This window comes from Eurytemora carolleeae, unplaced genomic scaffold (genome assembly GCF_000591075.1).
Source record: "Eurytemora carolleeae unplaced genomic scaffold, Eaff_2.0 scaffold492, whole genome shotgun sequence".
Classification (NCBI taxonomy): Eukaryota; Metazoa; Arthropoda; class Copepoda; order Calanoida; family Temoridae; genus Eurytemora; species Eurytemora carolleeae.
The window spans coordinates 1-121,958 of record NW_019396593.1 but is presented as its reverse complement, the minus strand read 5'-3'; the positions used below and the strand labels follow the sequence as shown (position 1 = coordinate 121,958).

The 121,958-nt window shown below is 32.8% G+C and overlaps 9 protein-coding genes and 1 long non-coding RNA gene across 16 annotated transcripts in view; 7 read left to right on the top strand and 3 right to left on the bottom strand.

Annotated features, from left to right (window-relative positions):
- The window catches only part of LOC111706025 (proline dehydrogenase 1, mitochondrial), a 28,009-nt gene extending 24,457 nt beyond the window's left edge, over positions 1-3,552 (bottom strand). Inside the window, exon 1 of one of the 2 annotated variants that reach the window (XM_023478776.1) lies at positions 3,078-3,552. In XM_023478776.1, the coding sequence (XP_023334544.1) occupies positions 3,078-3,293 (216 nt within the window). In that variant the 5' untranslated portion in view covers positions 3,294-3,552. The remainder of the gene's footprint in view (positions 1-3,077) is intronic. The other variant, XM_023478777.1, reaches the window with a different exon arrangement.
- An 899-nt stretch (positions 3,553-4,451) lies between these two features.
- Positions 4,452-25,742, top strand: LOC111706021 (RUN and FYVE domain-containing protein 2). 5 transcript variants are annotated; one of them, XR_002766123.1, is made up of 25 exons: positions 4,452-4,560; positions 5,103-5,164; positions 5,452-5,511; positions 5,636-5,687; positions 5,846-5,924; positions 6,337-6,386; positions 6,918-7,055; positions 7,648-7,782; positions 8,266-8,318; positions 8,845-8,878; positions 16,940-17,047; positions 18,568-18,642; positions 18,945-19,009; positions 19,305-19,407; positions 19,946-20,055; positions 21,131-21,179; positions 21,263-21,325; positions 21,634-21,744; positions 22,028-22,099; positions 22,915-23,006; positions 23,324-23,429; positions 24,202-24,305; positions 25,018-25,092; positions 25,315-25,445; positions 25,491-25,742. XR_002766123.1 is itself a non-coding variant. In XM_023478770.1 (24 exons), the coding sequence occupies exons 1-23, from the start codon at positions 4,489-4,491 to the stop codon at positions 25,089-25,091; spliced, it is 1,863 nt and encodes a 620-aa protein (XP_023334538.1). In that variant the 5' UTR covers positions 4,452-4,488; the 3' UTR covers position 25,092; positions 25,315-25,468. The 5 variants fall into 5 exon arrangements, 3 of the variants coding, with proteins under 3 accessions (XP_023334538.1, XP_023334537.1, XP_023334539.1); XR_002766122.1 differs by having other exon boundaries at positions 25,315-25,456; XM_023478770.1 differs by lacking the exon at positions 25,491-25,742 and having other exon boundaries at positions 24,206-24,305; positions 25,315-25,468.
- On the top strand, positions 15,531-16,855 carry LOC111706024 (probable tRNA (guanine(26)-N(2))-dimethyltransferase). Its single transcript, XM_023478775.1, has 3 exons — positions 15,531-15,642; positions 16,020-16,135; positions 16,358-16,855. Exons 1-3 carry the CDS (start codon positions 15,571-15,573, stop codon positions 16,755-16,757), a joined length of 588 nt encoding a protein of 195 aa, XP_023334543.1. The 5' UTR covers positions 15,531-15,570; the 3' UTR covers positions 16,758-16,855.
- Position 25,743: 1 nt separating the features above from the next.
- LOC111706023 (RNA-binding protein squid) lies at positions 25,744-29,764 on the top strand. Its single transcript, XM_023478773.1, has 6 exons — positions 25,744-25,849; positions 26,028-26,098; positions 26,781-26,853; positions 28,119-28,208; positions 28,617-28,796; positions 29,181-29,764. Exons 1-6 carry the CDS (start codon positions 25,766-25,768, stop codon positions 29,544-29,546), a joined length of 864 nt encoding a protein of 287 aa, XP_023334541.1. The 5' UTR covers positions 25,744-25,765; the 3' UTR covers positions 29,547-29,764.
- An 8,883-nt stretch (positions 29,765-38,647) lies between these two features.
- LOC111706020 (uncharacterized) lies at positions 38,648-59,146 on the bottom strand. Of its 2 annotated transcripts, XM_023478767.1 has the most exons (43): positions 59,086-59,146; positions 58,202-58,243; positions 57,765-57,829; positions 56,581-56,621; positions 56,179-56,273; positions 55,614-55,720; positions 55,283-55,366; positions 55,145-55,202; positions 54,437-54,492; positions 53,587-53,655; positions 53,450-53,521; positions 53,134-53,266; positions 52,781-52,904; positions 52,664-52,724; positions 52,495-52,566; positions 52,322-52,434; positions 51,963-52,080; positions 51,779-51,846; positions 51,002-51,097; positions 50,530-50,608; positions 50,390-50,443; positions 49,168-49,309; positions 48,682-48,710; positions 48,529-48,594; positions 48,064-48,120; positions 47,931-48,005; positions 47,822-47,867; positions 47,258-47,374; positions 45,716-47,200; positions 45,091-45,158; positions 44,988-45,030; positions 44,203-44,264; positions 41,851-41,960; positions 41,567-41,615; positions 41,397-41,429; positions 41,253-41,328; positions 40,649-40,758; positions 40,459-40,513; positions 40,250-40,313; positions 40,052-40,179; positions 39,841-39,903; positions 39,687-39,750; positions 38,648-39,331 (listed from the first exon to the last, which is right to left on the bottom strand). In XM_023478767.1, exons 1-43 carry the CDS (start codon positions 59,096-59,098, stop codon positions 38,893-38,895), a joined length of 5,001 nt encoding a protein of 1,666 aa, XP_023334535.1. In that variant the 5' UTR covers positions 59,099-59,146; the 3' UTR covers positions 38,648-38,892. The 2 variants fall into 2 exon arrangements, with proteins under 2 accessions (XP_023334535.1, XP_023334536.1); XM_023478768.1 differs by lacking the exons at positions 56,179-56,273; positions 56,581-56,621; positions 57,765-57,829; positions 58,202-58,243; positions 59,086-59,146 and adding an exon at positions 55,964-56,051.
- A 261-nt stretch (positions 59,147-59,407) lies between these two features.
- LOC111706022 (uncharacterized) lies at positions 59,408-69,416 on the top strand. The gene is made up of 12 exons (XM_023478772.1): positions 59,408-59,435; positions 60,012-60,053; positions 61,653-61,813; positions 62,707-62,747; positions 63,728-63,810; positions 64,633-64,745; positions 65,183-65,266; positions 65,593-65,650; positions 66,539-66,588; positions 67,395-67,463; positions 68,437-68,508; positions 69,242-69,416. The coding sequence occupies exons 1-12, from the start codon at positions 59,423-59,425 to the stop codon at positions 69,377-69,379; spliced, it is 924 nt and encodes a 307-aa protein (XP_023334540.1). The 5' UTR covers positions 59,408-59,422; the 3' UTR covers positions 69,380-69,416.
- Positions 69,417-71,496: 2,080 nt separating this feature from the next.
- On the top strand, positions 71,497-95,632 carry LOC111706028 (uncharacterized). Its single transcript, XM_023478779.1, has 26 exons — positions 71,497-71,503; positions 71,771-71,831; positions 72,382-72,453; positions 73,628-73,740; positions 75,662-75,785; positions 76,415-76,479; positions 77,768-77,866; positions 78,317-78,407; positions 79,538-79,591; positions 80,295-80,361; positions 81,638-81,682; positions 82,557-82,582; positions 83,120-83,188; positions 84,110-84,166; positions 85,173-85,247; positions 85,306-85,351; positions 85,710-85,820; positions 86,555-88,009; positions 88,072-88,139; positions 88,911-88,968; positions 89,441-89,499; positions 90,157-90,257; positions 91,505-91,553; positions 93,014-93,046; positions 93,835-93,913; positions 95,511-95,632. Exons 4-26 carry the CDS (start codon positions 73,628-73,630, stop codon positions 95,630-95,632), a joined length of 3,066 nt encoding a protein of 1,021 aa, XP_023334547.1. The 5' UTR covers positions 71,497-71,503; positions 71,771-71,831; positions 72,382-72,453.
- Positions 95,633-96,710: 1,078 nt separating this feature from the next.
- On the top strand, positions 96,711-100,102 carry LOC111706026 (uncharacterized). The gene is made up of 6 exons (XR_002766124.1): positions 96,711-96,817; positions 97,276-97,345; positions 97,975-98,072; positions 98,451-98,513; positions 98,853-98,919; positions 99,895-100,102. It is a non-coding gene; the product is annotated as an uncharacterized LOC111706026 (long non-coding RNA).
- Positions 100,103-105,894: 5,792 nt separating this feature from the next.
- Positions 105,895-112,050, bottom strand: LOC111706030 (uncharacterized). The gene is made up of 5 exons (XM_023478782.1): positions 111,986-112,050; positions 110,391-110,449; positions 109,827-109,867; positions 108,010-108,098; positions 105,895-106,606 (listed from the first exon to the last, which is right to left on the bottom strand). The coding sequence occupies exons 1-5, from the start codon at positions 112,033-112,035 to the stop codon at positions 106,525-106,527; spliced, it is 321 nt and encodes a 106-aa protein (XP_023334550.1). The 5' UTR covers positions 112,036-112,050; the 3' UTR covers positions 105,895-106,524.
- A 1,732-nt stretch (positions 112,051-113,782) lies between these two features.
- Positions 113,783-117,829, top strand: LOC111706029 (uncharacterized). Its single transcript, XM_023478780.1, has 3 exons — positions 113,783-113,857; positions 115,199-115,709; positions 116,226-117,829. The coding sequence occupies exons 1-3, from the start codon at positions 113,798-113,800 to the stop codon at positions 117,590-117,592; spliced, it is 1,938 nt and encodes a 645-aa protein (XP_023334548.1). The 5' UTR covers positions 113,783-113,797; the 3' UTR covers positions 117,593-117,829.
- The last annotated feature ends 4,129 nt before the right edge of the window (positions 117,830-121,958 follow it).

Sequence of the window (121,958 nt, the reverse complement as noted above, 5' to 3'; positions counted from 1 at the left end):
CTGAATCCCTCCAGTGGAATTATAAACCCCCAGGAAGGACATCTGAATCCCTCCAGTGGAATGTAAATCACCCTGCGTAAAGTTTTAAATTGTAAAAAGCATTTTTTGAAACCCCTCCAGTGAAAATAAAATCCCTCCGGTGGTCTCCAGTAGAATCGAAATCTTACTACGAACTTCTTTGAGTCGATTTGATGATTAATTTATTGTAAGAGTTAATATATTTTCAGAAGTACCAGTCCATTTAACATCTTACGTCTGACTTTGTAATGGATCTTGGAAAGGAATTGAGTCTTCGCCTTAAACTCAAATTTGTCAAATCCCCATATTGTTGCAATATAATAGTGTAAACCTTTGAAATTTCAAATTGAGATAATTTGATATAACAGAATTCATACTTCTCTGGTCTGCGAAACATTGGGTTGCGAAGATAAAGGGATTAGAAAATCAGATTTTATGGTAAAGACTTCCTTTTGAACAAATCCTTTTATTCCAGTGTTCCTGGGGTGGGTGGGGATCACTAACTCCCCCCCCCCCCCACCACCAGTGTTTTCATGCTTAACATATGTTAATAAAAATTTGTAATTATAGTTCAGTGGAATTTTCTAGAATCATTTCGCAAAGGGGGGGGGGGATTTTCTAGAATTATCAAGACAGTTTTGGGGATGGCGGTGGGGTGGGGGGGATTTTCTAGAATTATCTAGACAGTTTGGGGGATGGTGGTAGGGGGGGGGGTGGATTTCCTAGAATTTTTAAGACATTTTGGGGGATGGCTGTGGGGGGGGGAGATTTTCTAGAATAATCAAGACAATTTGGGCAATGGTGCAGGAGGGGTGGGGTTGCACTTAGGGAGACGAACCTACGGAAAATTTTCACACATATTTACTATTTCCGGTTACCCCCCCCCCCCCTCTTGAAAGGGGCCCCTTGGCTTTTCCCAGAGCCTCTACGTCGTAGTCCAACAGTGCATGGAAAATTTACGAAGTAGATGAATAAACTTATAAATGATAAGAGATCAAATAATTAAGTTTAGAAATAGGGTGTGTCGATAAACATGGGCATTAAGTTAGTGACGACTTAACGTTCATCTTTATAGATAGTAAACATTGGAGGCTAATTTTTTTTTTTTTTTGATCGGTCGAATCAGTTTAGCCGTTTTGACGTTTATTGGATACAAACAGACAAACAGACTGACACCCAGACAAGCAAAGTATATAGATAGATGTATATCTAGATTTACAGAGTTACCTACGAAGGATTAGACTTCAGAGACGACTGTACATAATTTAGACTGTCTATTTCCTTATATTTAGGATTCTCTGCAACTATAAACTGGATTCTTTTGTTGCCATGTCAATAAATAGACAATTAAAGGACAATATTCAAGACAAAAGACTTAATTTAATCATGTAATCGTCATATATCATGAGTTTCAGGTCGTCTTTACAGTCTCATCCTTTGAGGGTAACCGTGTATTTATTAATTATTTGATAATAATTGATTTATTCTTAATTAGTATGTATGATAATACTATAAAATAACATATAAAATAAATAATCGTTTAATTGCTTTTATACTTTTTGTGTATGATGTCATGGATATAAAAAACAAATCTTAAATATTAATAATGTTTGATATATTCTGTTGAGAGGAATAAATTATTGATTTATTTAGTATAGGTATATTATTTGTTGTTAGAAACAGAAAATGGCAATTTTAGTTCTTTACTTTTGCCAATGATAACTTTTTATGCAAAAGGATTTTCAAAGGGTTGATATAAAAGGCCGGAAAATTGGAAACCATAAAAGTTAAATACAGAATTACTATATAAAACTTATCTTACAGGGTGTCCCACGAAGCATGACAGTTGGTAAATAGTTTAGAATGTCTTCTTCCATAATTTGTTTAATTGTTTAATGTAAGTAAGTAAAGTAAAAAAATATTTATTTATGAAATATAACAAAAGCATACAAAATAAAGTGTTTCAGGAGAAAATATTTAAAAACCTCTATTATTTCCTCCCAATTCTAAATACCAAAGACAACATTAAAAATATCATATAGAAGTCATGTTATCGAAAAATTAATTTCAAAGTAAAATATATTAGAGCAAAAGATTTTTTAAACGAAATAAACTGCATAAAGCCTTTACTATCTAATACAGTGTATGGCAGACGACATTAAAAACTATTCACCAACCGTCTTATGTTTCCGGGGACACCCTGTATCTCATCTTAATTCTGAATTTCAATAATTGATAGTTTATATAAAATTCTAAAAAAGCAAAAAACTCTCTTATTTAAGGGTTCATTTAATTATTTTCTTAACTCTTTGAAATCCTAGGAAAGAGGGAATAATAAGATTAAATTAACCTCTACTGGATAAAAAATTATCTTCTAATTTTTGGATTGAAATAACAAATGTCAAATAAGTAAATAATTTGTAAAAACGGGATGATACAATGTAGAATATAAAAAGTTTATCAAATGGAAAGCATTATTGAAAAGAAAGATGAAACAATGATAAACATATGGAATTTACACAAATAATAGAATTAACAATAAAAAAGGGTAATGAAACAATATAACACTATATTTGTTTTGAATCAGAAATAAAATTAGTAGATTTTGAAAATCAAAAATCAAAATAAGTAATTGTAATGAAGATTAAAATTTTATGATAAAGAATTATTTCATTTTAAAGAAAACCCCTTGAAATCCATTGATTTCACTACATTGAAAAATTTAAACAAAATGCCCAAAGTTGGTAGATTAAAGTCGAAACATGCACTGGGTTTAGTGCAGTGAACAATAAAATGGAGAAAGTCAAGGCCAAAAATAATTTTAAAATAAATGATTGATGGAAATTTTGTATACCCCCAAAATGTAAACTTGTAATGGCTGGTTTTCAGAGCTATAATATTGTGCATAAATTATTAATAAGATTTAGAATTTGACGTTTAAAAATATTAAGCGTAAAATTGCATGATTGCAACTTTTATAAGTCTGCAAATACTCAAATAATTGCTCTTATGAAATGATAATTAATATAACTTATTTAAAAAAAGATATAAATAAATACCTCAAATGTAAGATCCAACAAGTCTTTCCTCCTGTTGATAACTTCCGGCGGCAGCTGACGATTTATGTCATAAAGATCGTCGGCAACGGCTGCTTTATATGATCGCTTGGACCGGTCGGTCACGATGACCGAGGCCGGACGACCGTTCCAAATACGCCGTGTTTGTAATTGTTCAGGAGCGAAAATCCGCGAAATCAAAATTGCTTTTTTTGCCATTAAACCTCGGGGTAACGAAGGTTAAGAATCCGTACGGGTTGCTTTCTCCGGGTACTCTGTTATACTGAACTGAACTTCAGTTCTGAACTGTACTCCAAGTCTACTCTTCAAAAATACACTCCTCCCGCCTCCGGCTCCGTTCTTGATTATAACTGCACCCCTCCCCCTCAGCAAAATCCGGTACGTGACGTTACAGATCTCCGTTACTTGAAGGTTACAGGCGGTCGGAGCCAGGAGGGGGGGAGGAGCAAAGGGGGAGCTATGTGGGGAGGCGGAGTGAGTAAGGCTTTGAGGCTTCAGATGTTCAGGAATGATCAGGGCTTTCTCTACTAAATACAGGGATAATACAAATTAAATCATTTTAATTCTAAAAGTTCTGATTTTCTTGAACATCGTGTTTTTAGAATTCTAATTATTTTGACCAAGAGGGGGGATTTCATATTTATCTCTGATTTCAATCTGGATTTTTCCAGAATTTTCGACACAGACATAATTTTTACTTTTTAGCTGAGTTTTGTAAACGTTGCATTTCTATAACATATATTTTTGATGACAGCTGTGCAATTTCTTGCATTCATAGCTTTTGATTTATTTTAAACCTTGAATTTTTGTTATAAATTGCACATGCATGACCTTGCAAATTCTGTGTTTGAGAAGCCCAGATAAAAAACACCACTTTGAAGAAATCAAATATGCTTGAATTTATAATCTCAAATATTTCCAATATCTTGAGTGAAAGAATAAGTTTTAGAACAGCTAAATCCACGATAAACCATTTTTTAGTTGCTTATCTAACTAAAATTATTTAATCTTGGGCACACATTTGAATGTCGTCTTTTATTAGTTCTCCCGCCGTAAATTTGAAAGTGTTTAATATTCCGCGGCAAACAGGTAGTCAGCATCACGCATGCTCTCCCACCATTTCTCCCCAGCATGTCGGCAACAGGGAATTCTAAACGTAATGGCGGCCATTCCCGGCTTTTTTCAACGGTCAAACACGAAAATTCGTTAAACTTATTATTTTAAATGTGATCTCAATCTGATTAAGATATCAAATTAATTATAAAACTGGTGGAAGAATAAGTTTTTAGTTACCAATTCGATTATACTTCGGTAATATTACTTTTTAAAGTGAAATATTTAGGCCACGTTTTAACACTTATTTCACACTTTTTTAGATGTATTGAACGACAAAATGTCCGGTTTTCCCGAAGCTGGATCCCCAAAGTCCCGCTCAACGTGGCTGCTAAAGCAATTTTCATCCGCGGTATGAATTCCAATTCTGTTAAAAAATAATTTCTCTTCTTGGACATTATCACAATGTTTTACATCTTTATTATCAAGCTTATAACAGTTTTATTATGGTTAATTGTCTAGAGAACGATCTTTGGATCCCCCNGTCTAATTCTTAGATATTATAAAATGATAATAATAATTTTGCTGTAAAATAAGTGGTCATGTGCAAAATTGAAAGGGGGGGGGGTTCAAAAATCGTTCTCTATGACACCCATTATTATGTAGAGCATGGTTTAGATTTGTTCTGGATTAGGGAAAATTAAAAGTACCAGCATTTATGTTCGATCGTATTTAGGTTCTCGGGTTATCTGGATATTAACATATCATGAGGGGTGGAAGGTGAAATTCCGGTCAATTGGTAACCATTCCGGACAACGGAAACGGTTACATCTTTGAACGGTGTGGGGTGTGGCATGTACGGTTGAAGGGGTTCGGGATGAGAACGGCCATTAGGATAGGGGGGGAGGATTTTTACCAGAATTATGGTGAAAAATTTATTTTATTAATCTTAAGGATAGTTATGAGGAAACCTGGCCTGATCTTCTTGTTGATCGGAGACCGCTACCAGAGCGAAGGTGTGTAATGATAATAACTGAATGAAAATTATTTAAAGCCTTCATTTTCTCTGTGGCATATAATATAAAGCATTTATTTTGTCGGGGTGTAATTTTGCGAAATTGGAAATGATAAGGGATTAAATTTATTGGAAAGCGATAAATAAACCTAAATAACTTTCATATATGTCAGTGTAACTTCAAGTTCAAGGGAAGTGGTTCAACTAAAATAGAGTTTATCTACTATTCATTAAATTTGGCAGTCCCAGAATTTGAAGTTTTTTGAGTTTACATTATTATGTTTTTAGGGGTTGGAACAAGACTGATCCTGTGGCGGCGGTAGAGAGAAGCAATCTTGTAACTATTAGGTAACTTCATAGTTCCCTTATATCGTCCAAAATCATTGTTGTAAACCATCGTTCTGTACTTCTGACGTTAATGTCTGTCATCCAAAATCCCTTTTGTGCCCTGAAAAAAAATTTGTTCTTATAGTCAGCTTGTGATCAAGAACCTTGTGGATTCAAGCCTCAAGAGAGGAAGACAGGTATAAATATTATCAATTAAATATTATATAAGGAGAGAAGGATAGGGGTTCAATAGAGTAGATTTTTCTTTGGAGAGAGAGATGTGGGAGGGGTCCTTAGAGAATACTCTCTCTATACTTATTACATATAAGTTGACAAATGAAATCTCGTATTACAGGTTGAAACGGGAGATATTCTACCACTACACCAGTTTTTCATCATATTAGAACTCGTGTTCAAGCATGGGTTCAAATCTGGTAATTTTATATTAATTTTTTCCCCAGCTATGTCGCAAAAGATTAAGATTATATTTTGAAGAAGCTCTAAGAAAATCAAACATAAATATGTCCCAAATTTGATTATTTGGCAGAAAACAAATTGTTCCCCTCAGTCGGTGTGCATGTTTGAACGTAGCTAAATATATTTGGGTTTTATTGGCTCAACTTGAGAAAATGATTTTGACTTTTGAGGGAAAATCTTGCAAATGGGTAAAAAGAATAATATAGGATGACAAAATTGCCCGTTGATATCCAGTTTTTCATTGATATCCCCCCTCTCCGGTAAACTTATTTAACAAAAATTCATTTTTTTCCCAATCTTGGATATCTTCAATAAATTCCTCTTTCTTTCAGCAATTTACTTAATCTCAGTAAGTTATATAATTGTAAGGTAGACGGTTGATGCTGGGAGGGAAGGATCTTTGGGATTTGTTACAACAGGTATTTAATCGAATCTTAGAAAGTCCCGGGAAATAAAAACTTTGGAATAGAAGTCCGAATTTTCTCAAGTCCTTGGAAAAAATGTCGCTGGAAATAAAGTCCTGTGTTTTTAATTCCCTAGTCTTCTTTTCCTTAAATAGTATGGTGGCTGCCAAGAAAGTCACAGGAAATAAAATCACAAGAAATTAAGTCCTCATGAAAATATATCAGAAGAAAGTAAAACAAAAAAAAATCCTAAATCTTGTGAAAATGAGGTAAAGTCTAAGACGTTTTCATATAAAAAACTTGTACTTGGAATATAGCCATCTGGTTTTTTAAAAAAAAATATCAATTGCCACCTTTTTTGCATGGTAGTAAACATCTTTTGTTCCCAATCATTTTATACTAAAATAAGACTTTTTTCCGGGGACATTTTTGTATAAATTCGTGCTGGAGCCAGTCTCGAATTGGTAAGAATTTATTTCCGGAGATCCTTAAGACTGTTTTTCGCTACCGCTAATAAAGTTATGAATGCATAGTTTTATTTTTTAGGTTCCTCGATTTGACCCTTCAGCTGAGGATATTGTTGCAAGTGCGCGTGAATTGCCTCACATCAAAACAAATGCTGGCCGTTCACGTGTCTGGTTCAGACTAGCGCTTATGCAGAAAAAATTGGCGGATTATTTCAAGGTATGGAAACTTTTTCTTTTTAGGATCTTTTCGAATACCCCTCCCCCTCCTGGGATGCAAATTTTGGCCCCCTGTAGTATATCAGTTTTCCTCCTGACGTTATGTATTTTTTAGTGTTTTATTCGCTTAATTGGGAGAAAAAAATGGTTTTTAGAAGGGAAATGTATGAATATTTTCGTTAAACGTGTCCTATAGTATATAAAAACTTGCCTTTTGTTGTCAATTTTTTTAATTTTCCTCCCCAAAATTATTAGAAATCTTCCCCTCCCCCCTCTTCAAACACTTTCATATTTATTCATTAATTTTTCTCTCCTCAAAATCCAGTTAAATTCAGCATTTCAAATATGAGGATATAATACTTGAATGAATGTTCGACCAATTCCAAGTTTGTATCCCATTCACTTCTGATTTTTTAGTAATAACTAACTGGAGTACCCGGGGCTGCCTGTGGAATTTAAAAAATCTTGAAAAAATTAAAAATTTTAAAGCCTATTTTAACTCCGGGGTACCCATGGGTTCCCTAAAATTATTTCAACCCATTCGGTCAGCTTTATCATATAGATTAAGCTAATACTTTTCTCGAATAATTTAGGTATTATTGGATCACAAAGATGATCTTCTTGTTGAATATTACTACCCGGAGTCCATGCTGTTCTCTGAGGAGGCAACTCTCCTTCAAGGTTTGCTGGTTAGCCTCAACATTGTCGACTTCAATATCATCGTTAAAGTAAGCTTTTTACCATAAATGTAGATACAGAGTGAGTTTTTAAAATGAATTTAACAAAAAGGGCCCCCCCTCCTCCCGAAAATCACAGCTTTTTCCCTTCAGGAAGGGGAGGCTTTCTCTTGTCCCCCCCCCCCCTCTGTTTATGCCTTTGTAGCACTGAAAAATGTTAAACAGAGACAAGAGATAATTTTTTGATCCAAATAGGGTTGAGCTCAACAATTAATCTTAATTCAACTAAAATCGAATTTTTAACTTGGTTAGAATTATATTTTCTGGGGGAAATGAGCTATGGGATTAAAAACTACTACTGAAAAGGACAGAGGGCAAATGAAATAAGTGCTAGGACTAGGCATTCGTGCCAAAGAACAAAAATATCTATAGTTCCGTTCCGTGATAAGATTAGGACCAAGAACATTGACAAGTGATTTGGACTAGCTTTAAGTCCAGAAAGCACAATTCGAGTAATTCTAATAATATTTCAAGGACGAGGAATTGGATTCTCAGGAAACTGTTATAGATCTCTCAATGTATCTGAGGTAGGAAGCTTGATGATTTCAAAGGGACTGTAAGCATAATTTATAGTGACCCTCCATGCAAAGTGAAAGATAGCCATAGCCGATTTACAACGATACCCTTGTTATCTTAATGATACCTTTGTTTTTCTGACTTATAGGTTTGTATTTGCGAGTTTTTCCTGATGACAATTAACGAGAAATGCCAAAGTCAGTTTCGCAGGGAAACTGCGAATGAAAACTCATGCTTGATCAAATAAAAGCTTTCATCAAGGTACCGTTGTAAATTGGGTATTGCCAATGTTCTCTGCATGGAGGGTCACTTAAAATCACACTTACAGTCCTTTATTAAAAGGGTTAGCATAAAAAAATATAGAAATTTTTATTTATTTATTTTTAAATGGTACAATAACGTTTAGTTCGTAGCATAGAACACCCCCTATGTATTGAGAAATTGTCAACATCAATGTAAGAGGGAGGGGGATATAAAGCTTAACGTCAACATTTGACAAAACTTTTTCTTCAACTCTGAACGTTCTGTATTTTTTAGACGGAAAGAAGATATTGGACGCTTAAACTCTCAGGCATCACGGATTTATTGTGTTACCTTTGTGTTGTTATTGTGTTGTTATTTAAAACCGGTTTCAGATGAGTCCGCTCAATGCGACCTAGTCAATTATTATTGATCTCAACTAGTCGAGCCTTAGTCCGAAAAATGGCGGGTGACGCTGTACAATGCCATAAAAGCAGATTTTCCGTAAACGAGAATGGATGGTCAGTGGTCACTGAGGGGAAGGCCGAGGTATGCGATCAAAATTGAAAGAATTAATATATACTAGGCTTTTAGGGCGCTTCGCGCCTATCCTATTTAAATTGTGAACATGTTCTTTTTGTTTACATTTTAAAACAAAGAAAATAATTTGCGGATTTAAAAAAAAAATCGCGGATTTTCAAGAATTTTATTTTTTTTACAAAATTAAAATACCTTTAAAACACATTTTTTAAATTTTATCATTCATAAACCTTCCCTGGGGTCACGTGATGTCCCACAAAAAATTTGGGCCCGATCGGTTCAGCCGTTTTGACGTTTATTGGATACAAACAGACGCCCAAACAGAAAGACAAGCCAAATTTATATATAGATAACGAACCGCTGAAAAGTCGACATTTTGATTTTTAGTTTATACAATTCCAATGAGGAAGTTTGATAACAGAATAAAAAAGCAGGTTTTCTTGATTTCTAAAAATTAGATATATTTAGCCCTTTCAAAACCCCTCTCTAATATGTCTTCTTTGTCATCAAACTGAGATTTTATTAGACCTGGCGAAAAGTAAGACTAGTTTAATTAGAAAAAAGAAAGATTTTGATCGTTGTTGGTTAGATCCTGTTCCCGAGTGAGAAAGATGTATTCTATAACCCTGTCCAGGAGTTCAACAGAGATCTAACAATAGCTGTTATCAACCAGGTTAGTTATATACACTTATTATTGCCCCAGGGAAAACAATATTTACCCGGTTCATACCGTCCTTGATACCGACGAAATAATAAAATATATTTTTAATTCTGTTATTTAATAATTTTTAGGCCGCTAAACCTGTTCTTGAGAAACGAGAAGTTACCCCGGTTCTTGGAGAGGTTCATGAGAATGGCCTGACAGTTTTAGAGGTAAAATATATTTGCAACTTAACCAGCTAACGGTTTCCTACTCCAAGATAACTTTTTAAACTCTGAATGTCAATTTTACTGATCATACGATTCAGACATTATCTCAAGTTAACTAAGAATCCTAGTACGTTTCCTTAACGCGATTCCGTTAAAATTTTATGCATAAAGCTTTAAATTAAATTTTAAGAATATTACCAAAAAAGACGATAAGTTCATGCAATTTTGTTGCAGGCACTTGCGGCGAGTGGATTACGATCGGTGAGATTTGCGCGCGAAATCCCTGGATTGAAAAACGTGATTGCAAACGATTGGTCTAAACAAGCAGTTGAGAGTATTCAACGCAATGTTGAACATAATCATGTGCAGCACATCGTTACTCCAAGGTAAGATTTTTCTTGTTACCCATGGTAAGTTAACATCTTGTTACCCATGGTAAGTTAACATCTTGTTACCCATGGTAAGTTAACATCTTGTTACCCATGGTAAGTTAACATATCGTTACCTCATGGTAAGTTAACATTGTTACTGTCATAACTTAAACAAAGAACCCATAACATAAAGTACATAAACATATAACACAACATACATAACATAAAACACATAACATACAAAACATAACATACAAAACATAAAACACATAACATACAACATAACACAACACACAACATACTGAACATAAATCACATAACAGTATAACATATAACACATACCAAAATCTAAAACACAAAATATATATATAACATATACATAACAAATTATTGCAACTCTCGACGTAAAAATAACACATCAATACCCGCGGTAAGATGTAACGGTTAAATTATATATTGGCAAGAAACAAGTGTGCTCAAGAATTAAAGGGACAGACCGGCTATGTAAGGTAGTTAAACCGAGTATGCAGTGTCTTGAATAAACTCTTAAGGATTCATTTGAGACATGTAAAATGTTTTCACGATCTATGATTACTGAGTGCAAAGTCGACGTTCAAAATCATAAATTTTGGTGGGTACGTTTTCAGAATCGGTTTTTTAAATTATTAAATAAATACAACGAAAAATATAGTAAAAATTCGAAAGTAAACTAATTTGATGTATTGGAACATATTTCTCAAAAGAAATAAGTTTCAAATGTATCCTAAATTAAACATGACCACAACACTGCTTACTCAGTTAAACTACCATCTGAAGAAAGGAGATAAAAAACACTGATCTGCATTATTTTTTTAGTTTCTTTTTGATTTTTGTTTGCATTTATGTTTTCTCTCTTGTATTTAATAGTAAGGTACGAAAAGTACTTTCAAAGTCAAATTTTTCTGTCAAGATTGCTGCTCAATACTAAATTGTATGTCTTTCATAACGAAGCTGTCGATATTAAAGATCTCAAATTTTATGTATTCCTGAGCAAGTAGAGAGTATATAGCGAAAATTCATTTTATGAAAATATTTACGTTGTTTTTTCTTAATAAAGTTTGAAGATGAAAAGTTTAACTTCCATACATAGCCGGTCTATCCCTTTAAGTTTAATCAGTTAATGGATAACTTAGTGATTTTATGATCAAAAATCTCACGCAATAAATGCGAAATGAAGCATTGCATCATAATCTCATCCATGTTTGAACTTTGCTGACAGTGACATCTTAGATTTGTTATGTTGTATATCTTATCTATATATCCTCCTGTCTTCCTATCGATCCGTTTGTTTTCAATCAAATTCAAAACGGCTGAATCGATCAGGGTCAAATTTTGTGATGGGCCTCACAGAACCCCACGGAAGGTTTATAAATGATCATAATTACGAAAGGTTGTCTTCAAAATATTTTGATTTTTGTATAATTTTGTAAATCCCAGGGGGCGGAAACGTCATTTGTGTGTGTCTGCACCAAAAGAGTGTGTGTGTAAGGAATACCGAACCGAAGGCGTGTTCAAGAGAATCTCTGTACTTGTTCAGTCGAGGAGAGTACATTTGTTTATTGTTAATTGTTTTACTTAAAAATAAGTTTAATATAAATGTAATATATTATTTACATATATAAGTCAACACTATAAAGCCAAATTTTCATGCAAAGAATATAATTTGAAAGTTTAACAATTGACTAGTCGTTTTTCAAGTTTGATTATAATTGACGACATTGTTCTGCAATTTCCTTGACTGTAGTCATGTTGTGCGTCTGTACCAAAAGAGTGTGTGTAAAGAATAACGAACTCGTCTGCAACGCAGTGCGACTGGCTTTCTCATGCCAGACCATTTCCTTTCCCTTTATTCCTATTCCCTGGTAAATCCACGATAACAATATTGTAAATCCGCAAAGTTAATTATTATGGTTTATTGAAGGAGAAATTCTGAAAGGTTCAGCAACATTAAAAGTTGAAATAGAAGATTGGCAAGAAGCGCCTGGATTTTTTATTGTTTTATTGCATAAATATTTTAGAAATGGAGATGCTGCGATGGCTATGTACGAACATAAGAAAATTTCAAATAGGTAGGACGAACATTAAATTTTCGACATATTCCCTAGAAGAAAAAAAATAAAAAATTGATGTTCTGAAACAAAAATCTGAGCTGAATACTTTAGAATGAGATATCCTTAATCCCGATTACTTATTCTGAGTTTCCGATGGACACACTTGATTTTCTATTTAAACCGTTCTTTCTTGGATACAGTAGAGAAAAATCAAAAACCCTCCCGTTTCTGTATATAATCTTAAATGCGCGCAAAATTTCAAATTTAACGGCTTCGTTTACGCGACTCTAATTGGTTGAATTTTATACACTTTTCAGGATACAAGTCCAAGATTAGGTTAGTCTTGATATTAAGAAAAAGAGAGGCTCAAGTATTAATCTCGATATCCACCATTCTAAAGTTTTCAGCTCTGAACAGTTGACAAAATTACTTTCCATGTCAAGTCCACAGTTGTACGTTTTAGGCTCAAATTGACAAGAACTGCATTTTTCCCGTCTACTTACTCTAATACAAAAGAATTATAACAATGGAAAGGAAGGGGGGGGGGAGTTAAAACATACAACACCGAAAATTGTTGTATTTAAAAATGTCAACTAAGAAAGTGTGTATAGGATTGATGTAATTGATCTTGACCCTTATGGCAGTCCAACTCCTTTTCTAGACTCGGCTCTACAGAGCGTTGCAGATGGAGGTTAGTCGAGTTTATGCCAATGCTGATTCTTTTTCGATATTTCACTGACATTAATTTTATCTCAATCGTTTTTCTCACAGTAACGTTTATAGAGATATCATAATTTAAAGTAATTTGTTTTGGAAAAGAAAACTTGAATAGCCATTCTCGTTTTTCTTGGATCAGGCAAATATTTTATGCAACTTAGTTAATGGAAGGTCATCTTTATTTACTTCTGTACTATTTATTTACGTCTGTAATCTTGAATTATGACTGATCTTTATTTACGCCTGTAATCTTTATTTCCATGAACGTCTGCAATCTTTATTTATGACTAATCTTTATTTACGTCTGCAATCTTTATTTATGACTTATCTTATTTACGTCTGCAATCTTTATTCATGGCTAATCTTTATTTACGCCTGTAATCTTTATTTACGTCTGTAATCTTTATTTACGCTTTGTGTTTATTTACGTCTGCAATCTTTATTTATGACTAATCTTTATTTACATCTGTACTCTTTCAAGTTTCAATTTCTTATTAAAGTTCTAGCATAGATAATTTAATCACATTGACTCTTGATCAGTCAACCATTTTATGGTTGCCGGCTTTAGAATTTCCACTTCGTAAATGGAAGGCCACATGAAATAAAACACTCACTTTAAAGGGACTGTAAACGTAATTTCAAGTGACGCTTACATGCAAAGATGACCATTCCCAATTTGCAACGATATACTTGAAACCCTAACATGATCGAAAATGTGGAAGATAATCACGTTTTTTTACTCAACTAGTTTGATTCTGTTTATTTCTCCAGTCTTTCTGATAAGAAAGAGATGTGCAAGACACTTTTGCAGAGAAACCACAAATGAAAATAACTAGTTTAAAGAACTAACATATGGAGTTCTAATTCATACCTGATCAGACAAAGCTTTAAAGGGTACCGTTGTACGTCGGGCGTTGCGATCTTTTCATTGAGGGGTCACTTGAAATTACGCTTTCAGTCCCTTTAAGTTAAAATTTTTCATTTTAAGTTTTGTTTTCTAGGCTTATTATGCGTTACCGCAACTGACATGGCAGTCCTCTGTGGCAACACTCCTGAAACTTGTTACACTAAATACGGAGCTATTTCTTTAAAAACAAAATCATGCCACGAGTTTGCTGTTAGGAACGCANCCCTAAATATTAGCGTATTATGCTGGTTATTTTTTCAACCCTTAATCGTACTGTTGAAAATTTACCTTTTGTTATTTTCTCCAACTCTGCAAATAAAACCCCTAAAGCATACGCAACTTCTGGGAAATAAAGGATTTTCCGAGGGTGTAGTAATATTGCCATAACCTGTGATTACAATTTTCTTATCAAAATCCCCCGATAAGATCATAAAGTTCTTGAACGGTGTCCTTAAAAGTTTTGTCGTTAACTACAGGATCTTGCTACAGTGCCTGGAGGCGCATGCTACTCGATATGGACGGTATATTCAACCTCTTCTCTCCCTTAGTATCGACTTCTACGCCAGGGTCTTCGTCAGGGTTAGTTCAGTTTTTTTTTTACCTGAGCAGAACGGTCACGTTATTTTTTTTAATGGCCCTCCATTGAAAGATTGGCAGTTCAAATGTGACCATAATTTTGTTTTTGAAAACTTCATATTAAATGGTTTTCTCTACTAAAGTGACATGCACATTTTTTGCTTTAAACCAAAGAGAAATAATCAGAATTAAACAGAAGAACGACGTTATATTTACTGAACATTTAAGTTTTAAGGGTATCATTGTGAATCGGACATTTTTAATAATGAAGGCTTGCATGAAAATACTACGACATTTATTTTCTTAATTATTCTTTCACNTCTTCAAATATTATTTTTTCCCCCGATACTAAAAATGAGATTCAAGCAAAAATGACTTTTATAGGGGCTAATAATAAGGGCATGTGATAATTTGAGGTGGGGTCACTATTAAATTTAAAACACAACCCTCAGCTGGATCCATTTAATTTTATTGCGTCGGTTTGAAGAACGACTTAATGCACATTTCTGAAAAATTTTGCTAATTTGTTCACTTACGATACGCTTGGTTAAAATTAATGGAATATTGTACTTAAACTGGCAAAGTTTTAACCCACTTTTCCTCTAAAATTTATTATTTTCACATTAATTGCTTCACTTTGAAATCGGTATTGCTACTGCTATATCCTTAAAAATTGAAACTAAACCTGCAGAAACTTCTCGATCGGTATTGATGACTTAAAATTTACTGGGATGTATATATTTACCTTAAAAATCAACCCCCCCCCCCTTCTGAAAACACTTATTTCTCCCCTTTAAGTTACCTCTTTTCTTTAAATCAAAAATTTTTGTTTTCCCCCAAAACTCACTTATTCTTTATGCAGGCGGGAATATGTCTCAACACTGGAATTATTGATGGTTTTTTTTACTTTGACAACAACTGAGAATATATTCTTTTTATGATATTTTAACCAATGAAGGATGATGTGTATGCTACTGAGAAGCGTATGAAAGGAATGTTGTCTGTGGCGCTGGAAGAATTACAGGTAAGATTTTACAATTTTCAAAGTATCCTTTTATATAGCTGCCTCCGAATTTTTAAAAATATTTTTTTGTTAGGATTATTTTCTCAAAAAATCATCACCCCCCTCTCCCCTCCCCAGAAGTATGTTTATTATTTTTTTTTCGCTGAATTTGGGAAAATGAATGAATATTTGGGTAAAAAGTATCAAAAAAGAAAAAGAAAAAAGGTTTCCCCTCCCTCCCCCCTGTAAATATCTAAAATCATTCCGGCTGCCAAAAAACATCCCTCTTTTCTTTTATTCGATTGGTCGGACGTAAAATATGTTGGACTAAATCAGTGTGGTTTGAAGAACTAAGCAAAATTTTACGCCTTTTAAAGTTTATTTTTATTTATATTTAGGATGTTCCCCTGTACTACGAGATCCCACGGTTAACTAACATTGTGAAGCAGAGTCAAGAGAAACTAACCATGTACACTTCAGCTCTCCTTAACTCAGGGTTTCAGTTCAGTCTTAGGTAAATACTCAATTTACAATTATTAGCAATTATCGATTCACTACTAGAAAGCATTACCTCCTTTTACGCAAGTTTTCCATCATGTTACAAAGTAAGAAAACTTTCTTACATTTTTTATAGAGTAAGATTAAGTTTTGGGAAAAATTAAATAAAATGTAGACAAATTAAAGTTCTCTGATATTATTAAGTGAATAAAATTTTTAAAGAAACTTTTTTGTTCAGTCATGCGAACAGGCACGGTTTAAAAACTAATGCTCCTCTATCGTTCTTGTGGGATATGTTGCGAAGTATATCTCTGAAAAACAACCTGGACCCTTTGAAGAACTTGCATCCTGACAGTCCTGGATACAAGATCATGTCCAAACCTCCGTCTGTCAAGGATATTTCGTTCGAACCCCATCCTCAGGCTAATCCGCCGTCGAGAGAAATCCACTTGACTCGGTTCCAAATCAACCCTGAGTCGAACTGGGGTCCTAAAGCAAGGTCAAGGACGAGTTTGATCCCGGAGAAGTCGGTTAAGCAGACCAGGAATCAGGGGAAACACAAGAACTCTGGCTCCAAGGATGCGGACGCGAAGAAACCTAAATGTGATAATGAATTGGTTACAGACGGGGATACGTGATATCAAATTCTTGCGACCCGAGCAAGACTTGAAAATCTTTCGAGCTAATCCCGCCATTTTTTTCTTTTTAAGATTTTTACCGTTGGAAATGTTTCAGAGTTTAATTATGTTGTACACGTGCTCAATGTTGTTTGTTTTTGTCCTTGTATCTTGTTTACAAACACAAAATCCGGGTCGGACAGGAGGAGGAAGAGGATGTGGGGTCCTCAGACCTTCAGACTATTATTGATCAGAAGAGTTATATTGAAGAGCTGAACAGAAACCTGACGGTCAACATTACAAACCTACAGGTAGTTCACCTTCTGAAAACACTTATTTCTCCCCTTTAAGTTACCTCTGATTTAGAGTGCAATTTTTTAGGGTATAATTGCTTAAACGGAGAAAATAACTAAATTTATCATACCCTCAGATCTTTAATTCTTAAAAATATGCATCCCTGCTTTTAAAAGTTGATGAGTTGTCAAAATATTGGATGAAAGAAAATATAAATATTAAGGTTTACAGTGGACAAGCTAAAACGAAGGAGAGTACCAGTAAGCTGGGATATGTTTACCAATGTACTGGTTGTGAAATGATGGAGTTCCAGCGTCTAGGCCGGGTAACTCCACACGAGAATGGGAAAAATTTAAAATATACATTGCCTGGGGGTCCCCCGGTGGGACAGAAGTGTGAACACTGCGAGTCTGGGTTTCATATGGGAGGACCTATCTGGTTGGATCCAATTCATGATCAGCTATTTGTAGCTCAGCTTCTTCAGTCAATACAGGTTAGCAGGACGGGGGCATATGAATGTAGAGTCGGAAACTTAATACATGAGTATCGTAATGAAACCCAGTATCGGAATCCCGGTTCCGTGAATGAGGTCAGCATTTTTGTAGATACCAATATTTTTTTGAAGAAATATTATTTCATATGGTTTCTTAACACTTGTTTTTTTTCTGATTTTCAAATTAAAATTTAAAATCTACGCAAATGCTTAGATCTTAAAAAGGGAACTCGGGAGTTTCGTTCAACGATACTCTCTTAAATTTGTGATACGATACATCCCCACCGGGTGGGGGGGGGGGGNTTGATTCGAGTCTTGATTTTAATTGATGTACGTTAATTTTGAAAAATAAGAATTTGCTACTAGAAATAATTAAAATCCAAATTTTATTTGTTGCGAAAGCTACATTTACTGTAGTTTCAACTAAAATTATGATTTTTTACTAGGGTGTGTGACAGCTGTTATCTGCTACTTTTAGAAAGACAGTCAAAGATGTAAAGAACGGGACAATCATTTTATCCTATCTACCATCTATAAAAATTCAAGGATATTCTATTAAATGTTTAAAACTCGATATGTTTAATAAACGTGAGATGAACATCGCCCCCCCCCCCCTCTCTCTAAACTAGTATCGCGCTATTTCAGCCCCTATTCCCCTTAATCCTATCTCCCCGAGGCCCCTTTTATCCTTCTTTCCCCCTTCAGAGTATTATTGATCAGAAGAGTTATATTGAAGAGCTGTACAGAAACCTGACGGTCAACATTACAAACCTACAGGTAGTTCAACTACAACAAGAGGCATGAAAATGATCTAAAAATGGGGGGGGGGGGTAAAAAAAAGTGTTCAAGTTTAAATAAAAACGGTGAACATGGAGAGTTTTTGACGTCCTAATGCAAATTTTTTATAAACTATTGATTTTTGAATGCACAATATATAACTACAATTAATTACTTAACATTATTGTTTTGGCTTATTAACCGGAATTTTTTAAGTAATAAATCTCAGAATTAGATTTGATTAATCTCTTTATTTGAATTTCCTAGGCTAAAGTCGAGAGGATGACTACCAAGAATATGCTGATGAATGAAGACCTCAGCATTAGCAAAAGAAAACTCAAGGTATGAGATGCGGCTTTAAACATTTTTTTGTCTTGAAATTCTCCCCCTCCTCCTGTTAATCTAAATATCGTTGCTTCACAATTTTAATAACGAAGGCTGGTGCGTAGTCAGGAATTTGTCAAAGGGAGGCAAAAAAAAATTTTGTTTGGGGGGGGGGCAGCAGTTGGCACCAATTGAGGCCCAAAAAAAACTCTGTAAATCATAAAATTTACTAATCCAGGAGAGGGGGTGGGGCTGAGCCTCTGAATGAAAGGATAATCCTCCAATATGGTTGATTATTTGAATAATTTTAACGCGTTTAGGAAGCAGAGAAAGAGAACTTGAATTTACTAGAGCAACTGAAGCAAGCAGCTTCTGATACGGAAAGGTAAGCATCAAGATTTCATGAATTATTTCATTTCGATGAAATCAACAGATGGGTCAATCTGCTAAACATTCCAGAGATGATTTCAAGGATTTGCGAAGATTAGAAGATAAAAGTTTTAAATACTTTCCAAGAAGAAATTTTGCGCCAATATATTTTTTACAATATAACATTTTAAATTATAAAAGATTTATTTGTATTTATGAATATCAATGAATTATGATGTTTCTATGGAAATATTATGTTTTTAATTATTTTAATTTTTTCAATTTTATTTCTTAAATTCTTGTTTCTCCAGGCATCAGCATAGGGAAATGGAGCTGGCCGTCAACGCGTTGGAACCCACTGCCGAGTCCGAGTTGGAGTCAAAGCTTCGAGTTGAAGGACAAAAGATCAAGCAGGTATGCGCTATGCATTAATCTCATATTTCACTACTGGGCTTGGGATCCCAGCTGCGCCTGGAGATTTTTTAAAATTTTGATGATTCCCCAATGATCCAATCAAAATTTTTGGCATGGGGGTTCATCAATTATGGTCGGACAAGTAAAGGAAAAAAGACTTCAAAAAGAGAGATTACAACTTAAACTACTAACTAACAAACTGAGATTACTATTTTATAAGAGACTAGGTTGGGCAAAGTTTTCTTTACAAGAGCCAACCTATTCAATTTAGATTTTAAAAACTAAGCTAAGAACATTCCCGTGGTCCTACAGAATTCCCCCAAACTAGATTTGAGGCACATCGGTCCCGGGATTCATGAGTTATGATCGAACATACTAGCAAACAAACTGTGATTACTACTTAATAGAGACTAAAATGAATGCGTGTTATCGCTATTTAAAACTTCCAACCAGTGCAAGGTTGAATTATAAGGCATGAAGATAATCAGAAGGCATGAAGCTAATAGAAGGCTTTAACGATTATAAATACCTTTCTTAGATAGAGAAGGAGCTGTTGCTAGAACGGCAGATGAAGGCTGAGTGTGAGATTGCGATGAAATTGATGGAGAAGGATGTTCATGAGAAGCAGGACACTATTATTTCTCTCAGGTTAGAACAAACCAGTGCTCATTCCATTTTGATTCGGCTCTGGATCTGCAGTGAAAAATGTACCCTAATCCGGGTCATGGATATTTCTTTAAGATTTACCGATTTTTTGACTTCATAAGTTCAAATATATTCCGTTTTTTGGCTTGTTTTTGTGCTGAAACTTAATGAACCATTCACTGAATAGGAATTTTTTATTATCCTTTGCTATCAGTTCAAATTTGATTTTTAGAGTAAAAAGTTTTCGTTTTTTAGCTTTTTTGGTTTATATTTTTCCCCGGATCGGCAAAAGTATGCGGATCTCCGGATCCTGGAAATCAAAATGTTGCGGATCCAAATCACTGGATCAAACTGAAAGATTCCTTGTGAACGTCTGTAAAGCAGTGTCCGAATCCAGGTTTTTTCTAATTTGCTGAATTTTTTTACGACACAGAATTTTCAAAAAAAAATCTAAAAATATTCTTACGGTTTTCGCTTATTTTTATGCTAAACTTGAAGGACCAATTAGAAATCAGGAAATTTTTTGTAATCTCTCTTTTTCAATAGTTAAAATTTGGGTTTCGAGAATAATTTTTTTTGTTGCAGTTTTTAGTTGATATTTTACACCTTGGATCGGGATCCGTGGATCCGCATACTTTTGCGGATCCGGATTCAGGAAACTAAAATCTTTCGGATCCAACGGATCCGGATCCAAGACACTGCAATAAAGTATCTTATTTGTGATACAACGGAACTGAATACTTACTGAACAATAACTCAATTCCTACCAATATTATCTTTTCAACTAAATGATGAAAACCTTTGATAATTAACCCCTTTTCACTGTATGATCTAGCAGAGGCCGAACTTATTTGAGCCGCGGCTCAAATATGGTAGGTTCCACTTAAAATCGTATTCAATGTTTTAAGATTAAGTCGGCGGTCAGTTGAAAGCGGTTTTTTGGGGATTTGAGACGCGGCTCAAATTTATTAAATTCGGACCCAGATATCATAGTTCGTAAAACCACATTTCCGCCTTGAGTCGAGTCCTAAAATAGAACAATATTTTTAATTTGATATTCACGTTTAAATTTCTTCAGGTCGCAACTGGAAGATATCAAAGCTATCAACTTAGAAATGTACACAAAGGTAAGGAAACACCATATTTTTTCTTAGACATTTTTTAAAGGCAAAAAGTGAGTCTTTAGAAATCTTGTTTTACATATTTGTAGTTGTCCGAATGCAAAAAGACGATCGAACTGAAAACTGGTCTCATTAATACACTGGAAGAAAAGGTAGTATAAGGATTGCGCATTATAGACTTTTTGCAAAGCTTTTTTAAGACGGTTAAGTCCTACAAATAAATTTAAGCAGGACAGTGCAACATGCATAAAAATCAACATTTTTTGTTTTTTTTTCCGACAAGTTTTGGAAAATAATAGTTTTTTAAGGAAATAACCGAATTTTTGTGAAAATTGTTACAAAGTTATTAACAAAGTAATTTTCAATCCCCCCCCCCCCCCCCCCCCTCCATTGGTCTCATAATCTACTGAACTTATGGAAAGCTTCGGGACTTTTTTTAAAATTCTGAATTATATTGTAGACTGTCGGACTCCTAGAGACAATGCAGGAGTTAGATGATAAATTTGTGGAGTCGGAGCAGAACCTAGGGGCAGCTAGACTAAGGATCAAACAACTAGACACTACACTTCAGGTAGGGGGAGGGGAGGGGAGGGGAGACTTATTCAAGATAAAATGTTGCTCGGGAAAAATTAACTCTCCTACAAATTAGACACTTTCTGCTTCTTTCATATACATATAATGGTGTAAAACTTGAATTTCTAACCCAGACTAGTTGATAAAACAGAATTATTAGTTAATTTAAAAGTTGTACAGCATCATGGTTTAAAAATCAATGGATTAGAAAAGTAGAATTTTTGGCTGCTTTTAAGGTTCCATTAACCGATTGATCGGTTTCATTCGTCTCCCTTGTTCAGGAGAGAAGTGATGGAAGAACAGAGCTTGAACAGGATATTAAGATTGAACGTGAATGGAGGGAACGGTTGCAGGTACTTTATTCATTTTATCAGAGCTTAGGATCCGGATCCGTTGAATCCGCAATATTTTGGCTTCCTGGATTTGTATCTGCAAAAATATGCGGATCGGTTAATCCGGATCCAAGGAGCTAAACATTAAAACTATAAAACAAAAACTTTTTGCTCTCAAACCCACAAAAGGGAGGTTATAGATAATATCCTTTTCTCTGAATAATTTATCAAGTTTTTTATGAAAATAAGCGGGAAAAAGAAGAAACATAATTTGAAAATTCTACTTTCGTTTTAAAAAACAGTAAACCTGTATCCTAAGCACTGCATTTTATCATAAATTCATTCTACCATCCTAGAGGCCCCCACCCGACCCAGTCCCTCTAATACTTAATAACCGCACAATAATCACACAACCTCGCAATTTAAATTTTTCAACATTGATTTAAACATGTAAATTGATTTTATGGTCGCAGCGCCCGGTCCAGAAGTTGTCTATAACTATCATGCAGTTTAAGCCAATACTAGAAGTTATTGTTCTATGTATGGAATTTCATTATTGTTAGTATAAAAGGAGGGCGACCTCTTTCACAGAAATCTTGAACTAAAACTTGTTTTTTTTAACTAGAGCTTCTGCCTAGAAAAAAAGCCCGGTTCGTTTAAGATCAGAAAGAAAGACCAGTTTGTTAAATACTATGAAGGAAATCCCGGTTAATTTAAGATCGTGAAGTAAAGTCCGGTTCGTTGAATACTGCGAAGGAAATACTGGTTTGTTTCTAAACGTTGTGTAGGAAACCCTGGGTATTGTTAGAAAAGTTCGTTCATTGAATATGTTTTAGGAAAGCAGCATGAACGATAGAGAAACAATTGAAAATCTGAAGAAAGAGATGGAATTCTTGAAACAAGTGTCAAATGATTATGAAAATATCAGGTATTGAATTCAATTAATTTATTTTTTAAATCGATTTTCATTGTTAACTTGATACTCCCTGAAATTGATATTCAAACAAATATTCCCAAATTTCTGGCTTCTTGATCCGGACTCGTATTAATATTAAGATAAAAAAAAAAAACTTTATCTTAATAGATTTTTAACTAATAACATAACTACAAGTATATTTTGTTTCAAACAATGGGACTGTTTGGGAGCTACTTCCATTGAAATAACAACAAATATTGTCCACAAAGTGGACTGAGTAGGAAGGCCTGGCTTGTTGCTAACCAACTTGTAAAATGTTAATTATTTAGGCAGGAGAATCTACGTGTGAAGGAACTGAACCGTGAGCAGGATAAAACACTGGAAGAATTGGGACAACAGCTTAGTTGGACTAAACTTCAGATGGATTCTCTCAAGGTAGGATAAAACACTGGAAGAATTGGGACAACAGCTTAGTTGGACTAAACTTTCGATGGAATCGCTCAAGGTAGGATAAAACACTGGAAGAATTAGGACAATAGCTTAGTTGGACTAAACTTCAAATGGAATCTCTCAAGTTAGGATAAAACACTGGAAGAATTGGGACAACAGCTTAGTTTGACTGAACAAAATAGAGGAAATTTTCTTGCAAACGGCAAGACAAGTTCTGAGATATTAGTTAGTGTAAACACTTTTAGGCAGTTAAATGGACCGACAGCGTATTTTCAAGTGACAATGCAAAGATGACAATGTCCAATTTACAACGGTACCCTTAAAAACTTTTTTCTGATCAAGTATGAATTAGATAATAGATATGCATGTTTTTGTTTAATTAAAAGGTTTATTTTCTTCGGTGGGTTCTGTTCAAACGTGACTTGTGCATTCTTGCTTGTACGGAACAAGTACAAGAAATCCATACAACTTTTTCATCACAATTTCTAGTAATCCTCTATTTTCCAATAGTCGCATGTCATATTTACAACAGTACCCACTACCCTGTGTTTATCAAGAACAAGATTACATCGCTCGTCTGGCGTTAAAAGATAATAATAATGCTTTCAAATCATCTAAATTATATCATAGATTTTCAAGTCACTTTTGTAGAAAAAGAAAAGACAAGACTTAGAAGTACCTTTATGAATCTGGTATGCCAATCTATGAATAGAGGATCACTACAGTTTATATGTTATGATCATCAGTAATTGTTAAGGAAGAGACCCAGGTGCCTGGTGCATGGGAGAAGGACTCGGAAGCTAGCGCCTGCAAAGGCTGCGACAAGGAGTTCAATATTGCAAGGAGGAAACATCACTGCAGGTATGAAGACAAAAAAGAGGAATGTCATAAAAGATTGTGATCTAGTTTTTTAATCATAAGCCAAGCAATGACGGTGAACCATTCGGAAAATAGTGAGGTCAATGTGGGGGTCCATTGTCCAGTAACCTTGAGTCGATTAAGTTATTATGTTTCAGAAATTAAGGGAGGTATATACTGTTAAAGATAAATACATACTCTAGAACTTGATTATTTTGAACAAACCAAAAGCACCCGCAGTTGCCCAAACCCGGTCCTAACCCAACAGAACATGTTATGAAAAATCAACTTTTAACGAATGCATCGAATTGCATTCAACAATTGTAGGTTGTTTTAAAGTTGTTTTAAATGCGAGTGGAAAAATGCAACAACGTGAATATGTATGGACGATACGCTCTTGGGTGTTTTTAAACATTTTCGCCTCATAAACCGCAACAGAGTAAAAGTAGTAGCGATAGATATTGAAATTACTCGTGGTCAACCTATACCCTTTTAATTTTTGCGAACTTTGTTTTCCTGTAAGCTTCATTACATTTTAAGCGGGCAAAGCGTGTTGCAACGGTAAAGCTGCAAATCCTTTTCCCTTGACACCAGATACTGATTGAAATCGAATAGGAGGTCTTCACCCAAATTGTTTTTATATGAATATAATTTTTAATCAAATTGTCCAAAATGAATAAAAATAAGTAGGAAACAAATTTTATGTAATGTTTAGGAACTGCGGTGGTATATTCTGTGATAAATGTTCGGATAACAAAATGGAACTTCCATCTAGTGCCAAAAAATTAAGGTGAATATGGTACTTCAGAATTACGTAATTCAAGGCAGAGGTGCAATTGTTTGAAATGATACGAATAAGGAAGCCTATTTTGATTCGAGTCTTGATTTTAATTGATGTACGTTAATTTTGAAAAATAAGAATTTGCTACTAGAAATAATTAAAATCCAAATTTTATTTGTTGCGAAAGCTACATTTACTGTAGTTTCAACTAAAATTATGATTTTTTACTAGGGTGTGTGACAGCTGTTATCTGCTACTTTTAGAAAGACAGTCAAAGATGTAAAGAACGGGACAATCATTTTATCCTATCTACCATCTATAAAAATTCAAGGATATTCTATTAAATGTTTAAAACTCGATATGTTTAATAAACGTGAGATGAACATCTCTCTGCCGGTAATGTTTAGGTTTAATTGTGAACAACTTCTTGAATTCGGTTACCAGTAGTCCCACGAACGTAGTTGGGATAACTATTATCTAATTTATTTTATTAAACTTGATACTGCATGATCTGAAAAAACTGTGATAGTCCAAATTTTCCTCTGTTTTTCTGATTCATCACAAAATTCAGATTTATTTTATACATGTTAGACGTGATGACATTTCTGATTTTAAGTTTTATCAATTTTTTTTTTATCTAATAACAACCTGTATTTTCAGACCTACTCATATCAATACTAAAATGTCGATGATGGGAGTAGACGAAGAAGACCGCAAACTTTTCTGCGGCGGCCTTCCTCAAGAGTGCACACAGGATGACCTCAAGGTAAAAAAGATTTATTTTAAAATCAAACCGATGGATTTTTTGCCCCCTGATCGTAGATGTTGTCATCTGAATATTTTAATTTAACAGATTTACTTGTAAACTCTGCACATTTCTCCTACAAATTGGTAGAATTTCTTCTTCACATAGCTGCTTATAGTTTAAATATTGTTTGTATTAGGAATACTTCGGCAAGTATGGAGAACTTGAACGTGTTCAGCTGAAGATGGATCCTCAGACCGGTAGAAGCAGGTTAGTTAATAGTTATATCTTGCACTGGGCTTAGTTGGATTAAACCTTTTTTTGCTTGATAAAATGTATAGTAACATTATTTTCCATGCAAAGATGACCATGTCCTCACAACGGTAATATATTGTATATTCAAGCATGAGTTAGATATCAATATTTATAATTTCGGAAACTAATAATATTAAATTGAGAAATCTCTACAAAAGTGACTTGCGCATTTCTACTGCAGGAAAAATAAAGGAATTATCAGAACTAAACTGTTGAATCAAAATAAAACATGTTGCGGTACTGTTACCATATTTGCATGGAGTTTCACTTGAAATCACAGTCACTTAAAATGTAACTAATTAAATTAATAATTTTCATCATATTGCGCATGTCAACATGTTTCTTCTAACCATTCTTTTAATGTTTAACATTTACCTGTATTATTTTAACTATTTTTGACAATCTGACAACTTTTTGATGTGCCGATCCTAGACGAACTATAAAAAAATTACTCGGAAATCCATTAAACTGTAATTTTATTTATCTGTCCAGAAGTAGCTAAAACGATTAACGACTATCAAATTGTTGATTTTCTTTGTTATAAAACTCCACAGCTTAAAAGTCGCAAAACATAATAAAAGTTCCAGCTTTGAACTAAGAAATAAAATTGCAATTCAAATTGATTTTGTTTGTTCAGGGGCTTTGCTTTTGTTTTGTTCAAAGAGGTTGAGAGCCTTGAAGCCGCATCACAGGACGAACACAGTATCAAGGTAGTTTACCAGTAGTATTCGTGTATATCAATACATTAAAACTACTTTCAATTCTGGATTTCTACCAAGCTTTCAAACAGCATGGATACACTCAAACATGAAAACAACAGCTTCGCTTTACTTGCTTGTACACTAATTTTAAAGAAGCATGTTATGAACAAAAACTTTAATAAAAAAGTTGTCGCCATTGCATTGATTTAAACGCCAATCACTTCTTATATACAGTGGGAACTAGAAAGCAGTGAATTCATAGTCTCATACAATGGTTCCTTAAAGGGAAAGAAATACCTGCTAGATGGTAGCGGAGCTGAGAGTGCAGTTTTTTACATTTCATTGTCGTTATTGAATATCTTTTAAACTCCCTCTGGCATGGACAATCTAGGAGGATTTTAAAGATAAAATTTGCGCTCTTGTTAAACAATTATTATACACATCGTAAAATTGTCTCATGAATCCCGAAAAAATTATAGAAGTTAAATATTTTCCTTAACCTGTTTGTATAAATGTAACTAATTAGTAAAATAGTATTGTAGAAAACAAATGCTGTCTGAAACAACTGGTGAAATATTGCAAACGACTTTATTTCCAATTCTGCACTCTCAGCTCAACTAACATGTTGGCAAAAATCCCTAGCAATTAGTAGCATATATATCGTTTAAACTACACTTCAGAACCATATTCAACTATAAACAGCATTTTCATTTAACAGATGTAATTATGTGTATTGTGTGTTCGGAGTTAATATTGAAGAGGTTTCGGTTTACACAAGATTGATAGTATATATGTAATCTCTATTCCTTAATTTCTTGAAAGAGATACATTTTTATTGTATTTATTTGGTTAAGCTTTTTTTGAGGGAACCCATAAGTACCCCGGGGTCATGTGTGTATGTCTGTACCAAACTAGTATATTATATATCTTATTATCTAGGGAAAGAAAGCTACCGTGAACTAGTATATTATATATCTTATTATCTAGGGAAAGAAAGCTACCGTGAACTAGTATATTATAAATCTTATTATCTAGGGAAAGAAAGCTACCGTGAACTAGTATATTATATTTCTTATTATCTAGGGAAAGAAAGCTACGTGAACTAGTATATTATATTTCTTATTATCTAGGGAAAGAAAGCTACCGTGAACTAGAATATAATATATCTTATTATCTAGGGAAAGATATCTACCGTGAACTAGTATATTATAAATCTTATTATTTAGGGAAAGAAAGCTACCGTGAACTAGTATATTATATTTCTTATTATCTAGGGAAAGAAAGCTACCGTGAAGAAGGCCGATGTTAAACCCGGCAAGATCTACCTTGGTAAACTACCCGAGTCAGGACTCAGTGAGGATGAGGTAGTTATTGTTCATTACGCAATACGAATAATTTGCGTCAATACTTTTTAATAGTTAACTTTTGATATTTATAAAGTGAATGTCAATAAGAATAAATTAATGTTTTTTTCCCTCAATTTTTCAATGATTTTTGAAATTATGTTTCTCATAGTATTTAAGTTGCTTTTGCAGCGATATTATCCTTTTTCTTGTTCAGGGCAAGTTCTTCATAATGCCATTTTTTCAAAATCAAAGATCAAAGCCTTCTTATTTAAGTGAAATATGCAGAGATCTTAATCTTGTTCAGGGCAAAGTCTTTTTATTGAAGTTGTTAAATTAGCAGAGAGATAATTCTTCATCTTGTTTAGATCAAGCTCAAAGCCTTTTTTATTAAAGTTCTTCAGCAAAATCATTCTGATTTTTGTTTAGATCAAAACCTTCCTATCAGAGTATGGTACCGTGACTGAGTTTATCCGACCTATCGACAAAATGAACGGAAATGCTCCCAAGAACTTCTGCTTCGTCACCTTCGACAAGGAGAGAGTGAGCAAGAAGTTGATCCAGCAGGGGAACATTGTCATTCAGGGACACAAGCTCATGATAAAGGAGGTACAATTAAATTTTAACATTTTTAATATTATTTATTATTTGGCATATATATTAACTTGTCACAAGTTATGTACTTTTATTTGAAGTGTGCTGAGTCATTTTTCGGTTTATTTATCATGTAGAATCATATTTTCCCCACCCCTTGCACAGCTTAAGCGGAATTTGTAAGAGAAGACTATTTGATGGAAATTCAATTATTGCATGAAAGTTATGAAAATAAAAATATGGAAAGTTTTTAAAAAAAATTCCACCCACCCTTACCCTTTAGATAATTAACCCTTCTTTATTTTCCGTCAGTATACTGCAGATTACTGCAATACACACCAAACCTAGTCGAGGGTAACCGGGGCGGTTAATTATTTGTTCTTTATGATATTTTTTTAGGTCACTCCCAACCCACGTGACCCCAACTCCCGTGGAGGTATGAGAGGCGGAGCCCGGGGCGGATATGGAGGTGGGTATGGCGGCGGATGGGGAGACCAGAGCGCTGGATATGGTGGCGGATGGGGTGCTGATCAGGGATACGGTGCTTCCGCCTGGGGTGCTGACGCATCTGCCGGATATGGTGGTGGATACGGAGGTGGATATGGTGCGGCGGATGGTGGATATGGAGCAGCTGCCGGAGGTTATGCAGGCTACGGAGGCGGCGGTATGGGCGGAGGAAAGATGCGCGGCGCACCCCGTGGTGGTGGCGGTATGGGCGGAGGACGAGGTGCTCCCCGTGGACGTGGGCGTGGAACTCCCTACTAGGAGGCGTGTCCTATCGATCTGCTAGGAGTATAGTTGGCTACCTGTAAATTAAACTCTTGCGTTTATACCTTTTTGTGAAACTTCCATTTTTCTCATTATTTTAGTTGATGTGAGTTTGTCTTTATCTTGTACCGACCATTTTTTGAACCCGTATAAAATACAGTATTGATTTGATCAATGAATTATTTCTTCTCAAAATAAACATTTCCGGTCACATAGTCCAGACGTGCATTTTTCTTCTTAACTCTTGTATTTTATGAATTTACCTCTTTTATGTCAATATTGTTTGCAGACCTCTTGTGAGCCTGAGTTTTAATCTGAGAGTTTTGAATCTGCAAACATTGAGAGTTTTTCCTCTGTTTAAGGATTTTTAAGGTTTGTTAGCAGGTTGCCCTGCTGTTAAATGTATTTACGGGCAACCTTGAAATAATTTTCTTTCTGTTTTTAGGATATTTATTAATTTAATGTTTTTTCCCTTGCATGCCTTAGCAGTTCGGGGAGCGTTTACATTCAATCACCAAGAAAATCTTGCGTCTTTAGTCACGATTTTTCTTCTCCTACCGTCTCTTCAGAATATAAACTTACATTAAATAAAAAAGATTTGGGACATTTTGAAGTCCACCAATTGTCGAGACGATTATCTGAAACTAATGATATTTCTACAAATTATTAATTTCTTAAAATTAGTCCAAAAAAGTTGCGGCACTCATTCTGAGTGAAATTTTATTAATTTGAAAACTATAATTATTCAGAGGACTTGGTCCAGAATGCATGAGAATTATTTAATTTTTTAAACATTGCAATATTTTTATATTTTTTTAATGGTTCAGGGTCACTGTCTAATTCTAATATTTAAATATTCTTTATTCTAGGACCTAAAGGTGTGTCGTTTTATTATTAATCCTAATATTGTAGTCGTTTGCTAGTCGCTTTGTTGAGATACAAGAATTTCTAGTCTTCCGCTACAAATAAGCCATGGTATTAATTGTTTTTCGAATTAATTGAAGTTACCTACGATTTTGTTCTTTTTTGCTGCTAGTCTAGATTTTAAAGCCTGAAGCCTTAATTTCCAAGCCAACGGAGGTCAGATAATCTGAAGGAGGTCTTCTACTGTACTAACTACTAATACAGGTATTGTATCAAGTCAGAAAGTCGATATTTTGCACCAAAGATCTGACAAAGGAATTTATGACAGTAAATTGACTTCTTTAAAAGATTTGTAAGCATGATTCACAAGAACATGCCCTAATTCTTTTATCATAGTAAAAATAAGGCGCTTTGTTTTTTACTTTTTTGCTGCATACATCCGTAGGTCAATTTTTGAGGGATCTCATCCAAAAATTATTAATTTTCAAACATAAAAACAAGGACATAAATAATTGCCATAAGTGCACACCTGCAAATGTGATTTTTTGCGACATTCCATATACACTAGGGTTGGTCGATATTGAAACGAAGCTTAGGGTCCTAATGACTGTACCTGCGCCTAATTATTCTAAGAACCCAAAAAACAAAAATTATCTTAAAACTTAAAAAATGTTGAGCTGAGTGCCATAATAGATAAAAAATCGCTAGTATGATCGAAATTTGTTTTCCTAAAAATATCGAAATGGGTATCAAAAGATGCATATCAAGCCGCTGAATACTTGATTTTATTACTCCTGCCCAACGTTACATCCGTCCTACGATACTTTGGACCTACCAGCTCGTGGTTATTCAGCAGCTTCCGGCTTCAGTCCGATGAACGGTATGTCGGATAAACACTTAATTGAAAAAAGTTACGTGAATCTGACATACTGTAAGTCGGTTGAACACTTCTTTACGTTGAATGCAGACCTTTTGTAATAGGTCGGATGCGCAAAAAATGTTCATACGATATACACTAAAGTGTTCATCCAACCTACAAAAGTATGTGCATCCGACTAAAAATTTGTTTGCAACCGGAACAGCGATCTTTTTGGTAGCAATGTCAACTACACACTGACAATTGATCTGCAGTTCCTGCGTAGGTCGGATTAACATAATAGAATGTACGTCCGACCTACAGCTGTTGTAAGTCCGACGTACCATAGGACGGAAATGCCATAGGACCGAAGTAACATTACCACATTATAATTTTTGGTATACATGAAATTGTTCGATGTTGGTTTAATTATCAACTTATCTATTTGACATCAACTTTTCTGATTTTATTGTTTAAAGACGGGATCTATTGACACCCTCTTATTGATATATTTTTTGTGTCCTGGTGACATCTGTTTTTTTGCAAAATATAAATCTGAACCCCCCAATAGATAGTTCTGACCAACTTTACCTATTCCTGCTGGAGGGGGGTCAATTTGACCCCTCCCCCCTGTAGTTTTTTTTACATAACTCAAAAAGTATTGGTCTGAGGTTGTTGAAATTTTCTGACTTTTCTTACATACCCAAAGCCCTCCCTTTAGGCCTAAAACCGGGCTTTAATACTAACTGCCTGAGTCCTCAGGCACACTGCCTGAATGACTGCTTTTGCCTGTGACAAACTAAATCTTTGTTTTGACCCACTTTCACTTTTTAGATTTTGATAAATTTAGCTTTTTGGATAGCCTATGACATAAGAAAACGGTGTGCACAAGTTTTGCGAAAAAAATTGCAAATTATTTGCAGACAACCTGTCAAAGGAAATTTGCACATTTTTAGTTTTTCTTGATTAAAAATCAGGTTATTTAAAATTTTGCAAATTTTTTTGCATATTTGAAATGGCATGGTCAGGGCTTTTCAAAAATGTATAATTTTTCATTTTTTGGACAAATTTTTTTTTGCAAACATTTTTACTAAATAACTGGATTTTGCGATAAAAAAAATCAATTTTTGCAAAACTTGCAATTTTTTTTGCAGATTCTAAAAATATAGCACAAGAGCTTTCTAATGATGTATCATTTGTCATATTTAGACATAAAACCTGGGATTTAGAGGGGGTCAAAATTGCCCCCCCCCCCCCAGCATATCCTGGTTGTCAAGTACCCCAGCAGGGATAGGGTTAAGGAGCGGGGGAAGGCAGGCGGCCATGAGCCACCACCATTTCCTCTTCAGTGCCACTCATGAGCTTTTTTCTCTTCCGGCAGCCATGAGCCAACACTATTTCCTCTTCTTACCACCACATTTGACATTTCATCTAGCAGAATTTTTTATTTTTTTTTTTCAGAAATCTGAAAATTACCGTTAAAGCAGCGCTCCCCCTCCCCCCAGATCAGTTTTATCATTAAAGTCGTTAGGAGTTGATTGGGTTTTTTTTTCCAGAAAATATCTTATTACATTTTAGTGTACATATTCAAAGAAAGATAAATGCTGTATAGAGTTTTGTTGGAAACTAACACCTACACATTCAAATTTATAAATTAATTTCATAATTATACAACTATCTCGTGTTTTTGCGTATTTCTTGTGATCCCAAAATTACATCTTACCATTCCCTGAAATAGTTTATAACGTTTTATATCCTAAATATAAATAACAATGCTATAGGGCTATTTATTTATCAGTTTCAACCCCCTTATTTAGTCTACTGAACATAAAAGAAATAAGTTTGAAAATGAAAATTAAGAACACTTAAATAGCAATAATACTGGAGCACTTACAGAACGTTCTCCCTCAAAAAATTTCCCCACACAGTGTTTCTTTACACCAAATGATTTCTCCTCAACATGACTCCTGATATAAAACGTTTCCTCTACAAAATTACTCCTCTCGGCCACATAATGTTTCCTTCATAAAGTTACTCCTCTCTGCTACAAAATGTTTCCTTTATTAAATTACTCCTCTCTGGTACGAAATGTTTCATCAACGTAAGTTCTCCTCTCCTGCTACAAAACGGTTTCTCCACAAAATTGTCTCCTCTCATGCTACAAAACGGTTTCTCCACAAAATTGTCTCGTCTACTGCTACAAAACGGTTTCTCCACAAAATTGTCTCGTCTACTGCTATAAAACGGGTTCTCCTCAAATTGTCTCCTCTCCTGCTACAAAACGGTTTCTCCTCAAATTGTCTCCTCTCCTGCTACAAAACGGGTTCTCCACTAATTGTCTCCTCTCCTGCTACAAAACGGTTTCTCCACAAATTGTCTCCTCTCATGCTGCAAAACGGTTTCTCCCAAATTGTCTCCTCTCCTGCTACAAAACGGTTTCCCCTCAAATTGTCTCCTCTCCTGCTACAAAACGGTTTCTCCTCAAATTGTCTCCTCTCCTGCTACAAAACGGTTTCTCCTCAAATTGTCTTCTCTCCTGCTACAAAACGGTTTCTCCTCAAATTGTCTCCTCTCCTGCTACAAAACGGTTTCTCTACAAGATTACTCCTCTCTGCTACAAAACGGTTTCTCTACAAGATTACTCCTCTCTGCTACAAAACGGTTTCTCCGCAAATTGTCTCCTCTCCTGCTACAAAACGGTTTCTCTACAAGATTACTCCTCTCTGCTACAGAACGGTTTCTCCACAAATTGTCTCCTCTCCTGCTACAAAACGGTTTCTCTACAAATTGTCTCCTCTCCTGCTACAAAACGGTTTCTCTACAAGATTACTCCTCTCTGCTACAAAACGGTTTCTCCGCAAATTGTCTCCTGCTACAAAATATTAATTTCATAAATGTTTCCAGCTAAATGTTTATTTGATGAAAATTATGATATTAATATTAACCGGTTAACCGGTTAAAAACTCTTGAAGGGATGTAAAGAAAATTTCATTTAACACAAACTCGAAACGACAAATCCCCGACAGTGAGAAACGAGTGAATTGCTCAAGCTATGCAAATATGGGATATTTAAACCAGAAACCTACACCATCCTCCATACTCTACATACTGATTAAACCGAAGAAACGACCATATAGTGGAACATTTAGCTCATGTCTTGTAAATGGAAACATTTGTCTTATTTTATAGGAAACGTTTGATAAACGTAACTTCTTTTAAAGGTTTAAAGTTTTGTAGCAGGAAACGTTTAGTGGTGGAAATGTTGGCGAAACATTTCCCGCAGGATTCTTTTTGTGGGGGAAACGTTTAGTAAGTGCTCCATAATTCCACTTAAAATTGGTCAAAGACTTTCACTATTATTTACAATTTGTTTAAAAATCGAATTGTCAGTTGCGATGTACATACTGAGTACTGAGTGAATACGTATTTAAAACTGTGTTTTACATTTTAAAAGATTATAATTTTATCCCTATGACCAAAATCAAGTAGATATTAGTGCAAGGGTCCAAACTAAAACTTTGCAAGCTTGATAAGAACCAAAAAAAATAGTTAGACATTTTTTTTAACACCATGTATATTACATCGCACATTTGAAAATATTTTGGTACATTTTTTACGTTTCAGATAGGAGCTTAGAAAGAGAGACTCGATAAGTTGTTTTATGGTACTTTTTATGCATTTCCAACTCAATTTTAATATTTTGCCAATCTTCCCAAAAAATCATGTACTTATTCTTAAAAATGGCCTGGGGGGGGGGGAGGTTTTAGAACAAATTGAACTTGTAATCCATGTGTTATAAAAATATATATTTTTGTTTAGGTAACTAATAAGCTGTGATGGATAGATAAGAAAATATCTTCAAAATCTATGAAACTATTCCATTGAATCATGAATGATTAATTCACATATCGTAAATGGATAAATAATAAGATTTTTAATGAAAATGGGTCGAAAATTTTGCTGTTTCTGTTATCATGTATACTTCTCTTATGTTCATAGCATAATATTCATATGTTCATAGATCGCATAAGATTCATACCTCAACTGAACATGTCCCGATGAACTAAAGTATGATTTGACCGTCATGGTATTTTTAGCAGTACTTCTTAGGATTCGGATCTGTTGCAGGAGCGGGGGAAGGCAGGCGGCCATGAGCCACCACTATTTCCCCTTCCGTACCACATTTTAGCTTTTTTCTCTTCCGGCAGCCATGAGCCACCACTATTTCCCCTTCCGTACTACCACATTTGACTATTCCGGGCAAAACTACTTTTTTAAATGGTATATTTAGGGCCTTTAAAGTGTGATTTTAAAAAATCCAGCCGCATCACGCAAAAAAGCACAATTCAATCTATTTTTTCAATTCTACTAAAGATTAATATTTTGTGTGTTGAATTCTTAAACTGTTTTTCAATGAAATTTTAGACAAATTTGACTGAGTATTGCATCTTGAAATAGCACAAAGTCTAATGATTATTCAATCACTGACTCATTATACTAAATCCATCTTTAGATCACTCATTAACCAATAACCATTAGACTTTGTGATATTTCAAGATGCAATACTCAGTCAAATTTGTCAAAAATATCATTTTTAATAGTTTAAGAATTCACACATGGGTATAACGTTACAAGATCTGAGGCTGCAGCGCCGGCCCCCTAGCCGCAGCATTTGGCCCAAAATTATTGTAACCTAACCTTCTAGTAATAAAACTATACTGTGATTTTTTGTTTAAACATGCTTAAAACTGTTTGGGAGGCTTAGTCATAATCACCGTGTATTAATTCCATATTGCAGTCTACATCAGATTTTTGTAATTCATCTATAAGTCGACACTTGCCCATAATCCATATAAAGTCTTTCTGCAGTCCCTCTACCCTTGTTTTCTCCTCCTATAGCCTGGAAAAGTCCTTAAAGTCGGATAAAATCCTTTTTTTATTTTCAACATTTAAGTCAAAACGGCAATTAATAATACCCATTACAATGACAAAAAGAGATATAATATTTCTTTTAAGTGTTCTCTACTTATATGCAGTTTCTTAGGTCGTAGGTTGTTTTGAAACCTTAAATATATGAATTAAGTATTCCTTGCTTTTTAAGTTAAAAAAGATACAATAGCTACCCCAGTAGCAGTGGTGCGCGAAGCGCCAAAATAAAAGTTTGGTATTTTTTCTTTAATGGCAAAATCTGTCAAAAGATGGTCCACAATCATAATCGTGATACAGTCGAATGAATGAGGGGGGGGGGGGAATTTGGTTCGACGCTACCCCTAGTTGCGCCACTGTAGCTAACTGAATCATTAATTACAGCATATTTACTTCATTTTCTAGGATTTGTTTGCAATTCAATGATTTGTGTTAATAGGCAATTTCGTCAAACCTTGTGTTTAAGGCCCCCCAGATTTTATTATGTACTGACAACATAAAATGATTATATGGTTACATAAAATTGCGTGTTACTATTAAAAAAAAACTATTTTATGAAAATGATATGTCCAGTTTTATTTTTACAAAAAAAAATTGCTCATAAAAATAAAAAGGTTATCCAGTATTGCTAATGTGATTTCATACAATTCTGTGTTACCAATTTAAATAAAAGGATTTGAGGAAAATTATGTCCACTTTACACTGATAATTTAATTTCTCAATAATATAAAAAAAATTCTCCCTAGCGATTTCTATAATGTTTGACGCTTAATTTTCGATTAAAATAGATTTTTCAATACTTATTGATTTTGTATCATTAAAAACTGTTTTGCCATGTTGAGATTATTTGAAGAAAACGTCTTTGTGCGTGGAAGTGAAAGCCAGATATCTTTTATTAGAGACCAAAATGCAGGACGTTGGAGACAGAATGGCTTAGACTTGGAGGTGTGGTGACTGTTTTGCGAGAATTGGGCGTGGTTCTTCTGCAGGAGGCTCCGTACTCTGGAGGTTATTTCTCAGAGCTCATGGCGGCCCTGCACCTGTTGGGTCATTTATTACAAATTTTAAAGGAAATTCAGACTTGCCATTTTTGACAGATTTTGAATAAGAGATTAAAATATGACTGAGAATATTCCAAATAAGATATGATACGTAAGGAGGGGGGAATGCAATTCACACCCGTATAACTTTCATTCCACAATTTCACTCTTGTATGCCAAGTCCATTAGCATCTGATCAAATCAGGGTTCAACCATGTGTTTATTGTCTATTCTGAACCAATAGAAATTGCATGGCGGTAACATCTATCTCATCATCCAATTAGAGATAAATCCTTATATCGGCGCTATAACAGTAAATGGATATATTACTTCTACTGAATCTATAGTGATTTACTTACAAACAGACTTGCGGCAAAACATTAACCCATAGTGCTTCTTTAGCTATATATCTTCCGTCTAAATGTCTTGTGCTTTTCTAAAATACTTTTTACATGTGGGCTAATGTTATTCTTCTCTAAAAATGTTTTTGAAGGAAAGAGAGGAATCAATTTTTTACCAGAAATACCACAGTTTAATTGAAATTTGGTTTAAAATTATCTAAATCAGTCTGTCTATCTATCTATCTGACTTCATATAATTTAAAACCGAATTGCACGCAAAACTGCATTTTTTTTTGTAAAGATTGAATTTCTCCTTACCTTTAAAAACATTTTAAAAGAAGACCAATATCAACCCACAAGCACAAAATATTACTTTTTCTTTGCCCCCCCTAGTCGATTTTTGCCCCACCCCCTGTCCTTAAAAATGCTGTTATTTTGTGTATAGTCTACTACATGTCCCCTTGTAAAATGAAAGGCGGACTTTGGTCATTGATAGACTATTAGTCTGGTTGATTAATTTACCAATCGATTAATTGATTGGCAGACTCCCCCATTTCATTGTAGTAATTTTTTGCTTTTATTCAAATTATTTGATTTGGTTTTCAGTCAAATCTTAGACATCATTTAAACACTGGCTTTGGGTTTGAAGTATCCACCTATAGTGTTGTAATACTTAAAGAAACTTAATATCATCAACATCATAATCAAATGCAGTTTTGGTTGTTCAAGTTACCAGTTGTAAGCTTAATTGTTCTTATATCTTTTTTAAATTTATGTTTATGATTTAAAAAAAATTGTAGATCTCTAATAAAGTGACATAACCGAAAACCATTGAGAATTAAACAGAATCAAACACTTATAAAACTAAAAGACAATTTGTTACCTTCCACATTTATCAGCAAAATGATGACAAGGGTACTGTTGTGAATTGGGCATGTTCCTCTTTAAATGGAGGGTCACATAAAAATTAAACTTACAGTTCCTTCAAGGGAATTTAAGCTAAGGTTATCTTTTCCAAAAATTGTAATTTATTAAATGTTTTAAGCTTTTATAGTAAATTATCTAAAATAATTGAACATTTTATTTATTTTTAATTCAAAGACTAAATCAAAACATGGGTTAAATTGGTTACATGTCAATTATGAGAATGGGAATAATCACCTGAACAGAATTAAACACAAACAGAGTCTTTCAAAATTTGTAAATTAAGATGTGAAAACTGCTTTAATAATTCTTATTTAAAACTTGCTAAAAATGTAAAGATTAAGGGGTTTTCCATTTTCTCTGATACATCAGTTTCTAAAATTGTTTTACTCTCATCTCCATCTTCTGTAAGGAGGTTGTCCTCCTGGTGCTGGTGTAGGTTCTCCTCCAGGAGCAGGTGCGCCTCCTGGTGGTGGTGCAGGAGTGTCACCACCTGGTGCAGGTGTTTCCCCTCCTGGAGCAGGTGGGGGTGGACCTCCTGGTGCAGGTGTGGGTTCACCTCCTGGTGCAGGTGTTGGTTCACCTCCTGGTGCAGGTGTGGGTTCACCTCCTGGTGCAGGTGTGGGTTCACCTCCTGGTGCAGGTGTTCCGGCCGGAGCAGGTTCCCCTCCTGCTGGTTTGTCTCCACTTGGTGATGGAGGTTCTCCTCCTGACCCTGGTGGACAGCCTTCACATTCTTGGACTTTATTAATTTCTGGACATTTAGGCACCGGGACCTCCTGTTTTTCCTTTTCTATTCCAGTTTTTAATCCTGTCCTTGTTGGTGAACATCTAAAAAATCCCATTTTTTATTTGCATCATATGAATCAAGTTTTTAAAAATAAATAGTAGATAATAATAAAGCCTTTACTTATCGCTGCAATTAAACTTTCAGGGAAAAGAAATCTGTATTGTTATACAAGCATTAAAAAGATAAATTCCCCTCCCCCCATCCCTGAACTGTAAAATTCTAAGTCTATAGATTAATATAGCAACTAAAAATATGTTAAATCTGTTAAATGTTAAATCTCGAAACATATCTGCATATGTACCTCAACATAGCTTAGCTTGGTTGATTTTAATTTAAATGATTAATAGAATTGGTCTATAATTATAATTATTCAAGCATTATTAGAATAACACTCACTCTTTGACATCAGGACCTTCAATACATCTTCTTTCTCTGGTATATTCCTGGGAGCCTTTGCCTTCTGACAGAGTTAAAAATGGTTAGATGCAAATAAATAAATTTGAAAAAAATGATACATAATTGTATTTTAGTTATTTTGTGTTTTGCTTACCTGCATTGCATTTTGGCTCAGATGCATAAGCCCATGCAGACCATAATGACCAAGTTCCTTGACCTGTAACATAATTTATTAAATTTTGCTTGGTTCTATGGGCAATCATTTTCATTGAAAATCAACACCTATTCCCCAGTATTTGAAGGTTCAAGCCATATTGATTACAGGTTGGGGGTGATTCTAAGCAATGCCCTAAAAGGAAACTTACTCTCTGCTGGACAAGGAGTACAAGCACCTTCCCCGGTGTCGGTCCAGGTTCTGTTTCTTCCAGGATCAACAAGGGGCCTGCACTCTTCATTCTTCAATTCTTCGTTAGTGCAGGTATTTATGCATTTCCTAATAAAAAGAACAATCAAACTTAAACATAAGAGACATGCTTGATGTAACTTTGTATGTGTATGTTTACCTGTTTCTCTTTCTTATTCCATCATCACCGCACTTTATGTCACATTTTCCCCAGTCTCCCCACTCTTAATGTTTTTTTTTTATTTCTCACATCAATGTTTGAGAGATAAATTTTTCATTGTTATTTTAGGATTGCTATTATTTATTTGTAGATTTATAGTCATGTTAAAATATCAATCCCATCTCCTTTTGAGATGCAATTATAAATACCTGTCCATTGTGTATACTTGCATGGAGGGGTGCTTTGGCCTGGGGGTGCTACTATCTAAAATTAAAGTAAAGGTATAACTTGGAACAATTGATTTCATTCAGACTTCATTTTTATATTATGAGAATGTTTAAAAGAATAATAAAGCTATATTTAAAAAAATAAATTAACGTTTTATCAACTCAGACTTACTGGTTTGCAGGGATCAAGTTGACATTTGATAGCTCTTATGTTAACATAAGGCAACTTGCTATATTTCTTCTTGTCTTCTTTTTGAAGTTGCATGTTTGTTGTTACTTGTCCTGTAAGGAAATATGTATTTATAATCGGATTATAAAAAAGTGAATTTCAAAACAACAAGCATGTAAAAAATATGACTAGTATTATCAAAAGGAATTGAGTCTTTGGCACAAACTCTGATTTTCTAATTCCTATATCTCTGCAACCCATTGTCGTAGAACTTAGATATTTCAAACTATGAATTCTGTTGCATCAAATTATCTTAGTTTGAAATATCAAAAGTCTACAACATCAAGTTCTATAGATATAGGGATTAGAAAATTTGAGTCTGTGACTAAGACTCAATTCCTTTGTTATATGTTTAATTACTTTCAGTTTGTTTAGTCAGGCAAGAGTTTTCAAAACTCTGTTAGTATATGGTATTTTGTAGAAGAGTTTTGTTCAACTTTAAATGATTCAAAAATGTCTCAGGCAAGTAATCAGTTTCTTTATATAAATACATATTTTATCTTTAAATTTGTTTTTATATAATCTGTAAATAATGTCAGTAGCATACTTGATTTATCATCCATACAATGTTCACCACCCATTAATCCATCTAGGTATGGTTCTTTTAAAAACTTTCTTTCTTCCTAATTAACAAAAATGATAACAATTATCTACTTGAAAATAAATAAAATTATAACAAATTTATACTCACTGTAAAAAGAATTTCTTCATATCGAGTCATTTCCTATTAAATTAGATGATTTTAATTAACTTGAAGTAGTGATTTTTTATCTGAAAAATTTTGAGAATTTATTTTATTTTTGCCGATGATAAGTGTTAGACCAAATGATAGTCAATTTATTCAGCTTTGATATTACTTACAGCTTGCAGTAACATTTTTCCATCCTTCAAAATCTCATCAATATCAGAACTAAAAGTAAAATAAACCTTAAATTTTGTGTTAAAAATTGTAATCGGAAGGTTCAGAGATCAGTGATCAAAACAGCAGCTGGTCGTCAGTGTAAAATGTAAAATTTATACAATGCATTTGATAACTAAGTGAATAACTTTTTTGCAAACACATGGATATGATGTTAAGACCCCAATCTGAAGAGTAAAACCAATTTGCAGTAGATATATTGGATTAAATGAAACTGATGACTTACTCTTCTTTGAGAAGATTAGCCAGTTCTTGTGGAAGTCTTCCAAAATCATTAGAATCAGGAAAGGGTACTTTTCCTTCAGAAATTGGCCAAATATATGCATCCCATAAATTCTGAAAACATATTGAATTAAGTGAACTTCATTATGCAGAAATTTCTTGAATATTAATTAATATATTTAAACACAAATGCATTTCAAAGCATAACATTAAAAGAACAAGATATTAAAATGTTGGCAATGTATTTTCAATTTTTCGACCACAATAGTGCAATATTGTTAAAGAATAATTTTCTCAATGATACCACACTCATGTAGATGTTAATCCAAGTATTTGGATAGTTGTTTTAAATGTTAAAAAAAAGACTGATAAAATGGTTTTCTTCAAAAGGGTTAAAATTAAAATATGAACAATAAACCAAGCTTTTAAAGGGTTTTGCTCCTCTTGCGACAATTTTTAGAAGTTGTTTTTCAGGCTGCCATCTATAATTGTAATTTTTTTAAAATTTCAGGGCATGATTTATCAACTTCAACCAGCAACAAATTCACATTTTACGGAAACTCACAATAAGATTAATTATTAACTCATTAGCCATGTCTCATAGTGATCCTGTGCTTAAGTATAAGATTCTAGAGGTTAATGATCTGGTAGACTTTAACCAAGCTGCATTCATTTATTAATATACAAATAAACCTCTAGCTTCATCTTTTGAAAACATTTTTAAAAGCTTGAAAACCTTGAAATATCTCTTAACTATCAACTTGACATTCTCAAAATGTGCTCATTACAGTATTTACCATCAAGCTCTCTTCTTAAGATGTGGAATAACCTGCCTCTTGACTTAAAAAGAAGCTACTCTTTTAGTATATTTAAAAATAGACTACTAAACTCTCTTTTTGAAAATTAAATTACGATGTGTTAAAATCCGAATTGTTATTTATGTAAAACTAATTAAATATGTTTTAAAAATATTCTAATAATTGTTTTGCACATGTCAGTAAAATATTTTAAAATCTAGTTATTTTAACTAATGTATAAACTATTATGCATACGATACAATTAGGGCTTGGCACGTTCCGACTTTTTTGAAATCGTTCCGTTCCGTTCTAGAACGAGGGCCTTCAGATAAATCGTTCCGTTCTCGTTCCTTTTTTGTCGTCGTTTCGTTATGTTCCGTTCCGTCCCGTTCCGTTCCGTTCTGAGTAGAAGAAAGGTCTTCCCGTTCCGTTCTTGGCGTTCTTATTTAAAGAACGGTTCCATCCCTCTCGTTCCGTTCTTAGTCAAAGAACGTTTCCATCCCCCTGTTCCGTTCTTAGTATAGAACGATTACTTAAACCGGGTTACCTTAAAACAGGGGGTGTACAATTTGTAGATTTTTGAAAAATATTTAATTATAGAAAACAACTTCTTTCAATCCATGCAAGGAGAATTGAATACAAGGAGGGGGCAACAGGGTTTCCGTACACTTTGCTGTGACGTTTTTGGACTGCTAGAGAACTAGTTTTTGCGTAACAACAATAATAAAGATTGTAAACAATAACACAAATGATAAACAGACATTTGGTGTATCTCTGGCATTAGATGAAGATTCACCGTATACTAACTCATGTTTGTTTACATTAGATCGGCTGCCTTTATTATTGTTGTTACGCAAAAACTAGTTCTCCAGCAGTCCAAAAACGTCACAGCAAAGTGTACGGAAACCCTATTGCCCCTTCCTTGTATTCAATTCTCCTTGAACCCATGTATCCCCTTACTTACGCTTGTACTTTTATATAGCAACACATACTTACGTATAATTATATTCTTACCCTTTTATAACTGTATTTTTTTCCTTTTACCCCCTCCCCCCCTCCTTACTTTCTATAGTATTGTGTCTAATGTCATTTACAATAATTCTATCTTTCAATTTCGGTCACTACATACAGAGAAAATCTTAACTTGAAACACGTTCCTGATTTAAAATGCGTTCCCAACTTAGAACGCGTTCTTGAAAATAAGAACGCGTTAACGATTTTAACCGTTCTTTTCAAGCAATTCCGGTTCCGTTCCGTTCTATTACTAATCGTTCCAAAATTTTTAAGAACTCGTTCTGAGCGTTCGTTTTTTTTGGAACGATGGGATCGTTCTTGATCGTTCCGTTCGTTCTCGGGAAAGAACGATCGTTCCACCAGGAACGTGCTCAGCCCTAGATACAATTGCACCCTGATCTCTAATAGTTCTCTTCAAATCTATTAAATTAAATCAGTTAAAGGATTAAATGGTACCTCAGTAAATTAGGAATGCTCCTATTTAAATGAAAGGTCAATTGAAATTACTCAGTCCCTTATGTTGATCACTTCTAGCAAAAACTTACCATTACTTCAATTGCTTTGTTTTCTGTTGCTTTTCTTCTGAAGGTAAAGTCAAAGCACACTTCTGAAATTAAATTTTAATTTTACAATCTTGAAGGTTTGCTTTAATAGTTGAACAGCGTAAAATGATATATAAGTCATTCATTATATACATATACATATACATATTCTTCAGGAATATAAAGATCTTAGTTTATTAAAACAAACAATTGTGAAATCTTTGTCTAATAAAGATTTTGGGGGGGGGGGTGGTTTCCACCTCCGCCCTAAGATTTTTCCCTTTGAGTTGAGATAGAGTAGTGTGATACATGTCCTTAGTCCAAGGGAGGATTTTTTAAAAAGTTCAATAAGTATTTCTTAAAAATGTTTAAAAATAATTATTTTTAATTTGACAAATATTAACATTTGACCTATCCATTTTTCAAAGGCTTTTCAAACTTATAAATTTTAGTGATGTAGCTAAATAATAAAGAAGTTATAAAGCATTTCTGATTTTTTTTAACACCCACCCACCGATTGACTGTCCTCCACCCTACCCTTTGCATAAAAAAAGAATTTACTAAATTTGTTCACAACTATAATGTTGGAAAAATTAAAAAGTTTTAGCCTTCTATTAATCTGTTTTTAAGTTATTAATAAAAAGCCACACAGGGGTGGAACCCCCCCCCCCCCATTTGATAGGGTTAAAACATGTGAATTGATTCTTCTATAATGGAAAGAAGAAATCATATTCATGAAATAGTTTAAGTTTAGTTGTAACTGATATAGTTTTTGAATATTTCATTACCTTTACTTTCATTTTTTGGTATATTTGGGTTCTTTTCCTTTTCCTAAATTGATGAATGTTAATAAGAAGTTCTAGGTTTCACAAATGAAGAATTGTTTCTTACCTCAAGGTATTTTTTCTTAGCCTCTTCACAATCTTTGTAAGGTTTAAAATCAGTCCATTTACAGCTTTCTAAATGTTTGTATAATTGCTTGCAATTTTCATTTTGATTTAACCTCTTACTATCACATTTTATTGACCATATGACCAAGTGAAAGTCTAGGAATGTTCATAGCTTGGTTTAAGATGTCTAAATTGATAGATTTAAGCTTTTCCCATTTTTTTGGATAAAAATTGAGCTGTAGCACAGTCTGAAATATGAGCCAAATCTTTAGTAGTTTTAAAAGGTTTCTAACCATTCTCCGTTATACAAGTTTTCTTAATTCTAAAAACTCATTAGTAAAATTTAAAAAATTGTCGTAATTTTTAAAAGAATAACTTGTAAAAACTATAAATAAAAAAAGATACACAAAGTTTGAGTCAAAGAAGGGGCTGTAAATACCCCATAAAATTAAATGTTTAATATACCCAGGCAATTCATACTACACAGCAAAATAAAATGTAAATTCAGGGTGAACAGAATAGAAGAATATTGTGGAGGGGGGGATTTTGCATTAAATCCATAAATCAATTACTTAAATTGCTCAAAATAGTAATTGAAAAATTTGATAATAGTTCCTTATCTGTACCTGGGCAATATCCAATACAACTTGGGTCATTTCCTGGATAATCCAATTTAGGAAATGTTCTGACGTCTGGTTGAATTTTTATCTTTTCTCCTGGTTTCGGTACTGGACAATGTTCTTTGCACAGTGTACATTCTTGTCTATCATGAAGACAAGTACCATTGAAAGAACCAGGTTGATCAAAATTTGATTTCTTTTCTTCGCACACACCACCATTTTTCTCTGGCCTTACCATAATTTTCACTCTTGATCTAGTTGGCATTACTTCAGGTTGATTATATGAATACATTATATCAATCAACATCTTGGAATTGTCATATCCAGATACTTTTGCATTAAGTGGCAGGCAGGTTGTACTGCACAAACTCCAGTCTCCCCATTGAGTGTAAATGCAATGTTCAGGGCACCAAGGAGTGACTGGTCCTTTCTCTTTAGACCCAGGAGTTATACAAGTTGTTTTGTCCTTTTCAGCATAAAGTCGAGAATCAAATTCAAATTTCTCATCCCTTTTACATGGTTCACCTCCAAATGCAGGTTCAGGATTGGCACAGAATCTTTCTCGTTTTCTGTTTGCTCTGGTTTCAATAGGTTTGCCTTCTTCAGGTTCAAAAATGCATTGTTGACTGCACAATCCCCATGCTGACCATGCCGCCCACATACCATTGACTGGGCATTGTTGCAAAAGGCAATTTTGGGTTTGAAGCACGTATTCTGGACTAGCCTGCCCATTTGTGCATCTGTCATTGGGGACCACTTCAAATGTTTTATCATTAACACACTTTCTGTTTCTGGTCATCACTCCTTTACCACAAGTTGAACTGCAACTCGACCATGCACTCCATTGGGTGGGTATATACTGCTCACAATCCTTCTGGGTACATTTTTCAATATTAACATATAAGTCTCTATTTGTCATTTCATCAGGGCATGGCTTACCACCACCGATTGAGGGTAAACAATATCTAGTTCTTGTCTTTGTTCCCTGACCACATGATAGGGAGCAAGCAGTCCATCCAGTCCATGGCATAAACTTGCCATCTTCAGGGCAAGCCTCCAGATTGCATTGTACTGTCTGAGTTGAATATCTTTCAGCTGCACTAGCTGATTTACCATCCTGTCCATAGCACAGTGGGTTGTATTCTGGACTATCTTTCTTTGCTTCATCTTGAACACAATCCCTTTTCCTTTTTTTGCATCCACCACCACAGGTCTTGTCACAAGAAGACCATGCGCCCCATTCTCCCCAAGTTGCTCTTAAAGCTTTTTGACAGCAGTATCTTACTTTCATATCCTTGCAAAACTCTTTGGGACCATTCTTATCCTTGCAGGCATACCCAAAAAATGGAGTAAGCTTAAATGTTTGATAAATATTTTCATCCATTTTAAGCTCATACCAAGGAACCTGATCTTCTGTGGTGATGGCATCTATGTAGTGGGCACTCTCTGGAATTGTTCCACAAACAGTGTGTGCCAGCTTTGCTACTTTAGCTGAAAAAGATGTTTTTTTTTACAAAGTTGTATAAAATTATTTTTTATGTGACAAACCTGCTCTATCTCTAAGCTCATATTCTCCATCTTGACCCCAGAGGTTGGCTGGATAATCTTGGTTAACCCAGTCTTTCCATTCACACTCATGGAACAGATGAGCAAGTGGTGGAGATTCTGAAATGGTTAGATCCTGTAGAGCCTAGAAACTCTCCTATTTCGGAAATCTGAAGGAATCAAGTATCGCAAGGATAATTCTTCAGGGGTTTAAACCAAAAGAGGTTTGAAGCTAAGGGAAAAGTAAAAATATTTTATTGAAATATGGGAAATGATTTTTTGTGTGAGATCTTGAAAAGATTCTTTGAAAATATCTACATAATAAAAAGACATTAGTATATGAATATGTTGCAAATAGCTGGCCAAACGACTGGACCGATTGGGTTGAATGTTTTTGTGAACACTCATGGGTGGCAGGGGGATGTTATAGGCTATAAAATTTGATTTTTTCCAAAATTTTAAATTTTTTCAAATTTTTTTCTCCATGGCAACGATGGCCCTTCTGCTAGTTTTTTTTTAAATGTACACATGCCAACCCTTCTGAAATCTTAAACTTATGTCACTTACCCACAACAATGGAAATGGAGTATGTTTTCAAAACTTGACTGATGGACTGAAATCATTTTTATTAATAAGAGTTGTTAGTGATTGAAAGTAATGATAATGAGTGGCTTACCTGCCATAGATTTTTGTTATCTGATAACTTGACATTTAGAGCCCCTTCAGATTTCATAATTGTGAATTGATCAGCCTTGATAAATTTTATATTTACGTGATTATTAAAAGGATGATAAATGTATCAAACTTACACTACGGAACTCTGAAACAATAGTTTTTACTCCACTCAGTTTGTCTACCATCACAGTCTGAAAATTTTAAACAAACTTAGTCTTTAAAACATTCTAAATAGATTTTCAGTGCACTACATGCTTGGTGAATCTTATGAGGGGGGGGGGGGGGGGGGAATCTAGTTCTGAACTGGCTTAAGTGATATAATTTCAATTTTTCTCAGCTATCTAACTTAACAAACTATTTATTGGATTAACTATTTTCTCAAAAAACGTTTTTCTGAACAAGTTATTTTTTTAAACAAATGATTTTATTGAGAGCACAAATGAGATGATGTTTAACTAAAACAGTGAAATAAAATTGCCTGAGATTGACTAAAACATGGTGATCAAGCTAAAATAGATTAGAAGAAGAATAACAAATACACTAGATCGTTAATGAACAAATGAAAAAAATAAAGAAAAAATAAAACATGTTTATTTTACCTGATAGTAGAGTGCCCTAACATTAAGAGATTTCAAAAGTTCTGTAAGAGTTGTGTTTCTCATATCCTTAAATATCACAGTGGTTAGTTAGATTAGGCAATTACTGTGAAGAAATAAAAAATTCAAATCGATCATGACCAAATATAATCTTACCCATTTAATATCATCAAAAAGGTTGCTGCCTGAAACATAAATAAAATCTTTGGTCAATTAAAAAATTTATTAACAAGTAGTAACAAGTAGTAAATCTGAAATGATATCTTTTCATTTACAGCTACCAAGCAAAATATGGTTTTCTCAACTATCTGTTTTGTTTTTGTAGTTAGGAGTATAGGATCGAATGATTCATTGGGTCCTAATTTGGATCCTTGAATATGTGACTAAAAGAACCTTTTCCAAAGAAACTGTAATTTCTAGTACTTTAAAATTCATATGTTACAATCTTAGCCAATTTTTAAAAAAATCAGTTAAACAAATTGAAAAATATTTAAGATTTATGATTTTTACAGTCAAATCAAACCTTTTTTCAGAGTGGTAACAATAGAAACTTTTTGAAATAAATGAACACTGAAGGAAATTTGAAAAGTTAGATTTCTGGAACTAAACTTTGAGCTACAATTAGACATCCTTGCTGTTTACCTCCTGGTGCTGCTGGAGCTGTTGTGTTTCCGGCTGATCCATAACCTGCAGGTGGTTGACCATATCCTCGTGGGGTGGGTTCTATCTCAGCCTTTTCAACAGCTGGTAGAACCTGTGTGACTGAAACTACGCCACTTTCATCCTGTTGTCACAATTTACTTGTCCAAATTTAAGTAGGTTGGGTATTTTTTGCAAAGTATCATTTTTGAGATTTAAAATTTTTTTTTATTGGAAAGAAATGGACCACATGAATTTCAAAATTAAGGGGGATTAAACCCAATACAGTATGAAGTCTGGTTTACCCAAAATAGTCAAGGCCCCCCCCCTTCTATTGCCTTATTGTGATACAAATTGATAACATTTGAAACACTTTTGAAAAGCCCTTGGGCTCCAATTAAATAATCTACAAAACAAATTGCAAATTTGCAAAATTTCAAATATTTATTGCAATTCAAAAAATTTGCAACAACAAACAGTGTGCGAAATATGATAAATTATACATTTTATAAGCCTGCCATGACAAATTCATATTTGCAAAAATGTTTGTAAAATTTTCAAAAAAAATAATTTATTTAAGAAAAACTGAAAATGTGAAAATTCTCTTTAAAGGTATCTGTGCAAAAAAACTTTGCAAAATTTCTTCACAAAAATTGTGCAATCTGCTTCCTTTGTTCAAGGCTTTTCAAAGAGCTATAAAAAGTCTAAATCCAATGACTGGATGTAGGTCTAAATATAGATTTAGTAGGGTGAAGGTTAAATAAGGCATTTAGGCAGTATGCATGAGGATTCGGGTAGTAGGTATAAAAGCCCTGCACTGAGCCTAAAGTGAGGGGCATGTGTTTGTTAGAAAAGTCAAAAAAATTGAACAGACTCAGACCAAGTCTTTTTGAGTCATCTACCAGAAAACTTCAGGGCCCCCCTGAGGACCCCCTCATCAGGGGTGTCTCATGTACTTTAGAGAGAAGGCAACTTCTAGTCCCTATTATTCAATTTTTATCATAAATTAACTAAATTTTTGGCTGAGAAGTGGCACCACAGTTTTAATTCTAAAATAATTGATAAAAATTGAATGATAGGGACTAGAAGTTGCCTTCTCTCTACAGTTTTCCAGGAAAATATCCTCCCAATTGTACAGGTGGGGAGACCCCATTCCTCCCCCCCCTTAAGCCCCTTCTTTTGGTAACATCTATAGTAGCTTCCATGAATCAGGACATAAACTGTCCTTGATTGTTGTAGCAACTGCAGCAATAGCAGCTTCATCCCAATGCAGGTAAATCTGAATAAAACTATGCAATCATGAAGGTCATGTTTGAAAATCATTAAAAGAGTAATGATAAATTGTTTAAACAAATCTGAGCCTACCGAAACTGTGGAGAGGAGCTGCTTGGCTTCAGATGGATTGTACAGTGAAAATGTGTATGTGCTAGATTTATCTGGACGCCTGAGTAATCATAAACTTGATACAGTTTAAAGTCTGAAAGTGGTAATTACAAGACAGTCTTGACATTCACTGATATCAATTTATTGAAAAAGATCAAATTCTGAAACTTATCATGAATATGCATAGTTGGTGAAATAAATGCACCATGTTAAACAGTAAAGAAATGTTTAAATACTGATTTAAGAATAATATTTTAATCAGCGGACATGTAATAGCAAGCACTATGAAGGACACATAAAAGTGGAAGAACAAACAGAGTATCATACATGCATACACATAATATGTAGCGATAATGAAGCTTCAGAGAAATAGATTAAATTCTGAAATAATAATATAAAGAAATGGTTGGTACTACAAATACACTATTGTAAGGATTTAAAATGTTTTTCTTACTCAATCTTTTCAAAGTTTCCATTCAGAGCTGTAGTTGTTGATCCACAAATCATTTTCCCTGAAATGATTGTTCCCTTTGCTTCCCCAGACTTAACACTGAAATATAATATTAGGTTTGTTTACTGGCACTTATTTACAAGTCAACATTAGAGAACTGTTCCAGACAGTTTTGAACAGAACCATTATAATAAAAGGTAGTGCAGTTTGCAATAGTAAATATAGAAATCTTTAGTGTTTAAATAAGTTATTTTGATTCAACTAAATATAATATGTTTTTGAGTTTTTAATGGCAGAAAAGTGCTCTATAACTACTTTGTCTTAATCTTAAAAAAATGTTGCCATCTGGAAAAAATTAGGTTGTTACTTGTTGTAAAGTTGAGTTAGAACATCTTGACTTCTAACTTAAGCTATTTAGCCTGATAATTTATTTTGTACGATCCCCTAATCGCATGGAAAAACTAAAGGATTAATTCTAAAGGTTTCTGAAAAAGTTCAACATTTAAAATCTTTCACCAAAAATATTGACCTCATAGTACCTACTCAGGGCAGCCGTAGCACATTTTAATTTCCGAGCCGGGTCAACCTTTCCAGTCCCAGTTTGTACTGTGTTGCCCGGACATTGGGTAAATAAAGCAGACACTCAATAGGACTAGGCCGTGCAACAAGGTTGACGTGGTCAGATTTTAGGTTGAATTTAGTGTAGTAAATACTACCTAATTTTCTAACTTAATTATTTCAAATTATTAATGAAATGTAAAGGTATATGAGGTTACTTACTCAATTATTAGAGTGCTTGGCTTGCTTCCCTTAACTCCATCACTTACAACAATTGTAAAGCAAATGGTCTAAAATGCAAAAAGTATATGTATTATTTATCAATAAAATATAAAAAATTTTACTCTTGTAAAGTTTTGACCTTTTTTAAAAAAAATTAATAATGCTTTTAAGAGGATAAACTTACATCTCCAGTTCTCTTATATGTTGTCCATGCTACTCCGAAGGGAATAGAAGGAGGTATACGGCTTCCAAATACCTCAACTCCCATGGGTCTCCACATTTTGGATGTTCGGCAGCAGTACCTGAATAAGTCATGTTTCTAACATAATATTAATATTATCATTATCATTTAAGTATAAGCTTGCTAAGTTTTAATGAAATATGGGTTGAGGTTTTAAGCTATTGTGATGTTTTTTTATTTTTATTAATATATGTATATATATACTGAACTAGCAGTCGCACATAACATTAAAAAGAAGATTTGAAAAATTTAAAAATGTTTAATTTAACCAGGTCAATAACAAACATTAAGATAATACATACCTTGCTTTATAATCTAAACAAGTGTTGTTCTTGTCATCAGCATAGATGAAAGGAGGTGGAAGCTGTTTTATTTTTTGTTCTTGATTCTTACAGACTATGCTCTGTTTGCTAACCTAGAAAATGTTAAATATTTATTTAAAGGCTATTTGTTTTTTGGAAATTAAAAACTCAACCTGCAAAATTTGATCAAACTTTTCTCCGTTTGATCCAACAGCTTGTCCAGCAATAGCATCTTCAGCTTTAATCTTAAATAAATATTATTAGAATTTGAACCTTAAATGAATATTTTGAACTATGTCAGGGAAAATATTTTATAAACTGAATTTTTAAACTTAATTTGACCTGTGTTATTTCTGATCCTCCTTCGTGACAAACTGCAATGATATCTTCAGCTGCACACACCCTGACATATTAAGTTTTTTTTTGGGTTTATTTTTATTTTATATATAGTACACTCACCTGAGAGCACCAGTGTATGAGGACTGGAGGTATCGGAAGTGTTCCGAATGAAGTTCTTTATCCTCATCAGAGTTGCAAGGAGCGTCATGGTCAAAGTATTCTGTCCACATGCAGTTGTCCCCACCTGAGAGGTAAAGAATAACATTTTATTATCTTGCTTAATGTATTTACTGACATTTTCTTATTACGACAGTTTAGACAGGTCCCAAGAAATGTTTGGATGTGAAATGGTTTAATGAGTTTAAAATTGATTCATTTAAGTAATAATCAAATTTTTGGTTGAATATTGTCAATTAACTTTAAAAGTCTAAAATCTTTTTATCTTTTTTATATTTCTTTTAAAATGTACTTGCCATTCAAAGGGAACATTGTATTCACATTTCCAAATCCAAGTCCAACAACTTGGGTTTTAGCGTTAACATTCTCTACAGTTTGGAAAAACTTCATGGCTTCACAAATGTTACAAAATTCAAAAGGAAATCCAGCCTAAATGTTTAATTTGTTTATATTATTATAAAGTTTAATTTTGGTTATTTTTCAGTAATTTTGAAAGTTTTCCTTTTATTTGTAAACAAGAAAAAGCTGTAAAAGTTTTATTAGTAAAAATGAGTAAAAAACAAGAATTGGGTGTTTTAAACAATTTATTTAGATTCTAGGAAAAGAACTTACCATTTTTTTACCACCAAACTTAGCGTCATTAAAATTGTCTCCACCAGGAGCACTTGACATCCCTTTCATGTACTAATAATATTGATATAAGAAATAACAATTTTTTGATAATTGTGTTTCACATTTAGTTTACTTACACTGTTGATGTCTATGATGAAAACTACAGGTCCATTGCAGTTCTCTGCAGCTGCACATTTTGAGCAGTCCTAAAATTAAATCTATAAAAAGAATTGGCAATAAAGCATAAATTTATAATCTCACAACCCTTGACAAATTCAGGCTGCAAGGAAAACCTAAATTTATTTTCTTTAGAGGGAGTGCTCGCGAAAAATGAAATGGGGTATAGGCCTATGGTGAAAAATAATTGCTTTTGATAGCTTCTAATCTTACTTCTATCTGTTGCGTCTATAAGGAAAAAATTGTTAAAAACGACATATACTAAAGAACCAAGCAGCCATTCAAATGCAGAAAGTTGCAATATTTTACTCGGATCGTAAAAAAATCAATTTAATTTCAAACAAATCATTCATTAGTTTCAAACCTATATTCATCGATTATTTTTCGACGCATTCTTAAATAGTTAATATTTAATATTTCTTTGTATTCAATGCAATTAAAACACGAAAATAGTTGGCTGCCAGATGTCTTAGCTCTCAATGCTTTGTATGATTGCACATGGCAGAGACACCTAGACAAAAAGTTTTTCTAAGCACATTGTTTATAGAACAAACAACAATTGAATTAAAATATTAACTTTATACGAATGCATCGAAAAATAATTTTTGACTTTAGGTTCTAGTATCTGAATGATATATTGCAACTTTTTGAATTTGTAAAGACGCTCTGTTCTTCAGTATAAGTCATTTTTAACAATTTTCTCCTTATAGACGCAACAAATAGAAGTAAGATTAGTAGCAATCAAAAAGGATTATTTTTCGCCAGAAGCCTAAACTCCCTTTCATTTTTGCAAACGTAAAAGATTCCCACCTTTGCATTATCAGACCAAGGTTTCTTAGTTGCTCCACCATCAACATCATTATCAACTAAACAGTGTTATCTATGAATAGAAAATACTAATCTCTGTTTGTTTGTTTGTATATCTGATAACACAAACAGAACCATGCAACCAATTTCCCATAAATTTTGATTGGGAATGGAAACTTTGTAGAACCAGGAGGAAGGTTTGTTTGTATATCTGATAACACTGACAGAACCGTTGACTAATTTCCCATAAATTTTGATTGAAAATGGAAACTTTGTAGAACCAGGAGGAAGGTTTGTTTGTATATCTGATAACACTGACAGAACCGTTGACTAATTTCCCTTAAATTTTGATTGAAAATGGAAACTTTGTAGAACCAGGAGGAAGGTTTGTTTGTATATCTGATAACACTGACAGAACCGTTAACCAATTTCTCTTAAATTTTGATTGGGAATGGAAACTTTGTAGAACCTGGGGGAAGGTTTGTTTGTATATCTGATAACACAAACAGAACCATGCAACCAATTTCCCTTAAATTTTGATTGGGAATGGAAACTTTGTAGAACCTGGGGGAAGGTTTTTTGCTTTGTTTAAAAATCCTAAGTTGAGTGGGTTGACTTTCACAGTGAAAGTTAAGTACCAGTCAAAGCTGGGGTTTAAAGCTGGTATTTTATGTAATAATTCTTTAAATACTTTTCAATTTAAATACTTACTAATATCATAACAGTCTCCCTTTTGTACAAAGTTGATTTGTGACAGTCTGTTTTCATTCTGAAATTTAAAAAAACGTTCGTAATTAAAACTTAGTAGTTGCTTCTTCTATTTTCTCATGAAGGAAAATATAAAATTACCTTTAAGAATGTTTTCAACTGGCAAATAGACTTGAATCTTCTTGGTTTTCTATCAATGACAACGCAAACTGGATTTCCACACCCCTAAAAATATGCATTTGTCTGATATTGCTTAAAGGTACATATTTTTTGAAAAATACACCTGTACCCTCCTTGTAAATAACGCTTTCCAACATATCATATAATTTAAATAATTTATATGGATTAAAGAATTTATTTTGATGGTTGCAAAGTGGAATAGTTATTGGTAACAAATGGTAACTCACTTTAGAATATTTAATTTTTTCTACAACAATTTTTTGATTTTAAATTCAATTATTTTAAATCTTACTTCTGGATCCTGTGGATCTGGTTTATGAGGGAAGGGAATGGCTTTAGCCTGAGTTTTAACTTTAGATCCTCGAGTTTTCTGCTTATTACTTGCTCTGAAGAACCCACCTAAAAACAGAACATGTAAATATCTCTCATTTTTTCTCCAAAATATACAATCTTATTCATCCAAACTTAACAACAGATTAGTATTCAAAAACAAAATCATAGATTCTAAATACCTGTTATAAAACACAACTCTTACATTAACTAAAGAACTAAATACCTGTTGCAACTTCAACTTTATTGTTATCATTGTAGTTAAATACCTGTTGCAACTTCGACTTTATTGTTATCATTGTAGTTAAATACCTGTTGCAACTTCAACTTTATTGTTATCATTGTAGTTGAATACCTGTTGTAACTTCGACTTTATTGTTATCATTGTAGTTAAATACCTGTTGCAACTTCGACTGTATTGTTATCATTGTAGTTAAATACCTGTTGCAACTTCAACTTTATTGTTATCATTGTAGTTAAATACCTGTTGCAACTTCAACTTTATTGTTATCATTGTAGTTAAATACCTGTTGCAACTTCGACTTTATTGTTATCATTGTAGTTGTAGATTTTCCTATCTGCTATCCCAGCCCAATCAGAATCCGGCAAAGTACCAAGAATACTGAACATTTTTTGTTAAATATTCACATTCAATTTCCCTGACTGAATTTAATAAATTTGAGCTACAGCTGAGTACTGCCCGTTTCAAATTTACCATCAGTAGTTCCTTTTACCCAAAATTTCATAAAATAAAAACATAAAAAAAAGTTTTAAGAGAGGGGGGGGCCGTATTTCGATTACTTAAAAGAATATATATCAATTTGAACTACTGAGTATATCGCAGTTGTACTACTTATGTTGCCAATCTAGATTAATATTTGAATAGGAACAAAAACACTTGAACAATTTTTAAACACAAGATCTCTTACGCTGGATCTCTCTGTAGGTCTTGAAGCTCGGAGTCATCCAACTATTAGTATTACATTTTTAATGTTCAGGTCTAGAAAGGGAGTGACCGGCTATGTATGGTAGTTGAACTGAATATGCAGAATTGTGGAAAAATTATATTTAGGATTTATTTGAGACATATAAAACGTTTCTTTAATGTATAATCACTGATTTTGTGCCCAAAGTTGACTTTCACAATCGTCTATTTGTATTGGTATGTTTTGAGAATTGTTTCTTTTAAAATTATTACTTAATGACGACAAAAAATGTGAAAAAATTCTTTAATAATCTGATTACATAAATCAGCTGATTTAGATTTACATTCGTATCTTAAATTCATGTTGCAGCCCGCACAGGGGCACCATAAAAATACACAGGAATATTTTGATGATCAAAAAAAATTAAAATGAATATTAATACTTATTTTGATGATAACAGTTAACTTTTTTTCTGAACCTGCTTCTATTTTTGCCATTTGTTTATTGTAGAATTATTTTTACATTTTTTGCCGTCGTTATTTAATAATTAAAAAAACTAATTCTCAAAAAGTACCCACCCAAATAGACGATTTTGAACGTCGACTTTGCGCTCAAACTCAGAAATTATACATCACAGAATTGTTTTTATGTCTCAAATGAATCCTAAAGAATTTGTCCACAATACTACACACTCAGCTTAACTACCATATATAGCCAGTCACTCCCTTTAAAGGTAGTTGTCCTTGTTTTTAAACAAGCTATCAATTATTTGAAGTCTTTAAACCACATTTTGACATTTTACTGAGTTATTCTTTATTATTGTTTTGTTGGAAATTGGAATTTTTGTAAAAAGGAATTGAGTTTTTGCCACAAACTCTGATTTTCTAATTCCTATAACTTTGCAATCCGTTTTCCTAGACCATTGATATTTGAAACTATTAATTCTGTTAGATCAAATAGTCTAAGTTTGAAATATCAAAGGTTTACATCATCAGGTTGCAAAGATACAGGAGTTAGAAAATGCGAGTTTGTGACAAAAACTCAATTCCTTTGCAAGATAAAATCAAACTTGAAGAGAAAACAATTTTTAATTATTGATTCAAATTGGAGTTATAAATGTTTTAAAATTAAAATTTGGGTCCATGATACAAAGCAAAGTTATGAACACTGTAAATGTAAAGTAATTCCTTCAGTTTCGGGGCAATAGGCTTCACAGCAGACAGCATATCAATAAAATCATCTCCACCCAGCGCTGAATTCAAACAAATATTTTGATTTTTAGGAAATACTAATGGGATTGATCTCAATTTTTTTTTAGGAAATATCTGAATATTTTTTTAAAAATAACAAGAACAATTTGCTAAAATATAAAAGGCATTCAAATTTTCTTTTCCCTGAACCTTTGCAACCTGATGTTGTAAACTTTGATCTTTGGTCTAACAAAATTCATATTTTTAAAACATTAATGATCTAGAACATCTGGTTGCAAAAATATGGATTAAGAAAACCGTAAAAATGAACAATAAAGACATTAAAGATGACAATGAAGATTGTTTGCAAATTATCATGTTTAAAAATATTTCAAATATTATTTAAAATTCTGTTTTTAATATTTGTTTCTTTCCGAGAATTGGGAGGAGAGTAAAGGTTCCTGCCCATATTAGCCCTAAAAGTAAAATATAATAAAATTAAAGTTTAGAAAGATAGTGTTTGTAATTTGGCGCAACCAGAGGGTTTTGTCAGGGGAGGTTTAAGTTGCTTGAACACTTAGATTTTTAAGAAAACAATTTGAATAAGGATGTTTTTCAACACGGCGAATGAGAATGGTTGCACCTTCTGGTTGAGGTGAAAACTCAATCAATGCTTAATCTTATTGTTATGTTAATCTACAGATTAATTGAATCTTTATTCACTGAATGAATGAAGAGACTAAGCATTGATCCTCAAATTTAAAATGCTCATATTGGATATCAAGATTAAGTGATTGGGATTACGAGCCATCACAAAAGTTCCCAGATTAGAGCTCTTTGGTCAAGTAAAGAAGCCAAACCATGCATTCCAATACTTACATACAGTCATTGTAGATATCAATACAATAAAGACGACTTTATAGTTTTAAAATGTTGCGATTTTTTAAAAACAGCAGAGTCACGTGAGCATGTAAACATAGAGAAGTTGTCAATTAACAAGATCTTTTTGTTTACTTGTAAACTTGAAAAAAAATCGTCTTTATTGTATTGATATAGTCGCCTACCATTTATAATATTGTTATTACAGCTATTTTATATTTTTTATAGCAGTTGTCTTCTTATTGAGATAATAAAATTCAAAAATTTAGGAAAATGTTACTTCTTGTAATTTTCAAATTAAATAACTTTTTTATTTCCAGATTCACAAATAGTTTTAAATGATAGTCCAGAATAATTGATCAAAACATTTAATTATTTAAAGAATTTCCTCAACAAATATGTAAGAAAAGTTTGTGAATTAAAGGGAGTGTTTTTCTACCTGGGACTAACATTTCCTACCACTGCTCTAGTGGAAGTGAGGAACTAATTTTCAATGTTGAAAGATCTGTTCCGCCAGGGATTTAACAAAACAACAAAACAAATTTATAAAAAAAAACTAAAAAATTGAATTTAAAAAAAATAGATTTTTACAATTTTTATAATTTACAAGTACAAATTGTGTTTAAAAATGTTATATTATGAAAAGGTGTAACTGGATACTTTTGTATAAATTTGGGGAAATAAATCATTGTAATAGGATGTATGGATGGATAGATGAATAGGTGGGATAATTTATCAAATCTATTCTACACACTGGTTTCTACAGTGCATGTGAGATGTTTCCCACAGGTAGATACTTTTAAAGGGATTGACTGGAAATATTGAAAACTTTGTTTAATATTTTGTTTTTGTAGCAAATTGAAGAATAAAAAATAAATAATAATAATAAAATAGACTATGCGTAAATAATAGAAAAAATGTTTAACTCGAAACAAAAAAAGAGCATTTAAAGAAAAATATGAGAAAAAAACATGTTTTTTGGTAAAATGCAAATCTGTATGAAAATGTGGCTGTTTGACGTATATTATGCAGATTACAAAAAAATATGAAAAAGCTTGTCAAAGGAGGATCGAATTTTCCAAAACAAATCAGAATATAATGGAAATGGACAAATTTTAGATAAAAGTAAAACCCTAAAAAATTCCTATGAAACCTGTTTTAAAATTTACATTAAAAATTGAATTAAATTAAGATTTTTGTTGTCCAGCTCATCCAAGAGAAAAGATGAGCTGCAATAGCAAATTGTCATTTTTAACAAATTATTAAGTTTTTCACTTTAATTTCGAAACATTTGAAAACTATGCAACCTCACTAAATCAAGGCTGAAGTCACAGAAAATTAAAAAATATATTTTTATTGTTTCAGCACTGTTATGGGCAGGACTACTTGGCACCCTACTGCTTGTCGGAAAGGCTAAACTTTTTTTTCAAGAGATTTGATCCTAAGCATAATCTTAGTTCTAGATCTTGTAAAAAATCTATACCATTAATGAGCAGTCCATTAATATTTCTTAACTCACCCCCCTCCCCTCGGCCTTCAACTCTCCTTTCACAAGGCTTCTTTCAGCTCAAAAAAAGTCAGGTTTTAAATCGATAAATTTTCCCCATAGGTCGGTAGATTTCCTAAAAAAATTGACAGCCTGTTCATACTAAAGCATGATCTATTTGTCTGTCTATTTGTATGGATGTTCTATCATAACTCATAACCCCTTGGCCAATTTGCCTGAAAGTTTGATAAAGAAAGGACACCAAAGTTTAAATATATCTATATCTACATACTAAATGAAAACTAGACAAAATGTTTAAGTCAAATAGACACCACGTCTTTTTTCAATCTATAAACATACCCCCTTAAACTGATTGGCATTCTAAGTAGTTTTTCTAAACCCAAATTTTATGAATATTGAGAAGCAGTTAAAATGCTAAAAGTAGTTGAACCACTTCTGTGCACAACACACTGTAGTGACCTGTAGTACACTGACTGAAGAAATAACAATGTTTAGCATACGGTGTTCTCTTAATTCTGTTTAAAGATAAGGTTATGATAAGGTTATAATGCAAGGAAAGTTAATTCAGAGGTGTACGCATATTTTGTACTGCAGTGTACTCTCTCTGGGCGGTACTCTCTGTAGTGTGTAGTCTGTACTCTCTTGGATACTAAACGAACACTGATGCATCTATTCTTGTTTACAAATACGACACTGAGAGAACTGGTTTTAATATGTACGCAGAGTATACGCAACTGCTATTAACTTTCCCCGCATTAGTACCTTGGTTAAAGAGAAGCAAGGGCGTATACATAAATAAATCTAGAGGGGGGAAATAAGCTAAGCGCAACACTATTTTGCCCCCTCCCCCCCTCAGGAGCTCTTAGGGGGGGCAAAATTTGAACTGAGCTGAAAACTTTTGTGTTGGATATCCACAAAAAGACAGTATTCCTTAATATCCAGATTAAATATTGCTTGTTCTCTACATGAATTTAAACTCCAGATTAATTATTCGACGGGATATCTGGATATTTCATTCTAAAGTTTTCAGCTCAGTATATTCAAAACATTTGGCTTCTTGGATGACTTGGATACTTTAAAGGTTACATACAGTCCAGTTACCTTGCAAGTACTACTTTAACTCTCCTTCAAACAAAATAGCAGAAAAAAACACCAAACTAATTTTTTTTATATTCTTCACTCTACTATTATTTGATATTCTTTAAATTTTTTCTAAACCATTAATTTTGTTAATTATTTCAATGCGCTCCAATGTACGGAAAATGTAATGGACACTGAAAATCCGCATGTCAGATGTAAAATGCCTAGAAATCCTTTCCATCCTCTCACCAACCACGTTGTCACTTCATCTTCCGCCAACAATCAGTTACGTCATATGAGGATTTTGAGTCTCCAATGCTATGAAGACGATATTTCCATTGGAGCGCATCAAAAGTTTTTAACCTTAATGAACAACCTTGGTCTGCACTGAATTATTATTAAAAAATGTTTTGGTGTAGAGCCCGGGATCGGTAGGAGAGGAAGAGGAGGGCGTGAATCCAGCAGAGGGGGTCGGGGAGGAGGGCGTGAATCCAGCAGAGAGTTCCGACCTAGTATGTGGGCGGATCAAGCTAACCTTGTCAGCATGATGCAGAGCTCATTAATTGCTATTAAACCCACGGTAACCATGTTAACCATGTTAACCAAGATTTTCAGTTTTTCAAAGGGTTTGTCTGACTAGATCAGGCAGGTTATGGTACAGAACGGCTGCCCAGCAGGTTGTGGCGTGATAGGGCACGGCTACCTAGGTTGCGGTGTAGCACAACCGCTGGGCAGCCTGGGGGTTATCGTCAACGAGGATTTTAAAGATCGATTTTGCAGAGATACTTAGCAAGTATACACCAAACAAACGGCAATTATAGGTCTCAAATGAATCCTCAAATATTTCCTAACAAAACTGCATTCTTAGCTCACCTACCATGTCTAGCCAGACATTCCCTTTAAGATGAAATGATAAACCTATCCCGCAACATTTTTAAAGTTGAAAGATGCTTAGACTCCTTAGAATCTAGTTCAATTGTCCAATTTAAAAAAATGACCAATCCTTTGAATTACTAGACTTTAATATTATGTAACATGGATATCATGTTTTTTTTTGTAAAAAACAAAGACTTTTTCATTGGCCATCATATAAAATTTTGTAAAGCCTTTCTCTGACTCTTTAAGCATTTAGATGAATAAATATAAAATTGCAATGTTTGATGCGGCAGCTATTGCAAGGGGGGTAGACTGACGGTCATGAGCCACAACTTTCCCCCCTTCCATGCCACAACATTTTTGTCTTTGATAACTCTAACATTTTTTTAAAGGGAAATGAAAATCGAGTTTTTCAAAAATCTGCCTTGTCATGTAAAATATATTAAGACCAATAGTTGTAGCTCATGGCTGCCAGAAGACAAAAATCTGTCTTCCAATTTACATGGTCTCATGGCATGTCACTTTACTGTAATGTAGGCTCATTATTTAGAATGTCGAATCTCATTAAGATTTATTAAACTTAATTTTTACTTCTAGATCTTCGACATAAACCTGAATGATATGATGCGACCAATATGGTAAGTTTGAATTTTTTCTTCACAATATTATTATACATGTATTTTGGAAAACATCCATTTTAAATCATTTAGATATTACAACCAATAATCATCGATAATTTTTTGATGCATTCATATATAGTTGATATTTCATAATATTTTTTATTTTTTCATGATCTGATAGTTACTTTTAAAAATATTTATTCCTGTTTCGAGGATTTTTGATAATTAAGACAACATTTTTATATTTTCTATGAATGTTAGAAGATCCAGCGATAGCGAAATATTATTTTTTAAACAAAATAAAAAATATTATGAAATATCAACTATATAGGAATGCGTCGAAAAATAATTAATGACTATTTGTTTAATGTTGTGATATCTGAATGATTTGTTCATGGAATGAAAATGCATTTTTTTTACGATCCGAGCTGAATGTTATAACTTTCTGAATTTGTATGGACGCTACGTTCTTCAGTTTGAGTCGTTTTTAACAATTTTCTTCTAATAGACGCAACAGAAAAGTAAAATTGGAGGTTTGCTTTTAGAGTTAAATAAAGGAAAAGAACTTACAATAGCTACAATTTAACTTTACTTCAAATGACCACTTGACAGATTGCCATCACAATTCACAACACATTTTTTTCGAAAACGAATTGTTTTTTGTCTGTTATGGATGTATCGAAAATCCCGTAAAGGGGCTGTATACAAATGTTAAGTGATTTTCTATTTACAACAGAAGCATGTTTAATTCATATCAGTAGTGAGAGTACCCTACCTCCATCGACAATTAGGAAGATATAGTTTTATCTGTTTGGAAAAATGGTACAATTATACCAATTTTCCTCCTGACATTGCTGCATAAAACCGCAAAATCTAGGCTATATATCCTTTGGGAATAACATTTAAGGGGTACCACTTTTAATGGAGGTCTACTTGAAATAAAAAAACAGTCCCATAAACATCTTGGTTAAAAATTAATTTTGAATTATTGTGTTTAGTTTCCTTGGGCAGGTGTCCGAGAGTGATATGCCTGGATTCTATGAACCCAAGAAGTTTGTGTATAGAAACACTTCAGAGAAAAGTAAATCATTTTTTGAAAGAAAACAATTTTTTTATAAATGTCACACATTTAATTTGATTTTTCAGCTCCTTGCACTTCTAGTTTACATTGTATGTACAGTGCAAGGACCCAATATCTTTCACTTGAGATCAATACCAGTCTAGTGTTTACTCGTACTAGCCCGTCTAGTGTTTTCGGTATGTAGTTGACCCATCCCATGTTATGCAACATAAGTATGTAGGCTGGTCCTGTGTGCTTTGTTCATATAAAATTATACGGTGTACTGCACTGTCTGGGGTAACGTAAACTTTTTTAGTGCTGCTTTTGTGTAGCCTAAAATCTCCAGAGTTTCCTTTTTGGGTCAATATGGATATGTAATATTTATATATATATATATGGATATAATATATATACATAAATATTGAGATTGCACATCTTTCAAGGAAATAAATACTGTTTGTGACATTAACAATGACTTTGCGAAGATAAATTACATTTCTCAAATTAATATAAAAAGGTTCAAAAATGTTTGCTGCTCTGAGCTGGGAACTTTTGTATCGTTGATATCAAGATCCATGCTTGATCTCAAGTGTTTTGTTAATCTGCAGATTAATTTTATGTTTATTCAATATCCATAATGAAGAGATTATGCATTGATCCTCAAATTAAAAGTTCCCACAGTCGATCAAGATCAAGCAATCAGGATTATGTATATCTTACAAAAAAGTTTTCTAGAAAGTATAAATCCCTCCTAATTGTAATTTTTCTAGAAAACATATACCCCTCCTTACTGTAATTTTCTAGAAAATATATACCCCTCCTAATTGTAATTTTTCGCTTCAGGTGATGTTCCCAATGTTAACAGAGCTGCTCCTCCCCCCAGCAGAGCGTCTAACGCCAAAACACAAACCCAAGTCAAACCATTTCCTCACAAACCAAAGAAGGATGATCCCCAGGTATCAGTTATATTTACATAAATTAGATGAAAGTATAAAATTATGCGACCATATTTTTCTTTATACTTAAAGCTCTTCGCTCATATGTGTCAGCTATAGCTGGCATATATATAAACAAATTGGATGACATTTTTATAAGGGAACTCTTGGATATCTGTGGTAACAAAGCATGAGGTAAAAAATAGACATTTTTTAAATTCCATGGACAACGCCATGCAGTTCAGCTTGAATAATAATAATTATAATCAATTCAAGTGCCTATGACTATGCGCAATTATATAAACCTGGTCAACACTGGTCACACTGGTTACTTCAGCTAAAATCATAATATCTTACCAAGCGCGGTTGAATGGCGGTGGTAATTTTAATTTACAATAATAATATAAACCTTGGCAACTCCGGGCACTTCAGCTAATTTTAAGTTTCCTGTATTTAAGGGATGTGGTAACCCAGTTTGTGTAATCATTGACAGCAAACCAAGAAGATTTAAATCCCTTTGTGAATTTAAATCCTTCCTCCAGGTAAATACAGTGGCTGCCAGAAATCAATTGAATGACTGAGGTCTTCTTTTATTCTTTTAATATCAATATGCCAATTAGAATTTTGAAAATTTCCCTGGACGTTGCTAGAAAGTAGAAACGTATTGCAGTTATCACAATTTAAAATTTCTAAATTTTCACATTTCCTTAAAAACGAGAATAAAAATCATTCCATATCCCACAATCCACAATGTTTCGGTGACCACTGTACACATATATTTGTTTGCACACTGCTTAATGAACGATAAAAAAATAAAATTAAGAAGGAAAGTAAGTTGTATCTAACTATTTAAAACTAAATTTTTCAGACAGAAAATCGACTGAGTCAAGTCAACTTCGTTCAAAAGGGTGACTGCTACGACATAAGTAAGTATTAGGGAAGGGATCCTAAATGGACTCTATAAACCATTTTTGAATTGGCCCAATTCACCTTTAAGCAATCCAGGAATTAACTTTCAAAATTTGCCATTTAAACAACATTTGGTCACATTAAATTATAGTCCAGGGGCAGCTTACAATATTTTTTGGGGGGCGGAGATAATCAAAAATCAAATAATTGCGTGCAAAGCTCTCCGAAATTCCCCCAAAAAAGCAAAATGTCAACCCCTGAATTTTATATAGGGAATTGTTAATGACATGGAGAAAATGTGTTACCTAATTGTGAATTTTTGTATTCATTTTGAACAAATCTTCATTTCCAGTGATTAAATGGCGCGCATGCCAATTTTTTTATTTATTCTTGAAAACCAAAATTAAATAGCTATTAAAAGGTACTTTCTCTCTCTCTCTTCTTGCACCCCTAGTTTTTCCAGGGGGGGGGGGAGATCCTTATTTTAAGAACAACCAATTAATTTACACTGGACTAATCAGGGAGTTTAAGTGATACGTTCGGTTTCTTTAATTTGAAATCATTGGCGCCAATCTTTACACTTGCAGAGCTTTCTTTATTATTCGTTTTGATTTAAAACGCAAGCGCTGCGCGGACAAAAATTCGAAAGAAAAAAGTTATATTTAATTGGTCAAATTGTGAAGTTACAGATTGCTGGAAAAGAACCAAACTTTCAGATCAGCGTGAATAATAATAATTACACCGAACTAATTTGTGGTTTCAGATCAGCGTGAATAATAATAATTACACCAAACTAATTTGTGGTTTCAGATCAGCGTGAATAATAATAATTACACCGAACTAATTTCTGGTTTCAGATCAGCGTGAATAATAATAATTACGCCGAACTAATTTCTGGTTTTTAGTTGACAATCCTGAAGGTGCGGAGAAAAAGACTTGGTCTGACAACGCTAAGGTAATAAATCAAAAACAAAATGTCTACAGTGGGCCACACAAAACTAATGATATACAATAAAATGAAACAAAGAAATTGCGCATATACATATTTCACTTTTTGAAGCTTCTGATAAAACTAGCTCTGCTTTATTAAATCAAAATTTTAATTTGAAATTTTATTTTGCTTTAGAATTCCAAATGTTAAATACTTCACGTTAAAAAAAAACAAAGAATCAAGGAGTTTTTTGTCCAAATCAAAACAAACAACAAAAATGGAATGATTGGTTTGAGTAAATCAGAATTAATATAAATAACAGAAATTATTAATTATTTTTTGGGATGATATAAGTTTTCAAAGCTTATAGTTAACAGAATAAAAATAAGAGATTAATTTTTCTTTAGCACAATCACCATTAAATATAAAATTAGCATAAAAAGTGATGGGAAAAAAGAAATTGAACTCTAAGATTGATTTTAAAATGTAGAACTTTAAAAAAAATATATTTTTATCCCGTTCTGAGTAACATTATTAACCTTGTTCATCCCTACTCTTTAACTTTTTCATCCCTAGCTTACGCTTGTGATGAAATTTCATCAAATAAAGTCTCTAGATTGTGTATAGATTTAAATCGCGATTTTCGGGACTAATCAGAAAATTTAAAAAAAAATAAATCATTTAAAAAATTTGTAAAAAGTTAATTTCATTATTTGAATCCAGAAAATACTAGGTTTTTCGAGTTAATATCGTATTTTGGTGTTAAAGTTAGGAGATAATCTAAAATGATAAGGGACACTGTAAATAAATAGTTATAAAACTTGTTTAAGGATTGTTCAATGTGTCGTGAGAATGATCTGTGCAACGGACCTATTGTCGTGGTAGTTGATCTCGGCAGTGTAAGTAAACCTCTTCTTTACTACAGTGTTAGGCGATTATACCAACACAATTAAGACGACTTTTTTATTTAAGTTTTGATTGTAAACAAGTTTGTTTTTGTTACAAGTTTACAAGTAATTAAAGAGAACTGTTTTAATTGACAGCTGTTCTTGACTTCTATGTTGTTATGTGCAACTGCAAGGTTGTAATGCAAGGAAAGTTATTTCAGAGATCTTTTGTACTGCAGTGTACTGTCTCTCGGCAGTAATGTAAACACAAGACGGATGTCAAACCCTGACATGGGATCCATCTTTCACATAAAAAATCAATGAAATATTCTGGTCATAGGAAACTATTATGTGAAATATCAAAATTTTCAAAATTATGCTTTTAACCTCCTCGGATACTAAACGAACACTGATGAATCTATTCTTGTTTACAAATTCCGCCCAGAGAGAACTTGTTTCAATATGTACGCAGAGAATACGCAACAACAAATAACTATTCATGTTATTTAACAGCTCAAAATTGAAATAGAAAGGCGTCTTCATTGTATTGATATATGCGACGACGACTGTACATGTACATATTGTCCTAAAACAAGAAAAGGGGTAACGGATTTGTTTTTCAAGCTTGTACAGTTCCAAATGAAATGTTAAACTCCAATTTAAGTATAGAGTTGTACTTAAAAATAATTTATTACAATACTTTTTTCACAATGCAGAAATTCAGTCTCTACAACTTTAAAGGTTTTTGGATTTCTGAAAGACACCACACAAACCATATGAATTTCAAAACTGTATTCAGTAAAAAAACTAAATTTGCCAAAAGAAATTATCTTCAAAGAAAATAAACGAAAAAACAAATAAAAAACTATCGTTTTTCGATTGTTTTTAAAGAAAATTTGGCATAGTTTGGGAAACAAACAAAAACTATTCAAGATTTGGGAAACTTCTTAGATTTTTTTAACCTTTTAAAAATGTAAAATGTTAGTATCTGAATGGTAAGTCAAGTGCCCCCGGTGGAGGGATTCACAAGGAGAACTCAGAGGAAGGAACAAAACAGGTAAATAGATCAATTTAAAGGGACTGTAGACAATATTCATAGCGACATTCCATTAAAAGACGCTCATGCACAGTAAACTTTTGTCATGAACATGAATTTGAAATAAAAAAACTGTGCTGTTTTCAAAAAAACTTCATTATCTGTTAACTGTTAAATAAATTTTAATAATTAATGTTTTCTTTTATAATGAAAGCAATGAAATCACGCCCTTATTTGTTAATAAACTATCCAAAATAATTGAATTGCCTGTGAATTTATTCAAAATTAAGAATAAATGAGTTGTCATTTTTAGTCACCAGGTGGTGCAAAATTGGCGCCAGTCCCTTTAAAGTATTTATTTATAACCATCTGAAAAACATTTTGGCTCAATACATGCATTACTAGACTCCTGTAATCTAAATAAAATAGATTGGGATACATATGATTTTGTTCGGGATAAAAACTCACCAAGAGTTTATAAGGTTTAAAAGCTATGAAGAGGGCCCACTTACAACTTGTAAGCTTTTAAATAAATGTGATTGTATTATTACCTAAAATATGATTAAAAACTAATAAAGGTCTATTTTGACTTTTTATAAGTTGATTTTTAAAAACAAACTTTGATGTATGTTAAAATTATACATCAACAATTAAATTCCAATAGGCAACACTTTTTACAGTGCGCCCTTTAATATTGATTTATTGCAAAAAAAAAACTCCAATAATTATATGATTTTTATATCTGTTATTTTAGTCTGGAATACCGTTTGAGTTCTGTAGCATCTGCGAGGCTATGAAATTCTTTGAGAATAGTGAGAATCTGAATATTGCGACCCAGCTGGTGGGAATAGGGTTCGGCAAAACATGCAATCTCTTCCCTCTCAATGGTTAGTACTTTTTTATCTATATAATAAAGCTCTTCATCTATATATAAATTTGGCTTGTCTGTCTGTCTGTTTGTTTGTCTGTATCCAATAAACGGCAAAACGGCTGAACCGATCGGGCCCACAGGGAAGGTTTACGAATAATAAAAATTAAAAAAAAAATGTGTTTTAAAGGTTTTTAATTTTGTAAAAAAAATTAAATTCTTGAAAATCCACGAATTTTTTTTTTAAATCCGCGAAATTTTTTTCTTTGTTTTGAAATGTAAACAAAAATAACATGTTCACAATTTAAATAGAAGATGGGCGCGAAGCGCCCTAAAAGCCTAGTACATATATATTAATTCCCTAAGTAGTATCTACAGTTAAATAAGCTCGCTTTAGCTGGCCAAACTGCAGGACCAAATCGGCTGACATTTTTTGAGGGAACCCATGGCACGGTTAAACTAGAGGCCCTATTACGATGGGGGGGTTCTCCAATACTAGAAAACCACATAAATGAAAGATCAAAATATGACTGAAAATGCTCCGAAGCAACCAGAATTTACTTTGATGTAAACAAACAGGGATTCACTTTGATGTTGACAAACAGGATGCACTTTAATGTAAACAAACAGGATGTACTTTGATGTAAACAAACAGGATGCACTTTGATGTAAACAAACAGGATGCACTTTGATGTAAACAAACAGGATGCACTTTGATGTAAACAAACAGGATGCACTTTGATGTAAACAANGACCCTTCAGGTACAGTGATACCCTTCAGGTACAGTGGTACCCTTCAGGTACAGTGGTACCCTTCAGGTACAGTGGTATCCTTCAGGTACAGTGGTACCTTTAAGTTAGAGTGATACTCTTCAGGCTTAGGGGTACTCTTCAGGTACAATGGTACAGTTCAGGTACAGTAGTACCCTTCAGGCTTAGTGGTACTCTTCAGGTACAGTGGTACAATTCAGGTACAATGATACCCTTTAGGTACAGTGGTACCCTTTAGGTACAGTGGTACCCTGTAGTTACAGTGGTACCTTTTAGGTACAGTGGTACCCTTCAGGTCCAGTGGTTTTCTTCAGGTACAGTGGTACAATTCAGGTACAGTGATACCCTTCAGGTACAGTGGTACCCTTCAGGTACAGTGGTATCCTTCAGGTACAGTGGTACCTTTAAGTTAGAGTGATACTCTTCAGGCTTAGGGGTACTCTTCAGGTACAATGGTACAGTTCAGGTACAGTAGTACCCTTCAGGCTTAGTGGTACTCTTCAGGTACAGTGGTACAATTCAGGTACAATGATACCCTTTAGGTACAGTGGTACCCTTTAGGTACAGTGGTACCCTGTAGTTACAGTGGTACCTTTTAGGTACAGTGGTACCCTTCAGGTCCAGTGGTTTTCTTCAGGTACAGTGGTACAATTCAGGTACAGTGATACCCTTCAGGTACAGTGGTACCCTTCAGGTACAGTGATACCCTTCAGGTACAGTGATACCCTTCAGGTACAGTGATACCCTTCAGGTACCGTGGTACCCTTTAGGTACAGTGATACCCTTCAGGTACAGTGGTTTTCTTCAGGTGCAGTGGTACAATTCAGGTACAGTGATACCCTTCAGGTACAGTAATACCCTTCAGATACAGTGGTACCCTTCAGGTACAGTGGTACCCTTCAGGTACAGTGATACCCTTCAGGTACAGTGATTTTCTTCAGGTACAGTGGTACCCTTCAGGTACCTTTAGGTACAGTGATACCCTTCAGGTACACTGATACCCTTCAGGTACAGTGATACCCTTCAGGTACAGTGGTTTTCTTCAGGTACAGTGGTACCCTTTAGGTGTAGTGGTACCCTTTAGGTACAATGATACCCTTCAGGTACAGTGATACCCTTCAAGTACAGTGATACCCTTCAGGTACAGTGGTACCCTTAAGGTACAGTGATACCCTTCAGGTACAGTGGTACCCTTCAGGTACAGTGGTACCCTTCAGGTACAGTGATACTCTTCGGGTACAGTGATACCCTTCAGGTACAGTGATACCCTTCAGGCTTCAGGTACAATGGTACAATTCAGGTACAGTGGTACCCTTTAGGTAAAGTTGGTACCCTTCAGGTACAGTGGAACCCTTCAGGTACAGTGGGACCCTTCAGGTACAGTGATACCCTTCAGGTACAGTGATACCCTTCAGGCTTAGGGGTACTCTTCAGGTACGGTGATACAATTCAGGTAGAGTGGTACCCTTCAGGTACAGTGGTACCCTTCATGTACGGTAGGACCCTTCAGATACAGTAGTACAATTCAGGTACAGTGAAGGACCCTTTATTAATAGTATAACGTGATATTTTATTGGTTCTTACTTGGCAGAGGTTTTTTATCAAGAAATTAAAAAACAAAATTTGCAAATTTTTTTCTTTAAGAATTTGCCCCCAAGAAGATGTCATTTTAACTGGGTTCGAGGGTGGATCAGAAATAACACAGGTATTTTGATACAAATTGATTTCAGAAATAAAGATAACTTCAATTAAAAACATGTAAATATATAAAAGATTAATAGATTTTAAATCATGATTATGTAGTAGATGAAAAGAGCTCATTTTTATACTTCATTTTGTCTTACATGTTTTTTTAAAGATTTTTAAAGATGGAAACATAATTTTTGATGATTTTTCAAAACTTGTATTTTTAAATTCTTCACAACTCCCATTTGATAAAAAAGAAAATATTTGAATAAAAAAATGCTTTCACACTACACACTTCACAATTTTCTTAATGATCAAATAACTGTAATAGAAGGAAGAGTCGAGTGATCTGATAACTATATAATCATTTCGTCTTAAAGGGAGTGACCGGCTAGTTATGGTAGTTTAGCTGAGAGTGTAGTATTACAGAGAAAAATGTTAGGATTATTCTAACATTGTTCTCTATAGGATTCATGTTATACCAATAAGGCATAACTCCCTTTTGAGTTGTTAATATATAAAGAAGTTATCAAAATTAGTAACCGATAAATATTTTGAACTGAATTAAGATAAAAGCCGAGGCGAGTGTACCAGTTGTGGGATACGGCGCAGACGGGACTCCCTTTCCCCAACATGTTGTGGTAAAGTAATTTTGAAAAAAAAAAATACAACAATTTAATAATATCTAATTTTATAAACGTTTGATAAATAAATTATGGATGGATTAAATACTGAAACCTAAAAAACCTAAATAAAAAATCACCACGAGATTATATTTTGAAAGATCCTCCCTCCATCCAAGGTTGTAATGCATGGAAATTTATTTCAGAGGTTTACGCATATTTTGTACTGCAGTGTACTGTCTTTGGGCGGTAATGTAAATACATGATGGATTTCGGAGCCTGACATGGGATCCATCTTTCACATAAAAAATAAATGAAATATTCTGGTCATAGGAAACTATTATGTGAATTATCAAAATTATCAAAATTGAATGCTTTAACCTTCTCGGATACTAAACTAAAATTCTTGTTTACAAATTCCGCCCAGAGAGAACTGGTTTCAATATGTACGCAGAGTATACGCAACTGCAATTAACTTTCCTTGCATTATAACCTTGCCTCCATCTAACTATAGGTGGTACTAATCAAGATACTAATGCAAGGAATTTTTTTTTGTACTGCAGTGAAAAGTAAACTCAAGACGGATGTTACAGCCTGACATGGAATTCATTTTCACAAAAATAAACTATGACATATTCTGGTCATAAGAAACTATTATGTGAATTTTCAAAATTATCAAAATTAAATGTTTTTATCCTCCTCGGATACAGAACGAAAACTGATGCATCTATTCTTGTTTACACATTCCGCCCAGAGAGAACTGGTTTCAATATGTACGCAGAGTATACGCGACCGCAATTAACTTTCCTTGCATTAGTACCTTGGTAGTGGTACTGATGTTCAAAGATTTGAGGAGGGGTGGGGACGGGGGGGGGAATTTAAAATTTTCCAAATTCTGCACAAAAAAAAATCCAAAAAAGCTAGAATTGATGAAATGAAATACATATAGTGGTCGGCGATTATATCAATACATAGAAGTTGACTGTTCTATTTAAGTTTTGATTGTTTACAAGCAGTATCCGAATCACAAGGTTACAAGCAATCTAAGAGAAGTTTTTTAAATGACTGCTTCTATTTGTTTACATGTTTTTATGTGTATCTATTCTGTTTAAAAGCTTGATTAAAACCAAAATTGTAATCGAAAGTCGTCTTCATTGTATTAATATATGCGACGAACAGGTTTACTTTGCAGATGAGCAAAGGGTCTATATCCTGCAGAAATGGAGATCAAACTATCGAAAGTCTACCTCCACCCTTTGTTTACGCTGATGACCTTAATACAACTTGTTTAGATTACAAGTCTAGGTAAGGGGCGTTCCCCCCCCCCCCCCTTTTTTAAATCCTATTTTCCCCCAAAAGTTATATATGCTTGCGCATTTTTTTAAGCTAAAATCGCTAAATTCAATGAATTTTTTGGTTCTATGGTAGTTCACAGATTTATGGTTAAACCACGAAAAACTAAATTCAGGGGACATTAGTTCCATAACTAACAACTGGCCCATTTCTAACACTGAGTGTTAGAAATGGCTAAGTCCACAAAGTTATCTTTTATAAGCGTATATGACTTTAAATCTAAGCCGAATCGAACAAAACTACAACATACATTTAATAAAAATAACTAATAAAATATATTGAAACAAGAAATGTCAGATTAAAACTAATAATAAAATGTAAAAATCAATTTATAATGAAACTTGATTTCATTTTCGAACATATCCCTGTTCTTAAACAATTACCGGATTTCAGCTCATGTCGCTTTTTTGAAACATATCCTGGTTTCGAGACAATTACCTGAATTCATATCAATGTCAATTTTCAAGCATTTACATACCTACTTAACAAAACAAGAAATTTTGAAAAGGTAAAATATAAACAAAATAGAAAATAAAAACAATCTGTCCTTTTATGATTCTAAAATTATTACGGCATTGATCATCAAAATAGCAATATTATTTTGTTCTTACAATAAAGATTTAACCAGAAATGCAGAAAATTGTTTGTTTAAAATGAATAAGAAAAATCATCTTTATTATTTATTTTATTTATAATAAATGAAATGCGGAAACTTAGATTTTAGAAATAATTCAGCAGTTTTTTTTAGCCTTCATAAGATAATTTTTGTTTTTAGTGATTTATTTTGTAAGTTATGAAAACGAGTTTTGTTTTGAATTGCGGATTTCACTCAAAAACGGGAAAATTGGTTTTGTCTGGAAAACAATGGTTCAAATTCAGGATATGTTCGAAAATGGCAAACCTGACATTGTATTGAAAACGGTCAAGGGGTTTGATATGAAAATAACTGCTTTTATAATTTTGATTTTATAAAATAGTTTGAAATTGTTTAAAAAAATGTTGTTTATCGTTTTTATTATTGACTTATACTCTGAAAATGGACTGTGATCTTAAAAAAACAATCGTTTAATTTGTGCCCATTTCTAACACTCAGTGTCAGAAATGGGCCAAGTGTTAGTTTTGGAACTAATGATCCCTGAAGTAAGGTTAAGAAAATTATTAATTTCTGTAGCCTCAAATCTGAGCCGAGCACCGCAGATAAAACAGGCTAGGGCCGGTCAATCATTCCGGCCACATATTTTATCACGCCCATTTGATGTATGTATGATATATTTGCCCGTTTCTTGGCTAATGTCCTTTTTTACCTAAAGTAGTTTTTTCTAATAACTATGAACAAAGATTGCTCTTTTGTTAAGTGAAATGGTTCTGTGTTGACTGCAAAATTGCGTATTATAGTTTCATGTTCATTGGACTATTTAGAATCATAACTGAAGTCTAGAATAAGCCTTCTTATTCCACAGTTTTATGGATATCACTGTATATGTACACATACAGGGTAAACACGGGAATTAGATGACGACTTCTGTATCGTCTTTGTTCCAAGCGGGATAATTTCGTAAATATGATTTTGTAGTATTCAGATAAAACATTTAACACCGAAACTACAAGTCTTGGGATTTACAAAATGTGGTCTACCAATTTTTTACCTTCAAAATTGACGGAGATATTAGGAAATTTGTCCAGATTCCAGTTACTTAAAAATCAACAAAAATGCTTAATATCTTCAATTTTAAAGATACAAAGAAGGTAGACCACATTTTGGAAAACTCATTTTTTTTTGATGAAATTTATGTCATTTATCAGTTATCGGAAATCAAAGACGATATTCGAGTCGTCTCTCAATTCCTATGTTTATTGAGACACCCTGTATTAGATATTGCTGCCGAACACAGTCGATGTGGAGACCGATGAGTGTGACAACCTTCCAGAACAGATTACCCCCCACTATACCTCTAGGGGCTGCCATCACAACATACAAGTTAAATAAAGAAACAAATGTAAGATTTTGTCGTAAAATTTCGAAATCAAATTTTGGCATTAAAAGTTGGATGGCTGCTAAATAAGCGGAAAAAAATCGCTTGCATCAACAACAAAAAATCGTTATTTGGCTGCAAAAGGTGGATGACTGCCAAATAAGCAATTTTGCGTTGAAATTACACGATTTTTTAAAGACTAATAGCGTTTTGTTTTCATTTCGACAAGATAAGTTTTTTTATGAACTTGTACCCTTAGTGACTGCAGACATAATTAATATTGACGTTTCAATATTTGGGGTGTTCGATTTATTATGGTACCCTGTAAGCTTTTGTCCGATCAAGATTCAAGAATGACTGTCAAATCCATATTCGTTTCTCTGATAAATATTTGTGGATTTATGCAGAAGACGCATTGGAGAAGATGGCTAGACGATATCTACCTAATTGTTAAAGATAAAAATGAGATGTAATGGGTGCCAGTGTGCATTGTGCATCAGACATGCCACAAAATATAAACTGAGGGTTACTTGAAATTACATCTATACGTTCACTGTCACCATAATCTAAGCCAATTTTTCGTCGCTACGGTTTAGATTAATTATTTTAAATCCTCGGAGATCCCAACGAAAAAACTGAACAATTCCTTTTAGATGATCGAGTTTTCGATCCTAATTCATGATGGAAAGGAGGAAAAGGGAAATCTACTTGTTATCAGGTTAGTTTTATAATTTTATATATATAATTATAAATTATATAATATTGATTATAATAATTAGATATATTAATCTTATATATCTATTTATATATATATAAATATATCATATATCATATATATATATATCATTTTTTTGTTAGAAAACATGATTTGTATTGTGGTGGTTTATTTTGAAGAGATAAAGTAATGGTAGAGAGGCTTGGCATCGGCATGTTTGGCTTTTTTTAATTTTGTTTGTTCAATGTTCGTGAACGACCCATTTGGCATTTAGTTAGTTTTTTTTCAATCGTTAAAAAATAGTTCGTCCTTAAAATTATCGTTTTAAATCGTTCGTTTTTAAAAAACTATCTTTTTTCCATATCTCTGTACGATCTAAGTCGTTCGTCCATAATTGATTTTTTTCTTAACGACACCATCGTTAACGAAAAAGGTTTGTTCTCAAAAATGTTGTTTTTTGACAAGAAACGATTCCCAGCTCTAATTAAAGAGACTGTTGTTGTTATGTTAAAGGGGCCCCACGTTCACAAAGGGGCTCTGTCAACCTTTGTCTGTTCAAGGGAAATTATTATTTTTCTCACGGATATTTGATAGTTTTCAATTCATACAAACTGTCATAATTCAACATGTTGCAAGAGAGATAAACGAAGATATATTCCTCATTGTTCTTCAGATATTTGAGATATTTAAATAGGGTACCATTGTCAATCGGACAATGTTCTGATAAAGGTATACTTAAATCTAAGTCATTAGTCCCTTTGAGGGAATGATTGTATTGTATTTTATGATCTTCTTGATTATTTCTGAAATTGAAATTTTGAAATTGCATATTCTAGAAGATAATATATTAATACGCTAGGATACAGAGTTGACTATACTTTTAATAATATATGTTCATTGTTTTTCATGGAATGAAAATTTCATATATTTTAAATATATTATAAGAACTGTCCCAAGAATTTATATTTGCTTCGACGTAACTTATCTTATGTTTGGGGTTTGAAAAAAATTAATGTTTTTTTTGTTGTTTTTTAATTAAATAAGATTAGGTGGTATACAAATGAATATAAATACTTGCTTTACACTCTGATTTTACTTTTAATCTGATGATGTAAACCTTCTGATTTCAAACTTTGAATATTTGATCAAACAGAATTAATTGTTTGCAATCTAAACTTGGTCTACTACATTAGTTGCAAAGAAATAAGGATTACGAAATTAGAGTTTGAAGCAGGTTATCAGTTTCTTTAATATTATAAATGTCTGCTGTAACCAATATATTCTACTGCAGTTTCCTTGCAACTGCAAATAAAGGAGAATTTGTTGGGAAAGTTATTTGCCTCTGGACAAGATACTCTACTCCATTGTATGGCAGATTTACCATGAAAGAGTGAGTTTTTTAATTTTTTTATTTGCCTCTGGACAAGATACTCTACTCCATTGTATGGCAGATTTACCATGAAAGAGTTAGTTTTTTAAATTTTTTTTCTTACCCAATATTGGCCTCTGGACAAGATACTCTACTCCATTGCATGGCAGATTTACCATGAAAGAGTGAGTTTTTTTAATTTTTTTTTCTTACCCAATATTCGTCAAAACTGCTGAACCGAAATAATATGGTGACAACGACTTAACCCCCCAGGGAAGGTTTATGGAAAGTCAAAATTTAAAAAAAATTGCCTATAAAAAATGACGACTTTGCGATTTAAAAAAATCCCTGAATTTAGAAAAATCTGCGAAAGTTTTCAAGAGTTTTTTTCAAATCCCTGGCTTCAACAGAATGTAAATTTGATTAAGTTAAAGTAAAGATAAATGAACTAAGATGTTTTCTTATTTCCAGATTACCCAACAAGTCCAAGGAATACACCCTGACCTTTATAACTCCTCCAGCTGGACAGAGAACCCCGGAGAAAGTTCTTTCAACTTTTACGGTAAATTCTACTTCTATTAGAATCCTTGCAAGCAGTGGTCAGCGTTTATATCAATACAACGAAGACGACTTTTATGTTTAGTTTTGTTCTCTAACAAGCTTTCTATAATAATAAGTTTACAAGTACGTAAACAAAGTGAATCTGTTAATAGACAGTCTCACTTTGTTTCCATGTTTGTGTGTGCTCATGATATTAGAAAGCTTGGTAAAAATTAAAAATAGAAATTGAAAGTCGTCTTCATTGTATTGGTATTTACGTCGACGACCTTAATAGAGTTTTATTCAGGGAACTGTATGTATAAGCCAGATTGAGTGCATGGCGCTCTTGATCATTGAAAGGTTTTTACTAGTTTTTTTTTAACTTTTCAGATGTTGACTTTAAATACTTTCAAAAAAAATTTTGAGAAAATCTATAAATTTTGAGTTCTACAGCTGCTGATTAGATATATTTACACTGGGATACCAGTTCTACAGCTGATGTTTAGATATATTTACATAGGGATACCAGTTCTACAGCTGCTGTTTAGGTATATTTACATTGGGATACCAGTTCTACAGCTGCTGTTTTTAGATATATTTACATTTGGATTCCAGTTCTACAGTTGCTGTTTTTAGATATATTTACATTGGGATACCAGTTCTACAGTTGCTGTTTTTAGATATACTTACATTGGGATACCAGTTCTACAGCTGCTGTTTAGATATATTTACCTTGGGATACAAGTTCTACAGCTGATGTTTTTAGATATATTTACATTGGGATATCAGTTCTACAGCTGCTGTTTTTAGATATATTTACATTGGGATACCAGTTCTACAGCTGCTGTTTAGATATATATACATTGGGATACCAGTTCTACAGCTGCGGTTTTCAGATATATTCACATTGGGATACAAGTTCTACAGCTGCTATTTTTTGATATATTCACATTGGGACACCAGTTCTACAGCTGCTATTTTTAGATATATTTACATTGGGATACTAGTTCTACAGCTGCTGTTTTCAGATATATTTACATTGGGATACCAGTTCTACAGCTGCTGTTTAGATATACATTGGGATACCAGTTCTACAGCTGCTGTTTAGATATATTTGCATTGGGATACCAGTTCTACAGCTGTTGTTTTTAGATATATTTACATTGGGATACCAGTTCTACAGCTGCTGTTGCAACCGTCATTAAGGTAAGCGCTTCTATGGAAAAGACGGGGGGTATATATTTGTAGAAATACTTATAAAGTTGCAGGGAGGCTCCNAGTTTCTAAGATTTCGGGATTGAGAAATTGTACTTCATCTGGCAAATATTTCTCCCTCATTTTATTTTCTCTAAAACAGCGATATTATTCAGTTTAATAAGAAGACATCGAAAAAATGTATAAAATGTCGCCAAGCTGTCAAAGTTTTCCGCTTGAAGCTTTACAGGGATATGTGTAAATAACTAAGCATAGTTAAAAATTTTGTGTTGAAAGTTTAGGTATTTATTCGGGAATGAAAATTTTCTAAATTTATTTTTTATGAAGATAAATAAATAGCCCTGAAATACGCGGAACATCTTCATATAGTTGGGCGTAAAGGAATTGAGTTTTTGCCACAATATATAATATTCTAATCCCTTTTGCAACCCAATGTCGTGGAATTTAGATATTTCATACTATTAATTCTGTAAAGTAAAATATCAAAAGTTTACACCACCAGGCTTCAAAGATACAGGGATTAGAATATTTGAGTGTGTGGCAAAGACTCAATTTCTTTACGCATAAATCCTTCATATTATTTGATTCTCAGTTTAATTGTTTAAATAATCTCAATGATCTTGCAGACAGAATATCTTAAAAATATTAAAAATTGTTAAAAATATCTTTCAATATTCAATGTTCTCAAATGAAGGATGAAGTTGGTATTGTTTCAACGACCCAAGTAGTTCCTGGAGATTACCAAATGGAAAATATAAAGAGTAAGTTAATCCTTATTGTTAGTATTATTTGATTATTCAGAAAAAGCACAAGCAAGAAAGTGAACGAGATGTGTTACGTGTTATATTCAAAACAAAAACATTATTTTTGCAATAATATACGAGATTACTTTTTATTACCTTTGCGAATCTATATCAGCACTTGCGTTGCTTTAAACTGTTTATTTTCAACCGTTTATTTTCATTTCCGGTTTCTCTGCGCATTTCTCGTTTATAAGAAGCAATAGAAAACTGGAAACTGAAAACAAAACACCTTTCGAGTCAGAAAAACGACAGTGTCTTCCACATTTTTGATCAGATTAAGGTTTTAAGAATATCGTTGTAAATCGGGCATTGTCCTTTTTGCATGAAGGGTCACTTGAAATTACACTTACAGTCCCTAAAAAACAAATTAAGGGGTTTTGAATTAAAACCCCACTAAAGAAAGAAACTGTGTCGACTAAATATCAAGTGACCATCAGATATAAGCGCTACATGCCCCATTTCCAAAAGTCTCCCTATAAAATTGAGAACCAAACAAAAATGTGGAATAGGAAGAAGACATTGAAAAACAAATCAGTATATTTGATGTTACAACGCGAAAAGTTTCACCAGTAACTTACTAAGTCATTTATTAAGTGTAATGGGCCTGTTCTTCACACTGCACTATTGCTGTGTCTCATTTAAATTTTATTTTTTAACATCATAATTTCTATCCAAAAGTCGTCTTCCTATTCCAGAATTTTCTGTGTATAGAAATTTATCGGATAAACTATGTAGAGATATCCACCTTTGTTATGACACTCATAGTGTCACTCGTAGAGATAAGCATCGTTTTTTAACAAACTAAATTTTTCGTGGAAAAGGGTTCGTTTAGAAGAAAAAACGAAAGAAGTAAGGACTTAAGGGATCTTTCAGAAAAATGAAAAATTTTAGTTTTTAAAACGAAGGATTAAAAATCGGCTGACCGAACATGAAAAAACTATCCTTTTTTACTAAACGAACTATTTATTTTCGATCAAAATTTTTTTAAAACAAAAGTTTTAAATTAAATAAACGTTTTTTTACGCTAGTTCAGTGAGAAAACGATCGAAATAGATGGAAAATAAATGGTAATTTTGAGAACGAACAAAATTAATTTTTTCGAACGATTAAAAAAAACGAACGAAATGTGCGGGTTGGGTAAAAACGATGAACGTACAAAATGAAAAAAATTTGAACGTGCCCATCTCTAGAATAAGCATTAAAGAAAGTATTGTCAACAGCTCATACTGTTTAGAAGATCCCTCTGTACCTGTCACCGGAAATTCCAATGAGAAAAAAGGTAAATTATCTTATTTCTTTTCTGGGTCAATAATTTTTAGGCAACTTTCTATCTGCCCTTTCTTGATTTGTCTATGAAGCATCTAGGGATTAATTCACAAATATATTTTTGAAATAGAGCCTAAAGAAAAAACATACACATTCTGCCTATTAATTAAGGGCTTTTTGTGTCAAAAATTAATTTCTGTCATCTGAATCCGTTCATTTAACGGATTGGCAAATTATTATTATTATCATTATCGTAATAAGTAAATGTTAAACCCTTTTGTTTGATATTTTATTTTCACTCAACTCATGTACATTTAAATCTGAGCTGAATCTACCTAGTCCTTTAAAGTCCTAGTTTGTACTGCCCCGCCTGGTACACAATCTACACTGACAGACATACTGCAGGGGACAATATAGTTGGCCAGGCTCTGTAGGAGGGCTAGCTGGTGAAACTATAAGTTGACGCAGTCTGACTTTAGGCTGTATCTGGTTAAATTTACTATCACTAAAGCGGCAATCTTGTGTGGTACTTTATCATTTTATGTGTTATTTTACAAATGTGAAGTGATTCTAGTCATCTGTAATAATTAGGAATGCCTGAAGGGTTTTGTGATTGTACAATCATTCCGCATTATATATTATTTAATTTTTTAAATTTAAATAATTTAATTTATTTATAAAAATATTTAATTTTCAAAACTTAAGATTTAAAATAAATGTATTGACTCCAAAAAGAAACTCGGGAGTTTTTAAACATTTTTCTTAAATATTTCCAGCTCTCCAAGTCTAAATTTTAGATTTTAGTTTAGGCTTTCTGAAAAGAAAGAAAACTTTTCTGATATAGTTAGCTGGTTTATTAAATAAACTAAATCTTATTTTAATTTTAGACTCTCCTTTCATTCTGGACAGTGTGGTATGCAGTTTATTCTAAAAAATAAAAAAAATAATTTGAAATTAGATACTGACACTTGCACAAGTTTTTCTTTTTCTCTCCCTTTGAAGCAAATGCCTTTTGTACAATTTTCACTTCTATGATTTATATTTTATTGTGCTTTGTAAATATTTAACACAACTCTGATAATGATAGAATGATAATAATAGTATATTTATGATTATATATAAATCTGAATCTATTATTACTCTTATTATCATCACAATTTTTTTGATTATTATTATTATTATTATTATTATTATTATTATTATTATTATTATTATTATTATCATTATTATTATTATTTGGGTTGCCAAAATATATAAATTATTGTCAACTGCTATTGCGTATCTCTGGGCTTTTATTCCGAAAAAAAATAACAGAACTTTGATAATGATATAGTAAGTTGTCTTCTGTTAATATCAGGTGCATCGGAATTTATCATTAAATGATTTGAATTGTTTTCTTTCTATTGACATATACACTATATAATATACTTTATTTTTCTATTATAAAAAGGATTTGAATGAGGACTCCCCTCTCTCTGAACTACTCAGATCTTGGGAAACTAAAGAATTAATCTATGAGGTAAATTACAAAATTTAATAAACTTATAAGTTAAACAATAACTAACTCATAAGTTAGACTCAAAGAAACTCCAACTAACTCATAAGTTAAACATGAGCAAAACTCAAACAGTAACTTAAATGAGTTAAACCTAAATTGACTAAGTTAATAAGCTTAAACCAACCCAATTAATAAACACAAACTAACTCGTTAGTTGAACATAAAACATACTAATGAGTAGAATATTACCTATCTAAGTTGCAAGGTAATTATAAACAAACTTAAGAGTTAAAAATAAACTAGGTTTAAAGGAACAGTAAGCATAGTTTCAGATTGGAACGTCTGATTCACAACGGTATCCTTATAACCGTTGTCTGATTAAGTATGTTTACAATTTGAAAAACTGATTGCTTTCAACTGTGATTTATCTACTAAAGTGACTTTCCCATTTCCACTGAAGAAAATGTCTTGATTATTATCAAGCAGGTAAAAGTTTCTAGGATAACGTTGTGATTGTGAATAGGCCAAATTGACATCTATGCATAGATTGTCACTTGAAAATACGCTTACAAGTCATGAGTTGAAAATAAAACAAATTATGATGTGAACATTAGGGTGAAAAGTGAAAATCAGAAATCAGAAAATCAAAAGGTGTACTGTATAGGTTCTATGTGTGATGTCAACCATTCGTAGTATTAAAAAGCAAAAAAAATTCTTTGTTTGACAAAGGAATTGAGTTTTTGCCACAAACTCAAATTTTCCAATCCTTTTATCTTGGCAACCTAATGGTGGAAACCCTTGATATTTCAAACTTAGGCTATTTGATCTAACAGAATTCATAGTTTGAAATATTTAACTTCTACGAAATTGGATTGCAAAGATACAGAAAATCAGAGTTTGTGACAAAGACTCAATTCCTTTGGGTAATTTCGTAATTTTCAGGCTGTTCTTGTGGACAGAAAAGGAGGAGTTAAAACTATTGTGTTGAAATCAATGAAGGTAGTAAATTTAGGGAACAGAGTCCAAGACTAAAAAAATAAAAGGTAGAGCTTAAATGATAAGTTTCAGCTTAAGTTAAAGCTTAAATATTTAACTCAACACAATTGCTGAGTCAGATATTATATCATAAGTTATAATATAACCAGGAAATCCCTGCAGTCAGTCATCATTTTCTATCTTTCAATGATGATTCTCTGCTAAATGTTGCAAGATTTGAGTATTATTTCAAACCATTTTTATGATGTAATATATGATAATGGGATGAAATTTACTTGAACCCATGGAATTAATTTTTTACAGAACTTTTCAGCTATAATTCAAAACTGGCACATTCTTTAGTTTCGGACTCAGGGAATTAATACTTGTTAAGCAACTAATGGGATTTATTTTAAATTTCTTCAATTTTCAATTATTTATATAACCGAAGATAAAACATATTTCCAGGTACAATAATTTTTTTGGTTTACATGTAAACATTAATTAATCTAAAATATTTAATGGTGTACATATTTAATCCCAGTGTTAAAATTCAGGTTTAAATTAAGTAAAAAGTGGCATTCAAGCTGAAACTTAAAATTAAAGTCTTAACTTTTCGCTCTTTAATTTTAGACTCTGGACTATATAATAATCTCACAAGAAGTGTATATTTTGTTTATATATAAATTGTAAAGAAAGAAGCATTCAAAGTCGGTACAGCATTTTAAATAAACCGGACATATTGTGATCTTTATTTGAAATCTGTGATCTTTAAATCATGTTCAGAGCAATTAGAGGCAAATTGGGTTTTCCAAACATTCTAATGAAAAATGTAATTGATTAATTAATTGTCTCATTGCAACATGATGGTGAAAACTTTTGTTATTTTTGAACTCTTCAACCATGGTATTTAGTAAAAATCATATCAAATATTTACGATATCTGGTTAAAAATATATTAGAACTAGAATAAGAGTTTTGGGCAAAAAATCAGTTCCGTTTTAATTTAGTAACACCATACCTTTTGCTAGATGGATAAAATTGAAGTAAGCAGCTATACTGGTTCTCTCAACATACAAAAAATTGATTCAAAGGATGGCTGGGAGGTAAGCTTGATGAAGAAAAAAATTGTGAATTAACAAATATTTAAAAATAATTTTTTAGGTTTTAAGTCATGTTTTTAAAACTTACTCTATCACTACCATTGTAGGTACGATTTATTGTTATAATATCATATTGAAATAGAAAGTTATGAAGATTTTTAGCTAGCCAAAAATGTTAAGCTTAAATGCATAATTAGGCAGCCTCACTTTATTATGAATGCTTTGATATTATTTTCAGTGTAATTTTTGACATTTTTTCTTTAATTTTCCATAGTTTCTCCATGTTTCTTTAAGCAACATTGCTTAATCTCTTGTGCAGTATAAGCGCCTTAATTTATCTAACCTGTCATTTGAAATGAGCATCGTTTTGTGAATGATGTTGATCAGAAAAAAGCAAACGATGAACAAACAAACAATCTCTCTAATGCCAAAGAAATTATTTTAAAAATACCTTTCATGTACCAGAATCTCCCCCCTTGGCCAACCTGTTCCATGAATGTGAATGGAAGGATTGGGTTAATGCTGATTTCCCTGGAAACACCCCTGGAGGGGAATTCGAGCTTAAGGATCAAATAGGTAGCTTTCGTAAATGAATTTGAGCTAGGTCGCTGAACTACATCCAATAGCTGTCCCTATTGTCATGGAGTTTCCATCTACAGGACTTGCATCAAAATCTGATCCACTGATTCAAGTTACATAGTTGAACTTTCTCTAGACCTAGCTTTAATTTAGTACATAGTTTTTATTCTGTTTTTTAAAAATTCTGTGTCTAAAATTGAGAAGTCTGACATATTTCAAAATACTGACTCTAGAATTTAACTTTTATCATCGTTTGTTAACAAATTATTGGCTCTGCTTTGTTATATCTAATGCCAGAGTCAACATTTTCCATACCTTCATAAGAGCAAATAAAAGCAAACTTGAAAAGAAATAAAATATAAGTAACTTTTATAATTTATCAACCAATAAAATTATTAAGGTGTCTTTTTATACTTTTTTATAAAATGCATATGCCAACAAAAAAGTGTAAAAAACAAAAGGCAGACAGTTTATGCTAACAGGTCAAAATCCCAGCTTGCTGGGATAAGGACCAAGCTGTTAAATCCAGGTGTAAAGTAAGCTTCCTCTTTGCAACACCAAAAGATTCATTTTGGTTTTTAAAGTCTTCCTATGTTTTCTTGCACTTCATTTCATACAAAGAAATTAGGGTTTCCAATCGGAATTCCGTTGCGCGGAATTTCCGCAACTGTTCTTGTATTGCGTGGAATGGTGTGAAATTGGAAACCTTAAAAGAAATGTTTTAATTTCAGCAATGGACAAGAGGAAAAAAAGTAAACTGTATGATCTAGTCTGCGGAAAGAAAAACCCACACTATGTTGATGCTGTTACTGTAGAGGATCAAATTCCTTGGTATGAATTAAAGATGGACAAAGAAACTTATCAGACATTTAAGCTTACACCATTATTTGGGTATATCTGTAAGGATGAAAATGGGCCTCCCGAATTTTGCAAGGATATGAAAGTAAGGTATTGTTGTCCCAAAGTCCTAAGGGCAGTCTGGGGAGAATGGGGAGATTATAGCCAATGTGATAAATCCTGTGGTGGTGGTGTCAAGATAAGAACCAGGGAATGCTTTAAAGATCCTAAGTTGGACATTGAAAAAAGTAGATGTGAGGGGGATAAAAAGCCTGAAAAGTATGCTATGGAGGAGCAACCCTGCAATGTAAATGCTTGTCCTGAAGATGCTCAATTTGGAGATTGGTCAGCATGGACTGCATGCTCTCTTTCCTGTGGTAGTGGCTCAAAACAAAGAACAAGGACATGCTATCCAGCAAGAGGTGGGGGCAAGGAATGTCCTGAGAAACTTACAAATCAGGACTTGTATACCAAAACAGAGTTGTGTACAAATAGAGATTGTGACACCTACTCTCCAACCCCTTGGAGCCAATGGTCTAGTTGCAGTGCCTCTTGCGGTGTGGGCAGTAAGACAAGATCCAGAAAATGTCAAAATGACAGAACATTTGCAATTGTTAGCGATGATAATTGCAACGTAGCGTCAAGTGATCCAAGGGCTGCGTTTTTCTTTTCAGATCCTCAAAAGTGTTTCTTGCAAGATTGTCCAATAGATGGTATGTGGGGTAACTGGGAAGGGTGGAATCAATGTTCCCAATCTTGTGTCACTGAGCCACAAAAAGGGGAAAAAATTGAAACCAAAGCTTACATGAAGAGATATCGCTACTGCAATAATCCCTTGCCAAAGAGTGGTGGTAATGAATGTGTGCGAGACGAGAAAAATGATTACGACCGTAGACAGAATGCCGAAGTACAGAAACAGCCTTGCATAACCCCAGACAAGGAGAAAATTAGAGGTATAATACCAACTCCTTGGTGTCCAGAACACTGTGTTTATACAAGTTGGGGAGAATGGAGTCCTTGCAGTTATACTTGTATTACACCAGAAGTAAAGGTCTACGGTTATGATGGAGATATTCTTTCACCGGATATAATATACACTGTAACAAAAATTGGAGGTGAAATGCCTAAAAGATCTAGAATGAAGATTTTGCTCAGACCAGCAAGGAATGGAGGCACATGCAAGGAAGACTTAGACTCTGACACATCTTTTAATAATGGAACAGTCATAGAAGGTCATGAGGATTGCACTATTTGTAAAGAACATTGTGGAATAGATGAAAAAGAAGTGAAGAGCTTTCCTGAACTCAAATACCCTGGAAAGCAACCGAATTGTACTGGATACTGCCCAGGTGACAATTGTTGGTCAAAACTGTGTTTCATAAATATTTGTGTTTAACCAAGTCGTTTTCAGTTTCTTGTACCATGGGCGCATTCCGAACTCTGAACAATCCCATGGAAAAAGTAAAAATATATAAAGAGGTAACATCATTTTTTAATCATTTCTTTAGTTAGACCAATTTATGTAGAATTGTAAGAAAGGTTTTGAGCACACAGGGGTGTTAACTGTTTATTTTGCTTAAATTGGTTTTAAATTTAAATCTGCAAAAAAATTTGGAGATTTTTTTGCTACAGTACAAAAAATTAGCATGTTACAGTATTACACTTTATTATAGGTAACTTTTCATATCGGTAACATCTAAATGTTATTTTTAATACATTTTCTTTTATACCAATTTATATTATCTATCAGATTTTATGGCCACCAGTCCAATAGTTGACAGTCTTTCCAGAGTTATTTAATGTGTATTTATAATCATTGTTATCCACTGTGATGTTCCTACCCCTGATAGGATTTAGTAAGACTTATTAGAGATATAGTTTTGAAAATGCTGTAATTTTGCAGATTTGCATAGTAGTAGATTTCTTTGCAAACTCTCCATTTATTTATTGATATTTGCACAGATTAAATAATTATTTTAATGAATCTGTATGAAAATGTAATTTACACCAAATTTTACCTATTCAAAGTGTACTATACATAATGTTATCTATACAAAATGTTGCCTATGAATAATGTTACCCATACGAAATATTATATACGAAATGTTATCTACATGAAATGTTACCTAAACAAAGTGTTTCATACAAATGTTTACCTTTGCAAAAATGTTTTATACAAAAGGTTACTAATCCGTTAAAGCTATTGATAAATGTCCTTGTATTAATTTATAAAAAACCTTTCGTTTTCAGGAGAGGAAGAAAATATTAGAATCTTCAAAAGAAAAGCGCTTAGAAAATGAGTCTGAAGGTAAAATTTTAAACTGACAACAATATCTTACGAAAACAATAATGTCCATGCATGTACAGGGTGTCTCAATAAACATGGGAATTGAGAGACGACAGTCGTCTCGGATTTCTGATATTTAAAGCATGGGCTTTAGCAAAGAAAGTGAAATAAATCATGCTGTACGTCTGACGAGCTTTTCACAAAGTGTTTCTATATTTCTTGTATCTAAAAAATTGGCGATGTTAAAACAGTTTTGAATTATTGAATAAATTGAAATTTCTACAAATTTTGCCATATCTCCGTCAATTTTGAAGATACTATAATGATAGACCACATTTTTAAAATCTCAAGACCATGCGTTTTCGATATTATTGTTTAAGCTGGAGCACTGCAATAGTTGTGTTCATGAAAAAGTAAACATGAAGCTAAGATGATATAAAAGTCACTGAATTCTCACGTTTATTAGGACACCCTATATAAAATATTTTTTTAGCCTGCTTTACATTTGCTCTCCACAAAGCTGCAGTTAAGATGGGTCTGACCGATGTTGCGGTGAGAGAATATAGCCTAACTTTAGAATTTATTTTAAATTGTTTTTTTTTGGCTTAAAACAACTTGAAGTAACACTCCGTTTGTAGAATGGAATATCCGATTCACATTTTCATCTTTATTTGAGAAGTAATTAGGAAGATACAACTTGTTGAAATCTATCAATTTTCTTCATTATTTCTATAGCATAATTCCAAAAGTCATAATTATCAATTTTCAGACAGAAAAATTAGAAAATATTTTTTTTTTACTAATGTTCAAGAGTACCGTTATGGGAAAATCCTTTTCAAAAACAGTGCCACTTTGAATTTGCTTGTTTTCAGAGAGAACTGAAAATAGTTTTTTTTTGAAGTTTAGAACATGTTCAGTCTAAATTCTCAAAGCTTCAAAATAATACATTATTATTTAGGGACTGTATTTCAAGAGAACCTTTATGGCAATGCCCGATTTTCAGTGGTACCTTTTTAAGCCTATACTGATCAAGAATCAATAGAATTTTCAGAGTTTCATACTTTTAAACATAGGGAAACAAAGATGTCTTGCACATTATTGATTTTAATGGTACCATTGTGAATCAGAAATTACCATATTTGCATGGAGGGTCACTTGAAATAAGCTTAAAGTCCCTTCAAGGAAAGACTGAAGAAGTTGCGTGTTTAGGACAAGTTTGTAAAATATATTGAAACAATGAAGAAGAAAATCGCTAAAGGAGAAATTACTCCAAAAGAGTGGAATTCACTCCCTAATGATATTGTCAAAAGGTAATTTCTTTTAGCAACTGCTAAAGTTGAATATGTGTATCTTTTAGTTATGTGCTTAACAATAATTTCAATGATACCCTGACAGTGACAGCTTTTAATCTGGTTGCCAAAAACATACTCCATTTAATACTCTAATTATTTAAATCTTCTCAATCTGAACCATGGTGGTGTAAACCTTTTCTAAACTTAAGGAAAATTCTCATTTGTTCATCCCTGATTAGCTCTGATGATAAACAGTTTTTAAGAGCTATCCCTGTTTAGTTCTGATGAGAAACAGTTGTTAAGAGCTATCCCTGTTTAGCTCTAATGACAAACAGTTATTAAGAGCTATCCCTATTTAGTTCTGGTGCTAAACAGTTGTTAAGGACTATCCCTGTTTAGTAATGATGCTTAATAGTTGTTAAGGACTATCCCTGTTTAGTTCTGATGATGAACAGTTGTTGAAAACTTTCCCCATTTAATTCTGATGCTTAACAGTTGTTAAGATCAATTCCCGTTTAGTTCTGATGATAAACAGTTGTTAAGAGCTATTCCTGTTAAGTTCTGATAATGAACAGTTATTAAGATCAATCCCTGTTCAGTTTTGATGATAAACAGTTATTTAGTCCTTGTTTAGCTCTGATAATAAACAGTTATTAAGAGCTATTCATGTAAAGTTCTGATAAAAACAGTTATCAAGACCTATCCCTGTTAAGTTCTGATGAGAAACAGTTATTAAGATCAATCTCTGTTAAGCTCTGATGATAAACAGTTATTAAGAGCATATCCATGTTTAGTTCTGATAATAAACAGTTATTAAGAGCTATTCCTGTTTAGTTCTAATGCTAAACAGAGTTGTTTAAGACTTCTGATGATAAACAGTTATTAAGATCAATCTCTGTTCATTTATTTTGATTAACAGTTATATAAGAGCCATCCCTGTTTAGTTCTGATGAGAAACAGTAATTAAGTCATATCCCTGTTTGGGTCTGATGCTAAACAGTTATTAAGACCTATCCTTGTTAGTTCTGATGCTAAACAGTTATTTGGAGCTATACCCTGTTTAGTTCTGATGCTAAACAGTTATTAGGAGCTATACCCTGTTTAGTTCTGATGATAAACAGTTATTAAGAGCTGTCCCTGTTTAGTTCTGATGAGAAACAGTTATTAAGAGCTGTCCCTGTTTAGTTCTGATGAGAAACAGTTATTAAGACCTATCCTTGTTAAGTTCTAATGCTAAACAGTTATTAAGACCTGTCCCTGTTTAGTTCTGACGATGAACAGCTGTTGAAAACTGCCATGGAGAGTTTCACTAGCGTAAGTTGCTGTTTGATTTTTTCTGTAAAATAAAGTTATTTCTAACAAACTGGCTTCTTAGGGCGATTTGCCCCTCCTTTTTTTATAGCAATTTTTAAATTTTGGCTCTTGCTCATTAAGTCACCAGTTGTTCTTTGTTCTCCGACACACAAATTTTCCATAGGAATTGAGTCTTTGTCACTAACTCAAATTTTCTAATCTCTATGACTTTCCAACCTGATGGTGTAAACCTTTGATATTTCAAACTTAGACTAACTGATTGATAGAATTGATGGTTTGAAATATCTAAGGTCTACAACATTGGGTTGCAAAGATATTGGGATTAGAAAATCTGAATTTTGACCTTTCATAGAGCTTTCCTAGCTTGGTAGGGGTGTATATTTTAATTATTACACCCCCCCTGGCTTGTTTTCAAAAACCAGGGGGGGGGATGAAGAATCGGACATAAAAAAGGGTTATTTTGAACTTTAAAAAAAAGAAACAACGGAATGTTCGTTCATTAAAAACCGATTGGTTTAGAAAAAAAAATGTCCAAATAGATTTTTGTTTTTTGGCCTTTTTTCAAGTTTTTTTATTAAAAAGTTTATAAATGTCCTCCTGCATCCTGCTTAGGTCTTCATATCGTAGAATATTTCCGACCTAAAATCGTATTTTGTCAAACAAAATTTTGGTAAGTTTAGCTTAGGTAGTTGGAGTTTGATGAGAGTAGACGTGGTTGTAGTTAAAACTTCTTGATAATTTCCTTATAAACTACTTAATTAAAGTTCTGATGCTCTTTCAGACGGTTTCTTCTCTTTGACCGTATTTATTCAATTTCAAGATGAAGAAGGAAAATTTTCAGCGAAAGTTTTTATCTTTTTCGTCATTAACGATCGCTAATGACAAGTTAGTTGAAAATGGTCTTTAGCAATCTTGAACAAAGGGTTGTCGAAAACGATGGTCAAAAATGAAAAAACCACTTCTGCGTTTTTTAATTTTAAGAATTGATCATTTTCAAAAACGATCGTTTTGAAAACAGTAGTTACGTTTTTTCTACGTCATTAACAAAACGTTGTTCAGAATAAATCCATTACTTCATCGAGCACGGGTTTTTTAAACTTTTTAATTTGTTGCATCTAAAACTAAACGTGTGGGGGAAAAGGTTTTCAAAAAAGAGGGAGAGTGGGGTAAAGATTTTAAAGAAATATACACCCCTGAAGGGTCATTTGAGGCACTACAAGAATTTTGGACTCAATTGATTCAGCCGTCTTGACGTTTTTTTTGGATATAAACAAACAATCTAGTACCAGACAACCTTATTTTCTATACATATATAGAATACAAATATTTATAGAATATATTTATAGAACATTTAAGGTTAGATTAAAGCATAGCATTTTTCAACAAAGTTAAAATTTGAAATTACTTGAATGCTTTGTGTATTAGTCAGTAGTCAAAACTAAAATTCATTTTTATTTTAGGAAATTTCCACCTATAAAAGTCTAATCTACGAGGTATGAATTATAAATAAATTTAAATTAATAACATTTGATAAATACAAAAAAAAATTAGAGCTTAGAACGAAATTAAAGCAGAAATTATTTCCTTTTTTATGTTCTCAATCGCTGAAAAAATGTTGCACCGGGAATTTTTACTCTTTTTTGGAGCTTGTTTTACCATCAAATGAAACCCTGCAAGAAAATTCTTGTTGTGAAAATTCGTCATTAAATTTGTAAACTAATTTTCGTGGGTTTATTAATATAATTTTCTGTTAGAAGAGTGTATACTCTAATTACTGCACTTGTAAATAAGTGAAAATTTATTTTATAAAAAAATCTAGACTTTGAGCAATTGAGCACTCTTTCAATAAGAATATTAAGAAAATATAGGCTCAGGCAGTTTTGAGACTGGTTTGGTTTTGAGAATTTAAAGCTCCACGGACGTTTTTACATCTACTTTTAATATTTGAAAGCAAATTTAATACTTTACCGCCTTTTGACCAACATTACCGACCTTTGAATCCCTCCATAGCGGGAGGTTAAGTTACTTAACTTCCCTTGGAACAGTTATGTAAAATAACCACCCGCTCTGCGAAGTTTTCAAGGAAAAAATCCGCGCATTTTCATCTGAAAAGACGATAAAAATTGTGTTCAACTACTTTTCGGGAAATTAAAGATTTCATTTAACCACGGGTTGGGAACCCTAGGTAAAGTAAAATTCCTTTAACTTCTCTGTAAGTTGGTTGTAAATAATTAAAAAGTTGTAAATAATAAAGCGTTAGTTGATAATTGTTTTTAACCAGGAAAAACGACGGTACCCTGAAGAACCCGTCTTAGATGGATTATTCGGGGGATATAATTGTCTCAATGCAGCAAATGGAAGTAAGTCTATCTTTTTACTTTTTGTCCTAGATATTTTATGTTCCCTCCCCTTGTCCTAGATATTTTACATTCCCTCCCCTTGTCCTAGATATTTTACATTCCCTCCCCTTATCCTAGATATTTTATATTCCCTCCCCTTGTCCTAGATATTTTATATTCCCTCCCCTTGTCCTAGATATTCTATATTCCCTCCCCTTGTCCTAGATATTTTACATTCCCTCCCCTTGTCCTAGATATTCTTTATTCTCTCCCCTTGTCCTAGATATTCTATATTCCCTCCCCTTGTCCTAGATATTTTATATTCACTCCCCTTGTCCTAGATATTCTATGTTCCCTTCCCTTGTCCTAGATATTTTATATTCCCTTACCTTGTCCTAGATATTCTATATTCCCTCCCCTTGTCCTAGATATTTTATATTCCCTCCCCTTGTTCTAGATATTCTATATTCCCTCCCCTTGTCCTAGATATTCTATATTCCCTACCCTTGTCCTAGATATTTCATATTCCCTCACCTTGTCCTAGATATTTTATTTTCATTTACCTTGTCCTAGATATTCAATATTCCCTCACCTTGTCCTAGATATTCTATATTCCCTCCCCTTGTCCTAGATATTCTATATTCCCTCACCTTGTCCTAGATATTTTATTTTCCCTCACCTTGTCCTAGATATTTTATTTTCCTTTACCTTGTCCTAGATATTCAATACTCCCTCACCTTGTTCTAGATATTCTATATTCCCTCCCCTTGTCCTAGATATTTCATATTCCCTCACCTTGTTCTAGATATTCTATATTCCCTCCCTTTGTCCTAGATATTCAATATTTCCTCCCCTTGTCCTAGATATTTTATATACCCTCCCCTTGTCCTATATATTCTATATTCCCTCACCTTGCTCTAGATATTCTATATTTCCCTTACCTTGTCCTAGATATTCTATTTTCTATCCCCTTGCCTAGATATTCTATGTTCCCTCCCCTTGTCCTAGATATTCTATATTCCCTCCCCTTGTCCTAGATATTCTATGTTCCCTTCCCTTGTCCTAGATATTTTATATTCCCTTACCTTGTCCTAGATATTCTATATTCCCTCCCCTTGTCCTAGATATTTTATATTCCTTCCCCTTGTTCTAGATATTCTATTTTCTCTCCCCTTGTCCTAGATATTTTATATTTCCTTCTCTTGTCCTAGATATTTTATATTCCCTCCCCTTGTCCTAGATATTTTATATTCCCTCCCCACAGTGATAAGTAATTATGTAAATACAATGAAGACGACTTTTTTATTTAATTTGTGATTGTTAACAAGCTTTTTCAAATTACAAGCTTTCAAGTAATCAAAGAGATACTTTTTTAACTAACTGCAGCTTCTCTTGATTTGTATGTTTTTGTGTATCAATGCTGTTTAACAGCTTTATATAAATCAAAATTTAAATCTTCATCGTATAATCACCTACCACTGTATAGGTCCTTGTCTTTGATATTTTTAATCATATACTCGGACCCCGGTTAACGAAAGTAGGGTGTCCTGTCCATGGATATAAATAAAATAATATCTTATATATTATTATTATAGTATTATTATAAATTGTTGTCAAGGAAACCTAACTTCTCGGAAAGAGCTTCAAGAGAATGAGAAGAAGTTTACAAAAATACCCTACGAAGATCAAATAGATGTTGGATGTGTGTATTCAAACTTTTTAGTTATTCAAACTTGTTAGGTATTCAAACTTTTTAGGTATTTAAACTTTTTAGGTATTTAAACTTTTTAGGTATTCAAACTTTTTAGGTAATTATACTTTTAGTTATTCAAAAATTTTGGGTATTCAAACTTTTTAGGTATTCAAACTTTTTAGTTATTCAAACTTGTTAGTTATTTAAACTTTCTAATTATTCAAACTTTTTAGGTATTTAAACCTTTTAGCTATTCAAAATTTTTAGTTATTCAAACTTTTTAGTTATTTATACTTTTAGTTATTCAAAAATTTTAGGTATTCAAACTTTTTAGGTATTCAAACTTGTTAGTTATTTAAACTTTCTAATTATTCAAAATTTTTAGGTATTTAAACTTTTTAGCTATTCAAACTTTTTAGTTATTCAAACTTTTTAGGTATTCAAACTTTTTAGTTATTCAAACTTGTTAGTTATTTAAACTTTCTAACTATTCAAACTTTTTAGGTATTTAAACTTTTTAGCTATACAAACTTTTTAGGTATTTAAACTTTTTAGTTATTCAAACTTTTAGGTATTTAAACTTTTTAATTATTTAAACTTTTTGGGTATTTAAACTTTTTAGGTATTCAAACTTTTTAGGTATGCAAACTTTTTAGGTATTCAAACTTTTTAGGTATTCAAACTTGTTAGTTATTTAAACTTTTTAGGTACTTAAACTTTTTAATTATTCAAACTTTTTATATATTTAAACTTTTTAATTATTCAAACCTTTTGGGTATTTAAACTTATTAGTTATTCTTTTCTATAATTTAAACAAAATTTAAAGTATGATGTTGCTCTTTTTAAATATTTCATGATTGTTGTGGTTTTAAGTGGTTTTTACTTAAAAGAGTGACATTGCTGATTCACAACGTTGCCCTTTAAACCTAAATCTGATCAAGAATGAGGAAATTATCGTCTGTAGCTTTAAAAGAGTTCAATTCGGACATAAGCCATTCTATCCACAAGTGAAAATAATCAATTGTAAAAGAGAAGTTGAAAGATATCTCAGGTGTTGTTAATCAGAGAAAGCCTTTAAGGGAACAGGCAGCTCTACACATGGAGAGTCACTTGAAGCCCCGTCAATAATCTCTTTTCTCAGCAGGGTTTTTTTTCTTATATTTCATTTTTATAGAAAAAACCACCAAACAAGCCAATCAAAGGAAATTCATGCATCTATTTCAACTGGGGAGGTAGGAAAATAAAAAAAAATAATTCAAAATATTTTTGCAAATTTGATGTATGTTTTTTCGTTTAAATACGCCGAGGATTCATTTGGTTTTGATGCGGATCCGGATCCTGGATCCGCATTGAAAAAATGGATCCGGATCCTGGATCCTCATTGAAAAAATTGATCCGGATCCAGGTCAAGATTTACAGATATTTTAAACAAATAAAAATTTTCAACTTTTTTACTCTTTTTTCTCATTTTTACGCTGAAAATGGGCCATTCAATCTTTAGAGATTATGAAGCTTTTTATGACCGATCATCAGTTAATAATTAATAACATACACATTATATTTCACCCCTTGGATCCGGATCCAAAGCCTTAAAAACAACTATACAGTAAAATATATCAAATATTTAAATGTACACCAATGTATTTGTTATAACAGAATTTTTCTAACTTTTAATGAGCTTTATTTTTAGAATGGGGAGACTATGGAAAATGTTCAAAATCTTGCGGAAATGAGTATGAGGGCAAACGGGAAAGGAAACGGTAATAAATATCTTATTTCAAATAAATTATGTTCTGACCTTTATGACTTTTGTCTCTATTTTATCCCGTTGTCGTAGACCGTTGATATTCTAAATTTGCATTCTGTTAGATTTAAAAGTCAAAGTTTGAAATATCAAATGCTTACACCATCAGGTTGCAAAACTATTGGGAATAGAAAAAAAGGTTTATAGACCTAATTTCTTTGCAAAGTTTTTGATTAGATCTTGTACAGATTGTTTAAATGTAAACATGAAACAGTGATTTTTTGCTTTGTTTTTGAGATTGTGAGGTACTTCGCGTAAAATGAAGATATTCATTGTCACTGTGTACAAGCATTTCACGTTTGACCAAGCACATCTCTTACCATCACTGAACTAAACTAGATAAAAGCTAGATTTGTTCAGATCAATGTTCTTCTTAACTAAAAGTCGGTAATCTTGCATTTTATCTTGAGAAATTAATTTCAACGATATTTTTAAAATTGAAAAATATTTTTTTGTATATATTTTCAATCTTGAATGATTTTATTTGTAAATTGTATAGCTATGACCATGAAAAGAATTAGCGTAGATAAAACGTGATTTCCATTGGCAAATAAAAAATTCGCTTTTTCTCTATTATGTTTTTAGAAAATGTTTGAACGCTTGTACTAATGAAGAATCTGATGCTAAAAAGTGTCCCGGAAAAGACTCCCAGGATGCTAATTGCACTCCTTGCCCAGCAGATAGTAGGATTTTTTTTACTATTTTTTTTTTAGATTTGCAAACAATTTGTTGGGTAGCTGGCGTCATCTTAAAACATTAAATTTTCGATAATTTGTCTCTTGTAAAAAAATTTTAAATTGTTTTTTCCTACCAGAAGTTTTTAGTATGTTTAAGAGAACATACTAAAACGTTTGGTTAAGAAGTATCAAAAATGGTGATAACACTTGCCTTTTGATGTGATATGTTTCTTGCTCCCCTTTTTANTTTGTTGGCGGCGATCTTCAAAAATCATGTCCCCCCTGCCCCTCACTAATTATCAAAAATAAACATCCAGTTTAGTATTTCCATTTAGCCGATTTTTGGAAAGTTTTTACATTTCTTTGTTAACAGATTAATTCTAGAGTATGGTTTCTGGGACCAGTGGAGTAATTGGAAGCTTGAAGGAGAACCTGCTTGCAGCAAAGGTTGTTGAAAAACACTCTTAAAAATCAACACTTTTTTAGCACAATCACTTTTAGCTCAATCATAATAAAGCTCCTCACTCACATGTATATAATATATTATATAAATTAGCTACAGCTCACCAAAGGGCTGGATCAAATTAGCTAAAATTTGTTTTGAAAACCAATGGGTACCCTGGGGGTGATGTTTTTTTCTTCAAAATGAAATTTTTTGTTTCAAATTGTTTTTTAACTTTCACGGGCAAACGCAGGGTACTTCGGCAAGTTGTAGTGAATTTATAAATCGACATTTTTACATTTTATTTCACCGTTTTACTTCCTAACTAAAGGAATGTGACCTAGGTAAAACTGACCGAAAGATTGTCAAATACCGAACAAGAGAGTGTATTGCTGAAGGAGACGTGAAGATGTAAGTATTGTCGGGATACAGTCTAGCTTTTATGTACAGGGGGTGTCCTAATAAACATGGGAATTAAATATTGACTGGCATATCGTCTTTGTTCCATTCGGGAATATTTCGTAAGCATATTTTTGTAGTATCACAAGTCCATCGCAAACCCGGAAGTATTGTGCAAAACGTAAATTTTTACGCTAAACATGCTATTGCAAATTAACAAAAGTTTACAGTTTCAGCACAGAATCAAACAGCTGAAGGTTTATTAAAAAATTTACATAAAATTAAATTATGGTTTTACACTTAATTGGTTATTTTTAGTTCCAAATCTTGTAATTGAGAGACAAAAATTAATAAAACAGAAATTAGAAATTTTAAAATTGAAATTTGTGCATAGTTTTTATAGATGTCTGAATCTGTGTGTGCTGTTAAACACTAGTCGAATGCAAATGATTGAAATATCTAAGGTCTATGCCCACTGAGATAAAGACAACACTGAAACTTAGTCATCAATCTTTTAAATATCCTCCGCTTTGAAGTGTCGCAACGCCGTGGTCTTTGTTTTACCTCACACATTCACTGATACTTTTATTGTAGGCATTTTAAATGTGATAAGCGTCTGTTTTTATCTTAAGTTTAAAATGAGTAATCTGCAAAATACTTCTCGTGATATGTTCCTTTTTAAGGATTAAAATTATATGCAAAAAAGTGCCATCTCTATAGATAACTAAATTATACAGTTAAAACCTATATTCAATCTTTTACTCAGAATTTGTTACGGAAAATTGCGCAAAACAGAATAACCCTTTTGCGAAATAGCGCGAAATGAAGTTTGCGGATGATTGATCAAAGTGCTATTTTTTGCGCAAAAATGTAGCGCAACGAATGCAAAAATTTCGCAAAAGTTTTGCGAATGGAAACCCTATTACCAAGGATGGTTTAAAGTAGGGAACGGGTTATAGAGAGAAATTCAAAATGTTTTTTTTCTAGGTGTCCCCCCACCAAGGATGGTTTAAAGGAGGGAACGGATAGAGAAGAGAAGTTTATGTATATCCCTGACTGCCAGAAGGATCAGGAGTATACACAGTACTTATCCGGATATGAAGAATATTTAGAATAGAAACAAGAAATCTACGGAAAATTGGAGATTTAAAAAATTTTATGAAAATAATATTGAAATAAAAATTTCTAGACTTAGTTTGTACTTTACTCATCAAAATATCAATTTTACAGAACTTGAAAAGCACAAGTCCATATATGTACATAAGAGGGTTAAGCTAATTTATTTTGGATTCTCTTCAGGTCAAAAAGCGATAGGAGACAATCGTTCTTCCAAATTAAAGTTTTATCATTTAACTACAGACACTGAATTTAGCACCATTTTATTACAAAAGTTGATGAAGATAATGTAGGTTTGTATATGGTTTTTCTGCAGTAGGATACTTTTTTTTGGAGTAAAATTAACTACAATTTCAGATCAGTTTTCCAAATTATAAACATGGACACCGCATTCAATATTCATACTAGATCAGAAAACGCTTTTAAGGGTTATGGTGTGAATCTGACGTGCCATGTGACATGCTCAGTTAGATAGAAGGATAAAGGGTACTGATGTGAATTGACCAATCCACTCAAAGGTTCACTTGAAATAATGTCTACATTTCATTTCAGATTTGTGGTGCTTTAAAATTTTATTTTCTTTATCTCGTTCCATGAGGAAATTATAGTTCGCAATTATTATTATTATCTGCATGGTTTCGGTTGCTTAATCTGTAAATATTTTGATTATATATTATCTTGGATTAAATCAGCAACAGCTTGAAGCAAAAAATAGAAAATCCGTCAATCACGAGAATCATCATCCATCAAACACAGAAGCTGTAGAAAACATCCCCCCTCACACACACGCACAACCGGCACAACTTTAAAGCATGCCAACAGCCACTGCACTCTGCTTGATTTTAATCTAAATTTAAACGTAAATTATATTTTACATCCTCCGCAGTAAAATGCCCAGTTTTTGTTGGCGGGATGAGTTACATTCTTTCTAACAGGGTTACCACAAAATTATCATTAGAAAAATTTAAAGTTTCCAGTAAATTTGTTTACGTATTCTAAGATGGGTTAGAAATAATACTTAAAAATAGATTGAGATGTTATCCCTGAAATTTGTAGATTTAAATGCAAATATTTTTTAACATGGCAACATTGGTTTTCAGGCTTTCACGAGGTACTATTCGGAACCATTTTTGTTCATGTTTTCCACAATTTTGTATTTGCTTTCGTTATTGCTCTTTTTTTCTTGTTCTTGTTCTTGTTCTTTGTTTAAGTTTTCTTTTCTAGTTTTCTTCCTGCTCTGGTTCTTGTTCTGTTTTTATTTTAATCTTGTTCTATTTTGCTCTTGTTTTTACTCTTTTTCTTGTTATTTTTTTTTCTTGTTCTTCTGGTTCTCTTTTTTAAAATTTGGTTACGTTCTTGATCTCTTTCTGGTTTTGTTCTCGTTCTTTTCTCGTTATTTTTCTGGTTATTTGCTTGTTATTGTTAATTTATGTTGATTTTATTGTTATTGTTTTGATAATTTTTCTTTTTCTTGCTCTTTTCGTAATATTTTATTTCTATCTTATTCCTATTCTTGTTCTTGTTTCTTATTCCTATTCTTGTTCTTGTTTCTTATTCCTATTTCTGTTCTTGTTTCTTATTCCTATTCTTGTTCTAATTTCTTATTCCTATTCTTGTTCTTGTTTCTTTCTCCTATTCTTGTTCTTGTTTCTTAATCCTATTATTGTTCTTGTTTCTTATTTTTATTCTTGTTCTTGTTTCTTATTCATATTCTTGTTCTTGTTTCTTATCCTATTTTTGTTCTTGTTCTTGTTTCTTATTCCTTTTCTTGTTCTTGTTTCTTATTCCTATTCTTATTCTTGTTTCTTATTCCTTTTCTTGTTCTTGTTTCTTATTCCTATTCTTGTTCTTGTTTCTTATTCCTATTCTTATTCTTGTTTCTTATTCCTTTTCTTGTTCTTGTTTCTTATTCCTATTCTTGTTCTTGTTTCTTACTCCTATTCTTGTTCTTGTTTCTTATTCCTATTCTTGTTCTTGTTTCTTATTCCTATTCTTGTTCTTGTTTATTATTCCCATTCTTGTTCTTATTCCTCATTCGTATTCTATTTTTTGTTCTTGTTCATGTTCTTGTTCTTATTTCTTATTCCTATTATTGTTCTTGATTTTGTTCTTTAAAATGCTCCCGATTTTGTTTTTTAACTTATTCTGAATTGCAATTGTAAAAAGGAAAAGATCTGAAGCAATTCATGAATTTTAAAATGGAAAGGATTATTCTTGTTGATCTTTTTCTCATTATAAACTTTTTAGAAATATTTTTGTTCTTTTACAAAACAGACAAGATACTTTTCTTTTTCTTGCTCTTGTTCTTTCTAGATATCATGTTCTTGTTTTTGTTATTTCTAGTTAGTTTTGATTATAGTTCTAAACGTAAAAAACTATTTATTGTTTTTATTTGTTCTGTACTGAATAGTGAAAATTGTATAGATATTGATGATATTAATGTATAACAAGGTACTATTCAGTTGGTATACCGGTGTACCGAGAATATTAATGATGCTACGTAAACTGGTTCTGCTTCTCCTAGTTCTAGCGCTAACCTGGAGAATAAATCAAGCCAAACCCAACCCGGCACCACAGGTTACAAATTACAGATACAATCATACAGTGGTGACCAGAATGCAATGGAATGATTGTCGTCCTCTTTTTTTCTGATAATGAAATATAAGAATTTTGTAAGTTGTGACTAAAGAATTGAGTCTGAGCCTCAAACTCTGGTTTTTAATCATTATATCGTTTAACACAATGTCGTAGACCTTAGATATTTCTAAGTATGAATTAGCTGTTTGATAAAATAATCTAAGTTTGAAATATAAAAGGTTTACACCATCAGGTTGCACAGGTATATGGATTAGAAAATTTGAGTTTGTGGCAAAGTCTAACTTACTTTATTCATAAAATTTTAAGTATAATTCTTAATAAAGACGACCAGCCACTTAAAAATATATCGACAGTCCATTCCATCATGCAGAAGAATTTTTTCAGGGGTGTAAATTTTCATTAGTGGGGTATTATGGAGGGGGGGGGGGGGTGGTAGCCAAAATTATTTTATTCCATAAACCTCTTATTTATGTCTCAAATAAAACTTGGCCGCTTAAGAATTTTTTTTTAGAGAAGTCTCCAAGTGGTTTATATGTTATGTTTTAATTAAGAATTTCGACAAAAAACCCGCTATTTCATTGAAAACTCTTAAAATAGGATTTTTCAACACGCTACTCTGACTACATTAAGGTTTTCTGGTGCTGCTGGAGGACCTAAATCTTTTCTATATGGCTGTTAGAATCGTTTTTTTAATATTTAGATTATCCCGAAACCCCTGTGCTTTAATATGCTTTTGTTTTCAAATATATGTTTTTAATTTCAAAAAGCTGGCTGTAACAAAGACGACATATGAATTTATTACGAGTTTACAGGATCCATTCAAAGATACAGAGAGTCCCATATCATATTAGATTATCTCCAATCTTTAGCGCCAAAATACGTATACAATACTTGAAAAATCTAGCATTTTCTGCAAAATAAAATTTCTGATAGCCTTATTAAATTTTTCAAAATGATTCATTCTTCTTAAATTTTCTGATTTGTCCCCCAAATCGTAATTTAGACCATTTGACGCGGTGGTATTTGATGTGGGACACCCTGTACATATATATGGACGGGAAAAGTAATAATAAATTGAAATCATTATTAATAAATGGAAGCTACAATTCATACAATTTTTGTAAATGAGAGATTAATAGAATATATTCATTTTGTTCATTCTCAACATGAAATACGAGACAAATGTATTTTAAGAGGAGTATTGTGACGAAAACCAGTTCCCCCCCACCAAATCCTCTGAATTGTTATTTAAACCAATGCATTTACCTTAAATATATAAGATTGGAGCTTTTTGTATGCAGGGTGTCCCACATCAAATTCGACCGCGTCAATGGGTCTAAATTACGAGTTGGAGGACAAATCTAAAAATTTAAGGAGAATGAATAATTTTGAAAAATTTAATAAGGCTAATAGAAAAAATCTTTTGCAGAAAATGCTAGATTTTTCAAGTATTGTATGCGTATTTTGGCGTTAAAGATTTTAGATAATCTAATATGATATGGGACGCTCTGTAGATATTGTTAATCTTGGACGCTTGGTCTCTATATCAAATGTGGACACTTTTAAATTTTAGGATCAAGTCTGATCCTTCAATTAGAGATTCACAAATATATACAAAATATCTGAGGCCGAATTTAAAGAATTTAAGCCAGCGGCTTAAATTTGAGACGCTGCTCAAATATGGTTGGTTCCACATAAAATCGTATTCAATGTTTATGATTTAGGCCGACGCCCAATTGAAGCAGGTTTTTGGCGGATTTCAGATGCGGCTCAAATACATAAAATTCGGATTCTGATTTCTGAATTATTAAAAACAAAATTTGTAGGAGAAAGGTCCTGGAGGTGAAGAAATGGAGGACACTACAGGACCTCCAATTTGGTGCAAGTTCTCCAACCCTTGGAGGTAATTAAATAGACTTTATACCTGTTTTCGAATCTAAATTGTAGGCTGACCCGATTAAATATCTTTGTGTGGGCATTAAATATCTCGAACTAACCATGTATTTCTATCCAAAAATCGATATTATTTTCTATCCCAGTTTTGCTACAAAAATACTTGCGGATTTGCGCAGAAGAGGAAAAAAGAAATTATACAGAATTTGTCAATAAAGAGAATGCACAAAATTAAGCAACCCTTCATGTTTAGATGACAATGCCCGATTTCCAACAGTACCCTTGAAACCTTCTGATCAATAATTTGGAAGATATTGTCGTTTTTCTAGTTTCTATAGATTCTGAAAATTCCCATATGTTTCCCCACAGTACAATGTGCAAGTCACTTTTGAAAAGAAACATTAATGGAAAAAACTCGTTTTCAAAATTATAATGATTGATATCTAATTTATACTTTATAAGACAAAAGGTTTTGTTTCGTGCATTGCCATCTTTGCATATAGGATCACTTACGCGTAAAGTCCCTTTAATTAGCTGTAAACTATATTAGAAGATCTTAAATTCGTCTGTTAGCTGCAGTTATGTTTCTTTATACAATAGACATACATATAAAATATGCATAAAAACATTTGAAAATCCACAATTTTCGTTGTAAAACATACCAGTTAAAGCATGTTTATTGACTGACGAGAATTTAGATATCTAAAAAATTGTATTGATATAAATATGAAAACTGGAAGCTGTTCTGCTTATTGCTTTATAGTTATATTGTTCAACTAAACATAACTGCAGTTGAGAGACGAATTCAAGATATACATATATATATAAATTTATTATTCACTTTAAAAAAAACAGATTAACAATGTTTGATGGACCATATATATAATTATATTATTGATAAATATGAAAACTGAGAAGCTGCTTTGATATGGTTTATATTAAATATATATATATATATATATTAATTTATTATTCAATAAAAAAAACAGGTAAACATCCTTATACACAACGTTTCATGGACCAATTGACATGGACCAGTGAGGTCTGTTCTATATATATTATATATATATATATAATATATATAGAAGAACAGACCTCACTTTATATTTATCTATTTTTTCTATTGCGATTTAGATTTCTTTTTTATTTAGGTCAAGAGTTCGTGTAGACGCTAAGTGTAAAGAAATCGCTGGTGTTTAGTGTTTTTAACGAAACATCGAAAACTTTTTATTATCAGCACCTAGCTAAGAAAAATGAGGAAATATGTTTTTTATATATTTTCCAAATGCAAACATGAAATTACATTTAATACAATCAGTTAAAAACAATAATATAAATAGTTTGAAAATAAGTCTTTGATAAAAACATTTTTTTTTGTATTTTTCAATAAAACTTAAAATTTTATTTTTTTTTTAAATCAAGTTGAGAACTCGAAAGAATGCTAGAATAACTATTGAAAAGAAATTTGCTATTAAAAAAATTTGGATTATTCAGATTTTACATCATTATTTTTTACTCAGGGTTAATATTTAAAAGTAAGCAATCTAACAGTTATAGGACATGGTTTATGTAGAGGGAAAGGACAATGACATAAATAGGATAAGGACAGGTAGAGGAGGGGAAAGGACAAGAATAAAAGTAGATAAGGACAGGAAGAGGAAGGGAAAGGACAATGACATAAATAGGATAAGGACAGGTGGAGGAGGGGAAAGGACAAGAATAAAAGTAGATAAGGACAGGTAGAGGAGGGGAAAGGACAAGAATAAAAGTAGATAAGGACAAGTAGAGGAAGGGAAAGGACGGATGAAAAGTAGACAAGGACAGGCAGAGGAAGGGAAAGGACCAGAATAAAAGTAGATGAGGACAGGTAGAGGAAAGAAGAGGACAAGAAATTTGAATGACAAAATAAATTACATTTTTTGCTTATTTTTTTAAGCACAATTAGCAAGTAACACTTTTGACTGCAAGAAAGCTGTTGTTTGTATTCTTGAAGAAAAGCCAACTAATAAACTAGTTTACATAATACCAGTTTCGTAGAACATAACCATCAGATGGTTCTACAGGTTTTGCTGGGCCTCGTTTTCGAATCAACCTAATATAATTTAGTATACAGTGATAACCAAAAAACAATGTAATAGGAAGACGACATTGTGGCAATACTGAAGTGTATTTGACAAACCAAACAGACACTTAGTTTAATAAAATGGGATGGTTTACACTGCCCATTTAGGGTGTCTCATGATCATTGCACTTATTAAAGTTATAATTTGATTCTAAAATTCGTCTGCTTCTTTCAGAGCTTTCTGGTTATCACTGTAAATTCTCGTAAAACCATAATGACGCCATTATTAACACGTAAAATGAAAATAAATTGCGTAAGATTGAAATCTTAAATGCTTTCAATAATAATTAAATAAAGAGCTATGGAGAAGAAGAAAAAATGTTGAATGTGCAAATATATTTACTTTTCTCATACAGTGAAATCCAGAAAACTCTGAAATAGTAATACAATTTTTTAAAAGATGTTAGGTACTTTCAAAAAGACATTTTCCCAAGTGGCACCTTCCCAAGGTGTGCAATTTCCCAAGCGGCAACTTCCCAAAGGTTAGGTTATGCCCTGTGAGGCGACGCAGGTTGCCATTGGGGCCGAGCGCTGCGGCTAGGATGGGCTAGAGGCCGAACGCCGCGGCTAGAACAGGCTAGGGGCCAAGTGCTACGGCTAAGACAGACTTAGGAAGTTGCCGCTTGGGAAATTGCACTTTTGGGAAGTTGTCTCTTGGAAAAATACTATTGGGATGTTGCCACTTGGGAAAAATCCTTGGGAAAGTACGTAACATCTTTTAAAAGTCCAGTGAACATGAGAAAATGTGTAAACAGACCATAGATAAAGATAGATTGCGTATAAGACGACATTTATTAACTAGGTCGGTTGTGAACATTGGCTATTCTTATGTCATTGAGTACTTGTGGTGTACATGAATTCTGTAGAGAGAAATTTAAGTTAGTTTAGTCCTTCTCATGTCCTTCTTCAGTTCTCGTCAATATAATATATATTGTTCAGTGAAATAATTTGATATTCTCAAAATAAAATTCACTCCTGAGTGGTTTAATAATTATGAAATCCATTAAAACACCAAACCACCCCGCTTATCATTGAAGTACACTTTGACCCCTAGAAGTATGAGTTAGTGGACTATACAATTCTTGGTGATTTTGCGTACATAAGCTATCTATGTTTATTTATTTATCTATGAAGCAGACCAATTTCTCTTATAATATGATTTAATAAATTACTTGTAAAACTATTTGCTTTGTAACAACATCAAAAACTCTTAATTATTGCTTTAATGTCGTCTTCCCATTCCTGAGCTTTATGATTCTCACAAAACTTATGCGTAAAATAGAAAATTAAAATCCAACCATTAAAATAAGAAATCCATCAATCATTTGAAAGACGACATTTCAATCTGTTCTCCAATCGTCTTCTAACTTCACCTTATATAGTTTTTAACAACTGAAGTTTTGATTGGGGAATCAAAGTTGGGTTCGTACTCTGGCTCTTCAGTTGGACTGCGCATCAGGAACTAGAAATGTACTAGTTGAAAGTATTCTTTATATTCTTCTACCTACAGGGTGTCCCAAGAACATGGGAATTCAGTGACGCATTCGATATCGTCTTTTTAAATAATTCTTTGATTTAGTATAGTGATACCAACTGAGAAAGCTTTAATCTGTAAGAGTTTCGTCTGTTATGTTTACATTTTGTTTGTTTATGTTTTGACTGCATACGGTTGTACTTAGTAAAACAAGAAAATTGCAGTATACAAACAGAGAAAACTTGTCTTTACAGTCTTTTACCCTTTTCATAAAATAAACTCTAGCAGACGTAATAATATTATGGCTTTTGAAATTAGGTATTACAATGCTAATTCATTGAAAAGACGATATACAATTCGTCACTGAATTCCCATGTTTCTTGGTACACCCTGTAATATAGTTTTGATAAAAACATTCAGCAAAAACGAAAGAATTATAAAGAATATTATGATGTAAGATCTGGAAAGTGCACTGTTACATGAATCCCTAACATTTAATTCGCAATATCTACCTAGAGTTAGAAATTACAAAAAGGTTCAAAATTATAAATAGAATGTACAGCTTAACCCAGAACTTTGGAAACACCGGAAACGTTTATAAAATGTCGTTTTCTTAACCTACTACTGATGGATAATGGAATGCTGCAGATATCTAATTTTTAATTGAATAATTATACGGAGCTCGTAAAAACTTTTCCCGCGTATTTTATAACAAAATATTGTTTTGACAATTACTGAGGTAGAATAGTATAAAACCCATTGTAAAATTGTCAAGACGACATTTCATAAATTCTTTCGATGTCCCCAAAACTCTGTGTCAAACTTTAGGTTTCTTCAAACTATTTGTGGTGCGAAGCATCATGGATTATCGGATACAAGGATTCCCTTAAAGGAAAAGACTTCAGAGCTGGGAACTTTAGTGGATATAGAGATTAATGCTTAATCCCCTCTTTTTCTTAATCTCGAGACTAACATAATCTTGTACTTCTATCCTAAAAAGTGTATAAAATTCAACCGATTAGAGTCGCGTATCAAAAGCCTGTAAATTTGAAATTTTGCGCGCCATTTAAGATTAATAGAGAGAAACTGGAAAGACTCTTAATTTAAAAAAAAAACGATTTTCGATTTTTCTGTACAGTGAAACCCTTAATAACGAATACATCGAAAGAATTCATCAAATGTCGTATTCTTCACTTTCTGATAATGGAATGTTGCAGATATTTAGTTTTTTAATTAAATGATTATATGGAACTCTTTAAAACTGTTCCCGCATATTCATGGCTATTTATTTATTTTCGCAAATACTGAAATTTACGTAATATAGTATAAACTCATTGAAAAATTGTCAAGACGACATTTGATAAATTCTTCCAATGTATTCGTTATTAAGGGTTTCACTGTACTACACCCAAAAAAAGAGTGGATTAAGCAAGAAATCAAAAGTGTCCACATTGGATATTTGGATTAAGCAGTCGTGATAAATGGTATCCCATTCTAAAGTTCCCAGCTCAGAGCCCTTTTGTTGTTGTTTTTGTGATGATTTCCTTTGCAGGCACAGCTTTAAGCATAATGGTTTCTTTACCAAATTATTAAGCACAACGAAAAAGACTATGCCTAAGACTAAAACCAAATTAACTTCGAACAACAGAATTAAAACACTTTAAGGTCGTCCTTAAAGTTTCATCTTTTCTGGGTAACCCTGTAGTAAAATTTTACCTGTGGATATTGATCTTGACATTGATCCCCTGTGCAGCAGTCTAGAATAAGATTCAAATTTTCAACAACAAAAAATTGACATTGTTTGTGCAAAATTACGAAACTTTTGAATTTCTGATATTTTTATTGCAATCCTGGCTCACAATGTGACTCAACTAGGTAGATAGAGAAGGTGAAATTTATTCAGTTTCATTTTAGAATTTCTAAACATTTTATTGCTATTGTAAGCATGAAAATTTCATTCTTTATTGTAATTTACTTTTGTTGTTAAGTTGAAAAAATACATCTCCTCTTTATTTACAGTATCCAATATAAATATAATATACAGTCGTCGTCATATGTACCAATACAATGAAGACGACTTTCAATTTCAGTTCAGATTTATACCAAGCTTCAAAGCAGTACGGATACACATAAGCTTGTTAATTGACAGCTTCTCTTTGATCTTGTAAGAAATCAAAACTTAAAAATAAAAGTCGTCTGATTATTGTATTGATATTAACGCTGGCCACTGTATGCTGTGCGCGACTAGAAAACTAAAATAATTTTAAATTTTTAACTTACATGCCACAGCAATTGCCCAGGCAAGTACTAACGCAATCCTGAGAACAAGCATTGATTTTCTAAAAGCAAAATGTTTATTTTTTTATGCTCTAAAATTATATTTTTTTTGTTCGTACAGTGGGACCCATCAAACTGTGGAATAGGAAGATGACTTTAAGCAATCTATTTAGGAAATGTAACAAAGCACATGAATAAAAATCTGCCACGAAATCATCAGAAATCCGCAAAATATGTACACTTCATTAAAAATGGACCAGGTTAAGATTCTCATCGAAACCCTTGTAACCCTTAAAAATTCTTCTCTCTGATGCAAAGTAATTAAATTGAAAAAAAGTATAAAAAATTCATAAAGAAATTCTTTCCAAAATCCCCGTAGTCAGTTTCGGACAAGATTAAAAAAGTGGCTTTGTTCATCCAATGTAGAGCAGAATTATGTTTTTGACAATGGAGGATAAGAAAAACACAGAAAGTTCTAAATTCTCAATTTTTTTTGGTTATATCGGCGGTAGGTGATTTAATAAATATAAGACGACTTTTTTATTTTAGCTCAAATTGTTAACAAGCTTTCTTCGAATTACAAATTTGCAAGTAATTAAGAGAAGCTTTTTTAATTGACAGCTCTTCTCTTTGTTTTTGTTTTTTATCCAAGCTGATATTAAGCAAGATATAAATTAAAATTAAAATCAAAAGTAGTCTTCATTATATTGATATAATCGCCTACCCCCGTATATCAATGTCCTGATATAGTCTACTATTCAAACAATTTAAATCCATAAGACTGATATATTTTGCATTACTAAAAATCATACTGTAGTATTACTTTTAGTTCTGAATATCAACTAATTAAGAGAAATTGGACCTATGCTGCATTGTTCCATGTTCATTAAACTATTTTCTTCATTAATCTGGAAGGGACTGTAAGCGTTATTTCAAGTTATTTCACAATGTAAAAATAGGTAATGTCAAATTCACAATGATACCCTTGAGATCTTAATCTGATCAAAAAATGTGAAAGATGTCGGCGTTTTATAACTCGTAAAGTGAATTTCTTCTAGTCCTATGCAAGAAATGCGCAAGTCACTTTCGCAGAAAAACCGCAAATGAAAACAATTTAGAGAAACACAAACATAGATATCTTATTCATTGTTTAGACAAAGCTCTCAAGGGTACCTTTGTAAATCGGGCCAATTACCATCTTTGCATCGTTGGTTACTTGAAATAACGTGTCATAGTTTTATTGAGCTCTCTCGTAGATTTTTAAATATAGATTATCCCAACTTAACTTTAACTTTTAAATATTCTAAACTTTTGAGAAAAAGTTTTTAAAACGTCAATCTTAAAGTTTTGAAGTTTCGTTTCACCTGTTTATTTATCTAAATAGAAACAATATTATTACAATGCAGCAGAGGTGAAAAGATAATGATTCATCATTTTTAAATCTCTTCAATCTTCAATCTTGAATATCATTCAAATTCAAATAGACTGTCAACTTAAAGCATTATGACTCACTGCATAATTCTTTGATTTATGTTGCTTGCCATGAACGACTCATAATTCGGCACCCTTTAAAGTAAATTATGTATGACAATTTTCACCTGAAATAAAACTGTTTTTGGTGTCTTGTGTCTTTTTTGCTTATTTGCATTCATCTATATAATAAACAAGACATTCGTATATATATATGTTACGTATAGCCAGTCAAACGGCTGGACCAATTGGGCTGAATTTTCTTTCCAAATTTTTTTAAATTTTTTTCCATGGGCCCCTTCGGTTGGTTTTCAATAAATGTTTTAAAAAAATTCAAACCTAATTTTCTAATACATTTTTAAGTTTTACCGATGTTTATCTTGAATTGCAGGCTCAAAATAAAAAGCCAATTCAAAATTGATTGTTCAGTCCCTGTAAGAATCTTTCAGTCCATGAGTCATATTCGGATAAAAAAGATCCGTATAGTCAGAGAAAAATGCTCTGAATATTCAGAAAAAATGCCTAAATTTAGAAAAAATGCTCTAAATATTCAGAAAAAAAATGCTCTGAATATTTCGAAAAAAATGCTCTGCATATTCAGAGAAAAATTCTCAGAGAAGACTCTGCATATTTAGAGAAAAATTCTCGGAAAATGCTCTGCATATTCAGAGAAATATTCTCGGAAAAGGCTCTGCATATTCAGAGAAAAATACTCGGAAAATGCTCTGCATATTCAGAGAAAAATTACCGGAAAAGGCTCTGCATATCCAGAGAAAAATTACCGGAAAAGGCTCTGCATATTCAGAGAAAAATTACCGGAAAAGGCTCTGCATATCCAGAGAAAAATTACCGGAAAAGGCTCTGCATATTCAGAGAAAAATTACCGGAAAAGGCTCTGCATATTTAAGGTTTACTATGTGAATCTTGGATTGCAGGCTCAAAATAAAAAGTCAATTCAAAATTAATTGTTCAGTCCCTTTAAGAATCGTTCAGTCCATGAGGGGAAACAAAACTATTTACACTTTATTTGTCCTAAAATACATTAGTCCTACGCTTTTTTGTCCCATAATTCATTATTCCTATACCTCATTTGTCCTAAAATTCATAATTCCAATACCTCATTTGTTCTACACCTCATTTTTAATAAACCTCATTTTTCCACCATCTCATGTGTTTATACCTCATTTGTCCTACACTTTATTCGACTTACACCTCCTTTGTCCCACATTTCATATGTCCTGCCTCTCAAGTGTCCTACATTTCATGTGTCCTGCCCCTCAAGTGTCCTGCACCTCATTTGTCCTACACTTCATTTATCCTACAATTTATTTTTCCTACACCTCATTTGGCATACACCTCATTTGTCCTACACCTCATTTTTTCTACACCTCATTATCCTTCATCTCATGTGTTCTATACCTCATTAGTCCTATACAACCTATTGTCCTATGCCTTATCCTTCATCCCATGTGTTCTATACCTCATTTGTCCTATACAACCTATTGTCCTATGCCTTATTTGTCGTGTATATTATTGTATTTTACCTTATTTTTTTACAACTCGTTGGTCCCGCACCTTTTCAGATGCTGGAGAAATAAAATTAGGACATATTAGGTACTCAACGAACGAAGCTAAAGATACATTACATGAAAAACCATAGTGGGTTAATGGTTGGCCCCCTAGGGGGGTTAATGGTTGGCCACCTAGGGGGGTTAATGGTTGGCCCCTAGTGGGGGTTAATTGTTGGTCCCCTAGGGGGGGTTAATGGTTGGTCCCCTAGGGGGGGTTAATGGTTGGCCCCCTAGGGGGGTTAATTGTTGGCACCCTAAGGGGGGTTAATGGTTGGTCCCCTAGGGGGGGTTAATGGTTGGTCCCCTAGGGGGGTGGGAGGGTGGGGGGCTGATTTATTTAGCATTGCTCGAAGTTTAGTTTCATATAAAATGTTGCTGGGACAAGTACGACTGGATACTATGGGGCTTATCTTATTCTTTATTTTTCAGGTATTATTACTTTTGTATTGGATCGTTTATAGCTCTAAATACCGATTTTCCGGACTAATCGAAAAAGATTGAATAAGTTTATTCAAAATTTTTTTTTGTTTTTGAGTGTTTTGTATGTATTTTGACGTTAACGCTTGGAGATAATCCCATACCATATTTTACTTTCAGGGGATATTAGTTTATATGGTATATTAGTTTATATGGGATATTGGAGTATAATTTTTGCAATCTTTCGATATGTTAAATTGTTTTTAGCCTTCTCTTTTACTTCCCCCCTTCGCTTTAAAGTAAATTAAAAGTCAGTATGTTTTCTATACAAACTTTTCTTATTGAAGTGTCATGCTATTGAGAACAAGAAAAATGTTTTGAATTTCTAATATGTAACCAAACATATTTGCTTTGTTCAATGTTCATGCTTGTGCGTAAAATCCTAACTAGAGAGGCTACAAAGTCACTAACCCGTACCAATAATTCTCATTAATTCTGTCTAGTTCAGAATAAATATATGTCAAAAACAATAAAGTATTGTTAAGATAAACCCTAAAACTTTGGTAGTTATATCTAAATGTTTTAAATTAAAATGACACGCAAAGGAAATGAGTTTTTGCCACAAAATCTTATTTTCAAATTTTTATATCTTCTAAACCAAATGTCGTAAACCTTAGATATTTCAAACTATGCATTCTGTTTAACCAAATAGTCTTAGTTTGAAATATTGAAGGATTTCGGTATTAGGTTGAAAAGATATAGAGGTTTAACAATTTGAGTTTGTGGAAAAGACTCAATTTCTTTGTGAGATCGTTTTGTTTATAATTTGAACAAAATGTTCATAATTTCGACCAAAATGTTCATAATTTTGAACAAAGTGTTCATATAGTTTTGAACAAATGTTCATAATTTTGAAAAAAGTTCATATAATATTGAACAAAACGTTCCTAATTTTGAACAAAAGTTCATAATTTTGCACAAAATGTTCATAGTTTTGAACAAAATATTCCTAATTTTGAACAAATGTTCATAATTTTGAACAAAATGTTCATACTTTTGAACAAAATGTACAAAATTACGAACAAAATATTCATCATCTTGAACAAAATGTTTATAATTTCGACCAAAATGTTCATGATTTAAAAATTACATCGACGTTTCGAAAGCTCAATCTCAAAATCTGAACACTGGAGCAGCTAAAATGTGCTTTTTGCACATATTTGTCTATTCAACAAATCAATCCAACTTTTTACCTCCAGGATTTTTCTTATCGATTTTTATAATTTGATCAATCCAAAAAAACCTAACATAGAAGTTGTATTTGGAATGTTTTTTAACAGTGTACATTTTCAGACGGCCCATGCCAACAACCTGGATGGTGAGGAGGAGAACTTCCAGCTGCAGTTGAACCGGGCAATCATCTCTCGCGATGAATCAACGCTGTCATTAAACAAAATGGCGGAAGAGAAGGATAGAAACCTGATTGACCAGCTGGAGACTGTTACCCGGTTAGATGCTGTAGAGATGGAGTTCCTGGCGGAGATATCACAGTCACAAAACAAAATGGCGCTGGCCCTAAACAAAATGGCGGAAGAGAAGGATAGAAACCCGATTGACCAGCTGGAGACTGTTACAAGGCTAGCTGCTGTAGAGATGGAGTTCATAGCGAAGATATCACCGTCACAAAACAAAATGGCGCTGACCCTAAACAAAATGGCGGAAGAGAAGGATAGAAACCTGATTGACCAGCTGGAGATGGTTACAAGGCTAGCTGCTGTAGAGATGGAGTTCCTGGCGGAGATTGAGAAAATATCACGGGAGAAGGTTTTACAGATTCAGTGGGACAAAGAGAAGGATTATTTAGGTTAATTTTAAACAGCTTAAAGGAATAGTTTACGTTTTTTTTCCAAATTTCAGGATTCGCAACAGTTTCCTTTAAATAAACATAACAAAGGAATTGAGCCTTTGACACACAATTTGAATTTCTTATCCCTATATTTTTGCATAACCATGTCGTAGATCGTTGATATTTCAAACTATGAATTCTTTGAGATGAAGCATAATATCAGGTTGCAAACATGTAGAGATTTTATATGTTGAATTTGATTATTACCGTGTAAGTGACCAGACCATGGTTTTTTGATAATAATGATGAAATAATACTTTCTAAATGGTGTACGTTTGCGTGGTAGGAAAATTAGCGAATTCTAAAACCGAAGTATTTTTTTTTCCTTTTTCATTTTGATTTCCATAGGGACTAGTCACAACCATGGTTATCCTTTAAAAATTCCAATTTAACAATAGTTTTTTTAAGGACAAGACACGAGTTTTTTTTACCTTTATAAAATCATTAATAATATTCTAATATCCTATTGTTTAGAAAAACGAGTACATGAGTTGTACGACTCTGTTGTACCAGGCTGGAATCTATTGTACAATAAACATGCTATAGAGGACAGGCTAGACAACCTGTACAACACAGACCCACCGGTACAACAGTACAACACAGACCTACCGACACATCAGTACAACAACGACCCACCGGTAGAACAAGAAATAGCGCCAGAAGATCAAGTTCGGTATTTGTACAACTCAATTGAGGATTTAGAGAACAAACTAAAAGTACTGTACAACACGGAGACAATAAGTAAAGATCTAGATTATCAACAAGATTTAGAAGATATCCTTAGTAACCTATACAACAACGACAATAGCAACAGTAGAAACTTAGATCTTCTGGAGACGTTTAAAGAATCGGATGAATTAAATCATCTTTCTTTCCATGATTCTGCGGAAAGGTTGAACCTGAATACGATAGAGGAACTTGAAGCAAGGCTGGAAGAGCTGTATAACTCTCCTGTAATGGATAGAAGCTTTGATTATACACAAGATCTGGAGGAGAAACTGAGTAAACTGTACAATTCTAGAAGCAATCAGTATGTACAAGATGTTGAAGCCGGGCTGTACAACAATCAAGATGCTGATAGAGGTTTATATTATGTAGAAGAACTAGATAACGGATTATTCAACAAAGAAAATGCCGGACGAAGTTTAGATTATGTACAAGCAATAAATGGTGGGCTGTACAGTTCAGATTATGAACAGGAAGTAGAGGAAAGATTAAGTTTACTGTACAACAACCCCGTTTTTGCAGTACATAACCCTGTAAACAACGAAGAAACTGATTCAGGAAGGAAAGAGGTTCAGGAAGATTATGAGAAAGACGCTAAAAAAGTGCCCGAAGTGATTATATTAGTAAGAGAGATCCAAGGAAATGAAAATGATGTAAAAGGGACCGAAAAGCCCCTGACCCACGTGGAAGGGGTCGAAGAAGAGATCCAAGGGGATGAAAATGATGTGAAAGGGACCGAAAAGCCCCTGACCCAAGTGGAAGGGGTCGATGAAGTGATCCAAGGGAATGAAAATGATGTGAAAGGGACCGAAAAGCCCCTGACCCAAGTGGAAGGGGTCGAAGAAGAGATCCAAGGGGATGGAAATGATGTAAAAGGGACCGAAAAGCCCTTGCCCCAAGTGGAAGGGGTCGATGAAGTGATCCAAGGGGATGGAAATGATGTGAAAGGGACCGAAAACCCCCAGTTAGGAGCTGAAGGGGTTAGGAAGGTGGTAAAAGGACTTCATGACGCTATGCACTATAAAAGACGACCTTACAATGTAAACAGGATAAAGTGGGGGTATGGACCAAGGGATGTAAACAAATCAAAGAGTCCAACACCCAACATTGATTGATAGACTGTGTGAAGAAAAAAATTTCAATTAAAAAAAGTATAATTTGTTAAAATTTTTGTTTCGTGTTTTTATATTAATTAGTCAAGGCTTCTAAATTGGTGGCCATTCGGGCCTGACCACTTTATTGTTCATAAAATCAGTAAAATCATTCCAAATCAAAGTATTTCTTGTAATTACATTTTTCCCAGAAAATTGTTGATTGTAGAGATGGAATAAAATAAAAATATTTATCTTAAATGTTATTTTTCTTAATTTAAGTGATTTTTGGTGAAAAAGAGTTTTTTTAAAAAGATACTTAACAATGTTTTTAAAGCGTGATTTAAAAAGAGAAATATTAATGGTTGGCCCCCTAGGGGCGTTAATGGTTGGCCCCCTAGGGGGGTTAATAGTTGGTCCCCTAGGGGGGGTTAATGGTGGGCCCCTAGGTGGGGGGCAATAGTTGGTCCTCTTCGTTTTTAGGTCTCTCAGATCTTTGAAGAGGAAGTGTAACTGATATGAGATGGTTCAGCCCTCTGAAGAATAAAATATGTTTTCTTTATTTATATATGATCTGGAAAATGCGGGGGATGGTGGAGGTTTCTCCAATTGGTTGGTGTGGATTACAAATCCAGGAGCATTTAAAGGGAAAGACCGCAATGTCAGAATGTTTAAAGGGATTGTTAACATAATTTCCATGCTGACTCTTTTTTTAAATTATTTTTGCATGAACTCATTAGACCGCGGGCCAGCCGACTTTTAAATGTCACCAGGCCTTTGCATTACCAATTATGAAATTTTTAATAACTGACTTTTTGGGGGATTTTTGAAATGCCAATTAAAAATTTGTATTTCGGCAAACACTTAAGTGTTTTTATGAACTCATGACATCTTAGATAAAGTGGGGGGGGTCAAACAAACAGACAAACAAACAGACAGACAAACAAGCCAAATTTATATATAGATATGATGCAGGATTACCCACGATGAATGACGAAATCATCAAGGTTGGACCATATACGCATTGCTGTGTAGATTGCTCCGTCTGTTTTATCTATATAGGTTTTTCGGATTTATCAAATTGTACAAAAAATCGGATTATTGTATATTTTTACTTGACCAAATATTAGTAAAATATTAGTACATTCAAGAAAAATAAATGCAAACGCAAAAATTGGCTTGATTTGTACGTTATATAACTTTATGCGCACAGAGAAATATGTGCATAGAGCACATTTCAGCTGCTCCAATTGTCAGCTTTAATGCTAGCACTTTCAAAATGTTTATTTATCTTGAAGTCATTATAAACAAGTTCACCATTTTGATCAACATATATCTTTAGGGGTTTATAAATAAGAAGCAAAGAAACAAAATAGTTTTTATATTTTTAGCCTGAAAAAAACCATAATTTTCACAATTATGGGATGATTTTGTAAAAAATAGGAGAGCCACAGTAGAAATATTTAATAAACAAATTTTCATGATTGTAAGAAAATTTATTGATATTCTAGAAAGCTCTATCTCTAAATCTGACCATGGGAGAAACTGAAATGTGCTACATAAGCTACAAATCAAGCCAATTTTTTGCTTTTGTACTTTTCTTCTAGGATGTACAACGTAGATGTAAGATTTAGTTCTCAATGTGAATTTACTTGTAATTGGTCAAGTAACAATAAACAAATAAACCGGTTTTTTGTACAATTTATTAAATCTAAAAGAACTAATATTTGAGTAGTGACACTCTTACTTTGTCTCTTTTTTCGGGAAAAATAGCTAAGATCGTAATTTTCACAAAGCGCGGGTAAACGGCGGGAATAACTATGAGTACCCTAGGCAACACTGGGTTTGCAAACAAGTTATAAATAAAATATAGATAGATAGATGAACATGTACATTGCACAAATTACACATAAAAAGTATGAATTGCTTTAACAGTTGTAATAAAAGTGGTATATTGTATTTCGCATACATTACATACTGTATTTATAATAGGTTCAAATTATTACGATTACTTGGTGGCCCACAATGATAATATAAAATCCCATGTTTACATTTTAATTGTCAAGTTTATTTCTACATCAAACAAACAAACAAACAAGGCGAAAGAATCGAGCTTTTGTCATAAACTCAAATTTTGTAATCCCTATATGTTTGCAACTTGATGGTGTAAACATTTGATATTTTAAACTTATATTAACAACATTTATAGTTTTAAATATCTAAGGTCTATGACATTCATTTCAATCATATAGAATTAGAAAATTTAAGTTTGTGGCAAAATTATAAGTTCTTTGTGTCGAGCTAAATCTATGCAGGTACCACAGCAAGTTAAACCGTTTTCGATAAAAAAAAAATTAATCTTGACCCTCTGATCTACTGAAGAATACTGGAAGGCATAAAACATCATGAATAGTGAAATCCTGAAATATATCGAAATTAGATTTTAGAGTTGATGCTTTGAACATATATATATATATATAAATAATATATATATATAATTTTTGGACACAAATATCTCATCATTTATTGATTTAAAAAACCCGCTCCTTCAAATAGAAGAATCCTCGATGACTTCTCGAAAAGCGCAGACTATAAAAGGTGCGTGAAGCGCCCTAAAAGTAAAATTTTTTTAGATTTTTAAGCTTTATAGCGATCAAACTCCGAATTTAAACTTAAAGAGAGTGTTCGCGTAATTTCAAGTGCCATTTCTGCATGTAAAGATGGCAATGCCAGATTTACAACAGTACCCTTGAAAGCTTTGTCTGATCAAGTATAAACTAGACATCAATGTGTTTGTTTCTTTTAAATGTTCATTTTCATTTGCGATTTCTCTGCAAAAGTGACTTTAGCATTTCTTGTTTTTAAGAAGCAATCGAGAAACTCACAGAAATAAAACACTTTTCGAGTCAGAAAAACAACAGTTTATTATACGCATGGAGGGTCACTTGAAATTTCGCTTACAGTCCCTTTAAGAGCTAATATATTTAGAGGTTTTTATATCTTCATTACCCTGTAAACCATGAATTATAATTTTTATATAAAAAATACAAATAACTACGGGACAAAGATGCACTATTTAATTGCGTACAGAGACAATAAAATCTTTCTGCTTGAATGCGTCACATAATCCATGCCTACGCACAAGGGATTGATATAGCTCACAACAATCTTAAACAAAAAAACATTTGTATTTTAAACAAAACCAAAATTTATGATTAAAATATATTTTTACCCCTGATTTGTGTGTGAGTCACAAGGCATGTTAAACAGAGAACAATTTTAGCTTATCTCTTCTTTTTTCATATAATCAATAATCATAGGAGCTTGAATCAGAAAAAAGGGAGGGTTCCAGCCTGTATGATAATTTCATAAGACATGTGTGAATAAAACTGGATGTATAAAAATAAAAGTAAGCAATTTATTAGATGTATTTTTTAATCTCATCAATGCTATAGAGTGATGAAAAATAGACGGGGAGCCAATGAATTATATAAAAGTGTTTTAATGAAAAGATAGTTAATGTATATAATGCTAGATAGGGATTAATTATGGTCTAACCTAACACTAAAATGTATTTTCAACTATCTTTGCAGATTTTTAAAACTTTTTTATAGTTAACTGCCCTTAATGGTTTTTTTTATAAAAAATGTTTTTAAAAATAAATTATTATTTTGTAAATCTTTATGTTATAAACCATTATGTTATAAATCGTTATGCTATAAATCATTATGTTATAAGTTATTATGTTATAAATCATTATGTTATAAATCATTACGGTATCAATCATTATGTTATAAATCAATTATGTTATAATTCATTATTGTATAAATTATTATGTTATAGATCATTATGTTAAAAATCATTATGTTATAAATAATTTTGTCATAAATCATTATGGTATAAATAATTATGTTAAAAATCATTATGGTATAAATAATTTTGTTATAAATCATTATGTTATAAATCATTATGTTATAAATCATTTTGTTATAAATCATTAAGTTATAAATCAATTATGTTATAATTCATTATTGTATAAATTATTATGTTATAGATCATTATGTTAAAAATCATTATGTTATAAATCATTGTGCTATAAACCATTACGCTATAAATCATTATGCTTTAAATTATTTTGTTATAAATCATTATGCTATAAATCATTACGCTATAAACCATTATGTTATAAATCATTATGTTATTAATCATTATGCTATAAATCATTATGTTATAAATCATTATGTTATAAATCAGTATGTTATAAATAATTATGTTATAAATCATTATGTTATAAATCATTATGTTATAAATCAGTATGTTATAAATCATTATGTTATTAATCATTATGCTATAAATCATTATGCTATAAACCATTATGTTATAAATCATT

Coding starts and splice junctions, on each gene's coding strand:
- LOC111706028 (XM_023478779.1), top strand. CDS start 73,628: ATGAGCAAAGGGTCTATATCCTGCAGAAATGGAGATCAAACTATCGAA. Junction 75,786..76,414: donor AGTTAAATAAAGAAACAAAT/GTAAGATTTTGT, acceptor AATTCCTTTTAG/ATGATCGAGTTTTCGATCCT. Junction 83,189..84,109: donor CTAAAGAATTAATCTATGAG/GTAAATTACAAA, acceptor CGTAATTTTCAG/GCTGTTCTTGTGGACAGAAA.
- LOC111706022 (XM_023478772.1), top strand. Junction 63,811..64,632: donor TAGAAACACTTCAGAGAAAA/GTAAATCATTTT, acceptor TTTTCGCTTCAG/GTGATGTTCCCAATGTTAAC. Junction 65,267..65,592: donor AATTTAAATCCTTCCTCCAG/GTAAATACAGTG, acceptor TAAATTTTTCAG/ACAGAAAATCGACTGAGTCA.
- LOC111706029 (XM_023478780.1), top strand. CDS start 113,798: ATGTTGCTGGGACAAGTACGACTGGATACTATGGGGCTTATCTTATTC. Junction 113,858..115,198: donor TCTTATTCTTTATTTTTCAG/GTATTATTACTT, acceptor GTACATTTTCAG/ACGGCCCATGCCAACAACCT. Junction 115,710..116,225: donor CAAAGAGAAGGATTATTTAG/GTTAATTTTAAA, acceptor CCTATTGTTTAG/AAAAACGAGTACATGAGTTG.
- LOC111706021 (XM_023478769.1), top strand. CDS start 4,489: ATGTCCGGTTTTCCCGAAGCTGGATCCCCAAAGTCCCGCTCAACGTGG. Junction 5,165..5,451: donor AGACCGCTACCAGAGCGAAG/GTGTGTAATGAT, acceptor TTATGTTTTTAG/GGGTTGGAACAAGACTGATC. Junction 7,056..7,647: donor AATTGGCGGATTATTTCAAG/GTATGGAAACTT, acceptor CGAATAATTTAG/GTATTATTGGATCACAAAGA.
- LOC111706024 (XM_023478775.1), top strand. CDS start 15,571: ATGAAGGATGATGTGTATGCTACTGAGAAGCGTATGAAAGGAATGTTG. Junction 15,643..16,019: donor TGGCGCTGGAAGAATTACAG/GTAAGATTTTAC, acceptor ATTTATATTTAG/GATGTTCCCCTGTACTACGA. Junction 16,136..16,357: donor GGGTTTCAGTTCAGTCTTAG/GTAAATACTCAA, acceptor TTTTTTGTTCAG/TCATGCGAACAGGCACGGTT.
- LOC111706030 (XM_023478782.1), bottom strand. CDS start 112,035: ATGCAAATAAGCAAAAAAGACACAAGACACCAAAAACAGTTTTATTTC. Junction 110,450..111,985: donor CAAAAACAGTTTTATTTCAG/GTGAAAATTGTC, acceptor TTTTGCTTTTAG/AAAATCAATGCTTGTTCTCA. Junction 106,607..108,009: donor GTTGTTAAAAACTATATAAG/GTGAAGTTAGAA, acceptor AAATTATATTAG/GTTGATTCGAAAACGAGGCC.
- LOC111706023 (XM_023478773.1), top strand. CDS start 25,766: ATGTCGATGATGGGAGTAGACGAAGAAGACCGCAAACTTTTCTGCGGC. Junction 25,850..26,027: donor GCACACAGGATGACCTCAAG/GTAAAAAAGATT, acceptor TGTTTGTATTAG/GAATACTTCGGCAAGTATGG. Junction 28,209..28,616: donor CAGGACTCAGTGAGGATGAG/GTAGTTATTGTT, acceptor ATTTTTGTTTAG/ATCAAAACCTTCCTATCAGA.
- LOC111706020 (XM_023478767.1), bottom strand. Junction 40,314..40,458: donor CAAGTATACACAATGGACAG/GTATTTATAATT, acceptor AAAAACATTAAG/AGTGGGGAGACTGGGGAAAA. Junction 39,751..39,840: donor TGAGCCAAAATGCAATGCAG/GTAAGCAAAACA, acceptor TAACTCTGTCAG/AAGGCAAAGGCTCCCAGGAA.